Source organism: Candoia aspera, chromosome 2 (genome assembly GCF_035149785.1).
Source record: "Candoia aspera isolate rCanAsp1 chromosome 2, rCanAsp1.hap2, whole genome shotgun sequence".
NCBI classification, from domain to species: Eukaryota; Metazoa; Chordata; class Lepidosauria; order Squamata; family Boidae; genus Candoia; species Candoia aspera.
The window spans coordinates 156,282,233-156,421,087 of record NC_086154.1 but is presented as its reverse complement, the minus strand read 5'-3'; the positions used below and the strand labels follow the sequence as shown (position 1 = coordinate 156,421,087).

General features: G+C 43.1%; 3 protein-coding genes across 13 annotated transcripts; 1 reads left to right on the top strand and 2 right to left on the bottom strand.

Annotated features, from left to right (window-relative positions):
- The first annotated feature begins 4,277 nt into the window (after positions 1 to 4,277).
- Positions 4,278 to 5,442, top strand: LOC134492477 (beta-1,3-galactosyltransferase 1-like). The gene has a single exon (XM_063296647.1). The coding sequence runs from the start codon at positions 4,348 to 4,350 to the stop codon at positions 5,419 to 5,421; it is 1,074 nt and encodes a 357-aa protein (XP_063152717.1). The 5' UTR covers positions 4,278 to 4,347; the 3' UTR covers positions 5,422 to 5,442.
- Positions 5,443 to 15,147: 9,705 nt separating this feature from the next.
- On the bottom strand, positions 15,148 to 39,249 carry ILF3 (interleukin enhancer binding factor 3). Of its 9 annotated transcripts, none has more exons than XM_063294503.1 (20): positions 39,087 to 39,249; positions 37,585 to 37,666; positions 37,282 to 37,508; positions 30,266 to 30,446; positions 29,100 to 29,247; positions 27,537 to 27,628; positions 27,077 to 27,172; positions 24,519 to 24,630; positions 24,019 to 24,116; positions 23,619 to 23,730; positions 23,409 to 23,537; positions 22,989 to 23,188; positions 21,969 to 22,127; positions 21,042 to 21,179; positions 20,768 to 20,941; positions 20,373 to 20,526; positions 19,998 to 20,051; positions 17,091 to 17,432; positions 16,293 to 16,415; positions 15,148 to 15,782 (listed from the first exon to the last, which is right to left on the bottom strand). In XM_063294503.1, the coding sequence occupies exons 2-20, from the start codon at positions 37,585 to 37,587 to the stop codon at positions 15,652 to 15,654; spliced, it is 2,673 nt and encodes an 890-aa protein (XP_063150573.1). In that variant the 5' UTR covers positions 37,588 to 37,666; positions 39,087 to 39,249; the 3' UTR covers positions 15,148 to 15,651. The 9 variants fall into 9 exon arrangements, with proteins under 9 accessions (XP_063150573.1, XP_063150571.1, XP_063150575.1 ...); XM_063294501.1 differs by having other exon boundaries at positions 17,082 to 17,432; positions 39,087 to 39,248; XM_063294505.1 differs by having other exon boundaries at positions 16,302 to 16,415; positions 39,087 to 39,248.
- Positions 39,250 to 47,398: 8,149 nt separating this feature from the next.
- On the bottom strand, positions 47,399 to 120,579 carry SLC44A2 (solute carrier family 44 member 2 (CTL2 blood group)). 3 transcript variants are annotated; one of them, XM_063294498.1, is made up of 22 exons: positions 120,387 to 120,579; positions 82,552 to 82,600; positions 80,541 to 80,614; positions 79,543 to 79,627; positions 77,712 to 77,796; positions 73,406 to 73,534; positions 73,232 to 73,292; positions 71,317 to 71,440; positions 67,668 to 67,751; positions 60,660 to 60,772; positions 60,026 to 60,157; positions 59,704 to 59,803; positions 59,116 to 59,208; positions 58,877 to 58,961; positions 58,012 to 58,274; positions 57,299 to 57,393; positions 56,932 to 57,035; positions 55,462 to 55,535; positions 54,270 to 54,340; positions 53,366 to 53,454; positions 52,690 to 52,774; positions 47,399 to 50,046 (listed from the first exon to the last, which is right to left on the bottom strand). In XM_063294498.1, exons 1-22 carry the CDS (start codon positions 120,436 to 120,438, stop codon positions 49,925 to 49,927), a joined length of 2,169 nt encoding a protein of 722 aa, XP_063150568.1. In that variant the 5' UTR covers positions 120,439 to 120,579; the 3' UTR covers positions 47,399 to 49,924. The 3 variants fall into 3 exon arrangements, with proteins under 3 accessions (XP_063150568.1, XP_063150570.1, XP_063150569.1); XM_063294500.1 differs by having other exon boundaries at positions 47,399 to 48,513; positions 120,387 to 120,577; XM_063294499.1 differs by lacking the exon at positions 120,387 to 120,579 and adding an exon at positions 93,930 to 93,996.
- Positions 120,580 to 138,855: the final 18,276 nt, after the last annotated feature.

Here is a 138,855-nt window from a genome sequence, read left to right as displayed (position 1 = left end):
AACAATGCCGTTCACACGAGCACGGGGAAAACTCCGTTCGAGGTAGTCTCGGGGCGCGACTTCGTCCCCATACCGGAGCTACCACAACCCCCGGAACCCCAGGTGGACGCTAGCGACTGGGGACGGAAGATTGCGGAATCGTGGCCAATAATCACGGCAGCGCTGAAGGAAGCACAGGCGGCCTACAAAGAGCAGGCCGACAAGCACCGGCGCCAACAACCGACGTTCCAGGCGGGGGATATGGTCTACCTATCCACCAAATTCCTAAAGTCGCCCCAACCCTCGAAAAAACTGGAGCCTAAGTACATCGGGCCGTTCCGAGTCACGCAGATAGTGAACCCGGTGGCAATACGCTTGGACCTGCCACACAACCTACGGAGACTCCACCCGGTATTCCACATCAGCCTCCTGAAACCGGCAACCACCTCCCGATGGCACCCAAGCACGCCACTGCCCTCACCGGTGATGATCGACGGCCAACATCACTTTGACGTAAGGGACATACTCGACTCCCGCAGGCAACGGGGAACTTTACACTATTTGGTCAGGTGGAAACACTTCCCCCACCCAGAATGGGTGGCGGCGCTCAACGTTAACGCGCCTGACCTGACCCGGGCTTTTCACCGGGCGTACCCCGACAAGCCTAAGGCAAAACCAGCAAACCGGCACCTGCATAACCCCTCCCCCGCGGCCCCCCCCGCCTACCGTGCCCCAAGGGAAAGGGCCCCCCCAAGCCCGCGACTTGGGTGGACCTCCCCCCCCCGGGACTCACCCCCCCCGCCCCGGGCCCACGAGGCAGTGACAAGCGGTCGCCAGCACCCTCCCCCCGCCCCGGGCCCACGGGGGAGTGGCAATCAAGTCAACAGTGCATCCTGGGGGCAACACCCAGGAGCACACATAACAAAGGCGACGCACTTAGAATAAAAAATAAGGGCCCTACCTGGAGCTGATAAGCACCCGACCAGCCACGCCTCTCTCCTCGTCGAACTGAACCAAACAAACAGGGTGTGGCCGGAGCATGCGCACGCCCAGGGTGTGACCGGGGCATGCGCACTAAGAACACACCCTAGAGGGACACGTGGTAGAGGGCGGAACAAAGGGAGGGGCGAAAACACTCCGGCGGGAAATTTAAAAAAAAAAAACAAAACATTTTGACAGCTCTCCTGGTAAAAAACCAGAAAGCCGGGGGGGGGCACTATTCGGACAGGAGGCAGTATGTCATGAGTGCCGTTGAGCTGAAGACATCAGCGCAATGGCACACATGACAATAACAAGGAAACAGGGGAAGGGGCTCAAGATAAGTAGCCATCAACTTACAAAGACTAAAGAACAAGATACAATGGCTAAGCGGATCGCGAGGCACACCCAAGCTGTTAGCGCTAGCACAACGGAGATCGCCCAGCTGACAGCAATCACCGGAGGAATAGGGAAACCGATGATGGGTGATCCCGGAGCGCCAGCGGGGCCTCACAACCCCTCACCTACCGGCAAGACAGCATGTTGGACAAAGGGGGGTGACGTAACCGCGAGTGAGGGGGCGCTGACCGGCGCGGGGTATTTAAACCCCGCACCGGCGCGCTCCTGTCACTCTCAGCTTTTTTCTACCACTGTATCTACACTACGAATAAACCAGAGCCTGCTTCAACGGAATCAGTGTCTGTGTGTTACTTGGAGGTAGGCAGCGCATGACAGGAGGTCTCCAATCTGATGGCAATCTCCTCTTCCAACTTGGCTGTCACCTCTTGGGGATGTTACCCCCTCAGAAATTTGTCCAGCCAAGTTTCTGGTCATGTACCAGCCTCAGTGCTGGAGCGATTCAGTGGCATCAACCTATCTGGACAGCATCCAAGGTTACTGTTCCTCAGGTAGTGGGGTACAAATGCTCATAGGTGAGGTTGGGCTGTAGGGACAAGTTAAGATATACTTTTGACACCCTGCCACTGATTGGGATCCCTTCCCAGGTTTCTTGATCTGGTTGCTGGCTTGCTGGTGGAGATCCTTCTCACAGTCAGATCACTTTCTGCTCCAGATGCAATTGACTACCACCCACTCCTTCTGCAGGGCTGGATCCATCGGAATGGTCCTGCCCAGTTCCCTTATGATTCTGAATGGTTTTTGGCAGGCACTTGGGGATTTCCCTGATCATCTGGTGGGTGAGCTGGTCAAGCACCTGGTCCACCATTCACAAGGGATGGCATCTTGGGCCATTGATGAAATTGCTCCCAAGCAGCCTCTCCCTGTCAGCCAATCTCAGGCAGTCATTGGTTTTCTGAGGACCATTGGAGGGTGAAGTGGCAGAAGCAATGCTTGCAGCACAGGTGGAGAATAACAAAGACTGAATCTGAGTGCAGGTAGTTCCCCAAGTATGGGCCTACTCTGTGGTGATAAGAGAGGTGAAGTGTTATTTTCTCCTACTGCATTGATGTTTTGTCACTAGGTAGCTAATTCCATTATGGGTCACGGCCTATATAGGGAAGAGGGAAGCGCCTTGAAGGACAGGAGGAACAGCCACTACCAAGGCAATGGTCAGATAAGAGGGGCTTGAGCCTGGGCCAAGAAAATAACATGAGAAAACATCTAAGACAAGCCCTCCCTACTTCACACGAAGGTAAAGTGAGGAGGGGAAAGCACATTCGTACTTGCAAGATTTCACTTCCGCCTTCTGTGCCGTGCGAATGGCAATCACATGACTGCAGGACACTGATGGTTGTAAATGTGAGGATTGGTTGCAGTTATTTTTTTAGCACTGTTGTGACTTCGAACAGTTGCTGCACCAGCAGTCAAGCAAGGACTACCTATATGGCATTGGTTTCCTAGTCCGGTGTACATTACAGGGCTGACAACGGCACAACGTTTTTCCATGAAAGTTGCTCAAATTAGGTCAAATTTGGATTCCACTTAGACAGGGTCTTGTGTGGTGACTGGGGCATGACCTTGCTGTGTTATCTAGGATTCTTTTTCGATTCTATTTCTATGAAGAAATAGGCTCTCTAGGATGTCCTTGCCACCTGTGGGCTGGATCCTTGACCCTCCTGGCTCCTTTGCGGAATTGGAAGGAGGATAGTTCTCTGGATTTGGGAAGTTCTGAATGCTTTTCTGGGGGAGGGGATGAGTCTGGCAGTCCTTAAAGAGGCAACAGTGCACCCACCCTCCCTAAGAGGCCCTCCTTGGATCCAGAAGTATTAGACAATTACTGCCTGGTCACCAATCTTCCTTTTTTAGTGAGGTTGTTGAGTTGGTGGTTCAGGACCAGCTGCAGAGTACCACTGAAGAAGGAGACTGTCTGGACTCTTATCAATCAGGGTCCAGGCATGGGTATGGGACAGAGGCAGCACTGGCCACTTTAGTGGATGACCTTTGTTGAGACCTGGATGGGGGACGAGTGTGTGTCCTGGTTCTTTTAGACCTTTTAGTGGTCTTTGATACCTTTGACTATAGTATCCTTCTGGACCATCTGCAGGGGTTGTGGATTTGAAACACTGTTTTGCAGTGGTTCCACTTCTTGCAGTAAGTGATAGTCAGGGAGGAGAGATTGGTATGGTGATATTTCCCTCTCAGTTATCTCTCCCCTGCTAATTAACATCTACATGAAGCCATGTAGGGGGGAAGTCATCAGTATGCTGATGATACCCAGCTTTATATCACAACCCTGGGCTGCACTGAAGATGCAGTCAAAGTCTTGTTTCAATGTCTGGAGAGTGGGTCTAGATGGGGAGAAAACAGGCTAACACTGAAGCAAGATGGAGTTACTATTTATACATCAGGGTATCTCCATGGTTCCAGTGGTGACTCTCGATGGGGTCCACTTTTTGGATCAACCAAATATTGATCCGTTGGTTACAACAGGAATTGACCAACCGGCTTGTCGCCTGAGCCTAACGTCATCGGCTGAGAGAGAGTGACCAGCCCAAGGTCACAAAGGTGGCTTCATGCCTCAAGCTGGAGTAGAACACACAGTCTTCTGGTATCTAGCCTAGAGCTTTAACCACTAGACCAGACTGGCTCTCAAAAATACCTTGTAAGTATCTTGTAAGTACAAGATATCTATCATGTCAAGAATTTCAGAAATTTGTGGAAAAATTAAAAATAAAATGTAATTTTAAAACATGTATACCACGTAAGGGAATATTTATAGATAAGTCTGAAAATAAAACAGAGTGATGGATACTTGCTTGTTAAATATTTGTGGAAAAGCAAATAGTCTTTTTTTATAAACTGAATGCAATGTTATTCCTTTCTCTTCTCTTTTGTAGGTTCTCTCTGAAAAGTAGGACAAAGTAAACAACAACCTCTCTCTTAGACATTGTCCTACCTCCTCCTCCTCCTCAGGACTTTGAGGGTGTCACCATGTTCCTATCCCAGACGCAAGCTTTCCCAATTGTAGTGCTCTTCTTCTTTTGTTCCGCCTTTCTGTTCCTATTTGTTCTGAGGACTGAAAGATGGCATCCTGAGACTCCAGCAGATCTCCAGCAGGAATTTCAGAGTAGCCCAGAATTTGAATGGGAAGATAGACGTGAGAAGACAAAGAAAGCCAGCTCTTTGGATCTGCAATCTCTTGCACCTTTAACAGCCACCCGACATCCCTTGGAAGTTGTTTACTCTAAAGATTATAATTTCCTTATCAATGAGCCAGATAAATGTCAGAAAAGGAACCCTTTTTTAGTCTTGCTGGTAGTAACTAAGCCTCAAGATTTTGTTGAAAGACAAGCCATCAGGCATACGTGGGGCAATGAGAGCTTGGTTGCTGGTGTTTCCATTCTGCGCCTTTTTCTGACCGGTGTCCACCCAGTCTTTGGATCCCAGCTCCAAAATCTTTTGGAAGAGGAGAGCTCCACCCACAAAGATATTATCCAGCAGGACTTCCTGGACACGTACAACAACCTTACCCTGAAAACTCTAATGGGCATGGAGTGGATAAGCAAATTCTGTCCCAATGCCACCTATGTGATAAAGGCAGACGCTGACATCTTTCTCAATGTGAACTATACGGTGTCACAGCTGCTACAGCCCCACCAGTCCCCGAAGAAAGCCTACATGACAGGGTACATCTATTGGAACACAAAGCCATTGCGCAGTAAAGCATATAAATGGTATGTGCCCTGGGAGGTATACCCCAATGACACTTACCCACCCTACTGTGCGGGCCCTGGGTATGTATTTTCTGGAGATCTGGCCCAGAAGATCTACCAGGTTGCTCATACCATTAGGGTAATTAACATGGAAGATGCCTTCATGGGGATCTGTTTGTATGAACTGGGCATCAGTGTGACAGACAGTCCCTGGGGCCTATTCAACGTGTATAAAATCAACTATGAGAAGTGCAAATTCTCCAAGTTAGTGTTCGTGCATCACTTTGGGCCACAGGAGTTGCTACAGATTTGGCCTGACTTCCAGGATCAAAAGAAAATTTGCAAGAATTAAAAATGAAAGAGATGAACTCTTGAAAAAATATGCTGCCATTTTGGAGGGGTAACGATGTGGAGAACAACATGTGCAGATTTGTTTGTTTACACTGGACAAACATATATGATCAAAGTCGAATACACAGATAATTGAAAAGAGAAGGTCTCTGTGGGAAGCTTCTGTGAGTTGTCAATAGGTGGTATAACTTTTATTCTGCCATCTTTGTAATCTCAAAAATAAGTTTCTCCAGTTAATATGCACTTACTCAATATTGTTTTTATTCCTGCTGCCACTTTCCCACTGAATTCCTGAGGCTGCCCCTGGCAACTTGTTTGACCAGCTTTGGACATCGGCTTCGGAGAACTTCCCCTACCACTTACACACCAACAGAAGAGCTCTCAAATGAATCTCTGGAAAATACAAAGCCTAGGGCACAAGGGTGAAGAACCTGGAGCATGCGTTGTTTTTTCCTCAGTTCTTCCAGTTGAGGACCTTAGCGCAAGAAGAGAGAACAGGATCCCAGATTTGGCTACATGTTCAATACCCTGCGATGTTCAGGGTACAGCAACAGTGGATGCAAACACTGGGACAGTCAGGCATATGGCGCAAGCCTGAACAGCACTTCATTCAGTTATACAGAGGGTCGCCATGAGTCGTAAACGACTCGACGGCAGCTAACAACAACATGTTCAGGAAGGGCTCCTGGGGAGAGATGGGATAGAGCTGGCAAACACTGGAAAGGAAGCATTTGGCTTGCACCTCCCCCAGTCTCATAAGGACAGTGTATGTTAAAAGAAATACTGCACGCAGCCAAGGCCTGGGGCCAAGAAAGCAAACACAGGAGGCCAGGATGGAGATACATTTTTGTTTGTTTATTTAATGTTTATCCCGCCTTTATTATTTTTCTAAATACCTCAAGGTGGCGAACATACCTAACACTCCCTCCTCCTATTTTCCCCACAACAACAACCCTGTGAGGCGAGTTGGGCTGAGAGAAAGTGACCGGCCCAAGGTCACCCAGCCGCCTTTCAGGCCTCAGGCGAACTAGAACTCTCAGTCCCCTGGATTCTAGCCCGGTGCCTTAAACACTAGACCAGACTGGCTCTCTGTGTGCAGGAGATGCACGGGATGTTACAACAGAGACACTAGGAGGTGGTACTAAAACCTAACTCCTAATTTCCTAAGTCAGGAAAACAAATATGATGTGGTAGGCATCACTGAAATTTGGTGGGATGATATTCATAACTGGCACACAGCAGTGGAAGAGTACAATTTATTCAAAAGTCACACACCCAATGGAAAGAGTGAGGGCATTGCACTGCCAAGAAATAACACACACACACTCACGCACACACATGCACAGAAATTCAGGAATCAGAACATGAAAATCCTGTAGAAAGTATTTGGGTAAGATCAAAAGGAGAAACAATAAAAAGTCATACTGTTGTGGGAGTTTATTATAAACTTCCAGGCCAGGCAGAAGGTATAGATGAGGTTTTTCTGCATCAGATGACCAATCTTTCAAAGAGGCATGCAAGAGCGATAACAAGATCTTTTGATTATCCTGACATCTGCTGGGAATCTAAGGCACATCCACCCAGCTGCTTTGTTGTGTTTGTGTTCCATAGTACGTCTGCCATGAAATCGTGCCACCCTAACACTCGCTGCTCCCACAGTATGCCATTGCCATTGCCATTGCCATTGCCATTGCCATTGCCATTGCCATTGCCATTGCCATTGCCATGCGTGCAAAGTGGGGCTGTGCTACATGCAGTCCATAGTTTTAATGCACAACATTCTGAGGGGCAGGATTGGTGGTTCCCTCAGCTGAATTTCCTGCTCTGTGCAAGGTCGTCTAGCACATGAACAGCCTCCTCCAGTTGGCATACCCAGCCCTTCATGCAATGCATTTTTCCCCTCTTCCCATGAGATTATTAACCAGTAGCATTTTTTAAATCTTTGAAACTATGGATCAACTTGGTGGCAATCTTGGCTGCCATCTTGTGGTCATTCAGGTTTGTCACGATGCAAAGACACACTGCTGGAGTGTGAGAAAGGGGTTTAGCTGTGAGGTTTGGTGCAGGAGCTGTAAAGTACCCTAAGAACATAATGTGAGCAGAGGAAGTGAGGAACCAGCCCTTCCATGGGAGTCGAGATCACCGAGAAGGAATTCCCTGCAGGCAGATTTCGAAAATAGAACAGCCAAGTCCTTTTAATTAATACCTTTATTTACAGGCAAGGCTGGTCAATTTTCAACCTACTTATGAATTCAAATAATACAATAAAAATGTAGAAAAAAAGTACCTATGAAAGTTGGAGTTCCGGTCTCCTGTGCATCCAGAAGAGGACCCAAGGGGGTGGGTGAAGGTGTCAGGGACCAAACTGAATGGGGTGGGTCCCCCAGGAACCCATTGGAATCACAAGACTGTTGCATGGAACATGTCATTGCAGGCCTCTTCCCCAGTGCACATCAACACACCCTACATTGCCCCCACACAGCATTTTGAGGCAGAACATTAGGAAAAAACCACCTTCAAAGGGTAGCATTTAAACCTACAGGTGGTGTCATCTTGCTAACCAGGCAGACATCAAGATGGGAGAAACTACAATTGGGTAGAATTCCTGTGATTAAGACGTTTTACCTAGAACTTTATTTTTCTTTCAAACAATGCTGTTTTGACAATTGATGTACCATCTAAACAATGACAGAAGGATATGTCTAAATTTGCATGGCAAGGGAAAAGCCACGAGTTAAATATAAGGTCTTACAAGATGTGAAGGAAAGAGGACTGACCTTACCAAATTTGAAACTATATTTTGCTGCCTGCTGTTTAGTTTGGATGAAAGAGTGGGTGTTGTTAAGAAACCGACTTTTCGATTTAGAAGGTTATGATCTGAGATTTGGATGGCATGGATATTTATGGTATAACAAAGGTAAACTGAATGTAGACTCTAAAAACCATTATGTCAGATGGGCTATACAGTACAGAATACATATAAATTCAGGTTTTGCCCAAAAGCACCTTTGTGGCTTTCAGCACAAGAAGCATTTTATAGACAAGAAATGATAAGTCAACATAAATGGTTAACCTACCATGATGTACTAGAATTTTCTAATGATTTTCTTATGCTAAATTATTAGAAAGGTTTAAAATGGAGAAAAGATTTTATGGTTTTGAACAAATTAAGACTGAGTTTGAAATAGAATTATGTACTAGTGATGACCATGTTATTGCTAAAATGTATAAACGTCTGCTGAAATATGAGACAGAACAAGTGAAAGAATGTATGATAAAGTGGGCTAAAAATGTTGGTTATAATATTCAAATGGATCAATGGGAAAATATGTGGTTGAAATGATTGAAATTTACATTATGTTCTAGCCTTAAAGAATTTTTTAATAAAATGATGCATCGTTGGTATCTGTCACCAGATAAATTGCCTAGAATGTAGAAAGGAACTCCGAATCTTTGTTGGAAATGTGAACAATGTTTGGTGGACATGTAAAAAAGCTAAAAAAATTGGATACAAATACGTATGTTAATCCGGAAGACTTTAAAATTTAAGTACAATTGAAACCAAAGACTTTCCTTTTGGGATTAATGGACAGGCAATTTGAAAAAATAATGGAACTTTGTTTTCATATATGATAACTGCAGTAAGACTATTATATGTTCAAAAAAATGAAAGGTTCGATACTACCCACAATGGAGGAATGGCTGGTAAAGATGGAATTTGGCCATTAACCAATTTGATTAGAGAAAAAACAGTATCTACATTTATGGTTGACTGGAGACCCCTTATAGACTTTTTGCATGAAACAGAACAAAATGCACTTATGATTTGTGGTTTTGATGATCAGAAAAAAAAACCCTGGGTAATAGAAAAAAAGCTTTTTTGTAATCATAGTAAAGGTAAAGGTAAAGGTTTCCCTTGACGTAAAGTCCAGTCGTGTCCGACTCTAGGGGGCGGTGCTCATCTCCGTTTCAAAGCCTTGGAGCCGGCGTTGTCCATAGGACACTTCCGGGTCATGTGGCCAGCATGACTCACGGAACGCCGTTACCTTCCCGCCGAAGTGGTACCAATTAATCTACTCACATTTGCATGTTTTCGAACTGCTTGGTGTGCAGAAGCTGGGACGAGCAACGGGAGCTCACCCCGCCGCGCGGTTTCGAACCGCCGACCTTCCGATCGACAGCTCAGCGGTTTAACCCGCAGCGCCATAGAGTAAGAGTTAATTTTATAATTGTATTTATATTTGCTGCAGAAGAAATTGGAAGCTTCTATTTTTTTCTTTTTGCACTTTTTCTTTTTTCTTTCTTTTTTTCTCTCTTTGTTCTTTCTGGTCTTTATTAGTTTGTGTTAGTTTTCATCTTCTTGAAAAACTTTTAATAGAAGGTATATATATGAAAAAAGATGCAGGTGGAGGCACACATACATTTCCTCAAAATTCAGTTAGTGGATGGTCCCCATGCTGGCGGAAGGAGGACAAGAATCAGAGATCCAAGAAATTCTTGTCCTCTCTTGTTGACACTTTCATTTGTCAAAAGGTGAAAGAAAGAACAAGGGGGTCTGCTATCCTGGGCCTAATTCTCACTAACAGGACAGAATGGGTTAAAGAAGTGAAGGTGACTGGGGAAAGTTACTGTGCTTAAATGTGATATCCAGGGGAGAAAGAAGAGTCAGACCTGCCTACTGCATTTCGGAAGAACAGATCTGGTAACTCTGAGGGAAGATAGGTCAGATCCTATGGCTTCAAATTTCTCCCTAAGGAGGAAAGTCCAGGAAGAATGAAAAATTCTACAAGATGAGATATCAAAGGAATAGTTGCAAAGAATGCCCACAAGAAAGAAAAATGGAAGAAAGTTAATACAGAGATACACATGGAATGCCCTACAACGCTGAAGAGAAAAAGGGACACGTATAGAAAATAAAGAGGGGAGCAGGACCAATATAAGAGCCAGTTTGGTGTAGTGGTTAAGGCAGCAGGCTAGAAACCGGGATACCATGAGTTCTAGTCCCGCCTTAGGCACAAAGCCAGATGGGTGACCTTGGGCCAGTCACTCTCTCTCAGCCCTGGGAAGGAGGCAATGGCAAACCACTTCTGAAAACCCTTGCCACAAAAAATGCAGGGGCTTGTCCAGGCAGCTGCCAGGAGTCAGAACTGACTCGAAGATACCAAAAAAAGAAAAAAGGACCAAATACAAGGTCTCCAGAACTGCATGTCAGGAAAGCCAAAAATCAGAATGAGCTGCTGCTTGTGAGAGGTACCAAAAATAACAAAAAGTAATGAGAAGGCAAAAATTCTCAACCCTGATTTTGCATCTGACTGCTCTCAGAAGAGAAATAGAGCCCTTGCTGACTATGGTTGTGCCACTGGGGGAAGGAGAGAAATGCAACTCAGGATAGACAAGGAGAAAGTGAGAGAGAACTAATTTAAGCACATTCAATTGTCCAGAGCAGATGGATTACATCCTAGAACACTGAAGGAATTATCAGAAGTGATTACAGAATCACCCTTGGTAATTTTGGAGAATCCTGGAGGATTGGTGAGGTTCCAGAAGACTGGAAGAGAATAAATGTTATCAAAAAGGAGATGGAAGAGGACCCAGGGAATTACAGACTTGTTAGCTTGATGACCATCCTAAGTAAGTTTTTGTACACATTATCAAGCAGCATGTGTTTAAGCACTTGGATAGGCATGGTACAGTTAATAGGAACCAGCATGTGTTTGTGGCAAAAAACAGAGCCAGCCTACAGGTAGCCCTCACTTAACGTCAGTAATTGGGCCAGAATTTCCATTGCTAAGCGAAGCAGTTGTAAAGCACTACATCACATGACCACACTGCTTAGTGACAGAAATTCCAGCACTTCCAGTTGCCGTCATTAAGCAAATCACTGCAGGTCGTTAAGTGAGGACATCACATGGTTGCAATTTGCAATCTTCTTCTGGCTTCCCCACTGACTTTGTAGGAAGCCAATAAAGGTGGTCACAAATGGCGTTCACATGACCATGTGACGCTGTGACATTGCAATTGCTAGCCAGTGTGCTGAGTACCTGGATTGTGATTGCATGACTGTGTGGACACTGCAAAGGCCATAGGTATGAGGACCAGCCGTAACTACAGTACCCCTTGTTCAGTGCTGTTTTAAGTTTCAATGATCACTGAACGAGTGGTTGTTAAACAAGGACCTTATCTCGTTCCTTGAAAGAGTTCCTAGCTGGTAGATCAAGGGAATGCCATACACAAAGTATACTTGGACCTTAGCAAAGCCTTTTAGCAGAGCCGACCATGATATTTTCCTTCATAAAATGGTGAAAAATAAATTAGATGACACTGATAGTTTGCAGAAAAGAACTGAATGGATTGCCAAAGCATTCTGGTTTGAACCCTGGGTTTTCAACATTTTTATCAGAGTTGGAGGAAGTGAAGGGGATCACTTACCAAGCTTGCAAATGACATAAAACTGGGAGGTTGCTAATATTTAGAAGAAAGGAAGAAGATTCAGAAAGAACCTATTCAGGCTTGAAACAGGGAGAACATTAAAGTTCTGCATCTGGATGGCTATCAAGACAGTGAAAGGTCCAGAGAGGTGGTAATCTCCCTTTCACTAGATGTGTCCAAGGAGAGGCTAGACAGCCAACCTCCAGGTACCCCTAATGTTGGATTTCTACTCGTCAAAGCACTTTGGGTAGCTGAATATCCCACACGGAATTTCAAAGCAGGAAAAATGGCAAACTCCTTGGCACAGAATCATTAGATCCTTTAGTTTCTAGCATTTTGCTCCCCAATTTGCTGTAGGCAAGTGCTGTCAGTCCTCTGGTTTTGCATGTGACTCAACTTCTCTGACTCTTCCTTAACGTGCGATGCCCAGAACTTGAGATATGAACAGCTTCTTTCTTCTTTTCCAATTTGCTATTGAAAACAGGGCAGAGGGGCCTCTGGTGGCTGTGCCTAAGCTTTTGAGACCCTGGAAGTCCCTGTTTTCCTTTTTCTCTGGTCCCTCTGTAGCCCGTGTCATCTGGCTGGAATAATTTCAGCATCTGATGAAGCGGCCTGCAGAAAACACCTGCTGCTCTTGAAGTTACAGAAGGGCCTTTAGTCCCTGGCCTGCAGCTGGAAGCCTGGTCCTTCTTGCCCTTGCTCCATGAGGAAATGGCCCATTTCTTGGAGAACCAGGTGGCTTGATGGCTCTACTACAGGATGGAAGGCCCAGCTGAACTGCATGGCAAGTCTGAGACCCCCAAGCCTTGGCCAGTGAGGATATAGAAAGGGAAAAAACGGGCTAATCTGTAGTGGGTAATTAATTACATAGTATGGCCAATTTTACATCATTAATGAGGCAAATACTTGGATCCCAACCTTGAGGCTGACACTTAGTTTTTGTGTTTCCCCAATCTGCCCTGCTGAGCAGGGAAGCTGGGTCTTGTTTGTTCCACAGATTGTGAACAGCCCTGCTTCCTGCTTCCCCTTACTTGGCAGATTTAATCTCGTAATTTATGCACTTGCTTCAGGATTAACTGTGGTTAGTTGCAGCATCAGAAAGCATTCTGCATTCCTCACTTGTTAGCTAGGTTAATTACATGGTTTATTGTACTACGTGAATATAGAAAGGATCAGTTTGTTCTCTTTGCTGTGATCGACACATAACACAGAGAATAAAACTCAAACTTCTAAACCCTACACATAAAACCAGATTAATATGGGACACAGGAGCAGGCACAAAGTAGAACTTCTCCAGCAATCATACCTGTACTGGGGGGCAGGGGTTCTTCAAATTAAGAGCAAGAGGAAAAATTAGTCTTCCTTCTCCATTCAGTAGCTCCAATCCTAACTGAGCACTTTTTTCTTTGATTGTTCGAACCAGAAAGGAAAGGCAACTGGAATACCAGCCAGGTAGGCAAGAGTCTGCCAGTAGATCGCCAGGTCATCTTGGCTGGCATAGTACTCTTGGGTAAATCCCTTATGTAAACCTTAAAACTAAGGACAACTTGAAATGTATTGCCAAATATCTAATTGATGTGGAAAACAAAGGTTAAAAAGGAAGAAAGCTGTGATGGAAAAGACCTGCTTTGTTCTGTGTATTTCATCAAGATGGGAGATTAGAATGGCAGGACAGCTTCCAGCGCTGCAGCAGCACCTTGTGGCAAGCCACACACTTTCAGCCATCCTGCTTGACTGAACTAGACGATTAGGAGCATTGCTATTCTTGGCTCCCCTTGAATTCATTCCACGGCTGAGAAGAGGAAGAATGCAATCAAGTTGAGACAGCACTCATGTGAAACATGTACATAATTTAATCTGGAAGGCCTCCTTTCTGCCAATTCTTGGTTTCAGTTGATACTATCAACTGAACAGTAACTGTAGCAAGGAATGTTTTTGATGCAACGAATTAACTCTAACCCCTTACTGAAGCAAGGAAGGACTTCTACCTAGCAGCTCAGAGCGCAGAATACCAGAGCGCCACCAGTAAGCGCACTGGAAGCAGAAAGGTCTCCTCCTCCATAGGACAGGCTGAGTTGGGGGGGGTGGGAAAAAGGAGGCAATGGCAAATCAGATTGGGGGGTTTTTTGTGTACAGGGACTTACCCTTTATAGCCTCCATTCCACCAAGCTGTAAAACACAATGATTGGAATTTCCTCTTTCTATGTTTTATAGCTTTGTATACTTTGTGTATACCTATTGATTTCCTACTTTCGATGCAGATGTTTTGTCTAACGGTTTTCATTTTGCTATATGAACATCTCATTAGACTGAATTACTATGGATCAGTAAATTGAAACTCAGCATTCCAGAGCCACGATACCCAGTGTCTCAAAACACACCACTCATGCCCCCGTCTTCAATTTTTTTTCTTTTTTAAAAAATGTGTAATTTTCAGGAATCCAAACATAAAAGCACCACTATTTAAGCATTTTTGGAACTGTAGTTTTTTATACCGCAGAATTATTTTCTCTAAGTGGTAACATAGCAGTTTTACGTCACTAAACTTTCTCAAATAAACGTAATCTCATTTTTTTCTTCAATTTTTTTTCAAAAATCTTCCACTGCATTTCAAATAATTGCTTTGAACTTTCTGATGAAGCATTATCAACAGGCTTATTTTGTCAGTTCTGATACACCCACCATTTTTTAAAGTTTCATGAGTCACCTCACCAGTTTTTAAGATCCTTGCTTTAAGATTTCTAAGCAGTAATGCCAACAAATTTACACGCCAAATTTCAGGCTATGCAACTTAGTATAATTGCCCATTAATTATAAGTGCTTTATAAGATCCTGCACCAATGAGTTGCAGTGTTGGTACCAACCCATATCCTTTTGAGCAACCATAACATATATTGCACGTAATACAGAATCGAGGAAGCCACCACAGCTTTTCAGACCTATCTGAAGAAATGGCACGCACAAAGACTGAGGAATCCCTCGATCAGTCCCGTTACTTAGGGTTATCCATGCTGCCTCTCATTTTATTACCACTCTTTAAAGAAATTAGATTTAAGATAATTTCAGAGCTTTCTAATAAAAAAACTTTGAATTCCTCAACAAGGGGAAAAAAAATAAAATCCACATGAGTATTATTGGCATAATATTTAGGGCCTTTTGAAGGATATTTTAATAAAATAAGTAAAAATAATAAAAATATAACAGGCTAACATCTCTTAAAAATTTAAAATATTAATGATGTTATTCTTTTACTGATTAAGAAATAGTATTTGGCAGAATAACATTCTGGACAGACACATGAAGAGTTTATGTTTATTTGTCTACATTCAGCATAATCCAGGAGCTGTCTGAATGACCCAGACATACAAACCCACTCTTTCCCACAAATTTAAAAATAAATCATCACTTATAAAACTGAAAAACACTAAAGCATTAAAATACAGAAAGCTTGCTTAAATTCACTTCACAAAAGCAGAAGACATCCCTTATCTATTTAAAGCAATCCTGTGTGTTAACACCTACATGTAATTTAAACAGAAGAGGGATATTGAACTCAAATTCTATTTAGACAAAAAAATTGAAATGGCAAACTAACAAACCATTAAATACACCATTAAATGTCCAAAATACAGCTAATTATGGAATTACAATGTACTCAACCATTAGTGACTGATATCACAAAGAGCACTGCAACATGGAAACAGGGTTTACATGTTTACTGTGATGCAATAAAACTTAATATTCAAAGATTATGCAAGTTTAGGAGATAACAAAGATTCAGACCCATCAAGAACAAACTAGTTTATCTATACTGATAGTTCATGCTGTGGTCATTTCTGCCATATCCAGCTTGGGGAGGTTGGTAGGAATTTGGAGGTCCACTGTAATTCTGATTTGAAGCTGGGGGATTGTAATTTGACTGAGAATATCCACCTGAGAAAAATGGAAAAACAGTCACTTTAATATACCACTGTAATTGCTACTTCAGTTAAAGTCCCAACTATTGTGCATAAAAATATCTAGAAGACAGAACTAAACATAGTAACAGGCATATACATTGCCACATGTAGGCTTAAATTGCAGAGCACTTAAGAATATTTTATGTTGTCAGTTCAATAACTAATATTACCATGCTCCTTGAGCAAGTACTCTGGCACGTATGCAGATTTGGAGTACAGGACATATCTCAAGCCCCAAGCTTTGCAGGATTAAGAGTACAAAAGCATCCCATCCCATCCCATCCTTCTTTCTCTAATGCCCAGAGCTGAGCAAGAATACCTTCCCCTTTTAATTTACTACGTTCGCCTTAGACTTAGGGATGCAAGAGTATTGACAGTAACCACAGATAAGAGTTGGCCATTCAGGCAATGCAACTCCTGTGGGGAAATTTTGTCTCACTAACACGCAAGTGTTTTAAGATTGCGTGTCTAACTCTATACTGACCTTGCTTACCTTGGTAAGATGACCCTCCTCCCCCAGCTCCTCCCCCATAGCCACCGGCATTGTAGGAGGCACCTCCTGAACCATAGTTGTTTGCACCACCACCTCCACGTCCACCACCATAACCTGCAATCAAAGAATGTGTATTAAGTCACGTATACAAGCTACTTCGAACACACCCAGAATTAACAATTCGCCCTCTCCATTTTCTGTATATAAGGAGCTCACCGCTTCTCTCTGTGCAGTCATAAAACACAGTAGCTGCAACAGAGAAACTATTCTGCACCTAGATGCTAAAAACTGGCATACATGAAGATGAACATTTTTCTACTATTCTGTTCAAGTTCACTAGACAACAGAATGCCCACATTCTGCCTTTCCCCAAATGGCGCTATCTAGATGTGATTTCAAGCAACTTTGTGATTCAAGGGGGAATCAGGCTGAGGAAGGCTACCACAGTGCCACATTTCAGTTAAATTTGTCAAGCTAACTAAAATCTTAAAATATTTTTTTCTAAATCATTTCATCTAGTTTTCAGCTCAAAGATACCTGTTTCACAAGTTTAAATTAGTCCTTATGTGACAATTACAATATTAGACTTCTGACAATTACAGTCACACATAACTAGCAGTGTTTTTTAAGCCAGTAACTATTTTTAGTACCATTCCCATATCTTCTCTGGCTTTCCATTCTGGCTTTAAACATATTTACTTGGCACAAACCAGAAGTAAGCTCATGTAATGTCTATCTGAATCTTTCTCAACTCCAACCCACCATCCATGAGAAACTCACTGAATTTACTTTCATAGTTGTAGTCTGATCCTCCACCGCCGCCACCAGGAGAGTTGTAGGAATTTGAGTAAGCAGCGTAGTTGCCTTGGTTATATCCCTTCTGCTTGCCTTGTGGTGGGCCATAATTGCCGTACTGGTTTTGGTTATACGATTGTTGCTGTTGGCCTTGATGGGACTGATACCCTGAGCCATAAGAAGGCTTCTGCTGTCCACCATGTTGTTGTTTTTTTCCAGCATGCTTAGGAGGAGCAGGAGAGCTGTAGTCACCACCTTGATAGTAGGAACCATAGCCAGAGGAACCACCTCCTCCTCCTGCATTGCCCGAGTGACCACCATTGCTGTAAAACTGGCCTAAAGAGAAGAGAACAGGGTCAACCACTGAAGGTGACACTCATGTTTAATATGACACGTTTACGAAGATGAGTGTGTGAAATTGCTCTGAACTGATTCCCTCTCAATTGAGCAACAACATTTGCATTAGGTAGGCTGTCTGCAAAACAAAAAACAAAAAACACCTACCTGGCATAGACTCAGGTTAGATGTCCTAATTCCTGTTAACAACTGTAAGGATTGAGTACAGTATGTAGTTCTGGCATGAAGCGTATCACTGGCTGCACAGTTCACAGACGAACCTCTATCTATGTATTAATTATTCCCACCATGTTGAGCTGCATGTAATTTAAAATAATCTAATATAGCATTTTGCACAATGTCTGTAAATAGCAATTTCTCAAGTCAGAATTAAAAATTCTCCCAAAGCTTAGATTCAATAGCTATGTACTTCAGGTTGGTGACATGTCCTAAGAGGTAGAGAAAATCCTAGAACGTAAAATAAAGTGATGGTGATAGCTGGAAACAAAATCAGAGCACTTACAACAATGTACACAGTATAGACTCTGAAAAAATGTTCCCTGAATGGCACGGGCAGAAAGACATGCATTCTGGTGTGGGAGAGAGCAGAGCAGAGCAAAGACAAAGCCACTAATGGGAAGGAATACAAAGGAAGATTGGCAGGTGAGCTAGAGCACAAGCTATATAGAGGAAGGGAGAGAGAACTGAGTGTACCAGCCTTTCCCTTAAGACCCCTCTAGATTTTGTCTTGGCCAGAATCCAGAAAAAGTAAAAATGTGCACTTCCGAGCCACAACATGCTTCTTTTGTGCACAAAAAAAATCCATTTATACATTATGAAAATAAAAATAATTAAATAATAAAAGAAAACTCCATTTAATGCATATTCCATAGCCCTATTCATTTTTAAATGTTTGGCTCTTCGCTTAGAATTCAATTTGAACTTTGTTTCAAGTCACTTACAACCAGAGATTTTTTTCTTAAAGGAACACAAGATGTTACATCTGTTCTCTGGCATACTATTAGCATACGTTACCAGTTAATATGCTTTATAAAACATAAAAACTATCTGCTTATAGTTAAAGCTGAACAGCTGTGGTTCAGCAAGGAGTCATGTACATGGAAACTTAAAAATGGTTACTTGTGAGTAACTTTACTTCTTAATCCAAGTTATTCCTAAAACACACCCAACACTATTGCTTCTTCCAGGATAATAGCATTTAAAAATAATTTTTACTTAGTTTTGCTTTTAAATTGTTACCAAGTATCATTTTTATATTCAGAGCCTTTATCCAAATTTGTATCTCCACTGTACTTGCATTTATTTCATTTACTACTGGTTTAACGTTGTTCCTAAGGCAGCGATCAGACTAAACACATTTAATATGACTACTGAAGCAAAGAGAACCAAACAATCCATTTATTAAAAATCTTAATGACTAGTTTATTCCCTGTGCCTTTTAATGTTCAGTAGTTTTCATGTCTTGTGATACTACATACATCTTCTGGGGACATGTACTGGAGAATAAGAAAAAGAGCCACATCCTACAAGAACTGCAACAAGCCCACTGCAGTTAATCAAACGACTGAAATGTTAGAGATAGTACAACCCAACAAGCATAACTCAGACTATACGTCCTGCATGTTATACCAATACAAGAAACACAACAGATGCAGAGATTAAAATCAGCACATACTATTTTCACATACAAGTCAAGGTTATGCATGCTCAAAACATTTGGTTGTTGTAGATTCAGAACTGTTAAAAGGTATTTCTCCTTATTACAAGCATTTACCCACTTTTGGGGACTTAAAAGGTGTATGTTTTGTACAAAATCTCTTGAAAATTTAAGACAAAAAGGTAGCACGCTTTTGCAAGTTCCGTAAAAATAAAATGCTTTCCATAAAAAGCAAACAGAGGCCTTTTGCTTGTAAGCAGAACAGAGTTGGCTCTTATTGTGCCTAACGCACAAAGACATTCCTTGAACTTTTGCTCCCCAATTGTGTACATCCGTATGACCAAAGGCAAGTCGCAATTAAAACTGCCACTGTTTGTAGGCTAAGTTTCAGAAAGCTGCGGTGAAAAGCCACTGTTGAGAAACCCAGTGAAGCACAGGGACACAGCACGAACACATTGGTTTTGGAGTTCGAGAAAATTGGAGTAAAAAGCTGTTTTATGTGCAATACTTTTAGATGATCTAGGAAGACCCAAAATCATGATAGCCGTAGCAGTCTGTGAAAAAGTCACCTACAAAAGGGGGAGACAGAGCAGAGGAAAAAAAATTAGAATTTTTGAAGATGGCAAAATGTGCCACATTTTTAAAAATTATTTTTTATTTCTCTGCTCCCGTCATCCCCCCTCCCATCAAAGGCCTTTCAAAACAAAATTGTGTATTTTTAGGGAGAACTGTTTTACAAGAATGGTGTATTGCTTCACTTGGCTTAAAGCAGAGAAATTTAAAATCAATTTTAAAAAGATCTTTCCTTATTTCACTACGCAAATATAATACTGAGTTTTGTTATCCCAGAGTGTCGTGTCTATTTTTTTTTCCCATTAAACACTTACTATAGCCTGCTGTTGCAGAGTTGCCACCATAGCCGTAACTTCCATATCCAGCCCCTAGGAGAAAATACCAAAAATATTATTCACTTGGAATTACCTTAAATGAATGATTTAGAATTGGATTTTATGCTTGTGCAATATGTAAATGCTCTGACACACACAGAAAGTGGATTCTAGAAAACCCAGTGTGGCCCGTGTATGCTGAACTCAGCAACATTCCATCTACCCCAAATGGAATAACCAAATTCCGAACGTTATGAATAGCGTAAGTTCAAACATAAGACATGCTATAAAGTTTCAAAGGTGATTAAGCTGCATAAGGAAACTTACTATTTGTTTCTAAATGTCATAGTAGTAAATAAAAGTAATGCAACTCACCAGCATTCATATAACCTCCATGATTGGCACCACCAAATCCACCTCGGCCTCTGCCTCGGCCTCGGATATTTCCTCCTCTGCCACGACCCCGCATGCTTGGAGGCGGCGGCACTTCAGCATGCATTGGACCTCCCATACCATAGCCTGGATTATGCTGTTGAAATTAATTGAAATCCACTCATTAGAAAAATATATGAAAGCTATTTATTCCTGGCCCTGGCCACTTATTCTACATACATACATACATACATACATACATACATACATACATACGTGTGTCTGAAAAATGCAAAGTCAAATATGCTTCAAACTATCAATCAAACTTTAACCCTCAGTTTCTAGAGAAATGCAGGGGTATTTCTGATATAATCATGAACTGTAGTGCATGTACCTACCTTTACAGGAAATTTGGGTCCACCTCGTGCTGGCATAGGGGCCCTTTTTTTCTTCTGCTCCATTGGAAGGGGGGCATCTGGAAAAAGCTTTTCTAATGCAGCCAGGGCAGCATAAGCTTTTGCTACTTTTTTATTTGAACCAGCTCCTTGGAACTTCTGGCCATCAACCTCAACCTTCGAAACGAAAAATGGTTTCAGGAACAGAGATGCAACTCTGGCCAAGGCACTTATAATAGCAATTATGAAATCAGTCCTGTGGACCAAGTCATCTCACCTCCATCACAAACCGTTTGTCATGACTGCCACCAGTTTCTGAAATAAGCTCGTATTTTAAGCCACGCCGTTTCTCATTGAGTTCCATAACTGGATTTTTTCCATGCTTGGTCAGTATTGGTCCCTGCTGTTTCACATTCTAAGAAGTAAAAATATTGCACTGAAAACACGTCTGATTAAATTTTAAAAAGCACTGATGTTTCCTTCAACATTTAAAAAGTATAACTTACAAATTAAAGAAAGGTAAGTGCACACTAAACCAGTTACTTTCTTTGTCTGGCTCTAAATTAATAAAGTATCTAACTAAGCCAGCACAGACTAACCCAAAGGCTTACCAAAATCACTGTTCTTATTTCTAGTGGCCAGTTTGCTAGAAACCTCTCTGCACAGCAACATGCTCTGGGCAGAAGCTAACTAATATAGGGGTAGATCTCTGCCCAATGGATAAGATCTTTGCCTCTTGGATTTTATATCTATTTTACCTTTATTTATTGTTGTATTGTAATTTATACGCTTTTAATTTTTGATTTTATTGTAAACCGCCCAGAGTCCCCCTTTTGGGAGAGATGGGCGGTATTAGAAATTTTAAAGTAAATAAAATAAAATAAAATAAATATAGGCACAGATCACTAAGATTTGCATGTATAGTTGGAGGAATATAGTAAGAGAAACAGTGATAAGATATAGTTTAGGAATTATTTCCTAAAACAGACCATAGAGAACTGCACAGAAAGGAGTTTTCTAGAAATGCAATTCAATGGGGAACACCCCCAGAAATGTTAGTGATAGGGGAACTAGAACAGGTGAAGAGAAGCACAAACAAAAACAGATGATAAAGAAGTTGCTAAAATGAAGTAGAAACATGGCACTGATGTGGAATGAAATATACAGGTATGAAACACCTAAGAGAAGAGTAAGCAATGTTCACCTCTGTTTGCTCTGAAGGAGAAGCAGCACTAGGGGTACAAATAATTTCCACTATAGGAGGAGCAGCAACTGCAACTGGTTTTTGATCTGTTTCCTCTGCTGATTCATCACCTCTCTCTCTGCCTTCCACACCTGTAGGTAATCCCATGTCTTGCAGAACCTAAAACAACAAGAAATTAGCTATAATTGTTCTAATACCATCTACTGTACAGCTTCTTAGCAACTTTAAAGAATCCTACTACCTATCCTGAAAGGAACAGCCACATCTTCACTCACAAACACAATTAATCCATCTTTCATTTTTTGGCTGTGCAGCACTCAACCAGATCAGAGTGCACAATGCTTTAAGAGGCTGTATTTAGTCTCTGAGTGGCAAATGCCCGACGTTAAAGGGAGCAAGTAAAAAACAAAGTTTGATTTCATTTACATTTAAACTCTACTGAAAGTAAATTAAATCATCTGTGTAACTGCTTCCAATAAAGTTAACTCAACTATGATTTAAAAGTAAATGTTACAGGGATCCTGGGTGGGCTCCTCTTACAGAATATGGCCCCATGGGCAAGACCACAAGTTAGAACTAGAGTCTGTTAACTCAGCTAATGCCAAATCATAATAAAGACAAACACACATTGGCTATTTTTACACATACATTAATTTTTGATTCTGGTTTCTTAACCAGTCATCCACTATGCTTTTGTGAAATACAAAAGCCAGGATGGTGTAGTGGCTAAGGTGCTGGGCTAGAAACCAGGAGACTACGGAATTCTAGTCCTCCCTTAGATATAAAAGCTGGCTGGGTGAACTTGGGCCAGTTGCTTTCTCTCAGCCCAACTCACCTCAGAGTGGTGGTTGTGGGGAAAACAGGAGGATGAAGCATAAAGTATGTATGCCCTCTTGAGTTGGCCAAAAATAAAGCTGGGATAAGAATCAATAAGTCAAGACACCAATTCATTTTCTGAGAAGGAATTCAAGAATTTAAGTGGTTTAAAAGCAAAAGCACATATTCACAACTACCCTTTACCTTTACTGCTACATGCAACTTGGCTGTTTTTTTGGAAGGTCCTGAAGCTTCGTAAGTGATGCCATCGACTTCCACAGACATAGTAAATATAGGAGCATGAACTGGACCTGTCTGAGATACTAGTTTATATTGAAGTCCAGGTTTTAGCTGGTTCAGTTTCATCAGAGCATTCATAGCTTGTGGAGGTTCTGACTTTTCCTCTGAAGAAAAGAAATTGTTTTTAGATAACAACATCTTTGTATGAGAGCCTAGGCATTAATATTGCCAACTGCTAAATGCAGTCTTAACTTTACTGCTATCAAGCAAAAGCATAAAGACCTGTCATTTCTATGAGAACTTTCTACTATTCATCTAATTACATGTAACGCTGAAACCAAAATAACTATCTTGGTGAACACCTGAAAAACTAAGCATACCTACCTCTTGTCAACTCAATACCTTTTTTCTGAATCTTCTTTTTCTTTTTGCTTGGAGACTTCTCTTCTCCATCTTCCTCCATAGGACGTTTTAATGGAGTGATAGCATATGTTGTGCTAGGGGGGATCTGGACTGGTAACACAAGAGTTCAAAATGTCAGTACAAATGCCAATAAATCTGTGAGAAATAGAGTTCCCAAGTTTCAAAACCTACCAGTGTAGTCAACTGGATTTTCATTTTTTGGTTTCTTGGGCATCTTTGATGGCAATGGATCCATCCCCAAGACTTTGTGAAGCTGGCCAAAAGCAGCAAGCCTTAGAGCATGCTAGAAAGATATAATGCATGTTATTGAGGAGCCACTCTGCTCCCAACATCTATTAAAATGACACCCGGTCCCAGTATTTCACATAAACGTCTTCTGAAAATCATAGTTAAGTACTCTGGAACTTAATGTTAAGTGTTAAAAACCTGATACCTCATTTCTGGCAATCAATAAAGCCTCCTACATTACTGAAATGGGACCCTTTTTCTAATAAAAGCCAGCCTCATGGAGGTTACTAGCTACCATTAAGAACTCATTGCGGTTTTGTAACATCTGTAATCAAAACTATACCTGAGCACTCTGTGTGATATCTTCCCTTTGTTGTCTGTCTAGATGCCCAATAGCATCAGTGGCTTCTTTTTCACAAGGATCATAAATACCAGAACCATCTGAAGGCAGGAAACAAGGAAGATATGCAGAGAATTATCCTAGGATCTCTATGTAAACCTGAATATTCCCTTAGTATCACCTAACACTCAACACTATAAGCAGCCCAGCTGAAGTTGAGTCAATGGCTGATAATCTGATCTACTCTAAATTGCAGACCATTAAGCCCAACAACGTGTCAAGCTTGCTCAAGTATAAAAGTGCTCCGGAAACTACTTATATGGTCTGTTATCCCCCATTACAGGAGTTGGAATAGTGGGTCCAAAGAACATCTACTCAACATGTCATTATGCCCTACTACAGAATCTTAAACGAAATAGATGATCAAATCTAACTTGTACTAGTTGAGAGAGCAAATTTCTGTTATAGCCACTGAAATTCTCAAGAGCCAAGGACCATCTAACCTGGCATAACTATTCCAGATGCAAGGCATTCAAGAACTCTTCTCAGTGCCTCACCAGCTCCCATGGGCCGATTGGCTGTTCCAATTGATTTCTCACAAAGCAACTCTAGAGGCTGAAAAGAAATTTCCGAAACAATGAAAGAACAGAACAATTATCAAAATCTACAATACAAATACAGATCTTTCTGACCATCGCTTTCTCTTATCCATGATAGGCAGCTTGCACAACAATATACAGGGAGTCCTCGTTCAGCAACTGCCTCATTTAGTGACCATTTGCAGTAGCAACAGTAATGAAAAAATAACGTTGCAACTAGTCCTCACATTTACAACCTTCACAGGTTTGTAAAGCAAAGGAAAGCTGAAGCAAGATCATAAGCACAGGTGCAGTTTCACTCAGCGACCACTTCGCGTAACAACTGAGTTGCTGGTCCCAACTGTGGTCACTAAACAAGGACTACCTGTAATTTAAAGTTACAAACAAACAAATCTTTATTACAGTTAAAGACCCGCATAAATTTAAAGTTAGGAAATGCAAGCCCACCTCTTTCTTTTGATTCTTGTAAATTTTGAATCTTACTCAGGTTTTTTCCCCACTATAAAAATGTTAATTTTTCTCTTCCAATCCTGCAAGCTTTTATCTGGGATTAGAACTGGTGCCATTTGGGATAGGAAATTCATCTTGGGTAGTAATACTCATTTTTACTGTCACAATGAGTCCTAGCCAAAAAAGTTTTAGATTTTTCCACCTATCAAGGAAGGGAGGGAGGGGTTGGTTATTCAGGGGTTCTTCTGGACTCACAGGTCCTGCTTCATCAGCACGTGGAAGCCATAGCCAGAGAGACCCATGCTTAGCTTCAGCTGGTGTGCCAACTGTGGCTGTACCTTGGGCAAAGAGACCTGGCTACAGTAACTCATGCCCTCAGTACCATCTATCCTGACTACTGTGATATGCTTTACACAGAGCTGCCCTTAAAAGTCTACTTGGAAACTGCAACTGTTCCAAAATACGGTAGCCTATGTGCTTGCTAGTGCTCAATCCTGGGAAAATATAACAGTGATTCTACAGGCCCTGCACTTGTGCCGATTAGATTCTGGGTACAATTTAAGGTGCTGGTATTGACCCATGGCTTGTTATGTGGATACCTTCAGGACCATCTGATCCAACCACTATCGGGGAAAAGCGTCTTGTAATCCTACATTTCCAAGAGGTTTGGGAGGCTGAGACTAGATGGTGCTGCTTTTCTGTGGCAGTGCCAGTACTTTGGAACAGCCTCCCAACAGATCGTTCTGATTGTTTTGAATCTTACTGTGGATGTTTTGTTTTTGTTTTTATAGCTTGGAAGTACGAAAAATCATTCGATTGCAAATAGAAATAAAATAGAATAATTGTATCAGGAACTTCTCTTGAATTGCCGCTGCTAGCATACACCCTTAAGATCTTAGCTGATTACAGATGTAGGAAAGAAACATGTTGTCAGATATGCAGAATGTATGTGGATATTTCTACTTCCAAATAACTTCTATGACATAATATTCAGATGGGGAAGCATGAACGCAACATGTGATATTTAGTGTTTAAATTCTATTTACAAGTGTCCAAAACAATGAATTCAGTCTTCAGATGATTACCATGTTACTTCTACAAAAGCCTGAATTCTACCAAAGTGAAGTTGAGTCATTTGTCCAGCAGAATCTGAGAAATGCAATTATCAGCTTGGTTGCAGAGTTTACCATTAACTCTTGGGTCTTTCTGCCTGTCATAGATGGGTATGTGAATTTTGATTTACTTGTTCAATCTCTTTAACAGCCATTTTCCTTGTAACTGCAAGTTCCTTGCAGCTGCAAGGCAATGGCAAAAACAATTTGACAGCAATCAGCATTTAGTTTATTGCAAACCTTTAAGTGGTGGTCCGTGAGTGCACGGTCTTCAGATCAACCTTATTTTGTTGGAAACAACATTAGGCTTTAATTTATTACGTGTGAACATATTTGGCAGTAACAGACCAGCTTGTCTGAAGGTCTGAAACGTGTGTGTGAATGGAAGAGGGGAAAAGTCTGTCAGCATCCATGAAATAACTGACATACCACTGTCATTATATACAGTATTAGATAGAAACACATTAATAATAGTAAAAATTTGTTATCTCAATTAAGGAACTAGAAACATTCTACAACTGTGTATTACTGACTGCCCACTTCTAAAAGCATAGGACATGAGCTTTAGAACTCAATTATTAGACAGGCCTGACTAGAGGTTCAATGATATCTGAGACTGGTTAAGTCAAGCAACATATTTCTAACACTCAAGCCAAAACATAGAAAGATTTTCCCCAAATTCCATCATCTACAGAAGCCTGCACTGCACAAGAACTTGGCCACATTCAGCCAATGCCCTATTAAAGAGCTCGGAACAGATGGGGACATCTTAAGGTTGCCCAATTTTACGGGAGCTCTTTATTATTTAAAAAATTAGAACAGTTTGCCATTACATATAGAACATTTCTTATCTTATTACACATTTGTACACTGAAAAGGAAATATAACTCATAAGATTACCCATCCTCTAAGCGGAGCCCAAGTAGGAACACGGGTACAGAGATCTCTCAGCACTCTGATGACTATGACACATGATTTCAAGCCATTTGCCCTGGCCTAGAATAAATGAATAAGCAAGAAGGGTTCAGTAATGAACATCAAAACCAATCTGAGACAAAATACAAATTTTTGTAGTGCTACTTTGTCAAGGGTAAACTATGTATATATTTCCATAGCTTTTTATTTCTGTAATTTTAGTTACTGTGTTATGAAAACTTACTCTTAACACAAAGCAGCAACTAGGAATTATGCCATTTCTCTGAAAAACTAAATTCATTCAAGTGCTTCTTTAGCAACTGTGCATTTAACAGATGCTAAGTTCTGCACATCTACAATTCACATTAAAACATTTTAACAAAGTTAGGCAATTACAACTTACAAGTTTTCTACTTAAAGACAAATATAAGAACAAAATGCAAACCTGAAACCACTTGGCGTGTCGGAGTGACGCCAAGGCAGCAAGGCATTTCTGCCTGTCCAGAACGTCCGGTGAGTCGTTGACTGATAGCGTTTCTATTCGTGGGTGGAATAAGAAGACAAGGTACAGTTTGACCAAGGGGGTTCTGTCGGGTGGAGAGGGGATGAGGCAGTTTCCTAAAGGGCAGCTGAGGCTCCCAGAGCTCTGATCTAAAGCCCTGTACCTGGAAGTATAGCCTCAATACATTATATTTTTTTTCATCCTTATGAAGTGACAACTAAGTAAGGAGAACAATGAGGCACTAACTCATTTTTATACAGGGAAAGAAACGTTATAGAAAAGGACAGCTTCTAGACTATTGTAACCAGGCTATAGAACTACACTAATCAACAAAATGGAAGGTTAAAATTAGATTCCCACTCTATATCCAGTAGTAGTACATAACTAAAAGCTCTTCTAAAAGGAACCCCCTCCGCCCACAAGGCTCGACTGCCCTGGCCCCAGCCCATGACAGAGTGCGTCCTGTTGGTCAAAGGTCCAGCGTCCCTAAAATCGACAAACTAGAAGGCTTGGTAGATGTGTCAGATATCAAACCATAAAACAATCAAGGAACACATTAATATCGTATCTGTGCTGCAGCAAAACTGAAGAGAGGAAAAAGCCACTGTTTTAGATGAGGCTAGTTCAATCATTTAAAAGATTTTAGTGTTTTAGCATAGTGTATTTATTGTATGTATGTATTTAAATTTTGCCACCACCTGTCTCCCCCCAAAGGGGGGGGGGTCCTCTGGGTGGTTTACAACAGTGTATTCATGGCTCACCTGGCTACTGAAAAATTCAGTTTAAATCACACATGAAAACGTCAGTGTGAATTCCACCTCACATGATCCAGCAATTAATTTATATGACAATCTTGCATGAGAACTGCAACATCATATACCAGACATTTTTAGTATCAAATACCATATGTGAACTGCTTTCTGTAAGCTCAGCTACAAATTGTAAGGTTGTAATTATATATGTATGTGAACTAGCCCACATTTAAATAAAGCAAAAGATATAGTAACTTTATCCAAAACTCTGCATTGTGTTTTAAAATTCAGCCAAACAGGCTGAAACTAAAGAAAAAAAAAAACACAAAAAGTAATCATTTTTGCTGCAACACAAACTGCTTTATGTAATACACTGAATTTCACAAACATGCAAACGTTTTTTAAACTAAATCGTTGGTATTTTAAGATTTGGTTTTGCACATATATCATCTATAATCAATACATTTAATAAAGAAACAATTATTACACCCAAGTGAACTTATACACTTGTATAAAGGCTTAGGCCAGACCAAAAGGCCTAAATGTTTAAAAAAGCATTTAATTTGGAAATGCCATTCAAATTCTAGAAGCCAGTACCAGATGGTCCATAATCATGAAACTGTATAATGTTGTGACACAAAGTTGACTTGCATGAAATTGCTCTGCCTAATCAAGAAACTGAACACCACAATGAATAGCGAAGTCAGTGTGGAAACTCATTCTGGGGCTGCTAGCAATTTTCAGTCTTCCATACCTCCAGCTAACATTTTTTCCATTTCTTCTCTAACAACAGGGGATGTCAAGTGAATGGTGAGTGTCAGTGGAGGTTCTTTTGTATTCTTAATTGTAATTGCAGCATCACTGACAGATTGAATAATTTCGTATTTGTCTTCAGTAATAGCCTGAAAAACAAGAAAATACTTTAGATTCTCAGTTTTTTGTCTCTTCCCAAACATTCACTTTAGAGTTCAGGGACAAACACATTCCTTTCAGAATAACTGATACAATCAGTAGTGATTTAGGATCAGTTAGGGATGTTCACTTTTTACACCAGCAGCCAAATCTTTAAAAAAACTATACTATGGTATCTCTGTACTTTACCATCTTAGCTAGAAAAGCCCTCCAGGGCAGTGGCAGGGGGGAAATCTGTTAGTATTGAGGGCAGGCAGAATAGAAAGGCTGACTAGAAGAAAGAGGAAATGCCATTTTCTGCTGTTTTTTAACTGTCTTCCAGGAGAAGTGGTATGAATATTGGAGAAAATTAAGGAAGGTACTGATTGGCTACTAAAACAGTTATTGCTGCTGATTTACATTATATTTATATTCATAGTAGTAAATCAACCACTACTGATAACCATGACAGAATATTCCTAGATGCAATCTAAAAGTATTGTGCAGTATGTATTGTTCTAAAATAATGTTAACATAATATTTATAGGCACACTGAAGCCCTCAATTGGTCTGAATAACTTGAATTATCTGATTTAAACATCCAAATCTCTAGGAAGTACACACATATGTATGCACATATACACACACACATTATAAATATAATAAATGCATTTGTTCAGTATACCATAGAATCAAATCAGCATAGTTAATTATCAGGAGACACATCAGAAGCAGGGAACTTCTTGAGCAGTATTTTTAAAAAAGGGTCATAAATGATTCAACATCTAGCACATTTTAATAATAAAGACGTTATAGCACTACTAGGTGTATTTTAAGTCCAGTATAGCTGTATGAAAGGATATCACAAAACCTTGAATAGGTCCTATTATATGAACAGCATGAATGCTGCAAGCTTGCTGGCATACCAAACTCCATAGTTAGTCCAGTAACATAGAACCAACAGTTCATTATATATCTATATTAAACATAACATTAGGATACTATGCATAAGCCTATTTTTATACTCACAGCAAGCTGTGTGCTGAGATTGTCAGCTACTTTTTCCAAGAGACCAACAGTGGGTTTCTCTTTACATAACAAAACCAGTTCAAGATCCAAGTCTCCCTTCAGCAAGAGGCCTTTTGCTACAAGACCAACACGCATCACGCCACGAAGGGTCCTAGTCAAGTGCTCTGTAGTCTTCTGCTCACTATAAAAAAAAAAAACCTTTACCAAAATAAGTCAACTCTTCCTTTATATATTGTTAAAGCAAATTTTCAACAAGCAGAAATGATACTAAGCTGATTCAGCTGCAATATTAAAGTGTGCTTTGGTACTTGAAAGTTCATTCATTTAGCATCAGACCATGATATTATTTTATTTTTTATCAAGCAATTATTTTTCCTGTTTATTATCCTTCACATGGATTGCAACAAGAAAACTATTTTGTCCATCAGCTGCTGAATCTTTCTGTAGTGAACAGAAATAGGACTGAAGCTTTATGCAATGCAATACTAAACTGTACTGTTCAATAATGTTCAAGTAGAATAATGTAATATTTTCAGCACCAATATTTATTTATGAAATTATACCAATAAACTATCTGTTTTCTACTAGGCCGACTATTTCAAACTGCAAAATATTTTCCCAAATGTCTAGAAGCCATCCTTAGGGACCCTTGGCTGCAGCTTCATCCCTAGCATAGGTTGTATTTGTTTAGTGCTGTTTGAATAAAAAATGTCATTTTAAAAATTAAATACATTATATGTCACAATACAGGTCCATGTTTTCAGGTGGGGTCTGAGAGTCCACAAGATAAATGGATCTCCTTCTCTAAAGTTAGAGAGACATCTAAATGTGATACGATACTCACAGACGCGGCTTAATTTTTTTTTAGCTCTTTTATCTCTCCAACTCTGAAGAGGAAAAGCAGAATCGATTTGGGGTTGATCACTAAGTATGTTAGCAGAGCTTCTCACCATCATCATTAGACATAACCCTACACAGGGGAAATTTAATGCCAGCCTCCAAGGTATATAATTTTCCTAATATTGCAATCCACCATGAAACCACAATGGCATGTGGTAAAAATATTTAAATCAACTGAAGAAAAGGACATGACAAAAAATAGGAACACCCACCTTCTGCCTTGCCAGAACTTGCACCAGCAGGCCTTTGGTCATATTAGAGGTTCCAACATTGGATCTCTCTGGAACAACAGACAGGATTTCCCGCCCAACTAGTAAAGTTTAGATTTTATATATAAATATACTTATTTTAATTTTCCAGAAAGTTGGTGCTCCAACCAGTTTCCACATTTATTGTCAGCTATAGCAACTCTGTTAATATATTACCACAGGGATGGTTAATTTTTTGTGGCCCAAGAAACACACTACTTTCCCATGTTGCTTTGTGCAGCTGAGAGCCAATGTGAGCCTTGCTGTGTAATGTCAGGGATCTGAGGCAGGAAATGCTATCTACTTATCTGCCTGAATTGGAACAAACATTTATCTAGTGGTGGGTTGTATCTTTGGATTTAAGTGTTTCTTTTTTCAGTCCCCTAAAGACCGCAGCTGGCAATGGATGGGATAGCCCCTGAAATTCTTAAATTGTTTTTTTCTTAAAGTTTTAAAGAATAAAACTGATCCATTAACCAAAGTATGATGGAGATTTAATACATCCACCTAATCCAAAACCATGAAAAGCTGCATATAAAAACAGTTATTACGCCATTAAATGTGGGTTATGTCAAACGGGGAGAGGGCAGGGCACATGCAGCCTATTAAATGCCTCTCCCTCGCAGAGCATACCTATGTTTTGTTGTATTATGTTAAAAATCAGAAAGAAATTACACCACCATTTCTCACTGGAGTATCAGTGTGATTTCTGGACATCATCAAAACAAAAGGGGTAGCACTCAGTCCTGCAAGCAGAATAGCAGATAGTATTCCACTTGCGGAAGTTCAGAATTCCCTTTCCCCATATTTGCTCTGGATGGCAGATGTGGGCTGAAGTTACTGGGATATGCTTTTGTGATATTGGATAGACCCCAATGATTCACTTCCAGTCCAAAATGATGCCAACATCAGGAACTATCTACAAAGTTTCGGGAGCCTCTAAAGGGTAATATGCTAATCTTATTCAACTGCAATTCTTGTAACATGTCAAGCATTTTGCTTTATCTGGAGATCAGGTAAGAAACTGAGAAAGATTATTTGCTTAAAGCCATATGCAGGCAGTCCTTGGTTAACAACAGTAATTGGGACCAGAATTTCTGTTGCTAAGTGATGCAGTCATAAAGCATGACATCATGTGACCCCATCACTTAGTGACCGCAATCCCGGCACTACCCGTTGCTGTCACTTACCAAATCCCACCCAGTCGTTAGGTAAGGACCCACCCCAATCCAAGTCACTCCCAGGTTGGTCCCTCCCAGCTCTGAGCCTCGGTAAGGTAAGGGACTGCCTCCTCGTCAACTCCCCCCATCTCTGCCCTTTTGGCCACCCTGCACTCTAGCTCTGAGATGCAGCAATGACCAAGGAACCAGTGAGTAGACTGGTTCCTTGGAACCTCTCCAGTTAAGGAGAGGACATCCACATATGCTGTGGATGGCTGCTCCTTGTGAGGAGACTCCAGGACAGCAGTTTCCCATGGGTTTGAGCGCCAGGAGATGATGGGATCAGCCATCTTACTTGCAACTGTGGAAGAGCCTTTTAAAGGACACTGAGTTTGCAAACCTCACTTTCTAATCACTTTTGGAAATTGCCTATTAACCATCTTCAAGCTATTAGAGACCTTCAGAACAACAAGTTTGAAAAGTCTTCATCAGGTGAGTTTATCTTCAACTCTGAATCAAAGACAAATCCCCCTCCAGGGGGGAGATGGGCTGTGGCAAAATTTGACAAAATAAATAATTGCAAGCTTAAGAACTTAAAGAATTTGAAATAAACAGCAAAAAGCTAAATAAGATTTTGATCTAAGAAAGTTATAAACGGATTAAGGATCCAGATAAATTTGGAATATTGACTTTTCCTATAAGATTTTGGAATTAACTATAAAAAATAAACTTCTCTTCGGAAACAGACTTATTTTGGCTATCCTGGTTATTGCAAATCATGAGAAAAGATAAGTGATGATTTTAGAAACTGGACACTAGAGTGGATTAAATATTTTAAGCAGAAGAAAAATAACCAAGCCTGATGACAGTTAATATTGGAACTTACAAAATGTTATCAGAAATATTAAAGAAGGTATTTGAAGAATGGAGCCAGAAGTTAGAAACTACAATATCAACACTGTCAGTAATTATGTCTGCTACTATGGAGATACTATATCTAAAAGTTTTAATGAAGTAATGACAGATGTGGAACAAACTTTATCTGACAAAATAAAGTGCAGAATGAGGAACTACAAATGACAGGCCAAGAGAATGATTTGGAAAAGGAAGCTTTACTGGACATACAAAAGAAACTGGCTGAAGTTTTAAAAATTAAAAGGGAAATAGAAATGATAAAGAAAATGTTTTCTTATCGAATCGAATCTACAAAATCTGCAAAAGAAGCTTGTTAAAGCTTTCTATGTGATGGGATAAGGAAGAATTGAAGACATCAAATCCTACAACAATATTCGATTGAATTAAAGATTAAGACTGTTAGAAGTAAAAGGAAGGAATATAAAGTTGGCTTATTTGATGAAGGTTAAAATAAGACTTTTTTTTTTTTTTGCTATGTTCTGGCAACCATTTATTTTTTTGCTGATACCAGGATTGAAAAGTTGATGTTTTATAGATTTGCTTATACATAAGGAATGGAATACGGGATGAAATGATATCTGTTTAACCTTATGGGGGTGAAGAGTTATTAAATTTGTTTATACTTGTGTTGAAGGTTGGAAGTCGCTTCTTTGTATATTTCTTTTCATTATATTCTTTCTTTTCTTTTTTCCCTGCACTTTTTATTCTTTCTTTTCATTCTATTTTCTTTAAGTTTAGTTTGTATTAGTTTTTACTACTGTATTTAAAATTCTTAATAAAAATTATATTAAAAAAAGTAAGTTTAGGCAGGCTGCCAAGCACCTGAATTTTGATCATGTGACCGTGGGGGGCGCTGCCATAACTTCCAATGATCGCTGAACAAATGGTTAAGTAAGGACTACCTGTAATTAGAGCTTGACAAAAGTGTGCTAAGGATGTCTGGATTTCTATAAGCCATCAGTCAAAATAATTCCTTCTTCCCACTCTATTTGTCACATACAGCTAAAGAGTTTGCCAATTTTAAAAAGAGACTGTTTATAAATTCAATTAATAACACACTAGCTATCAAACTGGGAGCTTTATGTATTAGACTGCGAATCCACTGTTCAGACTACAACAAACAAATGTTATTTTCTAGGTGCTGACTCCTAGAACACAATCATAACAGAAATACCAGGGGGAAGGGGAATTAGTTTCCGGTGCCTCATTTTCTCTTAAAATATAAACAATTCCAAAAAACATATATTGCTGTGCTATCATATCTTTAACGGAGAACACTTTCAGTTTTATTTACTAATCAGAGTAATTCTAATATAGTTAACACACTGGATTTTTTTAAAAAATTCAAACTTCTTTTAGGAAGCTGATATTATCCTCAAATTAATTTAGATCCACAATCTCATTCTCCCTAACAGACTGTTTTTGGGGGTAAGCAACCTGCCTGATAAAAACTGCTGAGATGCAGCTAAACAAAGAAGTGAGTAGTTTCACCCCTCTCTCACCTTCCTTCATCCCTTATGTAGTCATTTTTGCTTCCATTCAATCATCTCAGATGCATTCACATACAATGACACAGTCCATACGCAATCCTTTTCCCAATTCACCAATTCTCATCCATTCCTTGACTCCTATTCTTATACTTCTATCCATAATTTCCCATTAGTATTCCCCTACCAAATAGTTTCCATGCTGGGATCCTGTTTTTTCACATAAATATCCTTTTCTCCCCCAAACAGAGTAAGAGGAAAAGCATTTTTTCCTCTCAGCCAAACAGTAAAGGAAAAGCAAGAGGAAGTAACATTCAGTTAGATAATTGCACATATACTTTAAGGTCATCACTATCAAAAGCAATGGAATCTTGCTCAACATCAGTGTATTTTTAAAATCTGTAATTACAGTGTGTGTATTTTGCAAAAATAATAAAAATGCATACTTTGAAACAAGAGGAAAACCATTAAGGCTCTTCTTCCTGTTAACAGGACTGAACAAACATGCTTATGATTGTGCTATATAGAATTCTTTGAAAGCATCTGAAAGCATTCTGTGTTGCTATATTTATCTAAATTGTCAAACAAGCACAGTATTCTTTCTCTGCCATAAATGAAGTTTTCATTTCAGAAACGCAAATGAAAAAAAGTGAAGATTGCATTTACCCCTTTAAGGTGGAAAACCTCTTAAAAACAATAACGTAAACTGCTTTCAGGGAAGAAATGGCAAACTGAAGATGGCTCCACGCATAGCTGAGTTGATAACCATGGTGGCAAATGGACCAGCTCTTCAGGATTCCTCTACAGACAAGGAGAGGGCTTGGGATCACCCACAAGTGCTCCAGACAGTTTTTCCTCACCAGGAGAGTGTAAGACAGTGGTCTCCAGCAGGTTTAGAGCTCTGGGAAATGAAGAGTCACCATCTTTGCCCAAACAGCGGTTGGCGCTTCAAAGGACATGTATTTGCATACTTCCCTTCTTAATCATTTTTGGAAATTGCTTATTAACTGCTTTTCAGGTATTAGGAATCTTCATAATGGCAAGTTTTCCTACACTGGTTGAGTTTTGTTCAACCCTTAAAGTTTTAAATACACATTTAAGGACTTAAAAATTCTTTTTTTTAGAACAAACAGCAAAAGGGTGATTACAACATTGATTTTGGAAAGTTACAAATGGACTAAGAGTCTAGATGGATTTGAAATAAGATTTTGGAATTAATTATCCTTCCCGTGGGAAAATGCTTTTGTTTTGAATTCTTTAAAAAAAAATGATAGGATGGAACTTTGAAGGTTGGACATTTGAAGGAACCAGAAAGATTTAAAGATTACAATTAAAGAAGAAGAACACTTAAGTTCGACTTACTAATACAGAATGGATCAAAATACTTTAACGTTGGACTTATTGAGCAATATTTGTGAACAAGGGATCCAGAAGTTAATTTTAAGAGTATCTGCCATTATAGATAGGCTGTGTTTGGAAGAGGATATTGAAGAGGAGCAAGTTTTACCAGATAGACTATTTTGGAAGAGGAGTTAAAAATGACGGGACACAGTGTGTGCAGTACAGTACAGTGTGTACTGTGGAAGGAGATGCTACACTGGATGTACAAATGAATCCTGCTGATGTCTTAACAAACCAAAAGGGTAACCTGCATAACTTCCTTATACTGGATTTACAAAAGAGCCTTGTTAAAGTTTAAAATAATTGTGTGAGAAAGGACGAAGAAAAAATGAATAGAAATCCAGTTATAGAACATTATTTGAGGGGATTAAGAATCAAGATCACTAAAAGTGAAGGGAATATAAAAAGATCAAGATTGTTAAAAGTAAAAGGAAGGAATATAAAGTCGGTTTATTTGATCAAGATTAAATTAAGTATGTTATCTCTGGTAACCCTTAATGGACTTTTGCTGACCAGGACTGAGTGACAAGGCTTTAAAGATTTTTTTATAGATAAGAGAGGAGATATGAGAAGAAGTTATCATTTGTTGTATTTTAAGGGAAGGTGATAAGTTACTAAAAATTTTTATAGTTACTGTTATAAAGGGGGAAGTCATTTCTTTATATATTTTTTCCTTTACAGCACTATTTTTCTTTCTTTTCTACTTTTTTCCTTCTTTTCTACACTATTTTTTCTTTTTATTCTTTTAGTTTATTAGTTCTTATCTTAATTGTAATGTTCAATAAAATTACTATTAAAAATGTCAATGTAAATTGCAATACAGCTGTTCGCATCTAAAGCAGATGAAAATTCTTTGAGAAACTTGTCAGCATCTCTAAGAACAAGTTATGAATAAAGTTACATACCTTCCTTCTTTGTTCTCTTCTTCAGCTACAGTCTCCATGGTCTCAGGTTCTGGCTGCTCACTATTACCTTTCTCTTGTTCATTAATCCAGTCAGACACAGCTTTGAGAGCACGCTCAGTGTGAGAGACCATGTTTTGAACTGCTGTCAGTTCTTCTTGAGTTGGATAAACTGCAGAGTGCTTTGCCATGACATGGCGGTCATCATTTACAAAAATACGCATTGGCCGCTGAAATTTAAAATGTAAAATAAGTAAAACAAAAATACATGGTACTGCAATTCATTTCTGAATGACAGATCCTTACCATTTTGCTTCAGATCCTTGATGATTTTTCCCCAAAGGAAATCTGTTTCTTTTAAGCTGTATTAGCACTGTGTTCAGGTACTCTGAAAAGAATTTTTAAAAATCACCAACTTCAGCGAACAGGAAGATTTGGAAGAGAATCAAGCATTTACATTAATGATGTAACTGCACATCATGCATATCACCCTAAGAATAGGTTGGTTTATCACAGAAAGAACTCTTGACAAGTAGGACTTTGGGCCCATTTAAAATATGGAGGTTACTAATCACAAGAATTGTACCCCAAAACAATAGCTGAATTTCTACCACACAGTTCAATGTATACAGTTACCACACCAAAACACACTGAATTTGTGTAGTCCTAACACAACCACTATATCCTCCATTAAGTCTCACATTTGGATATCCTGGAGCATGCTATTTGCAAACTGGGATATCTGGCCAAGCTTAAAAGACTTGCTCTTTAAACAAAAGTGGAAATCTAACTGAGAAAACACCATAACCTCACAATGTGTCTCTATCAATAATCCCAGAACAATTTGCCTGATTATTCGACTGATACATTAATTATAAGCAAACATCATGCAGAGAAAACTCCACCCCTGCCATTGCCCCACGAGGGAGCTGTGGTTACTGGCAAAACCTTCCGATCCCAAAAGAAAGATTCCTCGTGCCCGCAGACACACATCCGCCACAGGACCTAGACGTGTCCTCAAGGAGAAATGGAACAAGTTCATGCCGCATTTTTCACCACGCGTCTGGAGCCTTAAGGCTCGAAAGGTGGCTTACAGCAAGGAGGGTGGCAAATGGCTCACACATAAGCCAGCTTTAGTGGATGCGGAGCCGAGAAAATACCGTGGAAAATACCGTGTACTCTCCACAGAAAGGCAGAGGCGAAACCACCAGGAGGCGGGAAAGGCCAGAGAAAACAGGCCCCAGAGGCGCAACCACACGAAGCCGGAGGGTCGATTAAGTCATTAGCGGCTACCTGGAAAACGTCCCAGGCCCTGGGCCTAGACCACTTCTTCCTTTCAAGGGGAACTCGAGGGCAGAAGCAGCAGCCCAGAGAAAGATGTCTTGGGAGGGGGGGCGGAGGCTGCGGTAACCAGGAGGAGCAAAGGCGTCATTGTGAGGTGCCACTCCAACAGCGATTCAAGGTTTGGAAGGCCAGGAGACCAAGCGAGCGCGCCCACTTCCAACTACTGCTCGCTTTCCGTTAAGCCGCTCACGCGCCATTACCGTTCTCCCCCGCTCGCTCTCCACCCCTCGCCTTCTGGCCCATCCGCCGCCATTTTGTTTCCTCAACACAATGGAGCGCGCGCGCGAGTGCCGAGCAATACGAGCAGGAGGTTCTCCGCGACCCGCAGATCCAGCCATCCGCCCGCCACACCACTCCACCGCCACGCGTGTTTCACGCACGCCCCAGCCAACCTATTCCCCAGAGGAATCCTCGGCTTCAGCGTTGCCTGCCTGCCTGCCTACGCTGCGCAGCCGCCTACTTACCGACCGGGCAGGGCCCGTCGACGGCGACCGGTACTAACTATCCCCACGCGAAGCGTTCGGTCGATCAGCCGCTCGAGCGTTCGGTTCCCGCGCAGAAGCGGCAACACCGACGACTTCGTCCGGCTCGAACTGCAGCGTGGGGGAAGGGGTGGCACGAAGGAGAAAGGGAGATAGCTCGCCCACGTGATCCGGAGATAGGCATCTCCTCCAATCAGAGCGGAGAGAGGGGGCGTGAACTAAGCCTCGCGCGCTAGAGGGTTAAAAGACGCATCTCTCCTTCTCTCCCCGCCCTCTTTTCCGCCGCCATTTTATTTCCCGTTTTGGAGCGTGGAGGCTCCGGCGTGCGTCTCTGTTTGTTCTGAGCGCCGCGCCGGTTTCAAGCATTCCGCGCCGAGTAGTAGGTGGCCTTTTTTTTTCCCGGGGTGCTTTGATGCAGGACGGAAACGGCCGCAAAGAGAATAAAGGGACCAGACGTGAGTTGTTCGTCGTGAGTTTGTCCGCGCTGGGAAATAAGTCGCACTCTATTTGAGGGGAATTTATTTCTAAGCGAGCGTGCAGAAATTGTGTTGAGCATAAATGTTCATTTCGATGCGGTCTCTCTAACTTTATTTTTATTGGACATGCATTTCACGAATAGAGCTTTTATCTGGAACACTGAAGGCGGTTGCATACTTAAAAATGCCCGCTATCCGTGCACAAAAAGCGCATCTGATGTGTCTACGCACCAACGTACGGCCAAGCTTAAAAGTCTTGTAACTTTAAACGTAGTACGTTTAGTCAGACAAATACTTCACGGAGATTAATAGCATGTGCAGATTTTGCCAATCTTGTCTATTTCATGACAATTCCACTATTTGTGCATCACTAGCGTTGCATCTAGAACCGAATTTTAAAAGGCTTTTGTTTTCGATATCACCTACACACCACAGGGAATCCTATTTAACAGTCCTGTTTTCTCTTTTCCGACTGAGCCATGCTGGTTGAGAAGTCTTGCATACCTAGTGGGGCAAGTTTGGGAAGGTAAATTACTATGTAATGCTTAACAAAACAAATCATTTACTGAACTTTATTTTAGCGTCTGTTGAAATAGAGAATACAGTATACTTCATATGTATTATTTTCTCTTTATGTAATCTGACGTAAATAAAACCAAGGACAGGATGTCACCCTAAAGCCCTCAAGTTATTCTGTATAACTAATAGAGCACCATAAAATTTACAAAATAAGGCCTATTGGATGTAAATAAAAATGCAAATTCATCTATTGTGTGTGTGTGTTCACAAATGTAAAATTATCAATATAAAACCACAAACCTTTAAACCCATACTAAATACACAAAACATCAAATAGAAGCAACAGCACCAGTGATAAGGTATTTCTCAAACAGTTGGTGAGACTGAACTTTCAACAATGCCTGATAAACATCAAAGGCAGGGAAATCTATAGTAGAGTTGCCAAAACTGAGAAGGCCCTCCTGTGTGCAACCATTTCCCTTTCACAGCACCATATACCTGTCCCAAACTGATGCTAGAAGCAGTATTCCAGCGAGCTTTCAACATTTATTTTGTGTATCTATTTTTCCAGGGATAGTTCTCAATTGAAGCTAATAGAGTGGCATACATCCCAGACTTTGTAAAATGGGTTAAAACAGGTGCTATTTATTACAATAAAATAGTAGCAACCTTGTTACAAAAATACCAATATATAAAAGCATATAGAATTTTATATAGAGTATACATATTAAAATACATATATATTTCTTTATAATTAAATATAGAATATTAAATGGAATCTGAACCATTCAACAATCACTAAACAAACAAGGAATAGCTCATGCTATTCTGTCCCTCATGAAAGAGCCTTCAAAGTTAATAGCACTAACCTGAACTCTGCTTGGAAGCTATAGGCAATGAATATCATAGAGCAGGGTTTCTCAACCAGGGCTCCCTGGGAGATCATGATTTATTTAAAAAATATTTCTAATTCAGGCAACTTCACATTAGAGGTAAGTTTCATTATTTTTAGTTTAAGAACACTGTTAATGCATATATACAGGCCTACACATGAAACAAAATTAAAGTTTGTAACATCTGGCCTATATTTGAGCCTGGATATGCAGGGGTTCCCTGAGGCCTGAAAAGTATTTCAAGGGTTCCTCCAGGATCGAAAGGTTGAAAAAGGATGTAGTAGGACCATGTTAACCACTGAAATGGTGATTATTCCCAGTTCTTGTTCCCACTTACAGTAGTACAGACATTATGTAGTTGAAACCATTTTTATTCTGCATTGAAAGGAATTTGATAATTGTCACATGGAGAATCTTCATATGCTGAATTTTAGCAAATTTCCATAACAGTCACATTAAAAATCCTGCAATGTCTCAGTGCTAGTAGTGATATAAAACTCCTTTGATAGCCAATGTTGAGAAATTATCTATTCAAACTTATTTGTAATAATACTTCGTAATCAAGAAACTGAAGTATAAGGTTACTGCAAGAAGCAATTTTCTCAAGTAACCTACATCCTAACCATTATAAAGTTACTTAGCATTATTACTGCCTTTATTTGCATTTTTAATGAATAGCTTATACACTTGGAATGCCCTTTCAAACTCCCTTTTATTATTTTATTTTTTAATTTTTATGTTCAACTCCCTTTTCAATATGCAAATTAAAACACCCCCCCGAAAATGTTGCTGTCCATGCTCCTGTTGTTATCCCTAACCCCTCCACTGAAAGGGAATAGACTTTGAAGCAGCAGGATAGGAGGAGTATTGATGCCTTTGAACTTTGGGGTTGGAGAAGACTCCTGAGAACGCTGTGGACAGCCAAGAAAACAAACCGATGGATCATCAAACAAATCAACCCTGGCTTCTCGCCCAGGCTCAAATTATCCTAGTCAGACACTATGTAAAGACTTAGCTCCCTGGAGAAGGCTCTAATGCTGGGAAAGATGGAAGGAAAGAGAAGAAGAGGATGACCAGCAGCAAGGTGGCTGGACTCAGTTACAGTGGCAATGAATGCACCATTGGGAAACTTGAAAGAACAGGTTAAGGATAGATCGTCATGGAGAGAATCTATGTGGTCACTAGGAGTCAAAAACAACTTGATGGCACATAATCAATTGAAAAGGAAATTACCAGTATTCTTGGTAATTTGTCCCATTGTTGCATTGATCTTACTATTGGGAAGGTTGTACCAATATTTAATTGGAATTTTGCCTTCCTGTAATTTAAGTCCATTATTCTATGACCACTCTGGGTGATGGAGAATATCTCTTGACCATCTTCTATGTGATCTCCCATTAGGTGTTTGAAAGGCGCTATCATATTCCCCTTCAGTCCTGTCTTCTCAAGGTAAAATGTAAGCGGTTCCTTCAACTGTTCTTCCTAAAACTTACTTTCCAATACCCTGAAGGTCCTTCTTTGCACTTGTTCTGTTTTCCCTGAATTTTTCTTAAAATGTGCCAACATTGGATATGGTACTAGAGATGAAGGTTTAATCAATGAGAATAGTAGAATTCAGGGGCATGCACAAAATGGAAAGTGTGTTTTGCTTCAAACTTGAAACAGATATATCATGTTCTAGATATTCTGATCAACCATTCCTGTTTTTGTGTGTCCCATGTCTCAAACAAAAACAACCCAGAGGTATTCTATAATGATTTTACAGAGAAAGTAGGGCAAGGCTGATGTGCATCGCTGCCTCCTCCCCTGCCAACAAAACACCATGTTTCGATCTGTATTTGGAACAAATAGCCATTTTGTTCCATATCTGGACCACACATTTAGTTTCAAGCACAATCTGCTACTCTTTTTTCTCATATTCTGGACAGAGATTGTCATCTGAATCAACGCAATCATGGAAAACATTTTGAAATCAGGATTAATAAAAATTATTATTTAGAATTGTTAAGGCTGCCCAACTCCAAAAAAACCCGATGCTTGAGAAATCTACTTACTACACAGAAATCAAAGACAATCTACCAATTCACCAACAGATACAAGGCTTACTATTATTTGCCATATATGACTTAGCTACACAACTAAATGGAGGGACGCGGTGGCGCTGCGGGTTAAACCGCTGAGCTGTCGATCGGAAGGTCGGCGGTTCGAAACCGCGCGGCGGGGTGAGCTCCCGTTGCTAGTCCCAGCTCCTGCTCACCTAGCAGTTCGAAAACATGCAAATGTGAGTAGATCAATAGGTACCGCTTCGGCGGGAAGGTAACAGCGTTCCGAGTCGTCATGCTGGCCACATGACCCGGAAGTGTCTATGACAACGCCGGCTCCAAGGCTTAGAAACGGAGATGAGCACCGCCCCCTAGAGTCGGATTCGACTGGACTTTACATCAAGGGAAACCTTTACCTACACAACTAAATGATAAATATTATCTTCTATAATCATGGCAAACCTATGATTTCTAGTATGCTAACCTGAGTGTAAAGGGAAGAAAATATGGCCTTTAAATAATAACAGTAAGTGACACCGTGACCACCCTCTCCAGGTGCCTGGGGGCTGTGGGGGCCTGAATGGGGAACAACAGGCTTCGGCTGAACTCTGGTAAGATGGAGTTGCTGCGGATTAATGGCTCCTCAGTATCTGGGAAATTGTCGTCCTTGGTTCTGGATGGGGTCGCACTGCCCCAGACAGACTGGTGCGTAACCTGGGGGTCCTCCTGGACTCACGGCTCCTGCTCAAAGAGCAGATGGCAGCCATGTCCAGGAGGGCCTTTGCTCAACTTCGTGTTGTGCACCAGTTACGCCCTTTCCTGGACCGAGAGGCCCTTTGAACAGTCACTCATGCCCTGGTCATCTCCCATATAGACTACTGTAGTGTGCTCTGCATGGGGCTATCCTTGAAGAATATCCAGAAGCTACAATTGGTCCAGAACGCAACCGCGCAGGCAATTTTAAGCTCCCCAAGGCTGGCAGATGTAACACCTTTGCTATGTGAGCTGCTCTGGCTCCCAGTTTGCTTCCAGGTCCAATTCAAGATATTGGTTATTACATTTAAAGCCCTACATGGCATGGGGCCAGGTTACCTGAGGGACCGTCTCATCCCCATTACATTGACCCATCCCACCCGGTCATGCAGAGAGGCATGCTATGGATCCCATCTGCTAGAGAATTCCATCTGGCGGGGTCCAGGAAGTGGGCCTTCTCTGCAGTAGCTCCCACCCTCTAGAACATTCTTCCCCCAGAGTTGAGACAAACCCCCTTGCTTCTGGACTTCGGCAAAAAGTTAAAAACCTGGTTTTGCCATCATGCCTGGAGCAGGATGGGGAACAGCCATTTGTGGGGTTGGCTAGCACACTAGGATGATCTTTCATACTCACGGACTGAAACACAACTTGCAGCCATCTGGATTTTATTATATTTTATATTTTATTGTCTATTATTGTATTGATATTGATATTGAATTTTAAATTTTGTTTCTGTAAATCACCCAGAGTCCTTCCTTTGTGGGGGAGATGGGTGGTAATAACATTTGACAAATAAACAGGGCAAACTCAGATGATGGACTATGTACTTCAAATACCATCCTGTCAAAGAGAAGGCAGACTAATTACAAATTTAATATTCACCTGCAGGTGCGCATGTGGGAGTGTTAGTGCTGCAGGTGAAAATAAACTGGTGTGTTTTTCTACCACAAGCGTGACCCCAAAATTGTAAGTGTTCCTTCTTTACAGGGATGCTACAGGAGCCCAGTAATTTTTTGTTAACTATCCAGCTTTTCAGTGGGAACATAGTTCACTGACATGCAGCCTGTCATCCTTTAATAGGACAAATGTAAGGTTTGCCTGTTTTTCAGTAATCTGATTTAATTTGGGGGGGGGGCTGGTTGAAGGGAGCAAATGCTACCCCTCCAAACCCGTGTATATTGTACATTTCAGGCCAAACCTGCACTAACCTACTTGAACGGCCCTTCTCTCTCTGTTGCTGTTATGCTTGAAAATGACACTATTTGCTAGTGAAATGACAAGTAACTGCCTTTACATTACATTCCTTGATAAAATAGCTGTTCAGTAATTGAGTCAATTCTGATTGTTTCTTCAGTACAACTGCAACAGTGCAAATGTCCACAGCCCCTTGATCTCCTGCAAGAGTTTTACCCCTGTGGGGCTCACAAGGCATTGGTAGTAGATTAACTGTTCATACATTGCACCAAGCCATAATGTAGTTTCTTTGGTTTTAGCTTCGAGGTTTGTGTGAATCTAACCCATTGGGAACCCAGTCATAATGCTTCTTACAGTCTGAAGCCAGTGTTTATAGAGGGGGAACAAAGTGATTTCATTAGTTATCCAGGAAGACATATCAACAGTAATTATAAAGTTTAAAATCTGATACAGACTGCCTCTGTGGTGTGAAGATGCCACACTTACATTTACTGAAGTTATGTTCTCACAATGTCGTCTTAGAGGCAGCCCACCGATGAAACAGGCTGAAGCACTGATGCAAGATGTTCTAGCAGTTTCACTGGAACAGTAGAAAACTACCTACTATCCAGACAATCCATGGCACATGATTTGAGGTGGTGTGGTTAAGAGTGGTGATTGGTTCTGCTACAGCAGGCTAGGCAGTTCTGCTGTGAGGCCACTCCCTTCTGATGGGTCCCTGGGCTTCAAGCTTGTTCTGTAGTGTTCTGTTCACTGGAAGGGAGACCAGAACCCCAGCTTCCAGCTGCTTCCATTTTCTTTTTAAAGACTGGTCAGTCAACTGGTTGACTGAGTGTGAGAAGCTCTGAGACTGTCCCTGGCTTAACATGTTCATTGGAAAAACTAAGCCTCTGATGCTGTTGAGGCCTGTGAGGTGGGGAACCCCCTTCCTAATGGCACTGTTCTGTGGAAGCCCCGACACATTTCCTCTTACTCTGAAGAGTTCACCTCAACATAGAATGAACACTCATAGAATGTAACCTGGTACAGATATGGCTTCAACCAACAGCCATTTGTTCCCTCTCTTACTCTTTGAATGATCACTGTATGTAATACTAGAATCAGTAAACTGCTTTCTTAAACTCCAGCTCTTCAACACCACTTACCCAGCAGCCACATCTCAGCTGCATAAATCCAGACAATCACTAGATGGTACCGAAGAGAGATAAACACTTTTTGCTGCCATCTGAAGGTCAACAGGCTGACCAGCCAAAAGGTCAAAAATAATTTTGAATGAAATATGTGGATGTACCCAAGAGCACCCCACAGCCTGTAACATCTCTCACACCGAATCCCTTCTTGAAATCCAGGTTCATGCAGTGGCTGCATCTAGTCTGCATAAATGCAGGCTACTATGTTACAGTCAAGAGATGAACTCGGGTATTTTCTTGTGGCTGTTTCACTGATAGGTACACTGTCCTTTGAGGGGCAAAAATAAAATTGGATGGATGCCCAGACCTTGCAAGCACTACCTTAGCACACATTCTGCATGGCTATTGTTGGTAGTTTTTCTTACGGTTGTGAAATTAGAATTTGCACTCCTATATAATTAAGAGCAGCTTGTAGCATCACTTTAGCAGAGAAGTATTGTACCTAGCTCCAAATACTTCACCATCTGCTGTCTGTGTTCATTTGCATTAATGGACTTTAATATGATTTGCATTAACGGGAGTTGATTAGACCTACCATGTATTTCATCCAAAACTAGCCTGTAAGTGCCAGTCTCATCCTCTATTATGTTATTAAGTGTTCGTACAGGAGTCCCACAGAGGAGGCAGTCAGAAGAATGGGATCACAGGAGGGCCACTCAGTTCCTGAACATCTCTGTACAGTATAACATAACTTTAATAAATCCAACCATGGTATATAATATTTCCTAACGGTTCTTCAAACGAAAGGTGGTTCCACAACAGTTTTCCTTGGTATAGCTTAATTATGATAAATCATATTACCATTCAGTACAAATATAATTCTGCGGTGAAACAAGTTGTGTCTGCACAAGTCACCATGGTGAAATAACCAGTGCATCTGAGATCTCATATCACACCTGGCTAAAAATTAGAGTTTTGTGAGAGTTTTTATGGAGTTTGCTAATGTAGTATGTTAATTTCACCCAAAGATTATTGAATCTGTTGGAGTTCTTGAAATGACTATTATGCCACTTATCTGATACACCTTGCCTATTTTGCAAGGAATACATACTAGGTTTCAGTTAAAAGAAAGAAGTAATTTTGAAAGAAAATCTTTTAAGTCCTCCCCAAGCTTAAAGCCAGACGACTAGGTTTAGGGGCAGGAAGACAAGATAAACATTTCTAAAGGCAATTTGCAGGCATCTATATTGATTATAGTATGGTGTGTGATAAAAAATACTAAACAAATTTACAAAACAAAATGTTTAATATTTCAGTTATATTTTCTGTGAAAGGTACAGCAATATAGGAAATAAAATATAAAAAAGCAAAAATTAAGTTAAATCTACTTGGGCAGTTTAAAAATAGATGGCTTTTTTGGTAGAAATTTCAAAGTAAATTGCTGATATATAGTACATAATTTTGAACTTTTTAGATTATTATGGCTCCTTTGTCATGTATTGATTTGTTTCATATTTCATGCTAATTTTATTGTTTTACATGTATTTTCATATGATTCTGACCATTTTCATAAAAAAAACAAAGCTATTGCCAAGTTTTCCTTCCCCAGTTCCAACAATCTTTTCCTAGAGTAATTTTTTCTTACCTGGATTTACTATTTATTGTGTTTGGTTTCATTATTAAATTGTCTTGGGAATGTGGAGTGGCAGTTTACGTAAATTGTAGAAAATAAATACATTTTTCCATAAACATCAGTATATAATATTAAAAACCCTTCCTGGGGTCATCAATACCTTTAAGGTGACCTTTTTAAGTGGTCAATGATGTACATGAAATAAATGCCATTACAAGAAAAATAAAAACTTTTAGAACACATGGTTAATAACTAAACTGGATCAAACATAGCTTCATTGGATCACTTACAGATATAGCACTGTCTATATCCTGGCTGTATTAGCAAGGATGAATTGCCAACCCAACACTTATACAGTCCAAGTCCAATCAACAGAAGGATGGCTTTCTTAACTGGTGGCAAATATCTCAGTCTGATCTATTATGCTGTATTCTTAAACTATAGCTATTGTAACCTGTGGCTAATTTATAATTTCAAAAGGCAAAACAAATAAAAACCTCTATACTCCAAAATTTGAAATATACAAGAGAGGTGTCCAATTTGCCCAAGCTACTGTTATCTGGCACAGTAAGACACAGCAGGTGTAACCTCATACATGCTGCTCTTTCTTGACAAAACTCGTGGGCTCATTTCATTCTGTCTCATGCAAAAACAGGGATGTCAAGTCATTCATCCATCTGTTTATTGGTCTTCTTCAGGAGTTTTCTCAGATTAGAGGACATGAAGTAAGGCTTCTCAGTAGAGCCATCATTGCGCTCCAGGTCTTCCACTGCAAAGAGACACAAATCCCCCCAAGCAAAGGGATGTGAAAAGATCACTTCAGGACTAGCAGAAGGGAGATAGACCAGGCATGCAAATACACATAGGAGTAACTCCTGACATGTGGAAATGAAAGGGAACTTAACCACTGCTTGTAGTAGAGATTAGACCTCACCATGAGCAAATAAGTGCATACGACAGACATACATAATTAGACTGAAAAGGATTCTGATTTGAGAATTTGCCCCTTCTGCTATTCAACAGGAAAGACTGTAGAGTTTTTCCCCAGAGAAGATCTGGTTAGGGAGAATTTTTTAAACCCTGTCTTAAAATGAGGGGGTAAATCTTGCCATTCTCAAAGATTCCAGGCATGTCCATGAAATCTGAGGTCTTTTCTTTCCATGGGATACAAAGAAACTGGATAATAGCTTCCTTGTCCAGGAACTGTCACTTCTCTAGATAATACATTTTCCTATTCATAGGTAGGAAAACAAATGTTGCAAGTGAAATAATGCAAATAGCAGAAGAGAACCTTGCTTGACCTCAGATTTGCGTTTCAGCATTCCCCCTTTAGAACAGTTGTGCTAATCTTTGATTCCTTTTGTTGACCACATCCCCATATAATGCAGGGAAACAGAAAGGCAGAAGAAGCCCCTCCAAGGACTTCTTACCCTGGAGGGCTTGTTACTAGTTTGAGCCAGCAACAAAGCACTCGAAATGAAGCAAGAGATTTCTAAAGAGCTGAAACTAATTTGAAAGAGAAATGGTGCTCATTGTGTTTATCCTCATCCCGCTTTTTGCCTCTAGTTGCATACAATTGTATTTGTATACTAATTCAAAAATCTATCTGACCAAAGGAAAGTGTGCTACTAAGTGAGCAAACCTTTGTCAAAGCATTTCATTTATTTCAAAACAGCTGCTTTCTTAAATGTCAAGATGCTGCTAGACTGGGCTATCTGTCTTATGAACTGCTGTATATGGAATATGGAGGGGGCAACTGGAATCTAGAAAGGTCCAATTTTTGAAAAAGTTTCCATTGTAATGGAACTTGTTAATATACTGCTGTTGATATTTTTACTTTGTTTTGAATTGTTCCAGTGTTCTTTGTGCATTTGATGGGATATCTGTGCCAAGAGCAACCATAAAGACAGCAATAGTACAATCATACTGAGGCATTTTTTTCAACATTAAGCACATTCACCCTCCAATCTCAGGTCCTCTCCTTTGGTGCTGGAAAATCTGCTGGACAGAAACAGATTATACACCACCAATTGCCCCTTGCTTGATGCAAGACTCAAGAGCACCCATCATTTCTCAGAATATCAAAATTTGCCCAGTGTTGCCATGAAGGGTCAGCATCTACACACAGAAGGCTTGCAGTGGGACACCTGCATGCGCCTTTCCCATTCGGTGCACCGTCCCTATTCTTGACTCTCAGCACTTTTGGAAGGTTTTAGGCTTCCCTTCAGGAGGATTTCACTCAAGGCAGAGGACATGTAATAAGGCCGCTCAGGAGTTCCATCGTTCCTTTCCAGATCTTCGCCTTTTGGAATCCCAAACAAGAAGAGAAAGCATCCTCAGAAGAATGAACAAGGGAAGCAGACCAAAGCAAAAGATAAACAAGGCAAGGCAGAGAGATACAAAGAAAAAGGGGAGAGAAAAGAAAAAGGAAATTTTGAAGTTAGTTGCAATTAAGATTCCTCCACCAAGAAAAGAACAAGATAGCTTAGACAGTCACCTATTTTTATGCTATATCATAGCATAATCTTGCCAGTACAGAAGAAGGGAATTGCTAACAGAATTAATGGATGTGGAAAGGATGAAAAGTTAATGGTTGCAAAATCACAAAAGAAATTAGCCTTCACCATCATGCTACAGTTGAGAATAAAACTACACTGCAGTAGGAAAAAAAGGCTGCTTTAAAATTGAATGTGCTTTCTAGCCAATGGAGATGTAGCCACTCCAGATTAATTTGCTGTGTCCTGTTGGCTGGTGGCTTTCAGACCAAAACCACCCAGCAATTTTCCAAAAGCTCATAATTCACTCACTAGCAAGCTAAGCAGATAGCAAGTAAGTTTAGGTACGGTGTTTTCCGGTCCTGCTCCTGTACTTTTCTAACAACCTGATTCAGGATGGAACATTTTCAGAAATTTTGAATCAATTAAAAAAAAAACAGACTTTTCCCCCTAGGGTTTGCTCAAAAAGAAAAGGAAATTTCTGGAGCAACAAAGATATATGCAATGCTTAATTTTTAACACCATTTCAGATAGAAGATACTTCGTTGTTTTACAAAACTTACACAACTTGATTTGCTCATACAACAAGCTAAATGGAAAAGTGTGGTTTAAACAGACAATAATTATAAATTATTTATTGTATTGAATTAAGTTTTTTAAATTTTTGTTATAAGGAGCTGCAAATTGCTGAATTATAATGAATGGTACTTGTTTACTTCACAGTAATTTACTAGCTAATGAAAGATAGATTCAACAGGAAAGGATCAGCTCCATCACTTCTAGTTAGAACGTGGGATTTAAGATTTCTTCCAGTCCCATGAAGGAAAACCAGCTTCCTTCGGTTGTATGCACTGACTTCAGCTAAGTGTGGTCTGAATACTTCACTAACAAGAACTCACCACTAGCAAAAACACATGACACTGGAAGAACAATATATAATGGTTAGTTAGCACAATTCAGTAATTTATATACGGAGCCTTGGCTGTTTGGCTTCTCTCTCAACTTTCTCCTTCTCCTAAATAGTGTGGGATGGTGAGCTTTATCTTCCAGTCACCAAAAACCATCTCTGCAGAGATGAACTGATCTATTTTATCACATTTTATAAAAGTAGATGGTTCCACCAGTTCTGTTGTCATTAAGGCTGCTGATGTAGCTGTCTTTGAAACTGAGCGTGCTGTGATGGCAGAAAGGGGCTGCCTCTGTATCTCAGGGTTCCCTAACTCATCGAGTAATAGCAAAGTGTGTAATTTGTCTCCTCTGATTTCCTGTTCTGTAGGAGACAAACTATCAGCCCTACGCCCCGTCCGGTAAATTCTTAGGGCCCTCTATATATCTCTAGTTGCTTGTGCCTATGTATCTTGCATTCTCTAGAGTGGGTGGAATTCAATCAAATTGGGGAGTTCAGTCTCTTCTCAGTGGAATTTGGATATGATCTGGGGCACAAACTGATCTGGCCTTAGCAGCACCTTATTCTAAGCTCCTCTGAAAGGGGCCCCATCTCCCCAACCCTCTTAGTTGAGGTTAGGGTTATCAAAAATTACGTATGACTATTAATGGGAATCTCTCTAATGGGTTGTAAAGGTTGTGGAATAGCAAGAAGAGATCCCATATAAGGAAGCAGTAATCATACAATACTACAAGATTTTCTAACATACAAATGTACAAGTGGTTAGCTTCCATTTAACCTAAATGAAGCTAAAAGCAATCCACAGTAAAAATAGGGGCAGGTGGGGCTCTGCAGGTGTGAGGGAAGATAATCTACTCAGAAGAAATTCCAAAAATAAAATCAGGAAGAAGGCTATTGTAAAACACTTCAGTATTATTGTCAGGAGAATGTATGAACATGGCTGAAATATTATAACAAATCTGGATGTCAAGTGTTAACATTCCAAGGGTGGAAGGCATTTCTCTAGTTACTGGAGAAAAACACTAAATTTTTGTGAATGGATCTGAAGGTGACCACACAGCAACACCAAGCCACAAGGAAGTCACTAATGATGCCAGCACTGAAACTGGAGTTCTTTGTTTCACACATAGAATTGGAATATGGAATGGGACAAGTGTAAACCAAAGAAAATTTGAAACCATCAAAGCAGAATAAAGAATACTGTAATGAACATTTTAGGACGTTGGTGGACTGGAATGAGCCAGTTACTGTTGTAATTGCAAGCTGGTTGCCAAGCACTGAAATCACGATCACCAAAGGGACGCTATGACGGCTACAACTACAAGGACCCATTGTAAGTCTTCTCATTCAGTGCCGTTGTAACTTTGAACGGTTGCTGAATGAGTGGTTGCTGAGCGAGGACTACCTGTACTGTAATATTGTAATACTCAGCCTTGTGGTCAATAACGAATTGTCTACCTTTGGATAAAGGATGTGTATAGTAGCAGTGGCTGGCACCATTTAGTAGTTTAAACCAATATGCAAACAGAAGCAGGGTACTTACAGAAGCAGAGGAAAAGTGTGTCCACACACATGGCATACACACTGAAAAATCCATGTGCAATGAGGTAGGAGCCCACAATCACTGTCTACAAAAAAAAAAGAGTCACCTCAGTGTAGCATCATACCTAGGCAATAATTGTGAATTGGGCCTGGCTGGGATCAGAACTCTCTTCCCAGCACTTGAGAACTGCATGCACATACACTTATTGTTCTTGGATCATTCTAAGTCATAATTAACTTTAATATGGTTGAAGGAACCCATTGGTTTGGTTGACATAACAGGCTAAACCGTGATTTATAAACCACAATGGATGGGCTCACTAGACTATAAACACACTTAACAAATCACACTTTAGCTTAGTGCAATGGATGAATCTACTAACTCTACAATTTAACTCACAGGCTAGTTAGGCTAACATGGATAATATAGAGCCTATATACTCTTTCCCTTGAAGAAAGATGGAAATTAAATGTAATCAGTGATTAATAGTAAAATAAATGTTAGTATTCCAGTAAAGTACTAATGACTCTTTCTCACCTGCCCCCCAGAAGCAACACAACTATCAAGGAGGAAGGAAGTCAATGCTGGGAAAGTAGATTAAATGAACATGAAAACAGCTGCCAAGCAATACAGCTGGAATTGAGAAAAAAATACATATTTTTATAGAGATACTAACCAGAATGGGGACCCAGTAATAATTGAGAGTTGGCGCTGTGTCTTGAATCAGCTTTATTCTTTGGGTGAAAAAGAAGAAGGCAAGGATACCTAAAAAAAGAAATGGAAATAATTTAATTTCAAACTTCTCTCTGTATCTTCAGCCCCAATTCTGAAATTCCATCATTTTTACAAATGAGTTTGACCTTGACCTATACATATTTCAACTAGGTCTAAAAAAGAATCCACTTCCTCCCCACTCCCAAATGGTGTTTGGATCTTGTACTTGCTTCTACATATTATGGAAATGAGCTGTAAGAAAAATAAGATGTGAACAAAGGTGGAAAGGAGATGTAGGAGTGCTCTTCCCTAACTTTATATCCTCTACATATACTGGACTACAACTCTTGATATCTTGAGATTTGAGGCAAGCTGATGACCAGAGGCTTGCTACTGGAAATTTCTGGAAGAGCAGCAGTAGGATGGAAGTAGAGCAAAACATGGAAAGGTGCAGAAATTGTACTTTGGAAAAAGAAGTACCTTTACCTCCAGCTACATTAGGATACCTTTCCTGTTATGCCAAAAGAAAAGGCTTCGACAGCTGCTTTAAATACATTCCTCATTGCATATACAATTGTATTCAAATACAAATGCATCTAAGAGATCAAAGATTTATGTATTTATTTATTGAACTTCTCGACCGCCCAACTTGTACACGACGACTCTGGGCGGCTTACAACAATAAAAATAATGTATCATTAAAAATACAATGTAATAAATATAAATATATATAAATATAATATACATATAAAATACAAATATAAAAGATACTGAAAATGCATAGAAAACTGCATGGAAAGGCCAAAAAGAGGACCAATAAGGGAACCAGACTTGAGAGAAGGCCCAAAATATCACAGAAGTCTTACCAACACTTCCAACAATTAGGAGTTTTCCAAGGAAAAACAGGAAATCAGTGACTTTGTCCAGAACAGCCACCCTGAATAAGGAGAGGAAACAGGTACAGAATAGCTATAGAAATATAACTGAGAATGTTACAGCAATGCCTAATTTAGATCATGCATCAGGTGGCAGAACCCAGATGACTTTCTCTGGGCTAGTTTCTTTGGAGCTAAGCAGAGCTGGGTCTGGTTAGCAGTTGATGGGAGATCACCAGGAAATTCCAGGGGTGCAAACCACTTCCATACTATCATCAGAAAGACCATGCAGCCGCCAGGAATCAAGCTCAACTAAAAGAAGACTTCACCTTTTCTTTTAGATCACAGGTGACCAGAGTCAACTGGATAGGCTGGCCACTGCTTACTGCTACACTACAATCTCTTCTCCTGTTAATACTAGACTTCACCTGATTGTCTCTTGCTACATTACCATTTTGAAACAAATGTTTTTATATGGTCAAATATCTCATTCAAACTGAGCACACCTTGTGATTCTTTCATAATAAATTTCTACATCTGCATGAATGTTTACAGCATTTTCATGCCACTTTCCATTTTAAAATAGAAATAGGTTTAGAATTGTAATTGCTGTAAAGCATACAACACAACCAATAAAAATGTATAAATAATCCCATAATTAGGGCAGGTGATACAATCAAGAGAGAGCCTGGGTGAATACACAAGTTCTCATATTTCTGTACCCTCCCCCAGCTGGGGGGTCAGTTTGCTCCACAAGATGGGCACTGCCACACACAATGCCCACTGCCACACCACAGCTAAGTGATTATGAGTGAGCCACACGTTCCGCAAGGCATCCGTATCCCAGGTGAGTGGCCTTTATGGAAGCAGATGGTTGGTTGTGTTTTGTTCACAACTTTTTACACCAATGGCACACACACAAACCCATAGGCCACATCCTCACTCAAGGGCAGCATGCTTGCTTCCTTGGCCAGTGTGGGGGAAAAAGAGAGTACTGGAGCCAGTGAATCTCAAGAGGATTTTTCAGTACTGAGAGAGGAGCAGATGGTTGGGGAAGGGCCTTCAATCATCAGTAATAGTTTATCATGGAGTTTTCAGCTACTAAATCTAAAGAATGTGGCTGTCCCTGCTGTACAGCTCCCCCAAACAACAGTAAAACCAAAAGCAACTGTCAGGCCCTCACCTGATTATGTTCCTCATGAGTAGGAAAAAGGCATTCCTTGCAGAAGTGCAGAAATTGGTGCCGTAAATAGCAATCTAGGTAAATTGCCAAAGGGGAGAAAAAAACCTATTGAACAGTTTTTTTTAACAACGACATGATTACTTAAGAGTCAGAAAGAGGCAAATACAGATAATGGCCACAATATTAGGAAGTATCAGTGCTACAATAAAACAAACACGCAAACACAATCTTTCACATGGCCTTTGGGAATGTGAAGGGAAGGGAAAAAGAAGGAAGACATGTCTACCTGGGTATCTTGTTCCTTATGCCCAGCATGCCCCATGTGACCCCCAGCTCAGCTAGCTTTCAAAAAGAACTTTATTTAATAATCTGGTACCAGGGAGCTTCATCTAGTCTACCCTTCTCACCAGTTTATTTCCTTCGGAAGCCTCTTCCCTTATCCAGCTCATAAGATACACAAGAGTTATAACTTCATGATAATACTCGATACAAAACAAAGATGAATGGGTATTAGCATTTTCATGATCCTAGAAATATCAAGTCCACCATTTCCTAGGGCAGAAAAAGGGCTTTATCTCTGAAGGGAAGTCCATCCTATTGGAAATAGAGATTGGTACCCTAAAGATTTAACAGCAGCCTTTGTAAACATCACTACCAAACAATCTGTTTCTTATAATGTATTCTGCATTAATTGCATTCATACAAGTGTTTTAGACAAAAAAGAATTCTTGGTATGACTAAAGGACTCGGAGTTCTTCGCATCCTCCCTTGCTTTCTATCTCAGTCTTTGCTCTGATAATAAGCACACTGGTCTTTTAGTTTCCTCCCTCTCTCCCCTTACTTTTGGAGACACTTTTTCTTAAACTTAAACGTTTCAAGTATTTCACATGATACCCAATTTTATCGTGATTTGTTGAAACACCGTGAGCTTCCTGCACTCATACTTCAATACTCCAGAGAACAAGATAGAATGCCCAAGTCAAAGATTTATCACCTAAGGCAACAAAGTTTATATGACTTAGGTCAAATAAGCCATCCCTCTGGGCATCTCTCGGGTATCCATTATGTGTCCTGTGGACTGATAAATGAGCCAGCACATGTTGAAAGGTCCAGTCACCTGGCTGGTAGGTGTGCTGAACCATCATCTCAAGGGAGTTCAGAAACCACACCCATATTTCAAATCTCATCTCATCTGAAAACAAGCACTAAGAACGATGAATAACTGCTGCAGCATTGGCACGACATCACCAGGGTTGTAAGTAAATGCATTGTACAAATGATCAGGATGAGTGCATTTGGCAGCCAAGGCTGCTTCAAATCTTTTAAAATGTAATGAAGAATCTAAAGGAAAACTTGAAAACCTCTGCCAAAGGTACAGCTAACTGGTTTGGAATAGTTCCCTTATTGTGCAGAGCATCTAGAAATCTGCATTAATGCCCTAAGTAAATCACAGATGTTCCATTTCCTCACCATAATATACGCATTCCTGTTCAAGAACTTGATGAACTTCTCCAGGCACCAGAAGCAGCATTTGAGACAGGTCAAAAGGAACTTGGCAAACATGTTCTCAGAAGCTAATTGGATTGCAAAAGAGGAAAGGAGGTTTTTATTTTTCTCCCTATCACATTAGAAAGAGCCCTGTATCCCATTGATTACTTATTTAGGCTCCTACATCGCTACATTCTTATAGGCCCTAAGGTGCTACAGAATGCCATAATGAAGATTAAAATAAAAAAATCTAATACAAATACCCCACAAACCATGACAGCACCAACCCTTGGGGATAGGTTTACAAAAGAAACACCTTAAGTTTTTAGCCAGTGGGAAGGGACAATACCTTTTAGTCTATGATCCAAGTACTCCAGAAGGACTCGAATGACCTGGACAATGGCAAGAATCAGAGACCCAAAGGCCAGTGAACCAGTGTGATACCTGCAGGGAGAAAACAGCAGCAGAGAAATTGCACTGGCGAAGGCTGCAACACATCTGTACGCTTTTCCTTAGAAGAAGAGGAAGGACACACAGTTCTTCCACCGAAGCCTCTTCTGGCTGTGGGAAGTGCTGCTCTGCTGGAGAACACAGTACTGGGCCTTCTCAAGCAGCACTTGTCAGGCCCAGAAGAGACTTCTGTGTGGGCACTGTGCTTCTGCAGAAGCCTCTTGACTTTCACAAGGTGTCAAAACCACACGTGGTGCCCAGTTGAAGCACATCACGTCTCTGCTCTGACAAAGAAAACTGCAGCACGTTAGCTTTTCAGCCAGAGGAATCTAAATGGCCTTGAATAAGCCTAAGGTCAACCAATGGTAATGCTAGCTTCTGAGAAATCAGCAATCTTTTTCAAACCACAAAGTGCAGAACACTTTGCCATTTCCCAAGATGAGAGGACATCTCATCTTACCCAAATCACAAAGAATCTTATACTACGCTTGCACCTCTCTTTTCTATCTCTGAACTTGGACCCCAATAACAATTTCCTATTCCTGCAAAAGGTAGATATTGCTGATATTGAGGACAGAACACATTTTCCCCTCTCCACCCCAGTCCTCTTACCTGAGTGCTCGGCCAAAGGAAGAGAAGAGGGGAAACGCTGGCATATCATCAGGTTTCTTAAAGGCCCAGTAGTACGAGGCAAAGGCCCCAGCTAGTGTGACTTGGCCCAAGGCAATGACAAAGTTGGCCAGCCAGAAGAACATGAAAACATTGAAAATCTGGAAGATGATGAGGTACTTGTGGTAGGCGGTCTCACCACCATAGAAGGCAAAGAGGCAACGTGCTCCTGGGCACAGCTTGGTGACGTTGGAAGCACTGAAGGTCTAAAAGAAGGAAGAAAATTGTCTCTAGTAAATAGTTTCAGGCGGTCCCATCAAAACTTCCTACTTGAAAATAATGCTGCTTTTCTATTTTTTCCCCAAGTATCTATGCAGGCTTCCAAACATCTGGACAGGACAGAAAGTTTGGCTTGTGCAATTAGAATTTCCAGAATGCCCCAAGATGAATACATGGTATAACTAGAAAATGTGTTCCTTTTGCCTCTCAAAAAATAATTTAAAATAATGAACAAGACATAGAGTTAGTTCTCCTATAAAGCTACACTTACACTTGCTAAAGGATAAAAGTGCATGCTTGGGTACATTTCCTGAGAGAAAGTACAAACTCAAGCCTTTGAACATCCCACTTTCTGGAGCATCCAAAAGTGGCAAAACAGAGCCGGAGGGAAACCTCCTTGCTCAGACTCCCCAAGGCAAGGACTTACATTGGCCTGGCAGCTGAAAGAGTGAGCCTCATCAGTGGCTCTTGCAAGAGGATCAGTCACACATCCAGCAGGAAGTAGACTGCTGTATTCTTTATCCACTTGTGGTTTCTGAACAGCTTGACTGAAAACATTTTCACTAGTTAACTATTTTAAGTTTCTTACCTCTGGGTTGCAGGTTGTTCCAGCATATTGGCATTCTGTATCATTGAACACCTTATAGACAGCTTCATTAGAGGTAGACAAGAAGCTAGAAGCAGTCAAGGAACTCTGCATTATAGTAATAAAAAGACGATTTTTGCTTGCTTGAGATAAGCATCTGAGAACTGGGTCATCTGGCATTATCCCTACCCGTCCCCTTGACCCATTTATCCAGGAAAGAAAGACAAACTGAGGAAGGATACACGGCAGTACTGGCCCAGTAAGCAATGCAGAGACACACCAGAAAGAAAGTGCAGAGAGGAAACAGAAGTGATGTCATGATGTGTCCGATAGCCCTGCAAGAGGGATGGGGAATGGGGAGAAAGAAAAAGTCCATGATTCAGTTCCAGTGCCTTAGCACTCACAGCCACAATAAAGCCCTCTTCAACATTTGTTCTTTGGCCACATTGGGACCTGGTTTCCAATCACCTACTGTACACCCAGGATAGTTAACAGATTCTATTCCAGGAGTACATACTTTATCTGCATACTTTAACTGCTCTCATCCCAACAGTTCTGGAAGAAATGGCTAGCCTGGGATCCCTCACAAATAAAAAGAACATTCTATATTTGAGATGGATATTCAGTCTGTTCCCTGGCAAAAGGAGATACTTATTCTGAATTTGGAGTTTTCGCTTTGTTTTTTGATGCTGTACAGACCTGCTTGATTTTCCACCAGCAACAGATTTAGACAGAATAGCAAGCCAGCTCTGGAGAACTACAAAACTGATTAATGAGAGGACAGTTGTGGATGATACTTGCAAGGAGGGAAGAGTCCAAGTCAGCCTCACCTGCTAGCTTCCTTGATCAGTGCAATGGCTATGAGGATTCTCTTGCGCAAGAAGATAAGCAGTAGGATAATGATAACTTCCATAATGCACAGGATGATCACTGGATCAAAAAAACAAAGGAAATGAGATCAGTCCTGCCCTACAGAGGTTCTACTGAGCAGGGTGAAAACCACAAACTAGAAACATTCTTGGAATTATTCAGAATAAACTTTCATCTACATGGGGGCTCAAGGAGATCTTCTCCTCCAGTTTTTAAACAGCTTCTAGGACTGGTCAATAAAGAAGCCACATCACTGGGTAGCACACTGGAGCAGGAACTTACTGAAAGCTAACCAGGTTTGCTTCAGGTGGAGATAGACACGGAAGTCTGTCTGGAATCCAAGTTCCACCAAGGAGACATCGGAACCAGCCTGTTGTTTCAGAAGAGCATATTCCATATAACAATGAAAGATTCCTGGAAGACAAAGACAGGAGTCAGAATAATGGAAAAAGAGAGAAAAGTGTTACCAAGTGGCTTGGTTTAACATTCCCATTATACCCACAATATTACAGCCCAAATGGGAAGTGGTGGTTAAAAGGCAAAGAAAGCAAATTCATATAAATGTAAAGGCTTAGCATAGTCTTACCCAGCCTGAGCTCTCAGATACGTTTTGACTGCAACTCTCAGAATTCTTAGCCAGTATAGCAGTATTTACCTGTACTCCAGGTAAGTGCATTACAGTACTTATCTAGAGTGTCAATCACGGGTATCTTGTTAATATATGGTCTTCTAGATACTGTTAACGCCAATCCCCAGCAACTCATCATGGTTAGCTCACCAATGGTGAGGAGTTGGAATATCTGGAATTGGAAGTCCATATACTGTCCACCTCTAAACTAGAGCTTCAGAATGAGAGTGAAAACTTCCAGTAGACTTTTGCCCCAACCTATCAGATTCCAGGCTTGATTAAACTCACCGTATCCAAGCACCAGGATCACCAGTACAATCATCACCCAAATCATGATCCCTGCCAGGAACCGGAGCAGAACAATAAATACAAGACTGACCACCATGGAAATCACGAGACCTCTGCAGATGGAAGACAAAAAAGTTTTCAAATAGTTCTTGCACTGAAAACCAAACAGCATATTAAAGGAGAAGAAAAGGTATCCAAGAAATGTATGCTCAGAGGAATATTATAATTTTCTTCATACATTTGGGAAATGGGCTTCTCCCTTTCATGTTTCACCATCTTACATTTACATAAATGTGTATGCAGTTAGTTATCTTTAATCTCTCTTTTATAAATTCTCCTCTTCTGTAAATTCTCATCCGCTACATCATCATGAGTAAAATCCAAGATGGCGACCGAGAGCAAACGCCAATCGCTGCGTCACATGGGAGACGCTTTATATTAATAGCTTTTTAGAGTCTGATCCCCCACCCCGCTCTGGTCCCCCCGCACCCACCTTGGACGGACTGGGGGGTGTAGAACCCCCGGAGTGGAGTGGATGGGAGCGGTAGCAGTGGACCAGGAGGTGAGGTGTGGTGAGCTCGGTTGGGCCCTAACGAAAAGGCGGGCCCCAAAGGACTGCACCGGTGGCGCGGCAGCAGACCAAGCCGGCACTGTGACGGGCAGGGCGGCAGCGGACCGGGCCAGCAGCATGGCAGCGGACCAGGCCAGCGGCACGGCAGCGGACCGGGCAGGGCGGCAGCGGACCGGGCAGGGCGGCAGCGGACCGGGCCGGCGGCACAGCAGCGGACCGGGCAGGGCGGCAGCGGACGGGGCCAACGGCGTGGCAGAAGACTGGGCTGGCACTGCAACACTGCAGTGGCAGACTGGTTCAGCGATGCGGTGGCGGACCAGGCCGGCAGCGAACTGGGCCAATGGTGCAGTAGTGGATTCTGGGCTGCACCAGAGAAGTGACTGGTTGTTGGCCTTGGGGTAGCAGACCGTGTGGGTGAGGAGTGGGGAGTTTAAAAAAAAAAAAGTTACCCATCCCCCCCAACCACCCCTGAGGTGGCTGGAAGCTGTGAGGGCCCTCCAGAGTGAATGAAAGACTCTCCCCCAGGGTGAGAGACGAGAGGGGGAGTCTGGGAGTGTCATGAGTGCCGTTGAGCTGAAGCCATCAGCGCAATGGCACACATGACAATAGCAAGGAAACAGGAGAAGGGGCTCAAGATAAGTAGCCATCAACTCACAATGACTAACGGCCAACAAACAATAGCTAAACGGATCACGGAGCACACCCAAGCCATCAGCGCTAATACAACGGAGATCGCCCAGCTGACAGCAATCACCGGATGAATAGAAAACCCGATGATGGGCGATCCCGGAACGCCAGCAGGGCCTCGCAACCCCTCACCCACCGGCAGGGCAACGTATTGTACAAAGGGGGGTGACGTGACCGCGAGTGAGGGGGCGCTGACCGGCGCGGGGTATTTAAACCCCGCACCGGCGCGCTCCTGTCACTCTCAGCTTTTTTCCCGACGCTGTACCTGCGCTGTGAATAAACCAGAGCCTGATCCACCGAGCCAGTGTCTGAGCATTATTCAACGGGAGGCAGCGCATGACATAAAGTGCGAGTTTCACAAAGCGCGCCTAGACTACCTGGGGTACCGAATCTCCGGGGACGGCATAGAAATGGACCCCGCAAAAGTCGAGGCGGTGCTAAACTGGGAGCGCCCCCGCAACAGACGCCAACTCCAGAGCTTCCTCGGCTTCGCAAATTTTTACAGGTCATTCACCCGGGGGTTCGCAGAGATAGCCCTCCCCCTAACGGACCTCCTCAAAAACAAAGGGGTGGGGGACACCCGACGCGCCAAGAACCCGGGCACAGTGTTGAATTGGACTCCCGCGTGCCAGACCGCATTCAACAAGCTGAAAGCGCTGTTCACCACGGAGCCAATCCTCGCGCACCCGGACCCAGAACGGCCGTTCGTGGTCCAAGCCGACGCCTCAGACTTCTCCCTGGGGGCCATCCTACTCCAAAAGGACCCCACGGGACTCCTGAAACCATGCGCCTACCTGTCAAGGAAGTTCTCCGAGACAGAAAGGCGATGGCACGTCTGGGAGAAAGAAGCCTTCGCGGTAAAATCGGCGCTAGAAACATGGCGACACCTACTCGAGGGAGCCACCCAACCATTCGAGGTCTGGACCGACCACCGGAACCTCGAGGCCCTACGAACGCCCAGACGCCTTAGCCCAAAACAGGTCCGATGGGCCCAATTCTTCAGCCGCTTTAATTTCCAGCTGAAGTTCATGCCGGGCAAAAAGAACTTCCTGGCCGACGCCCTCTCCCGACTGCCCCAAGACGAAGAGCCCGCCCCAGACACCATTGGGACGGTCCTATCCGCCTCGCAACTGGGGATGGCCGTGACCACCCGAAGCGGCGCTCGGAGGCAGCTCGACTCTATGGCGCAGCCGACGGCGGGACAACCTGCGACCAGACGAAGCCAACCGCAACTACCAGGGGGAATGCGCACGGACCTCGCCGCCGCCCTCAAAACCGACCCCTGGTTCCTGGCAAACCCCGACAAGGTAACGATGGCACAGGACCTGGCATGGGGGGAAGGCAGAATCTATGTCCCGGACTCGCAACGCCAAGCGATCTTGCATAGGTCACACGACGCCAAACAAGCGGGACACTTTGGGTTCCTCAAGACCCTACACCTAACACGGCGTCAATTCTGGTGGCCCGCGCTCAGGCGAGACGTAAAAGCATACGTAGCGTCCTGCCCAACGTGCGCTAGGGCCAAACAGGCACCAGGCAAACCCGCGGGGCTATTACAACGGGTGGCAGAACCCTCCCGCCCATGGGAGGAAATCTCTATGGATTTTATAGTGGACCTCCCACCCAGCCAGAAGAAAACGGCCATTTGGGTGGTGAAGGTTTACTTCTCGAAGCAGGCCCACTTCATCCCCTGCACGTCGGTCCCATCCGCACAACAACTAGCCAAACTCTTCCTCATCCACGTGTACAGGCTACACGGATGTCCCGCACGTGTGGTGACCGACAGGGGCACACAGTTCACCTCCAAATTCTGGCGGGCCTTCCTAAAGCTGACGGGGACCCAACAGGCCCTATCCACTTCCTGGCACCCCCAGACGGACGGAGCCACAGAGGTCCTCAATGCCACCTTAGAGCAATTCATACGCTCATATACTAACTATCACCAAGACGACTGGGCAGAACTGCTCCCGTTCACCGAAGTCGCATACAACAACGCCGTCCACACGAGCACGGGGAAAACTCCGTTCGAGGTAGTCTCGGGGCGCGACTTCGTCCCCATACCGGAGCTACCTCAACCCCCGGAACCCCAGGTGGACGCTAGCGACTGGGGACGGAAGATCGCGGAATCATGGCCAATAATCACGGCGGCGCTGAAGGATGCACAGGCAGCCTACAAAGAGCAGGCCGACAAGCACCGGCGCCAACAACCGACGTTCCAAGCGGGGGATATGGTCTACCTATCCACCAAATTCCTAAAGTCACCCCAACCCTCGAAAAAACTGGGGCCTAAGTACATCGGGCCGTTCCGAGTCACACAAATAGTGAACCCGGTAGCAATACGCTTGGACCTGCCACACAACCTACGGAGACTCCACCCGGTGTTCCACACCAGCCTCCTGAAACCGGCAACCACCTCTCGATGGCACCCAAGCACGCCACAGCCCTCACCGGTGATGATCGACGGGCAACATCACTTTGAGATAAGGGACATACTCGACTCCCGCAAGCAACGAGGAACTCTACACTATTTAGTCAGGTGGAAATACTTCCCCCACCCGGAATGGGTGGCGGCGCACAACGTTAACGCGCCTGACCTGACCCGGGCATTTCACCGGGCATACCCCGACAAGCCACAACCAAGGTTAGCAAGCCGTCCCCTGCAAACCCCCCCCCCGCGGGCCCCCCCCGCCTACCGTGCCCCAAGGGAAAGGGCCCCCCCAAGCCCGCGACTTGGGTGGACCTCCCCCCCCCGGGACCCACTCCCCCCGCCCCGGGCCCACGAGGCAGTGACAAGTGTTCGCCAGCACCCTCCCCCCGCCCCCGGCCACGGGGGAGCGGCAAGCAAGTCAACAGGGCAACCTGGGGGCAACGCCCAGGACCACAAATAACAAAGGCGACGCACTTTAAATAAAAAAGAAGGGCCCTACCTGGAGCTGATAAGCACCCGACCAGCCACGCCTCTCTCCTCGCCGAACTGAGCCAAACAAACAGGGTGTGGCTGGAGCATGCGCACGCCAGGGCGTGACCCGGGCATGCGCACTAAGGACACACCCTGGGAAGGCACGTGGTAGAGGGAGGAGCAAAGGGAGGGGCAACAACTACTCCGGCGGGAATTTCAAAAAAAAAAAAAAAAAAAAAGTGCCGTTTGACAGCTCCACCGAGAAAAAGGAAAAAACCAGAAAACCGGGGGGGAGCACTATTCGGACAGGGGGCAGTATGTCATGAGTGCCGTTGAGCTGAAGCCATCAGCGCAATGGCACACATGACAATAGCAAGGAAACAGGAGAAGGGGCTCAAGATAAGTAGCCATCAACTCACAATGACTAACGGCCAACAAACAATAGCTAAACGGATCACGGAGCACACCCAAGCCATCAGCGCTAATACAACGGAGATCGCCCAGCTGACAGCAATCACCGGATGAATAGAAAACCCGATGATGGGCGATCCCGGAACGCCAGCGGGGCCTCGCAACCCCTCACCCACCGGCAGGGCAACGTATTGGACAAAGGGGGGTGACGTGACCACGAGTGAGGGGGCGCTGACCGGCGCGGGGTATTTAAACCCCGCACCGGCGCGCTCCTGTCACTCTCAGCTTTTTTCCCGACGCTGTACCTGCGCTGTGAATAAACCAGAGCCTGATCCACCGAGCCAGTGTCTGAGCATTATTCAACGGGAGGCAGCGCATGACAGGGAGTGAGTTTGTGTGAAAGGGCACTCACCCCGAGTGAGAGACAGGGAGTGGGTGAAGAATGAGTGCCCCCTGTTGAGCAGTGAGAGAGTTCGAGGGGGGGCATAGTGAATGGAGGGGTGAGGGTTGGGCTCTGACGGCGCTGAGAGCGGAAGCTGGTGCGCCGGAGGGCCTACCATCACCCTGTGGGAGATTGACTGTGAGTAAGGATGTATGAATGGAAGGAGGGAGTCCTACTTAGAGCCAGAGACTCCCAAGGTCCAGGAGTGGGGGCTAATGGATCAGGAGTCACTGGGGGCAACATGGCGGGGCTCATTATTGAGGTGGTGACGGGTAGGGGATGTTATGGCAGGAGCCGGAGGGCGGGCCATCTTCGGGGAAGATGCCCTCGGTGTTTGTTACCGGTGGCGTGTTCCGGCCCTCTGCGCTCAGACCCAGGCCCTGGTCAGCAGATCCATAGGGGCCCTGGTTTCCGGCTGCTGCTGCTGCTTAATGCCAGGTCAGTTAATGAAAAGGCCCCCCTCATATGTGACTTAATCACTGAGGAGGGGGCAGACCTGGCATGTATTACCGAGACCTGGCTGGGTGCGGAAAGGGGGGTGCCCCTTTCGGAAATGTGCCCAGCTGGTTTTACGGTATGGCATCAGCCGAGATCCCAGGGCAGGGGAGGAGGGGTGGATGTTGTCATCTGAGAGTCTCTTGTGGCCTTCAGGGGCCCTGCTCCACAAGTGGCTGGTTGTGAGACCCTGTTCTTCAAGTTGGGTTCCGGAGAACAGTTGGGAGTGTTGCTGCTGTACCAACCTCCCTGCTGCATGGCAACCTCTCTGCCTGAGCTGCTTGAGGCCGTCTCGGGGCTGGCGGTGGAGTTCCCCAGGCTTATGGTTCTGGGGGACTTCAATCTGCCATCCCTGGGGTGTGCCTCAGAGGCAGCTCAGGAGTTCATGGCTACCATGGCAGCCATGGGCCTGTCCCAGATAATTCGGGACCCAACTCGAGACAGTGGTCACACCCCAGACTTGGTTTTCTTGTCAGAGCAGTGGCAATGTGATCTGAGGGGAGAGATAGATCTGTCCCCATTGTCATGGTCAGACCATACCCTGGTGGCCCTGAGATTCTCTTATGCCACCCCCCTCCGCAGGGAGATAGGACCCATTCGATTGGTCCACCCCCAGCGACTGATGGACCCAGTAGGGTTTCAGAGGGAGCTGGGGGTTATACCCAGTGATCTGCTGCACAGTCCAGCGGAGGCCCTGGCTGCAGCCTGGAATAGGGAGGCGGCTGGGGCCTTGGACAGGATTGCGTCTGTGCGGTCTCTCTTGTCTCATCGAACCCGGCACTCCCCGTGGTTTACGGAGGAGCTGAGGGTGCTGAAGAGGGTTAAGAGACGCCTAGAGCGCCGCTGGAGGAAGACAAAGACTGAATTTGACCGAACGCAGGTAAAAGCCGCCATTAAGGCCTACCTTGTGGCGATAAAAGCGGCGAAACGTCAATATTTCTCCGCTCTTATTGCGTCTGCAGAATGCCACCCAACGGCCCTGTTTAAGATCACTCGATCCCTTTTGGGGAAGGTGGGTTCAGCAACCCACCTACAGGGCCGTGCAGAGGAATTTGCTGAGCATCTGCAAGACAAAATCGCTCGGATCCGCTTAAAGTTGGACTCCAGGTGTGAGTCAATGCAGACTGCTCCCAAAAATTGAGGGAGTGAACAAACGGACAGGCAAGGGAGCAGGGCTTCAGCCAGGGCAGTGACGAAGTGCTAAGACTGCTAGTGTAGTAAGTTAAAAATTTGGAAACCCAAGGCCAAAACCCCACTTGACCATGGTGCTTACTGAGTGACTTTAGGCCAGTGGTTGTCTCAGCCCAACCCTCCTTGTCAGGCTGATATGGATAAAATTAGGGGAGATCCCCACATAACCCATCTCAAGTGCTCTGAGAGAAGAGGAGATATAAATGCAAATGTTGTAATACATTCTCTAACTTCTCCAATGCTCTGCTTTTGGGACAGTTAGGCCCTGATTTCATTCTATAGATTAGCTGGGCTATTCAGTCCTGTGCTCACATTATTATCCAGTACCAGGAAACGGTGTAATCTTCAAAGATCTTCATAGCCACTTGTCTTGTCTCCAGAAGGACATTTGCCTTTCTGCAATTAAAAGCAGCACAAAAGGAAAATATCAGGAGGAAAGAAAATGCAATTTCCAGGAATGTGTACATCTATCCAAAGAGGTGCTTTGGAATGCACAGGAGTGCCCACGAGCACCTATTTTTGTATCAGTAAAGCAGACACATTTTTTCCCAAGGCTTGCATGGCTTTGGAAGTTGCTCCCATCTGTCTCCACATACACAGGAAACTGAGAATTACAGTCAGGCCCTACAGATAGGCACTAGGTTCATGCTCCTATATGCTCCAAAGCACCTTTTGGAGACCAAATGCAGAGCACTGCCAAACTCTAGAAGCTGTATGACACAGGAGAAGCTTGACAAGAACAATTATCTGTTTAATATAGGACACTGAAAATGTAAAAAAGGGTGTCCAATCTATGCCAAGATGCTCTCTTCTACCTGCTCTTGCTGTGTCTAATCATTTATCAGCACTGTAGGAGCTTCACTCACTCATGGCTGAGGCTCATGAGCATTTTAGTAATATGAGCACATTTCCATTTACATGGGGAGAAGGATGGTTAAACAAAGATGAACAACTCTATGAATATAGCATATTTGGGGGGAAAAAAAAATCCCTCTATGTTGAAAGCTAGGAACTCTTCATCTGTATATTCATTAGCTTCCATTTCTGTGGTCATGGGCAGATACGGTCATGTGCCACTCTCAGGGAACATGGTCTCAGTATTCAATCCCAATTCTGCTCTCCAGTCCCCTGCGCTCAATCCCAATACCCAGTCATTGCTAACCCAGTGTCCCAGGGTGTTGACTGTTGCTTCTAAATGCCAAATCAGCTTGCTGTAAACCTGAAGAAACCTGGCATGTATTACTAAGACCTGACTGGGCACAGAGGAGGGAATTCAGAGAAGTGCCCACCTAGGTTTTGAATATGACTCCAGCTGTGACTCCAGGCAGGAGTGGTGGAGTGGCTACTGTTATTTGAGGGACTCTGGTGGTTTTCAGACACACGGCTCTGCAGATAGCTGGTTGTGAGACTCTGCTGGTGAGACTAGGTCCTAGGGATCAGATAGGACTACTGCTACTATACTAGCCTCCCTGCCCAAGTTACTTGAGGCCATATCTGGATTGGCAGTAGAATTTCCCAACAAATAGTGCTGGAGGACTTTAATCTGCCCTCAGGGCAAGAGTTGGGAAGCAAATCAGAGTTCTAGCTCATGACTGCCCTGACTCTAGTGGTTATGCAGCCAACTTAATGTAGTGATCACAAATTACACCTGGTTTTTATATCAGAGCAGTGGTGACATGATCTGGAATTAGGAGATATCGTCAATCTCCTGCCATTAACCCTAGAGCTTTCTGCAGCCACTCTTCCCTGCAAGAAGGAAGAACCTATTGCCAGACACCTGATGGGCCCAGTTGGGTTTCAGAAGGAACTTGGAGTTGATTCCTGTGGCTCTCATGCATCATTTGACTGAGGCCCTTATTGCTGCAGGGAGGAAGGGGCATCCTTGGCCCTGGATTGGATCATACCTGCATGGCCTCTGTCTGTAGATGCCAGAGAGCTCCTTGATTATCCAAGGAACTCCAGAAAATGAAAGGCAGAAGAGATACCTGGAACATCACTGGAGGAAAACAAGGAGTGAATCTGATAGAGCATGGGTAACAACCTTTCTTAATGATTACCTTGTGGTAAGAGCTACAAAATGTGACTATTTTTCTGCTCTTATCACATCTGCAGACTGTCATCCAGTGACTTTATTCAGGACAATCTTACCTCTATTAGGGAAGAAGGGACTGGAAGAATATCTGCAAGAGTGCTGTGAAGATACTCTAAGCATCTGTCAGATACAATTGCTCAGATTCACTCTCAGCAAAACTCTGGTTTTACAGGTCTCTTGGAGATAACTAGGGCATGGTCTAGCATGGTGATCTGGGAAGAGTTTAAACCTGTTGATCTTGAGAAAGTGGACAGGGTCCTCAATGCTGTGAGTACAGCCACAGCACTGTAATAAATCCATGACTCTCTTGGTTGGTTAAGGCCTCTCAGGAGATGACATGCAGTTGGATCGAAGTGGTACTTCCAGCTCTTAGCGGGTGTGGTCTGTCTCCTCAAGAACCTTTCCTGGGATCCAACAATTTTGAGGAAAGGCTGTTAAGAAAGTAGTCAGCTTACAGCTACAGATGAAATGGATTATCTGGACCTCTTTCATTTGGATGTCAGACCAGGATATAATACTGAGACAGCACTGATTGCACTTACAGATGATCTCTGAAGGGACCATGATGGAGGTAGTACATCCACCTTAGCTCTTTTTGAGTTCTCAGCAGCTTTTGATACTATTGATCATAGTATCCTTCTGGACTGGTTTTAAAGTTTAGGAGTGGGAAGTAGAGTGCTGCACTAATTCTCCTTCCTCAGGGGCCATTTCCAGGTGGTGTTTGGTGGTGGTGGGGAAGCTAGCCGAAGGCCCCTGCTTTGCAGGATCCCTCAGGGCTCTTATTTAATATCTACATGAAACCAGCGGGTGAGGACATCCATTGGTACAGGGTTCAGGTATCATCAATATGTCCACAATACCCAGTTGTACTTTCTCCACCCTAGAATGACCAAGTGTTGATGTCAAAGTCATATTTCATTGTGGGAATCTGGACAAGGAAAAGCAGTCTTCAGCTTAACCAGAGCAAGCATTGGGGTTTTGGGTCTCATGACACTGAGGACTCTCGAGTTTTGGTCCTGAATGAGGATACATTCCCCCAGGCATTAGCATCAATTTGAGGGTCCTATTGGACTCAGTTCCTGCTGGAAGAACAGGTGGCAGCTGTGGCCAAGAAGGCCTATGGACAACTCCATCTTGAGCAACAATTGTGCCTGTTCCTGGACTGAGAGGCTCTATTAACAGTCCCTCATGCCCTGGTCATTTCCTGTTTGTACTATTGCCATGCGCTGTACATGGGCCTGCTCTTGAAAACCACCCAGAACCTGTAATTGATCCAGAATCAGTGGTGCAAGTAGTTATGGAAGTATGCCCATTTAACACCACTACTTGGTGGGGTGCACTGGCTCCCTATAAGCTTTCAGATGCAATTCCAGGTGCTTATAAATCTATAAAGTCCCTCATGGCACAGAGCAGGTTATTTGCGGGGCCCTTGTCTCCAATTATCTCTGCTAGGTCCATGAAATCTGGCAGAGTGGACGTGCTTTGGGTCCCTTCCATGGCAGAGTGTCCCCTAGTGGGACCTAGGAGATGTCTGTTCCCTGTGGAACAACATTTCCCACAAGGTTTGGATGGTTCTCACCTTTCTGTCCCTCTGTAAGGCCATGAAAACCTGGTTCTTTCCCTCAAGCATTAGGCCAGAATGAAAGATCTTAAACGTAAGTATTGGTTGGCCTTGGCTAATTGTGTTACTTTTGCTATTTCTATTATTCTGTTCTCTTTTCCGTTCCAGACAGTTATTGTTTTTTATTTTCTAATACTTGGTTTTTATGTTCCTACAAATTGGTAAGTCATACAGAGTCACTTTTTGCTAATTGACCATGTAGACCAAATAAGTAAATAAATTTATCACAAGAGGCAAATGAAACTCACTTGGCCCCTTCCAGAAGTTCTGTCACATTCCTTTTCTTTCCTCTTCCATCATCAAAAGTTGTTGTGTTTCCAACCATGATAACACCTTTCTTACTGTTGATTGCAGGTAAGCATCTACGAGCCACTGCAGTTCACAAGACATCAGAGAGATGTAAACACTTAACTCCAGTGACTTCCTCTGCCTGAGCCATGTTCTTCTCATGTTTCACAACACTGCAGGGCTATTCACAAGCTCCGTATTTGAACCAGCCCAGTTTAAACTACTGGTACTTGTATATTGAGCCTCTCAGTCCCCCCTTCCCGCCCCAGCATATACCTTTATGTCATCTGACAATCATGTTCATTTCTTATGTTTTCTGGGCAGGGTTTCTCTTCCGTTCCCCACCCAGGGTTATAATCTCCAGTTTCTGGGCTTTCAAGAACTCTGGAATCAGCTCCCTCTTTACCTTTGTCTTTGGGAAGAGTCTGAAGGGTTTTAAGAGGGATTTAAAGACACTTTTATTTAACTGGTGAGTTAGGGCAGGGTTTGCTTGTCCCATCCTGCTCTCATTATAATTGGCAGTCCCATGTTAGTCCCTGTTTTACTTAAGTTACAGAGGTATTTGCACTTGGCTGTATTGTAAATCAAATGTTTATTATAGCACATTTCTTAACACGTATGATTGTAAGGTTTGGTTGCTTTTAGCTTAAATATTTAATTGGTCTTGTTGTTTAGTTGTAAACTATTTTTATTGGATGAAATTTTTGTATACTCTATTTCTCTCACTTGTTTCCCATCTTGGAAATGCCAACTACTATAACTAATAGAGCCTCGTGTGGCGCAGAGTGGTAGGCGGCTGCATTGCAACCAAAACTCTCCCCATGACCCGAGTTAGATCCCAGCGGAAGCTGGATTCTCTCTCAGGTAGCCAGCTCAGGTCGACTCAGCCTTCCATCCTTCCAAGGTCGGTAAAACGAGTACCCAGCTTGCTGGGGAAGGTGACGCCTGGGGAAGGCAATGGCAAACCACCCCACTCTATAGTTTGCCAAGAAAACGTTGAGAAAGCAGCGTCCCCCCAAAGGGTCAGACATGACTCGGTGCTTGCACAGGGGACCTTTCACCTCATCATATAACTACTACTACTAATAAAGTAGGCTGATTATACCTATCACTCAGACTTACTTGCAATTCCCAGTTATGACTACCAATTCAGGATGAAATTATTAGAATTATGTGTATTACAAACATCTGGCTGGAAGAGTCTCGTCCACTACTGAACGTTCAAAAACAAATTGGCTCAAAAACAGAAAGCAAGAGATAAACAGGGACCATTTGGCACATAGAAAGTAGCCTTATACTCATTTCAACTTACAGGAACCACAGCCACCTATTCAATATATGTTGTGGGAGTAGCTAAGAACAACAACACCTTTGATCTTCCTATCTAACATGTACCAGGGTTTAAAACAATGAGCAGAGACCAAGCTCTGCTCTGCACAACAAAATCATGTTGCTGAGTTTTGGAAACTAAGAATCTGGAAACTACTACCAGTTTTACCTTCTGTTGCCCAACATGAATCACTGAAGCTAGATAGTCATAGTGTCATAAAGGTTAAGTAAATTAAGAATAAGCAACTAAATCCAAGCCAGCTCCAGAGTTCAGGTAATCAATCATCTGGATGTTTTTGAAGGCTTTTTAAATCTAGAGATAACTTGCTTCAAGGAAAAGACTGGGCTAAGTAACTCATGGAGATCTATCCTGTGAGTTACAAGCAAAATTACCATAAAATCTAGAGTTTGTATGTGGAATGACTGTGGAAGCAGTTGGCAGTCACAGCCCTTCTTTGGTTGTATTAAGATGGTTCAGCTGCACTTGAAACCAGAATTAAATCCCCAGAGTTTCTCCTACCAGCTTTCTTTACCAGGAGGACTTACAGGGCTTGCTTGGTGTAAGCATGGCTGGGCAGTCACCATCTTTCAACACTTCAGGTGCACTCTGGAGCAGAGATTGAGAGAGACAGGATGCATCGAAGATTAATTCCTGCCCAGAAAAGGAGATTATCTGATCTTTCAGGAAGAACACAGGCAACTATCGAACAGCCCACTTACCTTTGTCAGATCTGTAAACTCTGGGACACAAAACTGTTGATAATATTTTAGCTCCTTGGTTCCTGTGAGGTCAACAGTAGAGGCTTGTAGGAAGGTGAGATAGCGATCTGGACACTGGCTCACACAGATCTGAAAAAATCCCAAGGTACACAGTAATTTATTGACTGAATTTATACATGGCACTGTATCATAATACAACTTCTCTGGTTTGCAATCCATGGTTTATCTCAGGAAACCCCCCAAAAGCATTCATGGGCGTCAATCTGCTTATGGATACCACCCTTGGTGCCTGCAAGATCGCTGCCACTATTCATTTTAAAATTATTTTAAATAAAACTTAAAAGACGTCATCTTTAAAATAAAGAATCATCCTCAAGATTTCCATGAAATTTTTTTGGATTCCACATTCATAACACCTCATGCTTTGCCTGGAATTGTCAACCTGCCACCCCCACTTCCACCCCACCTCTAAGATAAAGGTAAACTAGGAACTGATGGTTAACATGAAGGCTAAGAACATGGAAGAAAGCAAGATCATCAAACTGATTTTTGGGAAATTGCTGTTTATGTCTGGCTACCTCTTGTGAATCGCAGCAGGGACCAATCTTGTAATATAAGATTTATAATATAGTATTAAAATTTAATACATTTTTGAAAACCACTATAATGATAACTTCATGAGGAACTACACTGCTTTCATTCTGATTTCAAAAGTATACATTATCCTGCAATATTCTTCTAATTCCTTGATTTTCCTCAGGTTTGCCTCGACAATGGATTTGTTCTAGCCATTTCTACTTCCCTATACTTAATATACTGCCACAAATTGGCACTTTTCAAGCACGATAATGGACAAAAATAAATGGGCTTTATTTTTTTAAATCAATCTCTGTTTATGGTGTGCTACGTGATATATTATTGCCAAAAATGCAATATCTATGTCCTTATATTATTTTAAAAAGTGTAGGTAAACTGTTAGAGGGAATATTTCTTTAAGAACATAAGAAAGATAAAGGTACATATCTAAAACTACAGAATGTATCTTCCCTCCAGAACCTAAATATTATTTATGTTTTATTGTAAACCGCCCAGAGTCCCTTTTGGGAGATGGGTGGTGATAAATTTGATTAATAAATAAATAAATAAATAAAATTATTGCTGAATTATTACAATAAATGAAATTCCTTTATTCCTTACAATAAAGGGTCTGGTTACTTGAGGAACTGCCTGTCTCCCATAGGATCTGCCTGACTGGTTCCACCTGGCAGGGTTGGCGTACTCCAGGTTCCATCAATTAAACAATGCCGTCTATAAACCTCGGGAAATACACCTTCTCTGTAGCAGCACCTGCTCTCTGGAATGAGGTTCCCCTCAAAATTCGAACGGCTCTCACCCTACCAGGATTTCGAAGGGCCTTAAAGACCTGGCTCTTCGCCCAGGTTTTTGGCGAGGGAGATTGATGTCCCTTTCTTCCGTTTTCTTTTCCTCTGGGCTATTTTCTTTGCCACTGTTGTTCCTTTGTCTTATGCTGTTTTTCAGAGGTTTTTTTATTATTTTGTTCTGTTTTTTACATGTTTTAAGAATTGTAAACCACCCAGAGTCACTGGGAGTCAGGCAGCATATAAATTAAATAAATTATTATGGTTGGGTCAGCCAGATGTTTAGACTGGATTTGGCATTTTTGTCCACCTATTGAGTCCTTCCCAAGGACCTGGGATAGGCAGATGTTGTTGTTTAATAATATTAAAGGTATTGTCACAGGATGTAAAGTAAAGCTGCCTTTTGCAATTGACTGATAGTGATTTTGTCAGTGCTGATGGTGTTCAAGTGGTGCTCCGGATGTTTTGGAATTGCACCCAAGGTGCCTATTACTGTTGGTACTATCTTTGCTTTCTTTTGCCACAGTTGTTCTATTTGCAGGTCTTTATATTTTGTGATTTTCTCCAGTTCTTTCTCTTCTATTTTGCTGTCTCCAGGTAATGCGATTTCCACTATCCAGTAATAAATAATTATTATTATTTTCCTCCTGTAGAGATCTTAAGGAATTGACTTATTTAAGATAGCAGCAAAATGTCACGTACTTGTACTTGTAAAGAAAATAATAGGAAAAGGTCCATTTAGGATGTTTAGTCAATGCATTATTTTTGACAAACTAAATGGAATATTAAACCCCCAGACAATGTGTTAGTCTTGTTCACAACATGCATGAACTCTTAGTGAAGACATTTTATAAAAACTCTAAGTTCTGTACTTTTCTAGGTACATGTTATACTATATATCTAGAGAGAGAGAGAGAGAGACATACAGTATTTTTACTATCAAATATATTTTGAGCTTGAAATATGATTAATAATAAAAATGTTATTTATTGTACACTTCAGGGAATGCTTAAGAAAGAATACAGGTCTCTTGATGTTAGAAAAGCAATTCAGGAACTGTGACATTAACATGCTGTGAGATTTTCCTACTATTGTCATATTTTAGTCTGAGATTCAGTGAATTGTCAATATGACTGTTCAATAAAATATTCTTTCCTTGGCTATATCCCCAGCATTGGAAATTTATAGGTATTCATGCACAGTGCATAGCCAAAAGAAAGGTTCAGTTGCAGTAGATCACTGGCCTGTGGATTTTGAATATCTGGAATTATTATTGGAAGAAGGAGCAAGAAGGGAACTTCCAAGCAGTCAAATCATACTTCACTGATACCACTCTTTTTATGGTACACGTGTCCAAATATTTTTGCTCTTTCTAAAAATTTCAAATTATATACAATTGTAGTTACCATCTTCCTAAACTATACGATCTGATATTTTGAATATTCTTGAATTCAGTATCTTTTTGTTATTCTGCTTATTTTTCCTCATGCTTCTAAGCAAGAAGCAAAAAAGGGAAAGAGAAAAGACAGAGAATGAAATGCAACCATAGTTCCAGCAGTTACTTCAAATTGAGTCTTAGAGTCTAATTATTTAGTATTCTACATCTAAATAATTCACATCCACAGACTATAGAACACAACCCTCGACGTGTATATCATCCTGATGTGTTACAGTCAAGGTCTCAATTTTTTCTTCATGCCAGGTACCTGGAATTTAAGTCACCACTTTTTTTTCCCTCATTAGTATGTGAAATACTTTGGGGATTTACAGAGAGCTGGTAAAGAAGGTGGAACAAGGGAAACACCCTAAGCTTAAATTCAGTCCCTTATATACTTTGAAATACTCATTGTAAATAGATTTTCCATGTAGAAATTAGTCTTGAACGTCCAGTCCATTTCAGTCCAACTAATTTTGGAATGTGATAGGAAAGAACTACTGACCAAAGTTCTGCTGTGGTAAAAATCAAAGGAATGTTACTTCTCTAAATGCATACAAAAATACCCTGCTTTGATGTGTGGTACAGAGATTAAAATGTTGAATTAGGACTGTGGAGACTAAAGTTCAAGTCCACACTCATCAATGAAAGTTTACAGAATGAATTTGTCTCTGCCAGCTCTATACAGTAGACCAGATTAAGAAACAAATGCCATATGGATCTAAAAATACTTTAATAAAGCAGCTATAATAACAGAATCTTGCAAGTCTGAATGTGCTTCCCTCTTCCCTCACTTTACCTTTGTGTGGATTAGGGAGGGGCCTGTCTGAGGGTTTTTCTTAAGTCTGTTTCTTGGAATGTGCTCAAGCCATGCTTGTCTGATCATTGCCTTGGTAATGGATCTCCCTCCTGTCCTTCAAGGCCATTCTCTCTGCCCTCTACACTCTCCCACTCCCTCAGACTAAGCTATTTCACAAGGTTGTTACTATGAAGTAGAACTGAGGGAAAGAATATTATTCATGAGATCTTAAATTTTTGAGGAAATCTAAATCAATAAAAAACAAGTTTGATAAACTGAAAGTTTGATAAGCTACAGATGAAGAAGCTCTGTGATAGCAAATCCCAGCTTCTGAATTCTTGTGAAACTACTTGAAGCAAAGCCAAAGTGCTTTTTCCACCAATAAACACCAGTTCTTCCTACTGGCTGGAAGATACAACTACATTTCCCCAAACCAGTCTAGCCTGTACCTCTAATATATTCTCTGGTGGTCTTCCATCTAAGTGTTAACCAGGCCCAGTACTGCTTAGCTTCTCAGCCCAGGCAAGGTCAATGCTGCCATCCCTAGACACACTCCAACGATCAAAGAACAACATAGAATTCTATGTCTGTATTCGCTTGTTCATGAATACAACCCAAACAAAAAGGCACAACACTCTTCTAGTTTGACATCCCTGGAGAAAATGTCAAGGACGAGTCCAGAGAAAATCTCACCTGTGTAGTAGGACACTGAAATTCCAGCAACACCAGAGGGCTGGCACATTTTATGATGTTGAAGTAGAACAAGAAAGGCTTCTGCCTGGAAAGAGAACGAAGTATTACAAACAGCTGTTCTTATCAACAGGTGAAACCACATGATATAGAAAGCTTGAAAAAAAATTGGAAGGTACTCCCTCTAAGGCTTAGGTGTCACTTATAGATGAATTACAATCAAGTCTGTATCAAGCATTTCCCTTGCTCTTACCAGGGCTAATCCTGTTAATGGATTTGAATGATGATGTATTTCTTTTAATTGTAGGATTATTACCAATGTGATAGTTTGTGCTATTGCTCTAAACCTCCTTGACTGCTTACCTAAGTGGAAAAGCAGGCTATAAATTTAATAGTAACAAATGAAGTACATCCTCAAAAAGAGACTTGAGCAATAGGCCTATCTGCATGCCATTCTGTTTGACCTTTGATGTAGAGGCTTAATCCAATTATCCCACAGTAAGAAAAAGGCTCAAAACACAACTTTTATTTTTTAAAACTGCCCTGAAATTTCACAGACAATAGGGCGCGTGGGGGAAGCACTCTTTCCCCTGCTGTGGTCTCTTCCCTGCCCTCTCTTTATTGATCTTTACCATCTCTTTCAGAAGCAGAGGGTGGGTGGGTGGGAGGGCAGGTGGGTGGAAAGGTTGAAGGATCAATGTCATGAGCACTGATGGTGAGCAGGAGCGGGGAAAACGCATGCGTAGTAGTGAGGAGTTGAGCAGCCATTCAGAGAGACACAGAACAGACCTGCCTTGACTTTTGGGGTTTACCTGTCTGGGCTTTCCCACGCTTCTTCAATTTGTTAGGATTTTCTGTCTAATGTAGCAGTAATAAAACACTAGAGACCTATTCCTCGTCTCAGTGTGGTTCCTGACTGTTAGGACAATCAACTGACATTTCTATGGAGGAAGAACCTTTGACCTCCTGCTGGTTTTTCCCCCCCAAAGCATCTTCTTCCCTATCCCAAAACCAGTTTCCTAATTTCAACTGACACTCACCACAAATACCCTTAATGCACAAGCTGATGAAATAGTCTATACCCCATAATCAGGCCTGAACACTGATTGAAATTATTTGCCTTATCTGGAAATCCCAGGAGTTAAGATGCCACCATATACCAAAGCATTATATTGGAACTGGAGTTTTTAGGTATAATAGCAGAGTTCACTACTTCCCTTATCTACTTAGCCAATCACACCAACCACTTTTATAAACCAGGAAATACAAGGTGAAGCATACTTATGCTAATTTTAATTTCTTTGAGAGTTCTACCTACATTTGCAGGCTATAAAAATGCAAAAGTATCCATTCTCATTAAATCAGCAGAGGCCAAAGTTATATCAATTGGTTCTGTATCAGTTCTGGTATCCAAGTCCACATGAATACAAGAAATTTGGCAACCTGTTATACAAAAAGATTATAACATGCTATCACAGAGTCTCCATAAAATATTCACCTCCCAAAAATGGCTAATGCAAAGCTACAATGGCCAGTATAATCACCACTGAGTAGGACTTCAAATACATTTTAGCCCTTGTTTGGTTGGATATGTCTAGTGCCACAATGGTTCAAATTCAGAGTATCATCCCATTCCACCTCCCCTGGAAATGTGGCAACCCAGTCACATAGCGGAAAGCAGTCATCTCAACCCTCAGGATCATTTTACTGTTCTAGAGATCAACAAGAGCTTCAGCAGATGAGATCCCAAAAAACTACCAGGAAGTCTTTCAGATACACCAGTCTCTTGGCATAGACCATGCAGAAAACAAGAGGATTTCTCTTTGATACTTACTCATTGGGTGTGCCCTTTTGGCCACAGAACTGACCACGACTGTCTGTTGGATAAATCACCTTGCGGGGGTCTCCTTGTGTCCATGCTGAAGAGAACATTTACAATTTGACTAAGTTAATTTAATTCATTCAATTTAGGCATCACCCAACTCCTGAATAACTTCTCTCTAGATCTTGAAGCACCACATAGCTTCCAAGCAATTACTTCAAGCTTTTAATGTACGCCTTTTATTCATGTCTATATTTCATTTTTATCCTAGGAAATTAGGATAATGGCATTGTGATTTTATGTTTAGGATATGTGAGATAAATCTGAAAATGCAGTGTGCTCCGTGCTCTCATTAAACTAGCTGACATTTAACTCCAAATGCAGATCTCTATTTGCTGCATTATACTCTGTTAAAGAGTCAGGCAAACATTCATGCACTGAAGCTCACAAAATCCAGAGTAGCGGCAGGGATCTTCTCAAATGACTACAGTCCTGCTGAGAAATAGCCCTGCATATGATCAATCTAGACATCAAGGCAACTATTTTTTACCAGGTATTAACAGAAGCAGCAGCAGTATTTAATGTAGCAGAAGGGAGAAATTATTAAATACATGACTAGAGGTAATAATTTCAACTATATGTATCTTAATTACATTTAAATATTATTGAAATCAAATCAAATGTGGTTGTGCCCCAATACCAGCCACTACTTTTTAGAGTGTGGCCCCCACCATTCCTCTCAAAGGCCAAGCCCAACCCTTGCTACCCCAAAGGGAGAAAGCCCTGGTGCAGCAGACATTAGCAACAGGATTAAAGCACAAACAGTCATTTAAAGTTCAATACCATTTAATACCAATTACCACGTCTGAATCCCACCTATAAACTTCTACGATGATATACCTTCTTGGCAGTTATAATTCTCCTCCTTCATCCAACCTTAGCATATTCAACTTCCAGCAGCAAAAATAATACCTCAAGGCAAAAAAAATAATAAACAGTAGGGAACGTACCCACAATACCTACTGCAACGTAGCCCCCAATTGCAACCAGCAGCAAGATACAACAGATGACATCTGTGCAGCTCCTGGAAGAGGAAGTAAGCGGAGTGAGAGTAAGTAACAATATACTTCTCTTTGATCACACGTCAATTGATTGATTGACATCACAATTTCATCATTCAAATTCAGACTTGCAATTAAAAAAAGTAAAACTCTCTAATCAAGTGACAAATAAACTACAGCCCATCTCAAGCACGAGGGACAGGCAAATATAGCCAGCACATTCCTCCCTCGCCCTGCAGTGAAGAGATGGGGAAGGGAGGTTAATCACTCAGAAGCAGGGAACCACCACCTCTAGTTTTTGGAGAAATACATGGGCATTCTGTGATGCTGGTCACTACTACTGTTATTCAGAGAAGATGGTTTGTTAAACCCAACCCTGCTAATCCTACACACAAAGAAGTCAACAGGAAACAAAGTAATCCAGATCTAAAATCAAATAACCTTATTGGGCTTCTGTTAAAGTTATATCTCTTTATAAAAACTACCTTGTGATTCCTTAGTTTAACAGAACTATATAAAGGACTCATCCACCTACTCTGCTTACCATGGTGTAAAGACACACCACTTACCGAGAAGTCTTTAAAACAGATCTTCCGTCCTGTAGGCATCCCACTGCTGAGGCAGGCTAAAGTAAAGCTAATCCAAGGCGTTCTGCTATAAAAATAATGTCTTCCTGTATGGCATTTGCTGGGGGCTTTTCCTGAAGTTGGTGATGTTTGAATTTCAGCCAGAAAAAGCGATAATCACTGTTCCTAACATCACACTGTGGAGCTGTAAGGACAGCTGCATAACATGGCCCCATTTTAGATGTTGCTAAAGCCATACTCTGGGGATAGTGCCATTTATGCCAACCTTATTTCTTCCTGGCTCCAGGACAGGAGGAAAGCACAGCAAAGGAGCTGACTGGATAAGCCTTAAGTGGCACACAATGGTAGCCCCGTTCCATCAGTGGGTCACACTTTAGAAGCAAACTTGGCATTTTTGCCTACCTTTGAAAATTACTCTTGAACCCATTGCTTAAATCATCTTGAGCTGTTTTTTGGCACATTGCTGAGGTCTGCATTGCATGACTTGGTATGAGGGAGGGCCTCTGGAAGGAAAGTAGTCCTGCTTTCCAAGAAGAAAATCTATTTAAACTTTGGTCCTTCCAGCAGTCTGACTGCATAAAATGTATTTATTAAATACATTGCTATACCACAATTCAATCATTTTTGTTTTCCAAGGTGGCAAATGAGCGGATTCCCATTCTGTGTGTGTGAAGAGATGGAAAGTTTGGCAAAGTTAGAGAAGAGAGGTAAGTTAGACTGTTGTTGGATGGCTATTTTAATGTTTGTTTGTAAGCCACCATGACTCTGAATTATGTTGGCAACATTTATATCCAATAAACTAACAGATAAATAAATATTATCAGAGAACAAGAACAATCTCCATTCAATTTCTAGTCATGAGGAAGCAGTACTTAATCATAATAATTGGTCAAGATCCTACAGAACAAATATTTCTCTGATCAAGATGCAGCAGCTAACGTGGCCCAGTAAGTAAAGTAAAATATTGCTGATAAAAATTGTTTATTACTGCAATATAAGCCATGAATTGAAATAATCTGAACCTCTGATCATATGCAATGTCAGTAAAATTATATTACCAATCTTGTATTATAATTAAATAATAGCTAGAAAACAAACTATGTCTACACATAAAGCAAGGAATGAAAAACAGCTTTAGCTACTAGGTCCAGCCCATGTATCCCAAGGAAATGATCAAAACCTCTGGGCTGCTGGATCAGCATTTTCAATAGAGTCATCCTCTCACTATCACTACTTCCAAAATTTGGGTGGACAGGCAAGGGAGCCAGAAACAACAGATGGCAATAAAACGTCACTCTAGACACAGTACAGTGAAAAATAACAGCATAACAATGCAAGACTGCTCAAACCTTTCACCAATGGGGTGTTCTTACCTGTCATAAATGGGGCCTTTGAAAGTTGGGTCATATTTACGCGGTGTCCCTAGAAAAATGAGATTATTGAGTTAGACAATTACAGAAGTCAGAAATATGTAAACTTGGTGTTTTATTTCCACTATCTCACTAAGATAAAAATCACTGGGCAAATTCTCTGTCAGAGTTCAATAGTGGCATTACAGTTCCCAGTTTAACTTGTGGGAATTCTCTAGTCAGGAGAACAGGAATGCAGAGAACGTAAACAAGCAGGTGGGATGGGATGAGGGAGTGTGAAAAAAGGATGGTGGTAGTGGACTGCTATAAAAGGAAATGCAGGATTTGAAGTATCACTGTGTATAAGTTTGTACCATCTTCCTATTTGCTCATAGGGTATGATCTGCTTGTTATGGCTGCCTTTGATTCCAATGTAATAAAAAAGTTCTAGCTCCTAACATGTTAATCCGGATCTTTGGGGAGTTTCTGCTAAGTTTGTACTGGTCTCGGGGGATGGGGGTCAGTCTTGGTGGATTGTGTCTTCTCCTTTTTTTGTCTTTCAAGATATACTGTCAGGGATTTGGGGGAAGGGCAAAGTTATGGCACCATTATTTCAAGTTTACAGTATAAGGAACTTGTTGCTCTAAATGCCTGAGTTTTTGTGAACAGAGAAGCATCATTCGTGCAATTTGAGCACAGGATTACTACTATCCCCCCATTCAATGACTGACAGATAATTAAATGAAGAACCTACATTTGTAGAATTACTGTCATGTGTAACTTTAAAGGCACAAGATATAGAATAACTCTGATCAATTCTAGTCTCCAGCAGTATTTTGACAAAAACTCCTGGAAATAGAGAAGAAGTCTGGGTTCCTGCACCTTTGATTATTCTGTACATTTCAGCAGAAGCTATTCCTGGAACCGTAGCACTAAAGATGAGAATTACTGCTGTTGCCAAAATGTCTACTTCTCTGCTATCATTAATGTCCATTATAAACTTTTCCTTCTGCCATGCTGCTTCCTTTGCCTCCACAAAAAAACACTTTGCGACTCTTCACCAACTTGATGCCTTTCAAAAGTGCCGAAATACAAACTGTAATCAACCCTAGACATTGCAATCAGCAAGCCTACCCTCTTTCCTTCCTCATCTTCAAATCAGTTTTCTCTGTGGATTTCATTTATCCCTCCTCTAGCTCATTTGTGTCCAAAGGATAGTCTGTATCCCCACAAAGCTTTTAACTCTGCTCCTCCATTCTCAGCCCCAACTGTAATATACCCAAGCATATGCAACTGCATTTGATCATAAAGCCATTCGTTTCACGTATCTCTTCTTCCCTGGCCATTCAACAATATCAACCCAGCCCTCAAACTATCTGCAGTTTAGAACATGTGTTCCACCCTAACCCAGAAATGGCATGTGGTTCCCTGTCTGTGTTGGTTGGATGAGGGCTAATAAATTGAAACTGCAGAGGTAGTCATCGTAAGAAGCTAGAATGATAGAGCTGCCTCTTCTGAATGGGATTAGGAAGTTTGAGGGTGCTTCCAGATCTGACTCTCTCCCTGGTTCCCCAGATTAAGGCAATGGACAGGAGTGCCTTCTATCAGCTTCAGATGACATGCATCCCTTTCCAGGCAGTAATGACCTTAAAACTGTGTTGTTTGTATATGTGTAGCCTGAGCAAGCCTCTTAGCATATTTTGATGTAATATTGTCTTTTAGCCAAAATTATGTACTTTTTCTGATTGCCCTGATGTTGTCAATTTGGTTTTGGATGTTTGAATACTAATTTCCTGGTGCTGGTTAATGACTGCAATAAAGACTGTTGTTCTTTAAATGTGATGCCCATGCTGTAATTTCCATGCATGACTCTAGTGCTCTATGTGGAGGTGACTTTGTGTCTCATCTGGAAAGTTCAGCAGGTACAAATTCAGCAGAGATGCAAAGATCTCATATTTCCTCTGTGCTTAAGGCACCACTGTTGTTTATTCATTTAGTCTCTTCTGACTCTTCGTGACTTCATGGACCAGCCCACGCCAGAGCTTCCTGTCGGTCGTCAACACCCCCAGCTCCCCCAGGGACAAGTCCGTCACCTCTAGAATATCACCCATCCATCTTGCCCTTGGTCGGCCCCTCTTCCTTTTGCCTTCCACTCTCCTTAGCATCAGCATCTTCTCCAGGGTGTCCTGTCTTCTCATTATGTGGCCAAAGTATTTCAGTTTTGCCTTTAATATCGTTCCCTCAAGTGAGCAGTCTGGCTTTATTTCCTGGAGGATGGACTGGTTTGATCTTCTTGCAGTCCAAGGCACTCTCAGAATTTTCCTCCAACACCACAGTTCCAAAGCATTGATCTTCCTTCTCTCAGCCTTCCTTATGGTCCAGCTCTCGCAGCCATATGTTACTACGGGGAACGCCATTGCTTTAACTATGCGGGCCTTTGTTGTCAGTGTGATGTCTCTGCTCTTAACTATTTTATCGAAATTTGTCATTGCTCTTCTCCCAAGGATTAAGCGTCTTCTGATTTCCTGACTGCAGTCAGCATCTGCAGTAATCTTCGCACCTAGGAATACAAAGTCTTTCACTGCTTCTACATTTTCTCCCTCTATTTGCCAGTTATCAATCAAGCTGGTTGCCATAATCTTGGTTTTTTTGAGGTTTAGCTGCAAGCCAGCTTTTGCACTTTCTTATTTCACCTTCATCATAAGGCTCCTCAGTTCCTCTTCACTTTCAGCCATCAAAGTGGTATCATCTGCATATCTGAGATTGTTAATGTTTCTTCCAGAGATTTTAACTGCAGCCTTGGATTCCTCAAGCCCAGCATGTCGCATGATGTGTTCTGCGTACAAGTTGAATAGGTAGGGTGAGAGTATACAGCCCTGCCGTACTCCTTGCCCAATCTTAAGCCAGTCCGTTGTTCCGTGGTCTGTTCTTACCGTTGCTATTTGGTCGTTATACAGATTCTTCAGGAGGCAGACAAGATGACTTGGTATCCCCATACCACTAAGAACTTGCCACAATTTGTTATGGTCCACACAGTCAAAGACTTTAGAATAGTCAATAAAACAGAAATAGATGTTTTTCTGAAACTCCCTGGCTTTTTCCATTATCCAGCGGATATTGGCAATTTGGTCCCTAGTTCCTCTGCCTTTTCTAAACCCAGCTTGTGCATCTGGCAATTCTCGCTCCATGAATTGCTGAAGTCTACCTTGCAGGATCTTGAGCATTAACTTACTGGCATGTGAAATGAGTGCCACTGTTCGATAGTTTGAACATTCTTTGGTGTTTCCCTTTTTTGGTATGGGGATATAAGTTGATTTTTTTCCAGTCTGATGGCCATTCTTGTGTTTTCCAAATTTGCTGGCATATAGCATGCATTACCTTGACAGCATCATCTTGCAAGATTTTGAACAGTTCCGCTGGGATGCCGTCGTCTCCTGCTGCCTTGTTATTAGCAATGCTTCTTAAGGCCCATTCAACCTCACTCTTCAGGATGTCTGGCTCTAGCTCACTGACCACACCGTCAAAGCTATCCCCGATATTGTTATCCTTCCTATACAGGTCTTCTGTATATTCTTGCCACCTTTTCTTGATCTCTTCTTCTTCTGTTAGGTCCTTGCCATCTTTGTTTTTGATCATGCCCATTTTTGCCTGGAAAAGGCACCATACCAACCAGCAATTCATTTCTGGGCATAATACACAGTGCTGATCATGACCTTTAAAACCTTACATGGCTTAGGTCCAGGCTCTTTCCTTTTTCCATATGAACTTTTCCGCACTTACTAAGAACTCCAGGTTTGCTCACAGTTGTTGCAAGCTCATCTGGCGGCAACTCAGGACTCAGCTTTCTCTACTGCCCACCGCACCCTTTGGAACGCACTTCCTTTTTATCAACTTTTTAAATGGCCCTTAAAACACCTATCTTTTGTTCAGACTTTTAACTGTTGATTTTAATGGTTAATTTTAATAATTAGTTCTACTTGTTTCAGATGCTATTTAACAATTTTTAACGTCCAGTTTTAATTTTTTTTACTGTAAACTCCCAAGAGACCTTGAAAGTAAGCAATTTACCAAGGTAAATAAAGAAAACTGAATTGTTCTATCTACTCATCCAATCTTTGTGTTTCACCACAAAAATACGAAGTTGCCGTGTTTTCTTGTGTTTTCTTCCGCAGAGCTCAGAGCTGTTGATTCATTTTCCCCTTGCATAATTAATACTTGGAGGAGCCTTTCTTAACTGACAAGACTTGTTCACTTGTCACAGGTGGGCAGACTAGCCTTACCCATAATTATCCTCCCCACCAAAGAAGATCTACTGCCTTCTCCCCCTCCCTGATTTCCAAGCTAGAAAAAAGACCACCCGGGGACTACAATAGTTGCAGGACAAGTTCCTGCAAGATTCCTGGCCATTCCTGGAACCGTTTAGAGGAGAAACATGCACACCGAGAGCTCCCCAGACATACAGTCTGGAAAGTTTGCAGTAAGTGCATTGGAACCTGCTCTTGGACTGGAATTTGTTCTGAATCTGTTTTGAGTCTGGAACAGTATCCTTCACTATTTAAAATGTATACCTTGCCTATCCTGGGCACAAATAACAAAGCAAGTAATAAAAATATTGCCTCTGAATAAAGGATTCCTTTTCCTTGTGTGCAAACAAATGTATGCCATCACATATTGGGGACTAAAGGCAATAGTCCTTCCAAGGCAGGGAGGAGCAACATGTGGCTCACCAGATAATGTTAATTTCTCATCCTTTTTAAGCAGCATAGCCAAGAGTTGGGGAGCTGCGCTAGCACATTGCCCTTTTGATACAACTTCAAAGTACTTCTCTTTTTAGAAATTAAAACAGTACCCTCCTCCCAAATTCTACAGTTACCAATTAATCCACTCCTCCCACATATTATGTAAACATTCTTTATTAGTTGGGCCTCAGCCACTGAAACAAAATAGTTTTCTTTCCCCAGAGCCCAGAACCCATGGGACAACTAAGAAATCATAAGCTTGTTCAAACAGGATCTCCATAATAGCCCTGGAAATAGTGCCACTTGACCTTCTAGAAGAAACAAACAGGTACTAAAATGGAATTCCTAGAATCCTTTTACTTTGTCCTTTCACAACTATATTTGCAAGAGGTCCATAAAGAAATAGGTCTTCTCTGTCACTAGCACCACTGTTCTCCCTTCGCAAAGTAAGGGCCTTAGCTACAAATAGAGATGGACTCTTGCCAGACTAATTTTATTCTGACATAGCATCCTGTTTCACATCACTCAAAAGGGTTCATTTAAATTAAAACAAACTAAAGTCCATCCTTTTTTTTTTTAATTTTTAATATGGTGCCCAATTAGATCCGCTACTATGTCCAGCAAGAGTTGATTTTTGGTTTTAGTGGACTTAGTGAGATTGGATCTGGGTGAGTGATTGTAGCGTGGAGTACCAGACTATTGTTGCTTGGGGTATATAGCTATTTGGGAAAAGCATGTGGATGTGATTGGGGTGGAAGGGGAAGGGAGCAGTGCATCTAGAGGCCACATAGGGAAGGAGAACCCTGTCTGATGGTGAAGGCAAAGAGTAAATTGTATGTCACCAGACAGTGGTAGAAGCAGCAAGAAGGGAGCAGAGATGGAGGCCCCTGTCCCTACCACCACCACCACCACCATCGGAGACAAACTATCAGCCTGGGATTCCATTGTACTGGGGCAGCTGGGGAGGAGGTAAGAGTATGGAGGCCAAAGACAGTGCTGGAGGTTTTATTTATTTATCATATTTTTCCACTGCCCATCTCGACAATGACTGTGGTTTACAAACAAATTAAAACAATAAGAATTAAATATCAATTTAAAAGATACATTATAAAAATATAAATATACAAATATAATAAAAACTTTAAAATATAAAATATAAAACCCAAGATGGCGAAATCAGTCTTGTTAAAATTTCCAGGGGCCGCGTCAAGGTGTCAGCCACCCCCATGACAAACTGTCCCCCCTTCCACCCCAAGTGAGGTGGCACAGCCACGTCTTGAGCCCCTTTTGGAAGGCCAGGAGAGTGGGGGCTTGCCTTATCTCTGGGGGTAGCTTATTCCAAAGGTTGGGGGCCACGACAGAGAAGGCCCTCCTCCTGGACCCTGCCAATTGACAAACTATGGACAGGGTCCGTAGCATGCCCTCTCTGCCTGACCGGGTGGGACGGGTTGATGTGATGGGGGTGAGGCGGTCCCTCAGGTAACCTGGACCCATGCCAGGTAGGGCTTTAAAGGTGATGACCAACACTTTACATTGAACCCAGAAGCAAACTAGCACCCAATGCAGCTTGTGTAGCAGAAGTGTTATGTGGGCTGACTTTGGGGCTCTTAAAACTGCTCATGCGGCCACATTCTGGACCAGCTGTAGCTTCCAGATGCTCTTCAAGGGTAGCCCCATGTAAAGCACATTACAATAGTCTATATGGGAGATGACCAGGGCATGAGTGACTGACCGGAGGGACTCCTGATTCTGGAGGGGGCGTAACTGGTGCACAACATGAAGTTAGGCAAAGGCCCTCCTGGCCACAGCTGCCACCTGCTCTTCGAGCAGGAGCCGTGAGTCCAGGAGGACCCCCAGGTTACGCACCGGGTCTGTCTGGGGCAGTGCGACCCCATCCAGAACCAAAGATAACAAAGTCCCAGATACGGAAGAGCCATTCACCCACAGCCACTCCATCTTACCAGGGTTCAGCTGAAGCCTGTTGTTCCCCATCCAGGCCCCCACAGCCCCCAGGCACTGAGAGAAGGCAGTCACAGCATCACTTACCTCACCAGGGATGGAGATGTATAATTGAGTATCATCAGCATATCAATGATACCTCATCCCATGGTGACGGATGATCTCGCCCAGTGGTTTCATGTAGATGTTGAATAGGAGAGGAGAGAGAACCAAACCCTGCAGCACCCCGCAATGGAGGGGTCGAGGGGCAGATCTCTCCTCTCCTATCACCACTGATTGGGACTGGCCCTGGAGGAAGGAGGTGAACCAGTGCAAAACCACGCCACCCACCCCCAAATCCCTGAGCCGTCCCAAAAGGATACCATGGTTGATGGTATTGAAAGCCGCTGAGAGGTCAAGAAGAGCAAGGATGGATGCACTGCCACCATTCCGCTCCCACCAGAGATCTTCCATAAGCGCAATCTATGTCGTTTCCATCCCATATCTGGGCCTGAAACCTGACTGGGAGGGGTCTAGATAATCTGTTTCATCCAAAATTCTCTGGAGCTGCAACGCCACCACTTCGTCGACCACTTTCCCAAAAAAGGGGAGGTGGGAGACTGGACAAAAATTGTCCAGCACGGTGGAGCCCAGTGGTGGTTTTCTGAGGAGTGGGTGCACCAGAGCCTCTTCAAAAGCAGCCAGGAACACTCCTGCCTCCAAGGATGAATTCACCATCTCCTGGGCCCACCCACACGTCACCAGGTTGTGTATGAAGAGATACTGTAGTGTCATCAAGAATAAGGTCACCACAGTCAAGAAAGAAATTCTCATCTCCAAGATCCCTAATAGCAGGGAAACATGTGAGTCAAGATGGAACTCAGACTCCAATCTCTTGTGATGAAAACTCTGGGATGAATCACATACTTTGCAGTTTCAAGAGCTTAAAGCTCAAGAAACAGAAAAAGTTTTACCTTTTAGTCAAAAGATTAAAAACTACAATAATTCTAAATACTTTTTCCTGTTGTAGAGAGAGAGAATAAAAGCTGAAATCAAGAGAATCATTGTTGCACAATTCTTTTGTCGTTTGAATAGAAAAAGCTTTGTGTATGCACTAACCTTAGTTTTTTAACTTAGCAATAAAATTATGTAAAGGCTGATGCTAGACAGCCTTTTCAGCTCTCTTATCAACCTTTTAAGATAGAGGAGAATGAATCTGTCAAGGCTTGGTGATATCATGCATTTTAATATTTGTATGATCAACTGAGTATGTTCTTTTTTATATACTTTTATACCCTACATTCTGAATGAATATGCTTTCCTGTATTTCCCTTTCATTTACTGATGTTTCAAAACACAGAATGAGACAGACTATTCCTGAAGGAGGGACTTTACTTTGGGGGGATTGAGTTTCAGACCATTTTGGGAAAGATTTAAACTTCCTAGGAAAAGGTTCGGAATCAGGAGCGGTGATGGAGTGAGGAGGTGGCAAGCAAGAAAGTTGGGAGGAGAGGAACTGCCTAGCTAGAGAGATCTGCAAGGCTGCTCTTGACGCTCATGAAGTGCTGCCAGTTTGGGCTGTGACTGCTGCAGCTTCAGGGACAGCTGTTTCAGCAATAGGCCTAGTTCTCTGGATGAGTGGCAGGAAGTAGAGGAGAAAAGAGGAGAAGTGCCACACTGTAAAGGGCCAGTGGGCTTCTTGTTGGTGCTCTGAATGGTATAAATGTATTTTTTTGCAAGGATGGTATCTCCAGTTGGAACTATACAAGAGAGTAGGGATTGGATACCTTTGGGGAATAGATAGTAATGTCATGGAATGAGAATCTACACTAACATATTTAGGGAGGTATGATGAGAGTGCTGAGCTGGTAATTACAGGAGAAGGGGACCAGCAATTTGGTGCTGGTCCCAGCTTTTGGCCCAAAATATTCACCCCTGGGGTTCAGGGACTGGATTGCTTAGCTGCTTGGTCTCAAGTGCTGCTGGTTAACACCACGTGGGTACACATCCATCCATGTTGAGGTGATGGCTGGGAGGGGTGTGGTGACAATCTTTCAAGAGACCTTAGCAATACCCAGTGACATTCTTCACAGATGTCTGGTTATGAACATCTCTCTGATAAGTTGGGGCAGAAACACAAGCTGAGGCTGTTGCTGATGTACCATCCTCTCCACTGCCCAACAGCAGCTCTGCCTGAGCTCCTGGATCTCATAGCAGGTCTGGTGTTGGTCCCCCAAGCTATTAGTGCTGTGGGTTTCAGTTTCTACATGCCAGGTATGAGGTCTGGTGGGCCCAGGATTTCATAGCCTCCATGTCCTTGTCTCAGATTACCTCAGGCCCAAGGCATAGAGAGTGAGTAAATTCTTACATGGATAAGGCTGATAACAGTTGTGCAAACAAAGCCCAAGTGCAAGCCAGCTCACATTCTGCAAAATGACAAGCTGTATCCACCCTCCACACAGGTACTTGTTGGAATTCTTGTATTACTACCTTCACATTTTTATTGGTAAGTCTAACTAGCCAGGGCTGAGAGAGACTTGTTTCACTGGTTGTTGTTTCCAGTCCAGTTTGTTACAAGGTTCTGACAGAGGGGCAGCAGCATCCATGGTGGGGGAGTCAAAATCTGCAAAATCAAAGCCCCACCCTTGCTATACGTGCAGTCACATCGCACACATATACAAAAATGGCCCAGTTAGCACAAAAAGCTAAGCCATAATAGTATATGTACATACGCACTATATTAGCGTATGTATAGAATTAACTAGATTATACCTAAAACTGATGCTTTTTTCCATATATGCACAAGAATGGCTGCTTAGTGGTGGCAAAGTAATTTGATGAAACATTTCTGAAGCAAAAAAATGTATTTTTGTTTTTATATAGCACAGAACCGTGTTGCACTGTGCATTATCTAAGAACAGGTATTCTTGCTGTATGCGAGAAATGGAAGAATATTTCTTGTGACTGTGCTTCTCAGCCACAGTCTTTGTAAACATTCAAGAAAAAAAATCTTCCCCGATTAATCAGGATCACATTTTTCAGTTAGTTTTAATAGGTTAATTTAACCAAGATGCAGCTCTACATCATACTAAGGGTTGTCATATATGTTTTTTCTTCAGCCAGAACTCATTAAGAATACCACTTTCTACCCTGCTTTTGTTTCTAATAAGCCTACCTTAAAAAAAAAGTGATTGAATGCAAATGAGCAGTTTGCCCCATTCCTACTCCAGTTTTGTTGACGCTGCCTCCTTCCCAGGACAGCACAGGAGTTGGTAGTACAGAAAATGGAACACACCACATCATGTCCTCCCTGTGGTAAGAGCTACTGCTGACGGATTTCTGCTTTGCTGGGTCTGGGAGAAGAAAACAACAATCTGCCTCTGAGCTATCATTTTTGAAAGCTTTATGCCCAAACTTTCACTTAGTTCTAGTGGATATTTAGGCAAGCTAATGGTTTACATTTTATTGTAGTCCACTCTCTTGGCTAGAAAATAGAATTTTCTTTTAACAAAAAGAATTAAATATATTTCAAATCTCTGCCCAAGCAGTTTTATTTTCAGAGCTCCCAGTCAGATTTAAGGCCCCACAAGCACACAACAGATCAACAGGGATGACCACATAACGCTGACTTGATTAAGCATACTTCTCCTACCCCTTCTGAGACAAACAGGCCTCCTCGTTATCACAACACCCTGAAAAGTCAATCCTGGCTGAAACCTAACTGCTACATTCACAGAACACTATGGAGCAGTTTTCTCCTCAAGGCAGAAGAGCCCAACCTCTCAGGCATTCAAGAGGCAATGGAAGCCATCCTGCTCCAGGGAGCATTTGGTGCTCACAGCGGGGATGAGCTTTTTTACCGGACCATTTTATGAAATTTGGTTTTATTATATGTTAATAGTAGGGGACTGTTGCATTATGTGTTGACCTAGTAGGATTGTTATAAATCACCCAGAGCCTTTGAAGTAGGCAGTACACAAAACGCTGAATATGCCCAAATAAAACTACTTTAGCCTTATTAATAACAATTAATAACTTAAGTTTATATGGCACCTGACTCCCAGCGATTCTGGGCAGTCATTGTGAGAGTGCCTGGGCTTACAACTTGCTGAACCACAAAGGATCCACTCCAATTTTAGACTAGCCTAGTTTGCACTTGCGAACTCAGACATTAAACAAACCAGGAGTGGTGGGAGCAAGAATGATTGGATGGTTGGAAGGTAGTTGAATCCGCGCTGGCCGGAGCAGAAGGCCTTTCCTTTGCGTTGATAGTATCCCTGCTCGATTGCTCAATTCGATTACTTTCCTCCTCCTCCCTTTCCTAGTGGTTAGAGTCAAGCAAAAAGCAGGTGTGTTTCTCCATCACACATGTTCCGTGCAGTACCTTCCGGACCCGCCTCAGGAGCCAAGTCAGATCTGAGGAAAGGTCGCACATCGGCTGCGAGGCAGAACCAGCGACTGTCTCCGCCCAAGCGATCCTCAAGGTTGAGCTACTTTTTCCCTCCGGCCAGGAGGCGGTCGGCGAGGCGGCCAAGCCAAGCCAAGCCAGGCACCTGGCCTCCCGGGGAGCAGCGGCGCGTCCCCTCCGGGGAGCAGCGGCGCGTCCCCTCCGGGCGCGCGGAAGCCTCTTCCCCATCCCGTCCCCGGCCAAGACCACCTGCTGCTGTCCCTCGCGCCGGGCAGAGAAGGGCGGGGGGCAAAAGGCGGCGCTCGACTGGGGCTTACCGTGCTTGCCGTAGTAAACCTCGTCTTCCCTCGCCATCCCATCCGCCTTCTGGGCTTCCTTCCCCGCGTTCTCACTTTTCCTCCGCTCCCTCCTTCCCAGTCAGCTGCTGAACTACCGCCCAATGAGGCGCCTTGGATCGTTTCTCCCTCGGGGGGCCGAACTGGCCAAACCTGTAAAAGCGGGGGCGGGGCGTGCGGCAGCCCGCCCTCCCTTGCCAAGAGCCGGCTCGGGCAGAGCTCCTCGGTTGGCGCTGGCCCGCGCTCGAACGGCCCCCTGCTGAAACAGCCTTTGGTCTTCGCGAGAGCCCCGCCTTGGCCTCCCACGCCGGCCTTTTGCCAAAGGAAGCCTTGCCCGCTCGATTTTCTCGACCAACTGCAATCCAGAAATCTCGGCCACGGAGCGGGACAGAAATAATAGTTTCGCCTCTCCCCGCCATGGGCCGTAGAGTTCAAAACAAGAGAGCCAGGCAACTGTGGTGGATTGGGATTGGAGACCACGCGTTTCCATCTCCATTTCTGGGCGTCCTACGTTCGTTGGAACAATAGACTTTGTGTTTGCACAACAGGTTGAGTCACAAATGCCCAGCTGCATTTCAGTCTAGTGACTTGTGTGAACCCACCTGAGTTAATTCAATGAACCATAGTTTGGTTATCCATGGGTCAATGGGTTGTGTGAAAACAGAGGAGCCTAGTAATCCCAGTGACCTTGCCTGCCACCTGCTCTCTCCTTTTTTCACTCAGCTAAACCTAGCCTTGCTTTCCACATGCAGTAGGATTAAAGGTAAAGGTTTCCCTTGACATTAAGTCCAGTCGTGTCCGACTCTAGGGGGCGGTGCTCATCTCCGTTTCAAACCCGAAGAGCTGGCGTTTGTCCTTAGACACTTCCATGGTCATGTGGCCAGCATGACTACACGGAACGCCATTACAATGCACAAAATTCCCAAGTACCATTGAAGTCTGGGTAATCCCAGCACATCTAGAGAGGAGTCAAGCGCCTCCATCTGACCTCTCCCCCCACCCCCATTTTGCCCTGAGCCGAAATGTTCCACCCCCTATCATTCAGCTTCTGGCTTATCAGTACATTGTTAGTCCTTGGCTACATTCACATAGACACTTACAGCTACTCAGCCATGATTACTCCACACCCTTTTCTGGGTCCATACAACACATTAAACCAAAAACTAATTATGCAGGTTAGTTATAACTGACTTCATGGTTTTGTATGATGTCTGAATATAGTCACTAGTATATAGAGGGACACATAAGCTGCTCCTGTCCATCAATCCGTATTAAATATGACTACCCAGAAAATTTGTACAGATCACTGAGCTCCATTAAGAAACTTTTGTAAATATAGCTAAAAAACAGCAACCAGATTTGAATAAAAATATTCATAAATTTACCAACCTGCCATCTTCTCCAAGCAGTAGGCCTACTTTTTTCTTTTACTACTGACATAACTAAAAAAGCCCTTTTTTATTGCTTGAAGCTCTCCTGGTGAGGCTAAAGTCAATCTATGCTTCAGTCTTTCTGACTCCTTGCAGATAGCACCTATCTGCTTGTATGCTTCCTTGGTGGTTGCACCCACCTTCTATTTTCTATACATGCCCCTTTTGACTGTTTGACTCAACCAAAAGCTCCCTATGCATTTGTAATGATTTCTTAAACTGTCCCCCATTTTTTCTTCTTACTAGAATAGTGTGTTGTTATATTTCTGAGAAGTTCCCAACAGTCCTGCACACCCTTTGACCTGAGGATTTTTGCTCACGGAATCCATGCAATACTACTCTAAGTGTGTTGAAACTGGGGCTCCCAAAAACCAAACGGGCATCTGCAATGTTCCCTTTGTTGAAACCTCAAATGAAGTTGTCACTTCCTCCCAAGGTTCCCTCTGCTTTTATCTCTTCAGACAGCTCTTCCTTACCGATTAGAGTCAGATCTGGGGGAACTGAATCTCTTGTCTCTTCTTCAGTCTTCTGGTAAATGAATGCGCCTCTGATTTTTAACATGTTTATTACGGCTTTTACTTTTTGATTTTTAATTGTAAGTTGTAATCTTTAATTATAAATGAGATTTCTTTCAATGGGAGGAGGTTAAACAATGTTTTAAATGAACAAATACATTCTCAATGGCAAGCTGAGAAAAGGATACTGTATCCCAAAAAGTGGGATGATGAAGTGACCATGTTGGATATACTGTATCCTGAACTTTGCCCCCCTTGGAATTGGAAAGCCCTGTTGATCCTGCCCCTCTGAGGTATGATGACACCAACCAAAATAAGCAATTCCTCGGTGTAGTCTAAGCTAAAGGTAGCAGAGAGCAGCACTGTTTACTGCACACCTACTTCAATTTGCTGGTGGCACCAGCAAAAGTACAGTCTGGATACACCCTTGATGCACTTTTTCATTGTTTGGAGTGGGGAGGGTAACAAGCTAGGAAAAAATTTTTGCTGTCATTCTCTGGCCAAAAAAAGTAGCTTTTTTGGCTACAAGGCAAATCTTCCATTATCCACATGATAATGGATAGGAATAATTCCATTATCCATATGAATTGTGTCAACTTAAGATGACAAAGTGCAATTTTGATACTTACAAAAATTTGGAATTATATATTTCTCCCCTTTTCCCAATAATTCTTGGAAAAGACTTGATGCCAGTTAGGACCTGATAGGATCACTTTGCATGTCTATAATTTCCTCTCTTGACCTGTCTAAAAAGAGACACAAATATAGACATAACAAGCATCTCTCATTTTTCCTCTTTCTTATCTTTATCGCTTTATTTACTATCTACTATCCTAATTAGGAATTCTTAAGAACTTGAAAGCTTGCATGCTATTTTGTATGCTTGCTAAAATTATTGTCTCATTATGCATTTCAGAATCTTCAGGAAGAATCTCAACCACAGTAACTGAAGTCCTTTTATTCCTGTCCTTGGCATGAAGCACCAGATGATCTAAAAAAGCATCCTTACAGCTGCCTTGCAATTTTAGGAGTAGGAATGGGGAGACCCAGGTCCTGGTCCACCCTCAGCCACAAAAGCTTATTGGGTGACTTTGGGCCTACCTCAGGGTTGTTGTGGGGGGGAATAGGAAGTGGGAACACTATATATGCTTCCCTGAGCTCCCGAATGAAAGTTGCTTACTAAAATACAGTAATCAAACAAAATAATCTCTTATTTTGTCTTCTTTCTAGAGCTGAGATATGACTGTGCATCACCAGAGAAGATATATGAGATCAGTGTCGGGTGTTTTTCACTTCCACCATCTATCATGATTACAAAGGCTGCAGTCCAGTAAGTCTCAACAAGATCTTCTGTTCAGCTAAATAAACCAAGTCAGATTATGATCTCAGTTCTGTTTTACTCTATGCTAATGGGACGCGGTGGCGCTGCGGGTTAAACCGCTGAGCTGTCGATCGGAAGGTCGGCGGTTCGAAACCGCGCGGCGGGGTGAGCTCCCGTTGCTCGTCCCAGCTCCTGCACACCAAGCAGTTCGAAAACATGCAAATGTGAGTAGATTAATTGGTACCGCTTCGGCGGGAAGGTAACGGCGTTCCGTGAGTCATGCTGGCCACATGACCCGGAAGTGTCCTATGGACAACGCCGGCTCCAAGGCTTTGAAACGGAGATGAGCACCGCCCCCTAGAGTCGGACACGACTGGACTTTACGTCAAGGGAAACCTTTACCTTTACCTACTGGAATTTCAAGGAAATTTACGGCCTCTAATTTTCCCAAAAAACTTTTAAGATCCTATGAACTCGTATTAATCTCTCTTTCCCATGGCTCATATTATCCCCAAGTTGCAGAAGAGGTCTATATATTAAAAATTGTGATTTAACATGAAGCACAAAACCGAACTCTGTGTCTGACCAAACCTGGTAAACCAATTTACAGAGCAGCATGCAGTATATATGGTCCAAAGTCCAGTCAGAATGATGCTATAAATATAGGAATGGAATTTTACTATGTAATTTATGATCTTGACATCCTTTGGAAGACAAACTCTACTATTATGGTCCTTTTGGAAATTCCAGATTTGTCTCGCTTATAATTTTCTGTTTTTGAGGGTGAAGGAATATACAAGACAATCAGCACCCTTTGACTTGATACTAATGAGTGAGCAAGACTCAGTCAAGGAAGTAGAAGTAGCAGGACCTTGACTGTGTAACACTGGAGGTCTTAATTTTAAGATAAATTAAAACTCAGTGTAGTCAAATATTCATCTTAGATTTAAAAAAAAAAGATTTCAATAAACTCAGGGCAATTGTAGGTAGGATTCCATAGCAGGAAAAATTAATGGGAAAAGGACCCCTACAGCGGTACCAGATATTAAAAGCACAGTTGCAAACAATTCCTGGGAAGGGAGGAAAATCAAGGCAGAAGACGACGCTGACGTGGCTGCACAAAAAGCTTGGTGATACATAAGCGGGGTGGAAACAGATCACAGAAAAAAAGTACCCAACTTGGCCACTTAATGTACAGAGGTTGCCAGGTGGCCTAAGTTCAGAATGAGCTGAGGTTAGCAAAGGTGGTTTAGAATAACATGTCTCCCACCCGGCAACTGTGAAGAGCAGGACGAAGAGGCAAGACTGCACATAGACATTGATATAAATGTAGTTGGGGAATATCCATTCTGAATGAGTTTAAACATTCAGGGTCAGATGAACAGCATCCCTGGGTGCTGAAGGAACTAGCCTGAGAGTCTGACCAAATTCTTTTTCTTTCAGAAATTCAAGAGAAGTGTGAAGTGCCAGATGGCTGGAGGAACACAACTGTTGTTCCTATCTTAAAAAACAAAAAGGGGGTATAGAGGCAGATCAAGGGAATTACACAAAGTTCTAGAGGAGATTATACAGTGATTTATCTGCAAACACCTTAAAAATAATGTTTGCACTGCAAAGGGTCAGCACGGATTTATGAGGGCTAACATTTCATTTTTTTAATTTAGGAAGCTTTCTTAAATAGACTGTAGAAATATGTGCTCCTATCTTGAGCAAAGCACTTGACAAAGCACTGCACAATCATTTACAGAGTGATTATGAATCACAAGGATTTCCCAGCAAGAAAAAGCAGCATGAACACCAAACTGCTTTGCCATACAATTAAAAAAAACAACAGTGTGATATAGCTGCAGAAAAGGCAAAATGCAATTTTTCAGTGGCGTCAACAGAGGAGCAATTTCCATTTCTGCTTTTTTCTGATCAGACTGTCCAGTTCTGAGCCCTGCATTTTAAGGATTCAAACAAACTGAAACAGGTGCAAAGAAAGGGAACAAGGATGATCAGGAGCTAGAAACCAAGTCCTATGCAGAGAGATTGAACAAATTAAGAAAGACTAGCCTTGAAAGAGAAGTCTCAGGGAGAACATGATAGAACTCTTCAAATATGTCTCCGTATGTGGGAGATGGGCGGTGATAAAAATATGATAAATAAATAAAAATAAATATCTCAGAGGTATCACATGGAAGAGGGTCAAAACGTGTTTCCCATTATTACAATGTGCAGAACATGGAATAATGGATTTAAATTACAGGAAGGCTGATTCTGATTGAATGTTAGAAAAAAACTTTCTAACAGTAAAAACAACTAACCTCTAGAACCAATTACCTATAAATATTCAAGTAAGTTCAAGCAGAAGCTGCATAACCATCTGTTGGGACTGCTCTGTTGTGGATTCCTCAACAGAGCAGAAGATTCAATAATGCTGTGAAAATTTAATGGATTCCTATTTGGGTAAGAAAAATCAGGAACCTAAGGAAGGAGATAAAAACAGAAACTGGGGGTGGAGGGGTGTATTTATGCGAGATAGTCATTCCTCTGTAAGTTAAACATGGTTTGTTTCTGGGTTCACATGACAAATTGAATCATATATGAAGTACAGGGTCAGGGTTCACACAACATACTAAGCTAAAATGTGGTTCAATATGATATACAAACACAAGTTGCTATTATTTCTTAATTATCTTAACAAAATCCTTATAGTATTTACATAACAGAATGGTACAGTCATTTTTCTTCAGCAAAGGATCGTTACCTTGTCGGGGTGCTGGAGCTTGAGCACCTCAATGATGCCATGAGCTAAACCGTGAAGGGCCACCCAAGACGGGAAGGTCATGACAGAGAGGTCAGACTAAATGCGATCCCTGGGGAAGGTAATGGCAACCCACCCCAGTATTCTTGCCGTGAAAACTAAATGGATCAGTACAACCAGAGATATGTCAGTATACCATCGGAAGATGAGACCCCCAGTGTCATGCGCTGCCTACCTTTGAATAATGCTCAGACACTGGTTCGGTGGATCAGGCTCTGGTTTATTCACAGCGCAGGTACAGCGTCGGGAAAAAAGCTGAGAGTGACAGGAGCTCGCCGGTGCGGGGTTTAAATACCCCGCGCCGGTCAGCGCCCCCTCACTCGCGGTCACGTCACCCCCCCCCTTTGTCCAATACGTTGCCCTGCCGGTGGGTGAGGGGTTGCGAGGCCCCGCTGGCGTTCCGGGATCGCCCATCATCGGGTTTTCTATTCATCCGGTGACAGCTGTCAGCTGGGCGATCTCCGTTGTATTAGCGCTGATGGCTTGGGTGAGCTCCGTGATCCGTTTAGCTATTGTTTGTTGGCCGTTAGTCGTTGTGAGTTGATGGCTACTTATCTTGAGCCCCTTCTCCTGTTTCCTTGCTATTGTCATGTGTGCCATTGCGCTGATGACTTCAGCTCAACGGCACTCATGACATACTGCCCCCTGTCCGAATAGTGCTCCCCCCCGGTTTTCTGGTTTTTTCCTTTTTCTCGGTGGAGCTGTCAAACGGCACTTTTTTTTTTTTTTTTTGGAACTTCCCGCCGGAGTAGTTGTCGCCCCTCCCTTTGCTCCTCCCTCTACCACGTGCCTTCCCAGGGTGTGTCCTTAGTGCGCATGCCCGGGTCACGCCCTGGCGTGCGCATGCTCCAGCCACACCCTGTTTGTTTGGCTCAGTTCGGCGAGGAGAGAGGCGTGGCTGGTCGGGTGCTTATCAGCTCCAGGTAGGGCCCTTCTTTTTTATTTAAAGTGCGTCGCCTTTGTTATTTGTGCTCCTGGGCGTTGCCCCCAGGTTGCCCTGTTGACTTGCTTGCCACTCCCCCGTGGGCCCGGGGCGGGGGGAGGGTGCTGGCGAACGCTTGTCACTGCCTCGTGGGCCCGGGGCGGGGGGAGTGAGTCCCGGGGGGGGGAGGTCCATCCAAGTCGCGGGCTTGGGGGGGCCCTTTCCCTTGGGGCATGGTAGGCGGGGGGGGCCCGCGGGGGGGGTTTGCAGGGGACGGCTTGCTAACCTTGGTTGTGGCTTGTCGGGGTATGCCCGGTGAAATGCCCGGGTCAGGTCCGGCGCGTTAACGTTGTGCGCCGCCACCCATTCCGGGTGGGGGAAGTGTTTCCACCTGACCAGATAGTGTAGAGTTCCTCGTTGCTTGCGGGAGTCGAGTATGTCCCTTATCTCGAAGTGGTGTTGCCCGTCGATCATCACCGGTGAGGGCTGTGGCGTGCTTGGGTGCCATCGAGAGGTGGTTGCCGGTTTCAGGAGGCTGGTGTGGAACACCGGGTGGAGTCTCCGTAGGTTGTGTGGCAGGTCCAAGCGTATTGCTACCGGGTTCACTATTTGGGTGACTCGGAACGGCCCGATGTACTTAGGCCCCAGTTTTTTCGAGGGTTGGGTTGACTTTAGGAACTTGGTGGATAGGTAGGCCATATCCCCCGCTTGGAACGTCGATTGTTGGCGCCGGTGCTTGTCGGCCTGCTCTTTGTAGGCTGCCTGTGCATCCTTCAGCGCCGCCGTGATTATTGGCCATGATTCCGCGATCTTCCGTCCCCAGTCGCTAGCGTCCACCTGGGGTTCCGGGGGTTGAGGTAGCTCCGGTATGGGGACAAAGTCGCGCCCCGAGACTACTTCGAACGGAGTTTTCCCCGTGCTCGTGTGGACGGTGTTGTTGTATGCGACTTCGGCGAACGGGAGCAGTTCAGCCCAGTCGTCTTGGTGATAGTTAGTATATGAGCGTATGAATTGCTCTAAGGTGGCATTAAGAACCTCTGTGGCTCCGTCCGTCTGGGGGTGCCAGGCCGTAGATAGGGCCTGTTGGGTCCCCGTCAGCTTTAGGAAGGCCCGCCAGAATTTGGAGGTGAACTGTGTGCCCCTGTCGGTCACCACACGTGCGGGACATCCGTGTAGCCTGTACATGTGGATGAGGAAGAGTTTGGCTAGTTGTTGTGCGGATGGGACCGACGTGCAGGGGATGAAGTGGGCCTGCTTTGAGAAGTAATCCTTCACCACCCAAATGGCCGTTTTCTTCTGGCTGGGTGGGAGGTCCACTATAAAATCCATAGAGATTTCCTCCCATGGGCGGGAGGGTTCTGCCACCCATTGTAATAGCCCCGCGGGTTTGCCTGGTGCCCGTTTGGCCCTAGCGCACGTTGGGCAGGACGCTACGTATGCTTTTACGTCTCGCCTGAGCGCGGGCCACCAGAATTGATGCCGTGTTAGGTGTAGGGTCTTGAGGAACCCAAAGTGTCCCGCTTGTTTGGCGTCGTGTGACCTATGCAAGATCGCTTGGCGTTGCGAGTCCGGGACATAGATTCTGCCTTCCCCCCATGCCAGGTCCTGTGCCATCGTTACCTTGTCGGGGTTTGCCAGCAACCAGGGGTCGGTTTTGAGGGCGGCGGCGAGGTCCGTGCGCATTCCCCCTGGGAGTTGCGGTTGGCTTCGTCTGGTCGCAGGTTGTCCCGCCGTCGGCTGCGCCGTAGAGTCGAGCTGCCTCCGAGCGCCGCTTCGGGTGGTCACAGCCATCCCCAGTTGCGAGGCGGATAGGACCGTCCCAATGGTGTCTGGGGCGGGCTCTTCGTCTTGGGGCAGTCGGGAGAGGGCGTCGGCCAGGAAGTTCTTCTTGCCCGGCATGAACTTCAGCTGGAAATTAAAGCGGCTGAAGAATTGGGCCCATCGGACCTGTTTTGGGCTAAGGCGTCTGGGCGTTCGGAGGGCCTCGAGGTTCCGGTGGTCGGTCCAGACCTCGAATGGTTGGGTGGCTCCCTCGAGTAGGTGTCGCCATGTTTCTAGCGCCGATTTTACCGCGAAGGCTTCTTTCTCCCAGACGTGCCATCGCCTTTCTGTCTCGGAGAACTTCCTTGACAGGTAGGCGCATGGTTTCAGGAGTCCCGTGGGGTCCTTTTGGAGTAGGATGGCCCCCAGGGAGAAGTCTGAGGCGTCGGCTTGGACCACGAACGGCCGTTCTGGGTCCGGGTGCGCGAGGATTGGCTCCGTGGTGAACAGCGCTTTCAGCTTGTTGAATGCGGTCTGGCACGCGGGAGTCCAATTCAACACTGTGCCCGGGTTCTTGGCGCGTCGGGTGTCCCCCACCCCTTTGGTTTTGAGGAGGTCCGTTAGGGGGAGGGCTATCTCTGCGAACCCCCGGGCGAATGACCTGTAAAAATTCGCGAAGCCAAGGAAGCTCTGGAGTTGGCGTCTGTTGCGGGGGCGCTCCCAGTTTAGCACCGCCTCGACTTTTGCGGGGTCCATTTCTATGCCGTCCCCGGAGATTCGGTACCCCAGGTAGTCTAGGCGCGCTTTGTGAAACTCGCACTTTGTAGGCTTGGCATAGAGCTGCGCCCTTCTGAGCTTGTCGAGGACTTGCCTGACTAGGTTCACATGTTCCTCGTGCGTTTTTGTGTAAATAAGGACATCGTCGATGTAGACCAGGACCCCTTTGAACAGATGTTCATGCAGTACCTCACTGATGAGCTGCATGAACGCCCCAGGGGCCCCCGCGAGTCCGAAGGGCAGCACTTTGTACTGGAAGGCGCCTAGGGGGCAGTTGAACGCAGTCTTCCATTCGTCCCCCTCCCTGATTCGGATGCGATAGTACGCCTCGCGAAGGTCCAGTTTGGAAAAGACTTTGCCCGTGGACAGGTGGGCGAGCATGTCCTTCACCAGGGGTAAGGGGTATTTGTTGGACAGGGAAGCCGCGTTTAGGCCCCGGTAGTCGGTGCAGAGCCGTAGGGTGCCGTCTTTCTTCTCCCGGAATAAGACGGGGGCTCCGACCGGTGAGCATGCTGGCTCTATGAATCCCCTGTCTAGGTTTTTATCGATGAACTCCCGGAGGGTTGCCATCTCCTTCGGGGTCATCGAGTAGATCTTTGGTCTAGGTAAGGGGACGTCGGGCAGCAGGTCGATCCGGCAATCCGTCTTGCGGTGGGGGGGTAGTTGGTCAGCTTCCGCCTCTCCGAAGACCTCGGAGAAGTCGGCGTATTGTTCCGGTAGGTCTGCTATGGTAGCGGCGTTGTCCTGTGTAGTCGCCTCCGCTCGTCCTACAGTGGGGTTGGTTCTGCCCGCTGGAACTGGTGCCCGATACTCGCCGTCGCCGAATGTGAAGGTGCGGGTCTCCCAGTTGATGCGCGGGTTGTTTGTCGCGAGCCATGGCATCCCCAGGACTGCAATGGGCCGTCCGATGTGAGTGACGACGAACGATGTGCGTTCGGTGTGAGTGCCCATTTGCAGGGTGACCGGCTCGGTTTGCAGCGTGGCTGGTTTCCCTCCCGCTGTAGAGCCGTCCAGCTGGTGGAATGCCAACGGCGTGGGGAGGGGGAAGCAGTGGAGGTCGAGTTTGGCGACTAGGTCGGGGTGGATGAGGTTTTTTGAGCACCCCGAGTCCACTAGTGCCGCGGCCGTGGTGGCTCCGTTGCCGGCAGAGAGTTTGATTGCCGCCATTATTACGGGGCTTTCGTCGTTCCGTCGAGGTGGTCCGCGCTGTTGTCCCACCGCCTGCCTCGCAACGCGTTTCAGGGCAGGCGGGGAGCTTTTCCCGCCGGCTGGTCGGGGTCTACATTATCCTCTTCCCCCCAGTAGGCGTCCCAGCCTTCCTCTGGTGTCGCTGTGGCCACGGTCATTCGGCGGTGAGGGGGCGGCCCCAGATTGGGTGGTTTGGGGCTAATTTTCGGGGTGGGTTTAGGCGCACTGGTCGGCGGTCGGTTGGTGAAGCAATCCACCGTCTTGTGCCCTAGTTTGCCACACTTCCCGCAGGGCTCCCGATTGAATTTCTTTTTTGGGTATATGGGGCCGGCCATCCCCCCGTGTGGTGCGGGTACCTTTTTGCAGGCATAGTTTGTGTCTTCCGTGGTTGTCATGAGGAAGGTGCGGTGCGCGTGTTCGGCTTTCCCCGCGAGGTGGATCCACCCATGTAGCGTTTCTGGGTCGTCGCGGTAGAGGGCCCATTGGAGAACGTCGCGATTGAGCCCCCTTTTGAACATTTCCAGCAGGGTGGTCTCGGACCAGTCGCTGACCTTCCCCGCGAGGGCTTTGAACTCCAGGGCGTAGTCTGGGACAGTGCGTGTGCCCTGTTTAAGTCTTTGGAGTGCGCTTTTCGCCCTCACTTTGGCTAGGGGGTCTTCGAAGTAGTTTTTCATCTCATTGATGAAGGCAGGGAAGTTGGCGAGGGCAGGGGAGCTGGACTCGTACAGTTGGACGTACCAGTCCGCCGCCCTGTCTTGTAGTTTGATCGCCACGGCGGCGATCTTGTCGGCTTCGGAGTCGTAGGAGTGTCCGTGCCTCCCCATGAACTCCCTGGCGTTCGTTATGAAGAACGACAGTTTCGTGGGGTTCCCATCGAAGAAGATGGGGAAGTCCTTTGGGCCCGGGCATTTTGCGCGGCCCTTCCTCTCGCTTCCCGGCCTGTGGTGTCGTCCGCCTGGGCCGTCTGCTGACTTTCCGCTGGCCCGTGGGGGTTCGGTGCTTCGCTCGGGGTGTGGGCCTGTGTGGGGACGTCGTTGGGTGGCGCGGGGGGCATAAGCGACTGGAGCATGGTCCGGAGTTCCGTCAGTTGGGCCCGCATGGCCGCGAGTTCAGCTCGTGCCTCCTCGTCCACAGTCCGCGCCGCCGCTGGGGCCAGTTCCGTCGGTGTGTCGGCGGGGGTGGGTTGCCGGCGGGGTTCCTCCTCCCTCTGCCGTTGGTCCGCTTGCTCCGCCGTCTGCTGGGTGTCTCCATCGTCCTCCTCCGTGCTGACCGCCGTTGGGCTGTCGCTCCACGTCCGTTGCTGGGGTGCGATGTGGGGCGCGGGGTCCTCCGCTGGTTTCGGAAGGTGTGTTGCTCCCTCCCGCGGTCGGGTTGCCTCCGTCGCCATCTCCCCTTGGGGTTGGAGCTGCGGCTCGGGTCGGGTGGGGTGGGCGTCCATGGCTCCGGGAGTCCGCGGTGCCTCTGGCCTCGGTCGGTCCTCCTCTGTTTCTTGCCGTGCGGCTCGCCCTCCTTGCCCGCGTCGCTCCGGCTTCATCTTGCTGGTCTTCTCGCCGTCTATTCCTCCCGCGGCTCATTGTCGTCCGGTGGGGCTCGGCGAGGCTGAGTTTATGACTCTCAGCTTTATGTCATGCGCTGCCTACCTTTGAATAATGCTCAGACACTGGTTCGGTGGATCAGGCTCTGGTTTATTCACAGCGCAGGTACAGCGTCGGGAAAAAAGCTGAGAGGGACAGGAGCTCGCCGGTGCGGGGTTTAAATACCCCGCGCCGGTCAGCGCCCCCTCACTCGCGGTCACGTCACCCCCCCCTTTGTCCAATACGTTGCCCTGCCGGTGGGTGAGGGGTTGCGAGGCCCCGCTGGCGTTCCGGGATCGCCCATCATCGGGTTTTCTATTCATCCGGTGACTGCTGTCAGCTGGGCGATCTCCGTTGTATTAGCGCTGATGGCTTGGGTGAGCTCCGTGATCCGTTTAGCTATTGTTTGTTGGCCGTTAGTCATTGTGAGTTGATGGCTACTTATCTTGAGCCCCTTCTCCTGTTTCCTTGCTATTGTCATGTGTGCCATTGCGCTGATGACTTCAGCTCAACGGCACTCATGACACCCAGGTTGGAAGATGGTCAAAATGCTACTGGGGAGGAACAGAAGATGAGTTCAACTAGCCCCAGACGTGATGACGCAGCTAGCTCAAAGCCGAAAGGACGGCTAGCGGCTGACGGCGCTGGTGGTGAACGGCGAATCCGATGTTCTAAGGATCAACACACCATTGGAACCTGGAATGTAAGATCTATGAGCCAGGGCAAATTGGATGTGGTTATTGGTGATGTCATGAGTAAGGATGGCGAGCAGGGGGCTCCCATCCAGACTGTCAAGCGCATGCGTAGCACTGATGAATTGTTCAGCCATTCAAAGAGACACAGATCGGGACCGCCTTAACCCTTGGGGGTTATATGTCTGGGTTTTCCCCACGCTTCTTCAGTTTGTTAGGATTCCTGTTAAGTACTAGCAATAAATATTAGAGACCAGTTCCTTGTCTCAGTGTGTTTCCTGGTTGTTAGGACAGGTGAGATGTCAAGATTAGAGATAGATGTTTTGGGCATCAGTGAACTGAAATGGACTGGAATGGGCCACTTCACATCAAACGGCCACCAGATCTACTACTGTGGACAAGAGGACCACAGAAGAAATGGAGTAGCCTTCATAATTAATAGTAAAGTGGCTAAAGCAGTGCTTGGATACAATCCAAAAAACAACAATGATCTCAATTCAAATTCGGGGCAAGCCATCTAACATCACAGTGATCCAAATATATGCCCCAACCACAGATGCTGAAGAAGCTGCAGTTCTATGAGGATCTGCAGCACCTACTGGACAACATGCCTAAAAGAGATGTTATTTTCATCACGGGAGACTGGAATGCTAAGGTGGGCAGTCAATTAACACCTAGAATTACAGGTAAGCATGGCCTGGGAGAACAAAACGAAGCAGGACATAGGCTGATAGAATTTTGCCAAGACAACTCATTCTGCATAACAAACACTCTCTTCCAACAACCTAAGAGACGGCTTTATACATGGACTTCACCAGATGGACAACACCGAAATCAGATTGACTACATCCTTTGCAGCCAAAGATGGCGGACATCTATACAGTCGGTAAAAACAAGACCTGGAGCTGACCGTAGTTCAGATCACGAACTTCTTATTACACAATTTAGGATCAGACTAAAGAGATTAGGGAAGACCCACAAATCAGCTAGATATGAGCTCACTAATATTCCTAAGGAATATGCAGTGCAGGTGAAGAATAGATTTAAGGGACTGGACTTAGTAGATAGGGTCCCGGAAGAACTCTGGACAGAAGTTCGCAACATTGTTCAGGAGGCGGCAACAATATACATCCCAAAGAAAGAGAAAACCAAGAAGGCAAAATGGCTGTCTGCTGAGACACTAGAAGTAGCCCAAGAAAGAAGAAAAGCAAAAGGCAACAGTGATAGGGGGAGATATGCCCAATTAAATGCAAAATTCCAGAGGTTAGCCAGAAGGTAAAGGTAAAGGTTTCCCTTGACGTAAAGTCCAGTCGAATCCGACTCTAGGGGGCGGTGCTCATCTCCGTTTCTAAGCCATGGAGCCGGCGTTGTCATAGACACTTCCGGGTCATGTGGCCAGCATGACGACTCGAAACGCCGTTACCTTCCCGCCGAAGCGGTACCTATTGATCTACTCACATTTGCATGTTTTCGAACTGCTAGGTGAGCAGGAGCTGGGACGAGCAACGGGAGCTCACCCCGCCACGCAGTTTCGAACCGCCGACCTTCCGATCGGCAGCTTAGCGGTTTAACCCGCAGCGCCACCGCGTCCCTATTAGCCAGAAGAGATAAGGAATTATTTTTAAACAAACAATGCATGGAAGTGGAAGAAGGCAATAGAATAGGAAGGACAAGAGACCTGTTCCAGAAAATTAGAAACATTGGAGGTAAATTCCAGGCAAAAATGGATATGATCAAAAACAAAGATGGCAAGGACCTAACAGAAGAAGAAGAGATCAAGAAAAGGTGGCAAGAATATACAGAAGACCTGTATAGGAAGGATAACAATATCGGGGATAGCTTTGATGGTGTGGTCAGTGAGCTAGACCAGACATCCTGAAGATTGAGGTTGAATGGGCCTTAAGAAGGATTATTATTATTATTATGCTAATAACAAGGCAGCAGGAGACAACGGCATCCCAGCTGAGGATACCAAGTCATCTTGTCTGCCTCCTGAGGAATCTGTATAACAACCAAGTGGCAACGGTAAGAACAGACCACAGAACAACGGACTGGTTTAAGATTGGGAAAGGAGTACGGCAGGGCTGTATACTCTCACCCTACCTATTCAACTTGTACACAGAACACATCATGCGGCATGCTGGGCTTGAAGAATCAAGGCTGCAGTTAAAATCGCTGGAAGAAACATTAACAATCTCAGATATGCAGATGATACCACTTTGATGGCTGAAAGCAAAGAGGAACTGAGGAGCCTTATGATGAAGGTGAAATAAGAAAATGCAAAAGCTGGCTTGCAGCTAAACCTCAAAAAAACCAAGATTATGGCAACCAGCTTGATTGATAACTGGCAAATAGAGGGAGAAAATGTAGAAGCAGTGAAAGACTTTGTATTCCTAGGTGCGAAGATTACTGCAGATGCTGACTGCAGTCAGGAAATCAGAAGACGCTTAATCCTTGGGAGAAGAGCAATGACAAATCTCGATAAAATAGTTAAGAGCAGAGACATCACACTGACAACAAAGGTCCGCATAGTTAAAGCAATGGCGTTCCCCGTAGTAACATATGGCTGCGAGAGCTGGACCATAAGGAAGGCTGAGAGAAGGAAGATCAATGCTTTGGAACTGTGGTGTTGGAGGAAAATTCTGAGAGTGCCTTGGACTGCAAGAAGATCAAACCAGTCCATCCTCCAGGAAATAAAGCCAGACTGCTCACTTGAGGGAATGATATTAAAGGCAAAACTGAAATACTTTGGCCACATAATGAGAAGACAGGACACCCTGGAGAAGATGCTGATGCTGGGGAGAGTGGCGGGCAAAAGGAAGAGGGGCCGACCAAGGGCAAGGTGGATGGATGATATTCTAGAGGTGATGGACTCGTCCCTGGGGTTGCTGGGGGTGTTGATGACTGACAGGAAGCTCTGGCGTGGGCTGGTCCATGAAGTCATGAAGGTCGGAAGTGACTAAACGAATAAACAACAACACAGTCATTTTTAAAACATGACATTCTGTGAATGCCAGTGAAAATTTGTAGAATTTTCTAGAGTCACAAAATGGGCCTCCAGTTTTGCGAGTTGGCAAACCGCAGCACAGTAGTGGATAGGGAGGGATCCATAATTTGTAGATTGTCCCCACAAATCAACTTGCCCCATTCCTAAACAGAAGTGCTTCCAAATCTAGTTTGCAGGGCCCTTCAAAGCTCTAATGTGGTTCCTGACAACTATGTGCCAATGAAATGCAGGAAAAAGGAGACAGGGCAGATCAAGCTGCAACTCAGCCTTCAGCTACCCAAAACAGAAGTTATTGTGTTAGACAAATAATGGCTGTTAGAGAATCATCCGGGGAGTTTTGTTCAGCTCCAGGAATACAAGGACCATCTAGCAACCCAGGAATTGCCAGCATCTGTTTCTACGCTCATAGCTATTGCCACAGAAATAGTTATTTCAGAGCTTTCCTTCAAATGTTTTTAAAAACATGTATAAAAATTATACCCAAAGGAGTAAAAACCCACAAAAAAGGTTGAAGGTTGGACCTTCACAGTCACCATTGGTTTAACTAGGGCTGCTGGTTCTGTGCTGAAAGAATCCAAACAACCACTAGGTGGCAGTGAAAACCCTCATTTTCTGTATCTCTTTGTTGCCATCTGGTAATTCTCTGAATTTCACAACTTTAGCTTAGCTCTTTCCTGCTGTTGCAGCATTAGGTGGCTCTCCTGCCTCAGGACTGCTAATGATGCTTCTCGACCAGATTTCTGCAAGCTCTTGAATACAGATGGTTATTGTTATACTGTAAAGAGCTTTACCTAACTTATTTCTGCACATCAAATAAACATTTAAGGTCTAGAATAAGACAGTTTTCCCTCTTGATGACTTGATAGTATTTACCTGTCTTGAAGGAAGGGGATATCTGAAATCCTTGCACTTTCCTTTTTAGCAGGTACTTACTGCTGGAGTACACACTCAAAGAACCCAAGTAGTATCGTAAATGGAAAGATCTGTCTTCTCGTCCATAATCAGTTTTAAGAAAGAGCAGTTGGGTGTTCATCTACTAATCATATATCTAGGATCAGCTGATGTGTTGGGTTTAATAGCGAAATCTGCAATACCCACAGATTCATGCAACTATTATTGCTTTTTAAAACGATACTTACTGGATATCAATTATTTAGAATGTTTTCCACATCAACAAGACAGTAAGTATGCTGAAATGCCTGGGAAGTCCTGCACTGCGTTGCAGTGGGACAAATGAGGCTCAGGTGCAAGGAAGGGGAAGTCTTCCTCTTGCTGTAGATTTCGCTACTTGTGAAACTGCTTTGAACTTGATAAATTTTGTTTCACATTTCTTATCCCAGAGACAAAGTACCCCAAAATTTTGGGAGTGCAACAAAGAAAAGATAATCATGTACAGAGGCTGGATTCACCCATCATGTTAAGCTACAGTGTACTGGTGTGTTTCACCCCAGTAACGATAAACCTAACCATGGTTTATTAAATGTGCTCTGTATACTTCCTTATTATTTTCCATTTCTATAGTACTTTTTAATACAAGGTACTTCCATTTGTTCAGTGAAACACATCACTTTCAGTCTCATTTTACAGACTAGATTACTTTGGGCCCATCACTTTCCCTCAGCCTGACCTACCTCTAACCCAGGATTGGAGGAAAGTTGGGGAAATGAGTTAAGTGGTGATAAATTGGTAGGGGTTTGCCACGAGAAGCATGGGTGCTAGAAATCTGGGTGCCCAGTATTGCTAATTAGCAGGATGTAGGAAAGAGGATATAAAGACGGTGTCCCACACTGATGGTATTCCAGAAAGCCTTAAAGACCTGGCTGTTCTCAAGCGGTTGGGAATGTTCAGTACATTTATATGTGTGGGTATTGTTGGCTGGATTCACCTTACTCTATTTTTTAAATTGTCTTGTTTTATTGTGAGCTGCCCAGAGTGAAGCTGGAGTTGGGTGGTCCTAAACTGAATTGAAATCAATCAATCAATCAATCCATCCATCCATCCATCCATCCAAATGGGGAAAATAAACTAATTAGATCCCAGGAGGCTTTTTAGCAGACAAAATAGAACCTGCAAGAGAAGAAAGGGAGTCCTTCCAAGGTGGGAACAGAGATTGCCCTGGATGGGTGAGAGGAAGAAAGAAAACTAAAATTTGGAAAAGGTATAAAAGGTGTGGAGTTGTGGGGTAGAGAAGATGTAGACCCATGGGCAAGGAACTTACAGATCCAGGAACAAACCTGGAACTCTGTTCATGCAGACAGGCTTGATCCAGAGACAGGAAGCCTAGAAGGAATGGCTAGGAAAAAAGAAAAGGAAGTTTAGCAAAGCAACATGAAGACTCAAAAGGGAGGCTTAAAGCAACACAGAGAGATTATTTGAGGGTAAGCAAGAAAAGAAGCAAAGTGTTAGAGCTTTATAAAGAGAAACATTACTCATGAACCAGGCAGCCCCAGAAGACAAAAGGGGCATAAGACAAAAAGCACCCCAGGAGGAATGGCAAGAGGTAAAGGGAGACCCACAAGGCTTTCTCCCCTGGTGGGTTTGTTTGCAACTTGGGTTCAAGGGACGTATCCACCAGCAAGTTCTACCAGTGAGGGGAATCACCTACTAATGTTTCAGCTGGAGAGAGACCAGAAGATGGAATAGAGGGAGAAGCAGCTCAGTGCATGGCAGCTGAGAGAGTAGTTTGGGACTGGCAGAGATAGTGAAACAAGGAACTGACTGGATTTGGAGGTCCAATAATGTGCAAGTCACCAGAAGTGAGGCTTTTTTGCAAGACAACTGTGGACTGGAAGAGCTGGACTGGGCTGTTTATGTAGTATGGGCATTATGCACATGTTATGTGGCTGAAAATGCATTGCCCCTTTAAGGAAAATGTTGGGGTGGATAAAAGGGAGGCTGCCGAGAGATTCCAGCGAATCCAATAGTTATTGGTATGTAAAGTTATTCTTGTCTCAGTGTAAATCTGGTTGTAGACCTATATCTACACCAAGTAACAAAATAAAACTCTGTCATAACTAGAAGTAACTTGGAACTTACAGTGTTCGATCTGGGGCACTGGGACACCCCTTAGAGCTCCCTGCTGGTTGGAAATCTTTTGAACAGGCTTGTGGAGAATAACTTCTATAGCGGCTGGAAGAGACTCTGTTTCGCAAATACCTATGAGATTCAGCTCTCAAACTCAAGGCCACCTCCAGTGTTGTACAGGGGTTACATAATTTCAGCATTACAAGTGGGATGACAGCCTCACAAGGTTGCTGTGGTGGGATATATAGGATAAGAGAATGCTATAAATGCAACCTGGCGCTCCTGAAGGAAACGTGGAATGTAAATCAAATAAAGAAACAAATGACAGTGAATTATCCAAGAGAACTTGCACAGTTCATAACTTATATGCAGAACTGGTCTAGCCGCAGCTCTAAACTGGTTTTTACTAGTTCCTTCTGACCTAATTTTGTGTTGTCCCGCACTGCGGCATACCATTAAATTTGACAATTTTGTTGCGGATTGACTTCATAAAGATAGGGCCTGATTTAATTATTTAACAGGAATATTATTTTAAAAAACACTATTCATCAGGAATTCCATTGCTGATTTACTCTTACATGCAACCCTTGCCAAACCCTTCCAGAAGAGTGATCATCTTGTCTTCTACCAAGAGAAAGAATGAAAATCTTACACAAGATTGTGTAAGTGGTATGAGCAGTGCTGGGAAAGGTTAAAAGATGAGGGATGAGGAAGATGGAGGGATAAAAGAGGGAAGCTACATCTGTTTGCAGATTACAGGCCAGCTCCATGCAGTAATATTCACTTGTTAGAAAGCAATAAGGCCTGGAACAAGCCTGGAGGAAGAATGTTCAAGCAATAATCATAGGAATGTAAAAGGTAACAAAAGGGAGGAGCAGGATTCTTTCCTTCCTTCTGATTTTTTTTTTTAGTTTATGTACAGTCGTAGGTAAAAAGGAAGAAATAGGAATGGACAGGCCTGCTACTAGGCGATTAACAGGTGATGAAGTTTTTCAATTCCTCCTTTGCTTCAGTCTTCTCCCCAAAGGGGAACTGTGTCAATTGCTTGGCTCTGTTTAAACAAACACATAGAGTCTGCATGCAGGGTAAAAGACGAAACTACTTGTATCTGACAGTGGAATGCAAGAATGAAAGGCCACGCACTGACATTTTTCATCAGTACCACTAGCTGTGGATCCCTTGGACAGAAGGAGGGAGTGGAAACCCAAGGAGACAGATGTTTAACCAAGATCAGAAGATCTACCAATTGCTTAACAGAGGCTTTTGTTAGTGATATCAGCTACTCCAGATATTCCTGGTTATAGTTGGGCAGGGTAAGGAGGAGCCCTGCATTCTCACTGCAGATGAAGGAAACAGAACCAAAAAGGTCAAGAATTCTGCATTTCAGAATTTTCAAGCAGAAACAGTAGTCAAAGGTCTGTGTATAAATAGATTAAATCTGCTCACTCAAAGCTCTTCTACCATGGGAGAAGAGTTAATAGCAACTATGTTGGGCTCCCTTATACCCAAGGACCAGTCCCATTTGATCTTCCAAAATTAGTCAAGGCTCTTGTAAAAAGAGGAAAGAATAGAAGGCAGACAGAATTCCAGTGATGCAGCTGTTCTCCCAGATTATTGGAACATGTGAAATCCTTTTTGAAAAGAAGGGCACAGGCAGATATCCCACCACTCAGCTATAAAGAATACCTTTCCAAACACCCCATCACCATATAGTGACTCTGTCTGGCAAAAGCTTGGCAGAAATTCCTGGATGCAGGGCTTGGCATGGCCATCTTGGCTGTTCGGCTTGAGCTCAGCTAGAGGCCTCAGGCACACGGCATGGCTAGATATAAGAATCTTGCTGCCTGGTAGGATGAAGCAAAGTAAAACAGTCAATTGACTTCTCCGCAAATTATCTGCTCTCTAGAGCAGTTCTTGCCTTTTCTTTCCATTAATTTCACACTGAGTGGTTGTTGATCATTGATATAACCGCCATCTCTATCCTGGGAACCACTGCCTCTTGGCGTAACCCAAACAAGTGGAGACGCTTTTTATTGCAACTTTTTTTTTCCCAAGAAAGAAGTTCCTGAGGGAGAAAAACCCACTGCTTATCCCACAACCATCTTGCTGCAAACTTTACTTCCTGATTCTACCCGTCCATCCTGCCTGAATTCTCTTGCAATGACCCTGAAAACCAGATAGAAGAAAGGGAGTGAGGCCAAGCGGGGTAATCAGAATGAAACAGACTCTGCCTACAAAGGTTAGAGTCTGTAATCCTGGAATTTCAGCTAGATTAATACATTGGACTAAATCACAATTTTGTTAACTATATATTATAAAGACACCACTATTGAATAGGTTCACACAATTCACTATACCAGTGTTTCTCAACCTCAGCAACTTTAAGATGCGTGGACTTCAATTCCCAGGATTCCCCAGACACCATTGCTGTCTGGGGAATTCTGGGAGCTGAAGTCCACACACCTTAAAAGTTGCTGAGGTTGAGAAACACGGCACTAAACCAGAACAGAATTTCTTTGGTTTTGGCTTTGTGCGTACAAGTGCATAAATTATTAAAAATAGATACAAAATCAACATAACAATACTCTAGCTAGTCCTTAGCACAGTAGCATTCTAGGACTGTATTTAAGACTGAGATAGGGACAGCAGAAATCCATTGGACACCAATGACACTACTGTACGCTAAAGGGTTAGATTTTTCCATAGCTCCCTGCTTCTGCCTAGTGGTCAACTAGACTTTTGCAGCCTAGATCTGGTAGTCTTCGCAACCTTTCCGGATTGCATTTCCCCCTGATTCCACCCTTTATTCCAGCTCCAGTTGTATGTCTGCCTGTGTACATGCACACACAAAACCTTTCATGGGATAGTACACCCCGTAAAATGTTTTGGTGCCTCGCCTCTGTTGCCTTTGCTGCAACAAATCAACACAGCTATCTTCTGGAAGAGGTAAGAAATGTCAGACTTAGTCTTTGAAGGACTATCCTGAAATTCAGCTCTTTTTCAATTCTTAGAAAATAACTAGCTATTTCTTTAATGCTGATCAAAGAAAGAGATCTGAAAAGGATTTTTTAAAATGGAAAGAAAAGGGACTATGGTTAAAAAAAATTCTAAATCTCACATCTGATTGCGAAGATATGTTACACAAATGTATTGATATTAGATTTCATTCTTTTAATATTCAGAAGAAATAAATGCAGCTATTCCTTACATCCTGACATGATTTCTTCATCGCTGGTCAGAAGTTTTCAACTTCCTAAATAGCCAGAAATTTGAATACATTAGAATTATAGACTGTAATACAGGATTGAAAACAGTAGGGATTTCTTCTCCGTAATCATTAAAGGCAAATATATCAGAGGAAAGAAAATAAATTAAATACCTTATTACCGTCTTAGACAAGAATAAAAGAAGCATTGAGCAGAATGAATCAAATTAAACATGAAAGTGATTAAATTGAAGGAACGCTAGGACTATTTTAGAGATTTCTATGGGAATAGATTTGTTGATTTAGAAAACGCATACGATAAAATGAATAGGCTTGGATTATGGAATGTTTTGCATGAGTGTGGTAGTTGCATGTTGGCTGCTGAATGCCGTAAAAGCAGCCATGTGATGATGATAAGAATGCACTGAGTGAATGCACTGAGTGCACCCTAAAATAAGGATGTATAATGTTCTCTTGGTTATTGTGTTTATGGATAAATGTATATAGAATGCTTGTGATGACAGCAGTCTTGGCTGGGGGATTTGAATATGCATGTAATTTTGTATGCAGATAACCCCATATTGCTGGCTGAGAACTCACATTATTTGCAGCCAACACTAGATAGACTGTATGGCTAAACAAGGAGTATGGATCTGTAAATTAATGTACCATATCAAAGTTGTGTTTGATAGATAAAATGGAGTGAACAATTGCAGGTTACACATAAAGGGTAAAAAAAACCTAGAGCAAACAGATAAATATGTGTATCTTGTCAAAATGTTTACTAAAGCTGGGAAAATGGATAGAAATTTTTTTAACAACAAATGTTAGTAAGAAGGCGGTGGGTAGCATGAGATCTGTTGTAAGGGATGAAAGTTTGTTAAAAGAAAGAAAAATTGCTGTCGATCGAGTTATGCATCTGCCACTTTGCTGTATGGAAGTGAGGATTCAGTGTGTCAAGAGAAACATAACAGTAAGTTGAATGCCGTGGGAATCCATTATTTGAGGTGTGATAAAACAAGAAGTAGTGCAATGGTTCATGGCTGTGGTGGCAGTAAAATTTGTTGCAAAAGTTCTGTAACATGTTCAGAAGGTTGCTTTGGCTGTAGAAATAAGCAGAAGTAGGATCCTCGGAGATGGGGTAGCGTAAACAGTAGGAGGTAAGGGAAAGGCAGAGATAAACTGTTGCTGCAGACAAAGGGGGAAAAGGGGTGAGGTTAGAGTTCAAGACTGCCCAAGGCAAAGGCTTTTGTCCCAAGGAGCAGAGATGCAAAAATGATGTAAGGTGAAACAGAAACTTTAAAAAGGAGAATACAGAAAGCATGAACAAGGGTTGTGTGCATGTTCATTGGCCTGGGAGAGAAGTCCAAGAGAGTGTGAGTGTGTAGAGTTAAAGCCTTCCAGGGAAAAGGTACTATGGCAAAGAAGCAAGAAAGGACACTTTAAGAAAAAGAAGGAAGAAGATGCAAAGCACTGATATCATTCTCAACTCCAGCTTGCTTGTTCTACACAGTGGTTTTTGAAATTCTTACACTGCATGTTAAATATCACAATCAACACATCCTTCCAAAAACCCACCCAAGACTGGTAGAAGCTACTATATATATACTATATAAACAGCCATCAAACTTACTTCCCCATGTCAGAGCACTGATGATGTTATCTAGCCTGGCAATGAAACATCTGCAAAAAGAAAACCAAGCTCAGAAAAATATCAAGAACCCGATAACTCAACCCTGAGCTACCTATATTCTCCAGTATTGCAACAGACACTCTTACTGAGCAATCAGAAAAAGAGCCCTGCTCGGAGATCCACTGAAGCCCCACTTCAAAATGGTCATCAGTTTTGCTGGTGAGGCCAGTTTCAACTGCTTCAAGACAATTTTGTGCCTTGAGAAAAAGAAAGTAAGCAAGCAAGGAGTGACGACAGCATCTCTCAGAGCCACAGAGGGCATATGGGGGGTGGGGGGAGGCAGCACATCCTGTGAGAGGAAAAAGGGAGGTGGCACAAGTCAAGGGGGAGTGGGGAGAAACTCACTGAAACAAAGCAGGCTGATCTGAATCTCTAGCTTGTTTTTTTCACTTAGTACCTATTTGCAAGTTGGTCAGTTTAGCTCCTGTTTTATTTCTTGGCTCATTTTTGTTCATTTTTAAATCTTAATTTATTGCATCAGCTCACATTTTCATCAAGCTGGCTTTTGTATCTGCCTCTGTATTGTTATCATTTGGGGCCATTATCTGACTTGCTAACTTTGTTCTGGTTTTAGGTTTTTAGGTTTTATTTTATTATTATTGGGTTAAATGGTTGCATAATACCTTAAAATAATTGCATAATAAATAGTTAAAATAGTTGCAAAATAAAAGCATTTATTTTGTAGATCCCTTATGAATGCAAATTATAAATATGCATAAAAACCCAGGGTCTACCTACCAAAGCCAGGTGTAACATGTAAAATAGTGGCACATAAAGAAGACAGAGAACCAAGGAGGGCCCACCCTGCTCAGCATTTCCTTTCAGTATTGGAACTAACACCCTCGCTCCAATCCTTTTGCACACAAATCTACTCTTGATTTAGGCAGTCTAACTGAAGAGGAGAAAAAACATCCTTTTGCTGCCTATACTGTTCAGCCACTGAGATTCAAGAGCTATGCAAGTAATCCATAGATCTGCCTATTAATCCTGGCTTACCTTCTGTCTCTTTTGCACTAAAATAAGGAGCAAGCAGCTCTCAGAAAAATCTCTCCTTAGGTTATATTCACACCACAATTTCCCAATTCACACTCTTTTGAGAAACAGCAAGAACTCACCTCTTATTCTGAGAGCAGGACCTTATTACTTTCTGGCCAGAACCAATATGAGTCTTGGTTATCAATTCAAGAGTTAAACAGAGATAGACCATCCCATAGACTAATCTACTAAATTTGTTCGGATGCCATGACAATTTTCACTTTTTTTTTAGGTTGACATCCTGAAAGCAAGGCCATGTATCCCCCAAGAGCTGAATTTAGCACAGAGACCTCTAATCATGAAATAAGGCATTGACTTGTTGACATGATCTCTAGGGTAATCCAAGTCAAACTGTTCTGGTGCAAGAGTAATAAGGATTCTTGATTCAACTTATCTAGGCATGGCTGTCCTGATTCAGTATAGAAAAGGGGTTGCCTGTTGCTTTCATTCAGCTGGAAAAAAAACAACCTTATTCAACCTAGTAAGAGATATATCTATAATCTGTCCCTCCTCCTCTTCCCCATTCTCACACTTCAAAACCTATATTTGCTAATAAAGGCATCTCAGCCAGGAAGTGGCTACCTTCATTCCCCCATCCCATCTTCTTGATTCATACTCCAGAAGGGTGTAGTCACCTTAGTCAATAACAGCAACAGACAACTGGAAGACTAGCAAATTCAGTGCAATACATTCCCTTGAATGAAACTGTGGTACAGTCTCCCAAAGCAGGCTATGCCATAGTTTAAAAAAATATATCTAACCACGACTAGTAGGATGATGGGAGAAGCAGAAGCCACTGGATCCAGGACAGCAGTCTCCCGACCCACTAGTGACACTCACAAGCCCTGCCAGGTATCTCTTGCTGCAGATCAGATCCACCTCGCAACCGACCGAGAGCCAGTCGCGATGAAAAAGAAGCAACAAAGAATCTCAGCTAAGCAATCCAGTCCATCTCTGGGCTGCGCAGCCTGTGGACGGAGCGCGGGAAGAAGAGACCTTCCCTTCCCTTCTCACTCTGGGCTCCGGCAGAGTCGCGAGGGCTGAGGACGAACCCACGGCCTGCAAGCCCTCCAGCCCGACGGGCGGCAACGCCGCTACGGCGCTGAGGGGGGCTCAAGCTAATCTCGATCGGGTCAAGGGCAGGCTGCCCAAAGCCCCAGGAAGGCAAGAACCCCTTTAATTCGCTCGCGCAGGCTAGAGTGGGCTCTCCCCGTAGGTCGCCCCCCCCCCCGCGTTTTGTTCTCTCAAGAGACTCCGCCCGGGGAAAGCAGCAGCGAACTCCCCGCGTCGGCGCCGTTACCGCGGGGCCAGGGCAAGACGCCTAGCGGCTCCCGGCGAAAAGGGCCACGGCTGTCCGCGGATGCCTCCCTGCCCGCCATCCCAGCGCCGCCGCCGCCGCCGCCTCGGGCGACGCTTTCCGAGGGGCCAGCTCTCCAGCGGCGGTGCGTGTCTCCCTTCGCCTCCGCCGGGAAGCGGCGAGCGCCTTTACCGTGAGGCCCGTCTCCATCGTCCGGCTCCTTGCTGCTGGGTTCGCCGTTCATCTCTGCGGAAATCAGGCGTAGCTTGCAATAAGCGAGCGCAGAAGCGCCTGCGAGGCGCGGCTCCCGGGGGACTGCGAGTAGGCGGGGTGGGGCAAGAGAAGGAAGGCGCGCGGGTCCGCAGACGGCCTGGCGCCCCCCGATGGCCCTCCGCCGCTGCCCCGCCCGGCCGCTGCCCCGTCGTTGCTGCCCGCGACGGTCCAGCAGCCCAAGCACGGCGGGCGCGGCCACGCATGGCCGAGGCGTGCATAGCTCCTGTCTCTCCGGCGCGGCAAACCGCGCCCCTGTTATCCTCGCTAAACAACGGGCATCAGTAGAGCGCGATTGAAGACGCGCTGCTGGATGAGCCCCCGGCCACGCATTAAAAGAGGGAAACGGCTGAGAGAAAGGGGCAGAGGCAGTCGGAGGCTTCTTTAGTTGCGAAAATTCCTTTTAAAAACTCCTTTTCCTTCACCAAGAGTGAAGAAAAATGATTCCTTCACCAATGCAGAAAAATTATTTCAGTGGAATCCACCTATTAGGAATGTTTGCTGGTTGTCTTGCGCCAGAAACAGGACGAGGAGAGCCCAGCCTTGTTGTTCTGTTAGGCTTCTTAGTGCGATTCGGGGCTGTTGATCGTGATATTGATCAGGTTTGGCAGAATGTTTCCAGAAGGTGCTGCTGCAAGGCTGTTCCCAATGAGATGGGGATCATGGGATCCATCCCCCCACAAAGCTGTCCCTAGATGTGCCACTCCACAAGTCCCATCACCGCAACCATCATGTTAAATAGCAATGGTGTGTATCCTAGGACATGCAGTGACATGCATCCAGATGGCATCAGATTGAAATTCCTGATCTCAAGCATCATTTAAAAATCTGCTTTAACCCCTTCCCGAAATCACGCAGGGAGTTCACCCAATATTTAGGGGCTTGGTCCATCACCATACCAATGAAACACAGCTGTTTGTTTCAACAGACATCAGAGAGTTTGTGGATTATGGTCCAGACATAGAGAGGTTTGGGTAAGGACAAGACACTGAGGCTCAGTCCAGATAAGATGGGTGTGTGGAATGAAGCAGGCAAGACAGGGACCCACAATTCCCAGGCCAGACAGGACTGCTATGTCAGCACTAACAGGTGCCTCCCAGTCTCAAGGCCATCAAGAGAACAGCCGATTCTCTATTGACTTGAAAAGGTGGGAGGAAAAAAACTAGAATTTCAACCTCAGGGCACAGACCACATATATGTTCCATATATGTGTGTATACCTTCATTCTTGTCTGCAGTAAACAAACTGATCTACCTGTATTATGTCCTTGGGTTTATGCTGCAGACAAATTCCTGTTACACAGAATTAAGTGTGTGGAGATTTATTTTATATTATTGCCATGTCTGGGGTGAAGCCTGGCAGAGGAGTTCTATTAGTTGCTAGGAAAACCCGTGTGAGATCCGGGGCATGGTCAGCTCAAACCTAGGACAGGCGGTGCGGAGTCAGAATAGCCAGCCCCCTTTCTAGACCAGCCTTCCTCTTCCACAACTGCCAGCAAGATGCATATGGAAAATGGCAGGTTCAAAGACTGAGGCCTTTTGGGATGAACTTTATTTTTGTCTGTAGGGAAGGGAGTAAATGCAGGGTGAAAGTATATACAAGGAGGGAAACCTACATATTCAGAGAGTAGTTTCAGGCGAGGAGAGTGGAAACCCAGTCAAATCTCCCCAGATTTTCCTTGCAAAACCAGATTAAGAGGTTTCCTGTAGGTCAAGCTTGATGGTGACTACATGGGCACAGCCAAGTTGTTTTCATGACAGCTATATGTCCCACCACTCTAGCCTACAGCCCTGGGATTTCCTGGTAGTCCCCCATCCAGTACTAGCCAGGTCTGACTTTGGGAACTCCACCCTAACTGGCTCTCTGGTAAAAGCCCACTGCTATTATGAAATACGCCACCATGTGTGATCTCCTCCTCCTGCCTAACTGGTTGTTCAGTCTCTAACACTGAATTTAGAGCTGTGTCAAACTCCATCATGTCCAAAACTCGCATCCTTTCCTGGATGGGATGGGTCCTTCTGGTGGTCCTTGAAACGGACCTGGAATTAAACTGGCAGCGGTTGCTACAAGACTTGGCAAGCATATTCTCTGCTCACGATACCTATAAATACAGTGACTGTATATCCTTTATTGTGAAGAACAGTCCTTTATTTCACAAAGCTGTCCTTTAGATTAATTTATTTAATTTATTGATTTTCTTGGTTTTGCTCTTGAATTTTCCTTTGTAAAGCAAAGTTATAAACATAAACAATTGTTATGAACCTCTTTCAGATTTGCCCCCTTTTCAGATTTTTCCTTTATTTTTTTCCGATCAAATACTGTCACTGTACCTATAAGGCACATTTACCTGAATCCTAGCACACACTTCAGCTCTGCCGGATTTTTCTTTTTATAAAACTTTTATTATTTTCAAAAGATAGTAAAGATACAAACAAAAGAGAATATAGAACAGGTAGAAAACAGAACTAAAGAAAAAAGAGCGAACTATAAAAGTGTTAGTAGAGAGAAAACAGAAAAGGAAAGTGACTTCTGACTTTCTCCGATACAGATATAGGTAAGTTTACAAATCTAATCTCTTACAATTAATTAACCTATCTTAACATTATTTCTATTAGAAAAAAACATTTAATCTCTAAAACCCAAAATTAAAACATCATGTTTTTCTCTTACAAGCAAGTAGTCCAAAAGTGGTTGCCAAGTTGATATAAACGCAGAAACAGAATGTTCTCTTATTAAAACTGTTAATTTAGCCATTTGAGCCAAGTCCATTAGTTTAACAATCCAATCTTCAACTGTAGGTATTTGTGGATCTTTCAGCTCTGCAAGATTTTTTTAAAGACCACAGTATGAAGACAGTAGCTGAGAGAAAGTGAATTATGCTTGAAAATGGATTTTATTTTCAGAACAAAAATATAACTATATACTAAACAAACCAAGAATTGTTTTTTTTTAATCTCCTCTTGGATGTGTTTGTCTTGCAAACCAAAACTGTTAACTAACGGAAAGCTCAACCACAACACCATATTGCTACAGAAAATCAGCCTATAATTTCCTCCTCCAGATTCAGGAATGATTCTCAGCAGTTGGCATCAGCCCTTCTTCCCTGTGTGTGTGTGTGTGTGTGTGTGTGTGTGTGTGTTCTCAGCAGTTGGCATCAGCCCTTCTTCCCTGTGTGTGTGTGTGTGTGTGTGTGTGTGTTCTCAGCAGTTGGCATCAGCCCTTCTTCCCTGTGTGTGTGTGTGTGTGTGTTGCTTAGCAGTAGTTTAAAGGGGCAAAGACCTCACAGCAGTGTGAGTTCTCACAGAATGGGCTGGGACTGTTAGAAATGGGTTTTGCTGTAGAAAGGCTCAAACTATCTTTCCAACAGTTTGAAATACAGTACATTTATTTCACAGGCAAAATAACTTCCTTTGCTTTTCCTAATCTTGAAATTCTAAAAAGATCAATATATGTTATTGCAATATGAAACTAAATACTCAGAGCATCATGGAAAATATGCAGAACTGCAATAGGCTTCTAAATACATTTCATAGAAAGAAATGTGTTTACCCATTAGAAAATGCAAAAAAAAAGAAGGGAAACATAAGCAGTTTATTCTCACCTCAGTTTTAGGCTGAGACCATTAAGAGACCAGGGTATTGGGAGGGGGAGTGAACGTGAACAATGTTTTTTCCACTTTATTTATTTAATTAAGCAGAACATAAAAAATAAAATTATTAAAACTACTGCATACAATTTGTATACACACAATGTTAATATTTCCATTTATAGATTAATGCAATTAATGCACATATGATGTAACTTGAATTGTAAATTTCAGCTATTTAAATACACTTTGAGTTCTGACTGACATGTTTCTGAGTAAACCTTCTGATCTTTAATTCATCAAATTAATTTTTAGAGAGAGAGAAAGAGAGAGAGAGAGAGATTAGCAGTGCTTGGAGAATCCTGCTTCTTGAGCATGGATACTGGCCATTTGGCTCCTTGACCACCAATTGGACACTAGCCAATTTACTCATGACTATTTCACACTCTGAATTGCCTTGGAAACACTAGCTTTGGGGGAAGAAATGGTTGCTATGGCCAAAATATAATTACTGCTTTTTTGTGTTCAATTGTTTGTTAAACTGATTGCATGCTTATTTAAACCAGATTGCTCTTTCTGCAACATTCTGCAAGATTTTTTTTTTACAGCCCAGGTACTTGAAAAGTGGGATTTAAAACCAGTGTTTTGGCACTGAATGGATATGGCAGAAAATAAGGCTGCTGCAGTTTGAATATGGACAGAGGAGAGGAGTTCAAACTGTAAACTTTGAAAGCTATGCTAAAATACTGATGGGACTGCATACTTGCTAAATATATCAGCTGCTATAGTAATACACACACACACACTACTACTACTACTACTACAAGGGCACAAAAAGTCTTCAGTGCTGTCATCCAAAGGAAACTTATCTTCTAGCACTATACTAGTCTCTGCTGGAGGAATATAAAGTATTATGGGGAGTGGAAAAAAGCTAGAAAAAAATATTATTTTTGTCCTCCAACCTAGTCCATCAGAGTGTGGTTGCCCAAACCTAAAGGTTTTTTTTAAGCTTATTTGATTTCTTGCTTTGTAGGTCTGCCCCTTCTTTCCTGTAGGCCCAGCTGCTAGAGAGTCAATGTTCGTTGCTCTTTAAACTCTGTGTCCCACAGGTGCACAGGCATCCTTGGTTTTATGCTGTGACCTGAGGTTCAAAAACAGGAAAACAGCCCTAAAAAAAGCAAACATGTTACATTTGGACTGTACCCCCAGATAGTTTTGCTCCTGCCATGTGTTAGCTGTGGCCAACAGCTCAATAATGACTTTGCAATCAAATTACAGATCTGAGAAACCCTGAGCACACAGACCCATTCCACCCGCAAGGGACTGAGAACTAAGAAAGACAATTCAAGGACCATTTAGCTAATTGTTTAGCATTTGTATCCCACCTTTCCTCTGCAGCTTAAGGGAATTCTTCCTTGCTTGATTTCCTGCCCTTCTGAGATGGGAAACACATGGATCCTATCCAGTGATCGCTAAAATCGGACTAACAAAGCTAAAACAACAACAGAAACCTCTCCAACAAATCAGGATGGGGGGCAGAAGGAATTCTGGTCACAATCACTGTGGTTCTTGCCACCCTCCCCCAAAACCTATGTTTGGGCCCTGGCCATCATAGATCTCTGTCCTCAAATTCCTGGCTCTGAAGCCTGTAGGAATCTTGGGAGCAGTCTGTCTGCCAATTCTGGCGATGCTTCTGTGCAACCTGTTATTTTGGGAGTGAGGGAGAAAAGCCAATATAAATCAAATCTGGAAAAAAACAAGGGCACACATTAAGAGATCTGGAATGCTCCATAAATCCTCTGTGAGTGAACAGAGTACAGTATAGTAATGTTTTTAAAAGACTATGAAACGTGCTTCTCTTATTCACAGCATAACCTGAACTGTACAAAACCAAGCATCTTGTAACATCACTATTTCCCAGATGGCCTTAGTGCCAATTCCACAAAAAGACAAGAAAATACCAGCAGCCATACTGTATCTGCTTTAGCTCAGCAGTAACCACATTTGCTCAACTGAATGAAAGCATTTTTCTCCCCTTTATTTCCATTTGGGGGGGCAGTCCCCAAACACTGACTTCTAGCTTCCTCTGTGTAGTGCTCAGGAAGCAGTGAGGGAGCAATGCTTTCATGCTATAATTTCACCATTACACCCTTGCAGCTTGCACCAAACTGAGAAGGGGTGCAGTACTTAGAGCACTACAGTTGAGCAGTCTAATGATATTGTGCAATTCTGATTGACCACGGTTTACGTTTGAACTCTCTCTCTTGCATATTGCCAGCCAGTGACAAAACCCCCATGTCACAAGTAGGAATCGCAAAGGGAACTGAGTCACTATTACCAGTTCTTGAGAGTGACTGTCTTTACTTAGGCTATTTCTGTCCTATTGCTTTCATTTCTTTTAATCTCAACAGTTGTCTGCCTATGCAAATGTCTGCCTTCCTTCTACGCATGAACACACACACACACACACACACAGAGTGCACAAATGCCGACTTCCAGTTTCTATTCAGGGACAACGGGTAGCGTAATGCTCTCATTCTGGCCTCCAGTAACATTACTGTATGTCTATTTCTAATCAAGTCTGTGGAAGATGGCACTTCTGAACACAAGGTGTTCCAACTTCCACTGCTGTATTTGGAATTTCTTCTGCTTTTTGAGCATACAACTTTGACGTTCCACTAATAATAGATAGGAAGCTGCTCCCACTACTTCAGGAAAGCAGCCTTCCACATTTCTGGAGCATGTCACCATATTTCATATGGCTAGCTATGTGCAGAGCAGGCAAACAGAATGCAGGAAACACATTCTTGCAGAAATCCAATAGACCACCAGCCACAACTCCTGCTACAAGCTGTAGCATGCATTTTAAAAATAAAGTCTCCTTCAAACTGAGCTCAAATCCTGGCGATCACATGCCCGTGTAGTTTTTTTGGCAACAATACACATGGTGTTGTTTTTACATTTTATGTGCAACATTGTCTACCACTAGAGAAACAGAGCAGCAGAATGGCAGCAGAAGAGGCTGATAGGGGGCTATGGGGAAGGGTGTGCCTATGCCTGAAACATCCTGTGACAGTCCTAGTACAAAGATCTTAACTTAAGGAATCCTCCAGATGGTTCATTAGAAGCTTAAAGAATCCATTTATTAAAATCCGATTACACACAGGACAGTTGCAAAGCTCTGAATGACGTTTTGGTGCCAAAGCATTCAAAATAATTTCTCTCTGACATCATCCCTCTTCCCTGTCTGACAAAAAATCTCTCTCTCACTCCTGATCTCCCACTCCCAGTCCAAGTGTCTTATCAGCTCATCCTTGGTTCTAATGGTTTGTGAAGGAATGAGCTGAAGCAGTTTCTCTGTGTGCAAATCTGCAAATCTGCAAAGCTGACATGGGTTTGTCCTCCCTCAGCTGATATGTGTAGCAGTGCTTTATGGCAGGCATGCAAAGGGAGCCTGACATGCTGCCCTCCTAGAAAAAAGAATTCACCCCAGGAGAAATAAAAATAGAACCTCGACCCTGCAAAGTAGAACAGAAAGAACATGTGAACAGTAAAAGTGCAAGTTATTTAGGCTTATCTGGGAGATGAGCATGAAAAGAACCAAGTAAATCTGGTGCTCGAATGTGATGACTGTTGACCCATTCACTGTCACTTTTAGAGAAGTTCTTCCACTGAATGAGATATTGGAGGTGGCCACGGTTTCTGCAGGAATCTAAAATTGCTTGAATTTCAAAGTGGTGTTCCCTGTCAATCATGATCCTTTGGAGCGGGAGGGCTGGGATGCCAGCAATCCAAGGCCTGGAATGGTTTGAGAAGGCTGCAGTGAAAAACAGGATGAACGTGTTACATATTTTTAGGGAGCTGTAAGTGTACAGTTACTGGGTTGATGACTTTGGTAATAGGAAAGGGCCCCCTTAACTTCTTAGAGGGTTGTGTTGATTTTAGGTGTTTTGTGGAGAGGTAGACTTTTTGACCTACAGATAGGTCCCATTCAGGGGAGCGTTTGAGATCTGCAAACTTTTTGTAAATGTCTTTAGCATCCTGCAAGGTTTGGAGCATCACGGGCCAATTACTGCGGATGCGTTTAATCCAGTCATCAGCCATGAGAGGTTTTTCCATAGTTTGAGGCAGTTCTGGAATAGGAACAAAGTCTTGGCCATACACAATGTGAAATGGGGAAAATCCAGTACTCTGGTGGATAGAGTTATTATAAGCAACCTCAGCAAATGGAAGTAGGTCCACCCAATCATCTTGTTGGTGGCTGAGACAGCATCGGAGATATTGTTCCAGTACAGCATTCAATCGATCCATCTATTTGAGGATGAAAGACGGAGCTTAGCGCTTGCTCAGCCCCTATGAGCTTAAGAAAAGCTTTCCAAAATTTTGAGGTGAACTGTGGCTCATGATCAGAAATGACATGTGAGGGGACCCCATGTAAATGATAGATGTGCTGTACGAAAAGTCTGGCCAGCTGGGGAGCAGTGGGCAACCCTGTGCAAGGGATGAAATGGGCTTGTTTGGAAAATAAGTCAGTTAGAACACAGATAACAGTTTTCTTTTTGCTCTCAGGCAGTTCTACAGTGAAATCCAGGGCAATCTGGTCCCAAGGCTGGGTAGGACTGGCTACATTTTGTAATAACCCTGTGAGTTTACCCACTTTACATTTGGAGGCAGCACAAGTAGAACAGGTAGAGACATAGTCCTGCATATCTTTTCTGAGAGAGGGCCACCAAAATTGCCTGCGAATTAGATGTAGAGTCTTTACAAAGCCAAAGTGTCCAGCAGGTTTAGAATCATGGCAGCGCTCCAGAATGTTCTTAGAATTTGAGGGACATATAGTTGGGCTCCACGCCACCAAATTCCATTGTGCTCCATGAGAGTGGTTTTGTTTTGTGCCAGCCACATATTTTGTTGCTGGGCAACAATCAGCTCCTTTTGCAAGTCAGTGGGTGGATTAGGCGTAGAATCGGGTTTGGTGCTTCTACTTACAGCAACCAACCCCAGCAAGGAGGGAATGACAAGAGTCTACAATCTTCTCCCTTTCGCCTTTTGCTGGGGTTGGCGGGATAAGGCATCTGCCAAGAAATTTTTTCCCCCTGGAAGGTATTTTAACATAAAATTAAAGCGGCTGAAAAATTGCACCCAGCGGACATGTTTGGGATTCAATTTCCTGGGAGATCAGAGTGCTTGGAGATTTTTATGATCTGTTCAAACCTCAAATGGATGAGGGGCTCCTTCTAAAAGGTGGCGCCAAGTTAAGAGAGCTTAGCGGACAGCAAAGGCTTCCTTCTCCCAGACATGCCAGCATCTCTCAGTGTCAATGAACTTCTGCGAAATGTATGCACAGGGGCGTAATGTCCCATGACTGTCCTTTTGCAATAAAATACAACAAATTGCCACGTCAGAAGTGTCAGCTTGGATGACTAGGGGCAAAGATGGGTCAGGATATTTTAAAATAGGCTCTGATGTAAACAGGGCTTTGAGATGGTAAAAAGCTTGTTGGCATTCTGCAGTCCAATTGAGCACCGCCCCAGGCTTCTTAGCTTTCTTTTCATTCCCTTTTCCTTTAGTTTTTAACAAATCAGTCAGGGGCAGAGCAATTTGGGCAAAATTGAGAATAAATTGTGGATAAAAATTGGCGAACCCAAGGAAACTTTGTAACTGCCTTCTTGTTTTGGGCACTTCCCAGGCTAAAACATCCCATACCTTGGCTGGGTCCATTTCTATGCCTTTACTGGATATTCTGTACCCCAAGTAGTCTAACTGTTGTTTAAGGAATTCTCATTTAGACAGTTTAGTGTACAGCTGAGCTTTTAGCAGTCTCTTTAAAATCTCCCTGACCAATTTTACATGGTTGGCCATGTTTTCCCTATAAATTAAGATATCATCGAGATACACAAGCACCCCTTTATATAGGAAATCATGGAGAACCTCATTTATTAATTGCATGAAGCATCCACCCCCCACACCAATCTGAATGGCATCATGAGGTACTCAAAAGCCCCTAAGGGGCAATTAAAAGCAGTTTTCCATTCATTCCCCTCTCTTATGCGCACCCAAAAGTAGGCTTCCCATAAATCCAGCTTGGTGAAAATCTTCCTTTTTGACAAGTGTGTCAACATGTCTTTCATCAGAGGGAGAGGGTATTTATTACAGGTACTAAGAGCATTGAGACCCCGATAGTCCATACATAGCTGCAAAGATCCACCTTTCTTGTTGTGAAACAACACAGAGGAACCTAGGGGAGAATTGGGGGGTTGGATGAAACCTCGCTTCAGATTTTTGCCAATGAACTCTCATAAGGCTGCTCTCTCTTTAACAGTTATAGAATAAATCTTTGATTTGGGAAGTGAGGTCCCAGGTCCCAATTCAATAGCACAGTCCGATTTTCGATGGGGTAGAAGCTGATCGGATTCGGCTTCTCCAAATACTGCCACTAGGTCTCTATATTGTAGCAGGATCTGGGGTTCCCCCGGGACTAGGTTGGGCTTTGGGAGTTCCAGCCATCATTTCTAAGTCTGGGAGTGGCTCAGGTTCCAGCCAACCCCTGTATGTCCCATCTGTGAAATGCAACTGCCCTGTGGCCCAGTCTATCTTGGGAGTTCTTTGCTTCAGCCACGCTAACCCAAGTATTACAGATTGATGTGCTATAGGAGCCACTAAGAATCTCAAAGTCTCTTTATGAATCCCAATCCTCATCTCCACCGTTTCAGTGTAGAATTGCACAGGACCCCCACCTGCATGTCTGACCCATTAAGCTGAGTAAAAGTTACAGGGTTTTTCAGCCTGCCAACCCTCAGTCTTAGTCCCATTACTACTGCAAGGTGCATTACACATCAAGTACAGCCAGAGTCTTTAAACCGCTGAGCTGTCGATCGGAAGGTCGGCGGTTCGAAACCGCGCGGCGGGGTGAGCTCCCGTTGTTAATCCCAGCTCCTGCTCACCTAGCAGTTCGAAAACATGCAAATGTGAGTAGATCAATAGGTACCGCTTCGGCGGGAAGGTAACGGCGTTCCGAGTCGTCATGCTGGCCCCATGACCCGGAAGTGTCTATGACAACGCCGGCTCCAAGGCTTAGAAACGGAGATGAGCACCGCCCCCTAGAGTCGGATTCGACTGGACTTTACGTCAAGGGAAACCTTTACCTTTACCTTTTTACAGCCAGAGTCTAAAAGTCCCACTAGATCTGCACCCCTGCCAGTTCGTAAGGATTTGATTTTAGTCTCCACTAATATGCTTGGGTATGGTCCACTCACCATTGAATCGGGGCACCCGTTGCGTTATCACTGCCTGTCCTTGGGTGCCATTCAGGACAGGCAATTCTAGTTTCCCTGCATCTGGAATTCTTCATCTGCTGAGTTTTCCTTGACCTCGAGTAATTCTGTTGGCATGAGCTCAGTGCTGAGGGAGCTACCACCAGGTACTTTTTTAGCTGGTAACTTGGGCTTGGTGCTGGGAGGTTTCTATTGTGGGGCTGCATTGGATAAGGGACACCCAGCAATGTGATAACCCCTCTTTGCTGCATCTGAAACAAGTTCCTCTTCAGGCGCACCATTCTTTTTCTCTTTCCCACACTTGGCGTGTCTCTTTTCGCTCAGCACTTGCCGTAGCAGTGGGAGTGCGCTTCTTGATTGCATGAAGGTGTTGCTCCAGCTTGATTTGCGTTCAGGTTTCTTCCACTTCTCCAGCCAGGCAAATCCACCCTCGCAGTGTGTTTGGCTTGTTGCGTGCCAAAGACCACTCCAAAATTTCAGATTTTCTAAAATACTCAATTTTCAGTGACTCTGGACAATCAGTCATTTTGCTCACTAACTTCTTGAACTTGGATGCTCTCTCTGTGTGCGAAGCTGCAAACCTGCAAAGCTGACATGGGTTTGTCCTCCCTTGGCTGATACATGTAGTAGGCTGAAACGTGTAGCAGTGCCCTATGGCAGGCGTGCAAAGGGAGCCTGACACATCCAAACACACACTTCTCTGATCACACTCATTCACTTGCCTTTGCATCCTATATAATGGATGGTGAAACGTAACAGATCTAGTACTCATTACTGAACAGTGTCAAAATAATGAGAAAATATTACTTTAAATTATGACAACATGGTCTCAACTCACAAGCTGAGAACAAGGTATGAGGAAACCAAGGGGGAAAACTGGCATTGTGCTGTGGTGAAGGACAGGTGGAAGCATGCCCTACGATTACCTTGAATGTTTGAAAAGGCCAGAAAATTCACATTATAGAGATCTAACCACCTCTGATGATTTTGATCTGCAAGCAGTGGTTTTAAGCAGCACTCATATTATTTATTGTTTAGTCATTCAGTCACTTCCAGCTCTCCAATGGGCATCATTTCACAGAATTGCTCTGGAGTCAGAAATCAAATCAAATCAAATCAATCAATAAGATTGTCTGTCAGAAATGGCTTGAGTTCTTGTAAGATCATGCTGATGTCATCAGTGGTGGAATTTAGCTACCTCATTCTTCGGTCAGCCTCTTTTTCAATTGCCTTCCATTTTTCCCAAGCAGGAAATAGGGTCTTCTTTGGTGATGGATGCCTTTATATTATGTGTCCAAAATATTTATTTATTAGCTGCATTATTGTGTCTAGTCTGAACAGATGGTTATTACTTCATCTAATATTGCCTTATTTGTTTTTTATAACAGTTTTCTCCAGCACAGGTGGAATTCAAATTCAAAGGCATCCAATTTTCTTTATCCAACATTTTTGATAGGTCCAGCTTTCACAGCTCTATGCTACAACTAGACAAACCATCGTCTTGATATATACCATTGTTTCACTGTGATGACCTTGCACTTTAATATTTTGTCCAGATATATCACAGTCTCTCTCCCAAAAACAAGCTCTTTTTTTCATAGCTATGATGGCCAACCATGTGAATTTTTGAGCCTAGGAAGACAAAAAATGTTACTATTTCAACTTCTTTTCCACCTATTTGAATTGAGTTGGCGTTGCACCACAATGTCCTTCTAAAAACATCCCACAATATTTTCCACAAGTCCAGATTTTTCACTGTAATTAAAACAAGCCTACTTAATTTCTAAAGCAATGCCATCTGCTGTCTGTCTGTTGAGTAGCAGCAACAGATTTCATTTCCATTTAAAACATTTTCCATCTATTTCTCTAAAAAGTAAACTGAAAGAAACCTAAGTATAGTCTAACTGTTTATAGGGCCTATGTCTACACTAGTAGATCCATCCAGGAAGGAAATATTAGTCAAAGCTGTAAAAATACCATTGTTTCTACAGTACTTAAAGGAGTGCCTGAATATTAGAACCTGCAGGGACAGCTCCTCAGTGTCCCACAGCTGAGAAAAGCTTGTAATATGAGGACATAGAAGAGGGTCTTCTCTGTTGTGGCATGCAAGTTCTGAAATGCCATTGCCATGAGGAGAAAAATAAAAAAAAACCTGAAGTGCCCAACTGGGGGCAGAACCACCACAGATTAATTTGAGGGAGGCCTTATGCATCCTCCAGTCCTTTCTGCCTCTTCCTCCCATGGATGCAGCTGTGGGGAAAGGAGTAAAAAGATGAGTTCCTAGAGAAGCCCTATTTTTCCAAGACAGTTAACATCCCAGTATCAGTGACATGGCTGATGGAAGGTGGGAGGAGTTAGTTTAGCCCCAAAGAACACTGGGGCTGTTTTGGGCTAAAGCTGGCCTTCTTTGGATTAGTGATGAAGGTTGACAGTCTATGTTAAAGTGCCCAAACAACACACTAATTCCCATCTTATTCCAGTTAAGTATGATGTTAGAATATAACCATGGTATCTCAGCCTCCTGGGAAAGTGGACCTTCTGGAGTTGTAGCCTCAGGATGAGGGGTGTTTATTCCCCATAATAACATACTCTGAGCTGAGTCCACATAAAGGTCTCTTCTTCCTTTTTAGAAGAGGCCTTAGATCCAGGTACTGGTGAATCATGAGAATTCTCCCTATCAAAGCCCCAAAACTGAGAATGACTGAAGATTTTGTAAAGTACAGATTTCACAAAATAGAATCATGGGATTGGGAGAGACCTTGGAGGTCTTCTAGCCCTCTGCCCAGGAATCCTCATACCATCCCAGACAAGTGGCCATCCAATTTTTCTTGAAAACCTCCAGTGATAGAGCACCCACAGCTTCAGGAGGCCAGCTATTCCACTGCTTAATAGCTCTCAAAGTCAGGAAATTGCTCTGTATTTCAAGTCTGGTGCTCTCTCTGTAAAGATTCCACCCACTGGATTTGGTCTTATCCTCAGGCATTACAGAGAATAAATCTATACTTTCTTCCCTGTGACAGCCCTTCCAAGCATTAGAAGGCAGTTATCATGTTCCCCCTTAGTTTTTTCTTCTTTAAGCTAAATATAGCCAGTTGTTTTAACTGCTCATTGTAGGATTTAGCTTCCAAGTACCTTGCCATCTTTGTCACTCTTCTCTGTGTGTAAATGCATGTACACATATATAAATAAGATCAAAGAAAATAACTATCTTGAGTTTGATCCACAGATTGCAACAATCCAACATGCTTTTGACTACACAAACTTTTAGGAAGTGAAAACATAGATTACCATCAATACTTCTTTTAGCAATATTGTTATGGGCTCTTTATCTTGACCAGCTACATGTTTGCAACTTATTATAGAGAAATGATGTATTTGAATGATGCCTTCCTCTCTTTTGTAAATGTACTAAACTGAATTTAAACAATGTTTTGGCCATTTATTATGCAGGACAACTCCAAAATTCTTCTCCCCTGCCTCCAGGAAATGCCAGACTTTGCCATGGCTCTTATAAATCTGAAAATCATTCAAGAAAATTTTATCTTGATCGATTCTTCTACTAGACAGTGAAATCTCAGACCTTATAAGAGGACTCTCCATTTCCTCACAAAATTATGCAATCATTTATGGAAATGGATGTCTGGTTTGCTGTTTAGGGAAACGCTACTGAATGTTGTCTTCTTCTGACTTGGTTACCTCACCACGACAAGATGCAACAGAAAGACTGACTGGGCTCCTTGGGATCTTCAAAACACAGACCTTTCCTACGCATCTGTGTGGGCACAAATGATACTGTGAGGTATGACTTCCAGAGCATTAAGGGTGACTTCAGTTCTTTGGGGAGCAGAGGGAAGGATCTTGGGGTGTCAGGTGGTACTCTCCACTGAAGGCAAAGTCCAACAAGAGAAAGGAAGAAACAACTAAAGTGACCTCCTGGTTGGTGCAAGGAACAGAGGTTTGGGTTTTTAACCAACAATACATACCTCAGGGATGAGGGGCTGGAATTTATTCCACTAAGGATAAAGTTCATCTATGGATGATGGCTGACTTAGTCAGGAGTACTTTAAACTAGAATACAAGGGAGTGGGAGTTGTAAGACCTTTGGCAGGTAATGAATTAAATATAACAGCAAAGCAAAGTGTTTTGGAAATTACTAGTTTAACAATGAAGCAAAGAAAAGGAAGACTGAATAAAGAGAATCTAACCTATTATCTTAAATGGCTGTACACTAAGGCACAAAGTATGGGTAATATATATTATATGTAATGTTCTATATGTAATATAGAAACAAGGAGGGATGAATCTCACTAGTGGAATACTGGGCTTGATGTGTGTGCTGTATCTTGTTTCAGGGTAGGAGGCAGCACAAGAGAGGAGTTGCTGCTGCAGCCCTGTACATCAGGAATTGACCTGGACAGAGGTCCACCGGACTGATGGTAACACAAGAGTGGAAAGCATCTGGGTTAAGATAACAGGGTGAACCAGAAGGGTTATGTTGCTAAGAGTCTGCTGCAGCCCACCAAACCATTCAGAAGAAGCAGATGAAGCTTTATGAAAGCAGAGAGTTGAAATCTCGAAAAACCACGGTTACTCAGACTAATTTGGCCAAACACAAGATGTCAGATAAATTATTGACTTGCACTGGTGATAATTTTCTCTTTCAGAAGATTGAGGTGGGCAGTAGGAAATCTACTATGTTGGATTTGGTCCTTACTAACACAGAGGAGTTGACTGATGACACTAAAGTGGTGGGAAATTTAAGTACAAGTGACAATGCATTTTAAGAGTTCTTGAGTTTAACAAAAGAAAATTGGTTTTTTAAAAAAGGACACAAACCATGGATTTTAGAAAGGTTTTTCAAATGAACCCAATTCATATTGAACATAAGGTATTAAGTGACTGGCATAGGCAAGTAATGAGTTATATATGGTCCAATAAAAGACCAGGGATTAAATTCAAGATTTTGCAGGATTCTAAAGAATGAAGAGGACTGGTGGCTCTAAACTTCACCATGCTAGTTGTTTAACATGGATTTCAGAATGGGTTATTTTTTCTTTTGGTTCTGTTACCTCCACAGAAGGTGCAGGACTTCTAGATGGCTTGCATAAGTGTCTCTGAGTTGATACAAACAGAAATAAACAATTTGTAAGAGATCATGCAGTAATAAGTAATGTAGTGAATAACTGGAATAAATACAGGAAAAGAGTAATTCCAGGTTTCTCTCCCTTAGCTTCATCCAATGTCTCTTTTTATGAAGGGGAAGACACCCAAAAGTTCACCCAATGGAAAGGTAACAATTGTTCAGTTTGCAAGACTTAATCAGACAAAGATATAATCTTTGGTGACTCTTACTTCACTGTGGCAAGGTCTCCCTGGCTGGCTTCAGTATCTTAAGTACTGAGTAGTATAGCATAAAAAGAATTACAGAAACAGGGGGGAATGCTGTGAGACTTGACAGAATCTGAACATTTTATAATACACAATTTTGAATATTTATTGGATCTAATTTATAAATTATTTGAGAAATATGAATTGGAGTCTGGTCAAAGACTGCATGTTTAAATGGATGCAGAATTTGAATATGTAATAGAGTTGCAACAATGGAATTTCAATGGAAAAAAGTATTAATTTTACTCTTAATATTATACTTAGAGAAAAGTGCTACATGATGTTCTACTGTTGGTCAATTGCTCCAGTTTTGATTGCTAAAGTGAATAATTCATTTCCTAAAAAATGTAAGAAATGCAATGAGCAGGTTGGATAATATTTTTCATATTTGATGGCAATGTTCTAAAGCTGAAGAATTTTGGAAAATGATTCAGAATGAAATAAATTTTGAAAACTAAATTTCCTCTCAACCTGCAGTATTTTAAAGTTTTATCAAACTGCACATTTCTTCTTATTATACTTAACTAATTCTAGAGAGCCAGTTTGGTGTACTGTAGTACTTAAGGCACCAGGCTAGAAACCAGGAGACTGTGATTTCTAGTCCTGTATTAGACAGGAACCCAGCTGGGTGACTTTGGGCCAGTCAGTCACTCTCAGACCTAGGAAGGAGGCGAGGGCAAACCACTTCAGAAAAATTTTCCAAGAAAACTGCAGGGATTTGTCCGTGTAGCTGCCAGGAGTCAAGACTGACTCAAGGGCACTCAAAAATAATAAATTAAGATATACACTATATGTATATGTTAATTCTGTATATGTTAATTCTGGCAAGAATATCATATGCTTCCTATTGGAAAGGATGTTTGATTCTTTCATTGGCTAATCAAGTTATGGGAGTATGCTTCCATATCCAAATAACTTCATTTTTTAAAAGTAAATCTGATGTAGAATTCAAACCTAACTGGAAATTATTTTAGGACTACAACTTAGTACACAGATTTGTACCACCCACATAAGAATTTTTCTACCTTTAGAGTTTATATTTTAATTTTATAAAAAAATTGATTTGTAGTATTGATCTAATATATTACAGTGTATTATTCTAGTTATATTGATTCATACTATGCTAACCAGGTATTCTTAGTTTAAAATCTAATAGCAATATTTAGTTTTTCCTTTAAGAAGTGATATATCATATTGTATAACTTTACACACACACATGCACACACGCATGCACCGTAATTTCCATCACATTTCGGATATCATATTTACTTACCTGTAGCTTACATTTTATTCTTTCTCCATACTCTTTATCCTTTGTGTTTCATATTCTTTTTAAAATGGGAAGGCAGGCAGGCAGGCTGATTTTAATCCTGGGGAATTGGAGAAGAGCAAATGTGGTTCCCCTCTTCAAGAAAGGGAAAAAAGAACACCCCATAATTATTAACCAGTGAGCCTAATATCTATATCTGAAAAATGTTAGAGCAGATAATAAAGCAGGCCATTTGTGAGTATCTTGAAAACAGTGCTATTATTGCTAATGGCCAACATGGCTTTGTCAGAAATAAATCGTATCAGACAAATCTTGTTTTCTTTAACACAGCAACTACATGTTTCCTTCTTTGGCACAATAACTACTTTTGTTTCCTTCTTTGACACAGCAGCTACTCTAGTGAACCAGGGGAATGCTGTGGATATAATATAACCTGATTTCAGCAGAACTTCTCACAATGACATCCACATGACATCCTCCTTGACAAGCTGTTAATGCGTGGTTCTGAGGGTGCTGCAGTAAGGTGGGTCCACAACTGGCTGGCTGTGCTTGGAGAGTCAGCAATGGTGATTGCACATCAAGTTGGAGAGCAGTAACCAGGGGATCTGCAGGGATCTGTCTTGAAGCTATTATTATTCAGTATTTATATTAATGACCTGCATAATGGGCTTGATGAGCTGCTTATCAAATTTGCAGATGACATAAAATTGTGAACTCTGACCAACACCCAGGATAACAGAATGAGATTGCAATCTAATCTGGAGAGGTTGGAAGACTGGACTGAGAGGGAAAAGATGGCCTTCAACAGGAAAAATTGAAGATATTACATTTAGGAAAGAAAAGTGTAGGGCATGTAGTGGAATAGTCTACCTG

Bases quoted from the DNA above. Each gene is read 5' to 3' on its own strand.
- LOC134492477 (XM_063296647.1), top strand. From the start codon at position 4,348: ATGTTCCTATCCCAGACGCAAGCTTTCCCAATTGTAGTGCTCTTCTTC.
- ILF3 (XM_063294501.1), bottom strand. The intron at 29,248-30,265 runs GTGAGTATAAAA...CTTGTTTTTCAG, and splicing joins ATCTCAGCACACAGCTTGCT to GCTATTACTGAAGACAAATA. The intron at 23,538-23,618 runs GTAGGTTTTGAA...TTGTGTTACCAG, and splicing joins AAATCCAGTTGACTACACTG to TCCAGATCCCCCCTAGCACA.
- SLC44A2 (XM_063294498.1), bottom strand. From the start codon at position 120,438: ATGAACGGCGAACCCAGCAGCAAGGAGCCGGACGATGGAGACGGGCCT. The intron at 58,962-59,115 runs GTATCCTTCCTC...GACTGCTTCTAG, and splicing joins TACTGGGCCAGTACTGCCGT to CTTCTTGTCTACCTCTAATG. The intron at 58,275-58,876 runs GTAAGAAACTTA...TCCTTCTTTTAG, and splicing joins GAACAACCTGCAACCCAGAG to ACCTTCAGTGCTTCCAACGT.